Source organism: Xylocopa sonorina, chromosome 12 (genome assembly GCF_050948175.1).
Source record: "Xylocopa sonorina isolate GNS202 chromosome 12, iyXylSono1_principal, whole genome shotgun sequence".
NCBI classification, from domain to species: Eukaryota; Metazoa; Arthropoda; class Insecta; order Hymenoptera; family Apidae; genus Xylocopa; species Xylocopa sonorina.
Window position 1 is genome coordinate 10,712,812 of NC_135204.1, and position 140,723 is coordinate 10,853,534.

The window sequence follows — 140,723 nt, forward strand, 5'->3', positions numbered from 1 at the left end:
GAGTCGAGGTGGTCGTCTTGGTCGTGCTGGTCTTTGGAGTCGTTTTCATGGTTGTACTCGTAGTTCGCATTGTAGTCTTAGTGGTGCTGGTAGTACTAGTTACGTTTGGCAAACGACAACATACTTCCAAATCTCCGGTGCATCTTCGATATCTAAACCTCCCGATCGAGAATAATTAACCCATTCGAACGAACCGGTTTGCTCTGTCGCAACAGATACTTACCTAATATCGATCGTTCCGATGTTATCTATAATGATGGTACGATTAGCGTCGCAGATATAGTAGGGTACACAGATGCAGTCCGCGGTTGGCGGAGTGGTTGGCACCCTTTCTATCTTCTGTATCTTCTTCTTCAGTTTGAGTAGATGGAGGAGGAACAGGGGTGACGATCTCTCGCGAAACGAACCGCCTGTTTTCCTAGCCACCCTTTCGTTTGTCTCGTCCAGTGAGAAAATCTCCGAAATCATTAGAACGATCGCGGCAGCGTAAACCAACGCGAACAGCCGTTGCATGACTTGTTTCCTACTCGTGAACTCGTTCTCTATTGAACGACTTTTAACGCGTCTCGACATTTATATGTACATGTATGTACGTAAAGCTACAGGATGCGTCGCTATTTCCTGGCACACAGGGAATATCAGATACAGGTACAAGATTAATAGTCTATACTATTCGTTAAGTGGATCTGTTTTCGATTTTTCTTAACAATAGTAGGCTGCAACCAGATAAAGTTAAAACATTTACTATTTAGTAGTCCTTCGATCGAACTTTGATATACCATTCGTTATTTCACACTAAATTTATCTGCGCGATGCAGAGACGCGCGAGCAAATACAATTATCCAGATAATACGTCGTAACGAATACAATGGACGACCTACTTACCTAGTAAACCATCGAAAGGGGTACGAGGGAGCTTGTTTCATATAAAACGCGACAAGTGGCCGTTTTGCAATTACCATAAAAAATGTCATTTAGGACACGTTCACTTCTAACAAGCATTTCTAAAAACCTCTAAAGCAAAGATTGCTTTTATATATCAGTTGTGATGCGAAGGTAACGATTCGTGCGCAACAATGCATGCAATGTGCAAAACGCGTACAATTTCCATTGATTCCGTGGTCACGCGACGTTTAACGGAACATTACGTGCAAAAGGACGATATCTTACTCTTTTTATCAGCTTACCCTTTTGATTCGCAACGATTAGGATTATTTCTAACCGATGACTAATAGTTACAGAATAAAAAGTAATTGTTGGTTAAATCATACCAAATAATGGTTCCATTTCGAGGAAGAGCGTGTCAAATAAACTTATAAACGGAATACACGTTAAAAGTGAAACCCAGTAAAAAGGATAAATGTAGAAGAGTCTAGCACGTGTGCTCAGCCTCAAGGACCGATTGTTTGCAAAATTATTTCTAAAAGCAGGCACAGCTTTTTAAAAGGGACGTTAAGAGTTGGAAACTCAATGAGTTGTATCGTTTCTGTAACGTGCCTGAAAAGAAACAGTCGAGTGGAAAGGCCATAAAATATCATTTGTCCAAACACGTGCGAACCTCACGCCCTTACAAACCTGCGATCAACCATGATTGTACAAACAGCATTATTTAACGTGAAAGTCCATAGCTAGTAAGCGTTTGAAACCTGTTGGACACATGTACGGTCTCTTTAACAAAATATTTCCAACGTGGATAAGGCAGAAAAAGAAATAGAATTGAACAAATACTATCTAAGTACTCGGACAATATTTTATTTAAAAAATGAAGCTCGAGTATTAGTTGCCATGCATATTATCGTATAAAAAATAACATACGGACAATGTAGTGGATCATCGCATTAAAAAAATGGCATTAATTTCTATGCTTACAAATTTATAGAACGGTTTACCATACCGATCAGTCTGCCCTATAATTGATAAACAGTGTTGTCAAAATTATAAAAAGCCATTTGTTCGTCAATCCAATCTCGCGCCGAAGCAACATTAGCATAAACTCCTGGTGTCCCGTATTTGCCACAACCGATACCCCATGCTACGATACCCGCTTGCAAGTACCTGCTGGGATCTTTCTTGCTTGGGCAAACAAGAGGACTTCCTCCATCACCCTACGAAAGGAAAGATTAAATAATTTATTCTGTTTTTGTTGCATCAGAAATACTTTGCTCGAATTTTACTTACATTGCAAGTATCTTTGTCAACCTCTCCACCAGCGCAAATGAAGCTTTCATGAAGAATGAAGTATCTCCCTAATCTTGTTTTCCGGAGATCATCCTGACATTTATTGTGTGGTACCATCGGCAATTCTACTTTCTTTAAAATTACTTGATATTGAGCCTTCTGATCTGAATGGTTACGGTCAATAGTTTAGAAAATGAATGATTGCGATTAATAGTTAGAAAAGTCATTTACCGAATACGTCTTTTCCCCAGCCGCTAGCGAAGCATTTGGAACCATCGAATACGTCATTTCTTTCCGGCAAGCATGCCACATCTACGTTATCTTTAATTTCCACTGGCTCGGACAAAATCAATATGGCGAAATCATTATGATAGGCTCCGGGATAATACATGTCGTGAACAATTACATTATTCACATTACGCTCTTGATGCGGATAAATCTCATTCTTCGTCTGCGTGTCCCATTCTCCAGCACGAATTCTTAACTCGGACGGTCCTTTTCTGTAAATGAACTTCCGTTAAGAATGAAAAACTCTGACGGGCAATTCACGGAATCACATCACTATTTACCCTTTTACGCAATGAGCGGCTGTTAAAACAACCTGCTTGTGGATCAACGAACCCCCGCATTGATAGACGAATGTTTCGCCGTCTTTCTTTAATATTGCTACCATCCAAGGAAACTCGCCGAATTGTGCTTCGTTATTGCTAGTGCCGAGAACTCTGAAACCAACCCCTTCAGGGTGCCTTTGCCCGCAACCTTTCCTCTCCACTGACCGTGGCGTGATTCGATCATTGAAATCCTTCCTGTTTGGTGGTTCGCAGCAAACATCCATGTAATGGTCGCACCCGTCACTCGATCTGTTCATGATCAATGATGTTTAAAAGAAAACGGAAAATATAGACAAGTAACGAGAAAGGTAACATCCGGCCATAAAATATCGGGTAGTGAGTCCAAAAATGATCTAGAGCGTCATACATACTTGATTATTTAACAAATCAAATTGTGGCAAAAGAAAGACAGACAGAATTCATCGTGCATGCAAAATGTACTTTGCGCTTACTCTCGTCCATCGAGGAGGAACGTACCGTCTATGAAAGCAACGTTGACTTTTGCCATTCTGAGATTAATCTTTAGTACTTACGTTAATGTTTGCTGCATATTTGTATCGCGACTAAAACCGAGCCTGGGCTCGATCACTCCAAATCCATCGGTCAAAATTTTCCCTTTCGAACACAGATAGTACGGTATACATTCGCAATTGGTTCGCCTTCGGTATTGGTTGTTCTGTGTGCCTAAAATCGTTTGCGTATTCTGTTGTGTTAATATTTGAGGGGCCGCTACGATCAGAGAAAAGTTGGCCATTCCTAGCAGCAATAATATTCTCCACATCGCGTCGTCGGGGATCCTGAAACGGTGCTATTTTACGCTTAGACGAGTGGCCCTTTTCAGTTTCAAAGGGTTATTGTGCAATGAAAGTCCTTTAATGTTTTAAAAGAAAGCATTTTTCGTAGAAAATACACCCTCCGAATATCATCTAGAAATCGATGCTTTTTCTACTTACCTACTATAAATCGAATCTAGACACACATGTATGTATATATATGTACCAAGTGGCAAGTTTTCTCCTCAGAGAACAACGGACAATTACGCGTACTTAGGGCTTATCTGGCGACTTCTTCGATTACACATGCAGCAACCGAGCTTCGAGTATTTATAACAATCATCCCCTCTTCAACGACCGTTTCTTTCATACCTGAAACACAGTGGCAAGTGTACGTAGGTATACGTACGCACACTGCTTTATAACCTGTTGTACTGCAAAACCTACCTAACTGGCTTCGAATTGTTGGTATTCCCCATGCACGACCTTGGACCAGATATATATATATATTTATGTGCATGCATGGTTTCAAGATAGTAATATGAGAATTCCTCATACACCCCTATTTTTATGCAGCGAAAAGAGCGATACTCGTTCTAAAGAGGTAAGAAAAGCAGAATCTTTAATATATAACGAAAGAACGAAAGAGCGATATCTTATTCTTTTTATCGGCTTACCTTTTTGATTCGTTAGTGATTAGTTCATCTTGCTTCTAACCCAATGACTAATCGTTTCAGAATGATAGGTAAAAGAGTAAAGGAGGTACACAATTTTTAGTTACAATATTCTTTATAACTTTTTTTATAAACATCAATATAATCATGATACATATTATCAGACTATATACAGTTAAATAATGACACGCCAATAACGTAAATAATATTATTAATAATAATATAATAATACAAATATAAAAAACACTAAGAAGATAAGAAGAATACGTAAGTTATAAATATATAATATATATATATTACGATGGTAGTACGTAACATGTACCCTAAAATTGTAATACCAAAATGGCGAGCGCATCGCAGTAAAAGAGCAAAATCAAATCAAAATACAAATGCACTTTTTAAACCGTATAAACGCAAAATAAACGAACATCATCGTGATTATTATTGAGTAAACGTAAAAAAAATATCACTTCCTTTCTATTCACGAATATTTCCAAATATTCGCCGTTAGATCGCTCGCCATGATTTGTGTGTGTCCATTAGAAAGGAGAATAATCGTGTGGAAATTGGCATTTGTACAATTTTGAGTCGAGCTATTGAGAGTGAATCGAATGTGGAACGTGAAATTGGCGGTAATAACGTATTAGCCACCTCTCAGTACAGTTGGTCAAGTCTCTTCTCTAGCTGCTGTTATTACGTTATCACCTGCAGCTCGTAATCGTAACACAGGCTGTGGCTTCAGATTACAGTAACGTCATCTCAATTTTTATTGCGAAACAACAACTACTGCTATTACTGTATGCATGACGTTAGTGGTAACAGCGAACTCGGCATGGTAATTTCTCTAAATTATTTCTCGCTTTTATTTTACAGGCGTAAATTAAGAACAACACCGGATGTAACATTTACGGCTTACGATTTTCTAGTGAGCGTAGTTTATCAACCGTTTCTCTTTTTCACTTAATGACTCTTTGGACTGCTACATATCACTTTTAAATAATAATACTTAGTCGAAACTATTTGCTATACTATATAAATATTTGCAATATATAACATTTATAAATAATTCACATCTAGCAGTCTCTGGATTCATTCTTAACTCGTCGCAGCACTAACCTTCTTACCTAACGTATTAATGAACTCAATGAAAGAGGAGAAAAGAAGGACGCTTAAATAGAAAAATAAATCTTTGCAGGTCTGTTACCAGGACAGAAATGAGAGACAAAGATAAGTTGCATGAACCGTAGTATTTGGTTTCGTTATAGGGAACTTTTCAGCTGCGAATCAAGAATTTCTCATGGAAATATCTATACGGTATTCCATTACGAGTACTAGGAACTTAGCCATAATTCAGTGAGCAAATACAGGTATGTTTAATTTATGAAAATTCGGTTAAGTACAGGGAAACCCATGCTCGAGCAACGCGATGAGCCATCGAACACATACGTGAGATTCGAAATAGCATTGAATTGCGGGAAACGACAGTAACAATATCATTTGAGGACCGCCCAGCGAATGATATGTACGTGCGTACGTTTCTTCAAACGCAATCTCTTTGATCTACGACTTTTTAAACATTTCTAGGGTATTGCCTCGGGTTTCCGCAATGCTGTATCATCGAATTCCATTCTAATTCTAAAGTCTTTGAATACTCTACCTATGTAACCTACGAGAAATATACATTTGACAAAAATATCGTTTAATCAAAAATAGAAATTTCACGCAAGCAAACTCGTCGTACGAAGGATAATACGCTCACGCGTATGCTCGCTTCTTTATTTCCAGGACTATCTTTTGAAAACAAAAAGATTTCGCGCATCAAAGAGCTTGGCGATAAGTATTGGGCGCAATAATCGTGCCGCTTCATTATCGTCTGGAAACCGCCAATGAGGCCGCCGCGTTCTGAATCGATTCAGCACACACGTCAGGTATAACATAGCAGCGTGTTCAAGGAATAGTTAAATTCCGAAAAAAATCGCGATCAAATCGGTCAGCCATCAAAGTACCGATGAAAACTGATTTTGTAATTACGGTCTCGAAGTTACGATGCACGACGAAGTCGGATTAATTAAAAATTAAACGAACGAGTCGCGAACCTTTGTATATATGTACATCCTGCATTCTTAACGCTATCGACGAGTAAGAATACACTATTAAAAGGAACATTTTGCCTCGTCGGTCCCTTGTCGACCGCTGAGAGAAGAGCAAACGCGGTAATCTTTAAAAGAAAATCTTCTTTTCTGATTTTAGATGATAGAACGTCGTAATACTGTCTAATCTAAAAATTACTGGCTGTTACTTAATTAAACGTAGTTCTCTCGATTGACGTGTCTTGATGAAAAAAAGTGTCTCCTTTTGAATCGTTTCAGATTAGAAAACGTGATTCTGTTTCGTTAAATGTCTGTTCACAATTTCAAAATTATCAAGTAATTTTGTCAATCGTTATAGTTCAATTGTAGCGCGTATGATTTACGTCAATGTGTGTAAATTTACTTACATATACATATATATGTTCTCTGATGAAAATCGTAATATCAAATATTGGTGGAAAAAAAAAAAAGAAAAGCAAGAAATCGAAATACGAATTAATTGAATTCGTAATCACAGAGAAGATTTGGTTGTGGAACAAATGATACACTTCGACGAGTATATATGGCACGTTTCATATAAATAATTCCTACAATTAACATCTTTGGACGCAGCCTCTCGGTTATCGAAACAATTCGAGTCCCGTTAGAAGGTAAAGACATAACTTATGCGTTTCCACGGGTTTAACGAAACGGGGGTCGGAAGTTCACTTCGCATTTTTGCGTGTTACAAATAAAAATAACTTACACACAAATAAAAGAAAAAGAAAAAGAAAACGCGGGATAAATTTCCTTCCACCGTATCGTTTCATACGCAAGGCTCCACGATGATAAGACTTGTATCGATCAACGAACGATAACTTTGTTGCACGAATGGTCGTTCGGAATAGAGTGCACGGTTTACTCTTCAACAAAGGGACTTCAGTTCGTTCGCGTGTATCTATTTGGAAGGGTGCGACAGTGAGATTACCTGCCAGCAGTCGTCGATTCGTGGCACACTACTTCGAAAGTCGTTGAGAGAAAGCAGACACTTTGATGTTTTATGGTGTACGTCGATGGCGACACGTGCTCAAGTCCCACGTGCGTCTTTACTTGACGACTCGTCGTCTGCCCATAGAGTTTCTCAACAACTTAAACGCGTTCGCCGTCGCCAATAATTCGGTATTCTTCACGCTCTTCGGACAGTACTTGATCGTATGGGCGTCGTCTCCGTTCGCGCCACAAATTGGACACGTGTAGGCCCTGGTTGGACAAGAAAGAGAAAAAGAAAAGTAAAGAAAAGGTGTCGATGACACGATTTACGGCTGTCTCGACTCATGAGAGATTTTAATTAGACGGAAAAGTTTTTAAGCAGACGAACAAGAGCAAAAAAGTATTTCGACCTACCTGAGGACTGGACAAGAGACACGGCCGTCGGCATCTTTCAGCAAGTGATCCTTGTAGTAGGCCTCCGTCTCACCATTGTTTCTGCAGAAAACGCATTCCGTGGGCATAGGTTTCCTTGGTTTCTTGCGGCGTGGCGTTTCTGCTACTGCATCATTGTTTTCTGGACAGTACTCGAAATCGCGCCCATTGTGACGGAACTCCTCCATCACATCTTCGACTAAAATTATCGACCGCTTAATGTCTTTGCAATAGAAACACGAGATTAAAAGGAATGTACGCGATACATATAGTAAGGAGTAAGCGTGTACGGTGAATGTAAAAAAAAAAAGGATAGTCGACAGGATATTACGAAATTTAAATCCTGTTTATTTCAGTATATCGTAAGATGATCTAAAAGAGAGAACGCGAGATTGATAATCGAGATTCGTTTGTGTTTGTTTCGGCTTTTCCATGGCCCGATGCGACAAGGCGTAAGTTGAGAAAATAACGACTGCCGGTGTCCGATTTCACGGTATGTAAACAGAATCGTCCTGATTTTTCGAATGACGCAGGAACGATGTCGTCGTTTAACCGAATGTTAATAGAACAGATATAGGTACACGGTTTACGGTATTTAAAATCCATCCGAATGTTGCAAAAAGCCTCGCGACATTCGCTTACTCGGCCCTACTGTCTTCATACTTTACTTATCGTGTTGGTACACCGGCATTATCTCTGAACTTGTACTGTTGTTGCTAAACGTACACGTCGTTACGGGAACGCTATCTCGAAACTCTCTTTATCCGAGTCGGGCGAGCAAAAAACAGACCATCTTCTGTTTACGTGTACGCTATCTATGACATATGTACCACGTTTTGCCAAAAAGACCGATCCGAAGAACATGTACTATTTCTTTTCTTGTCTCCGAGAAACCAATCGTTCGTCGAGGCACATTGGTAAAGAACGATCCAACCAGTTACCAAACGAATGGATCATCTCTCGATCTCTTCGAAGTTGAATCATCGTTGTGCCAAAGAACAAGTAGCGCGAACTTGCGAATCGATAGCGAAACGACTTCCTTTTTTTTTTTACTGAAACGTACGATTGTCGGTGATAGAAAATTTCTTTTATACATACACTTTAAGTATTTACTTAAAAAATGATTTATCAACAACAAAATGCACGCTATATAGGATACAGAGATTCAAACTCGCTATGAAACAAACGCAGTAACCTTGCGAATGACCTTGGAACGGAAAGAAAAAACTATCCGACCGCGTAAAATCGCGTGAAATCGGCGAAGCGTCATTTCACTTTGATCGATTTTTGTTGTCGGCATCCTTTGAAGATTTTCCTAGCGAATTCCACGGGTTAGAAATAAACTTACCATTCACAGGAGGTGTGGTACCGGCATCGATCGTGAAATTGACGAATAATCTCTTGATTTCTTCTTCCAGGCTAGTGTTAAACGGATAAAAAACGTTCGACACCTGCGGCATCGGCAGTGGTTGCACCATCGAGACATGCATGGTGAACGAGAGAAGAATTACGGGCGAGTAAGCGAGAGGTCACAGAATTACGTCCACGCAGCTATCTCCTCGGTAAAAGAAGTAAGCTAAAGACTTAAAAGATCGCGAGGAACGTCCAAGGGGTACTAGCCATCCAACTCGACTGGGTTTTAAAATTCAACTGCCAAGCTAGGATGTCATCGTGTTTGACGATCGCGAAGAAAGGGTCCGATGGTGGGGATGGTACCACTACTTGGGTCCGCTACCACTAATACGATTATTCTTCTTCCAAGAAGAAAGCGGCCAATTTGAATTGCTCTTCTGGACATAGCTGCGCTCTAATACCAGTTCGAATGCAAATTCGTAAATAAAAGAAGAAATTGCCCAGTCAATCGAATGTATGAATGACAGGTTGGTTTGCACCAGTAGAGTTGCAGTACAAAGATTGTAATCGCTATACCAGCGTGACACGCGATCTGAATGGAGCGACGGTATCGCGATAGTGTTGAAAGTATCGCAAATTATTTCTATATTCGATCATTATTTCACTTTTCTTTCCTGCGTTTGATTCGCGTTTCAAATGGTGCTGTTATTAATCGGACTATGAAACTTCATTTTTATCTGTGGCGCCGTCTCTATGAGAAGTGCTCAAACTGTTCGAACAGCGTTCTGACAGCGAAGTAAACTACCAATCGACTGGTAGCGCCATCCCTCGGAGGAGTGTCCAAGCAAGAGTACGAACAGTTTGAGCAGTCCTCCAACAGATGGCGCTAGTAGTTCTTGAGTAGTTTACTTCGCTGCCGATAATCGTGTGCGAGCAGTTTGAGCACTTTCCACAGAGATGGCGCCAGGGGTTCCAGAGTAGGGTCGGCAACATCTGTCTCACTCTTTCTTATAGCTTTCTTGTATATCGTTCTCTCTCTTAACTCTGTAGCGGGAGATATAATTCATCTGACTCTTTCTATTCAATGAAAATTAAGGAATTTCCTCATTTAATCAGCAGTATTCTAAAATTCTGTAATTAAGATGAGGGAGAGAGAGCAGCAGAGAGAAGAAAAGAGAAAGCTTAGTGAATAAAGAAGTCTTTGTGAAATTTTCTGCCCTCCACGTCTAAAGGTAATTAGTTAAATACGAGGTAACAGTTTTGGTAACTTACGAATTTTGCCTCCTGAGATAATATTTAAACCTTTATTACTTCAGCTGTTTTTGAGTTTCAGGGTAAAATAGGGACTAATATAATAGGAAATTTATTGCTCTTCTCAATATTGTTTGTCATTCTCTTGTTGGATTTTGCGGTTTGGAAGATGCAATCAATAATATGAGTGAAACTGCTGTTTCTCTGAAAAAAGCAAAATTCTTATTTTTCTCTGGTACTTTTGCAAATCGGATCTAGGTTTATATGAACTTTTTTGTTGCTTTTGAGGTGTAGTATCAGCTGTAAAAATTTCTCACAGGGGTAGTGAATTACCCTGTACATTAAAAACTGTATTTGCTATAAAAGATGCTTCATATAGTAGTGGTTACTAGGCTCATTTTATCCAACTAATTTCTTATTTTTGTCACAGGTATTAAAAGACGATAGTTACGCATCAAGGACTATGAAGAATTAAATGTAATTATTCTCATCAACCAATTAGCATTAATTTAAGCTTAGACTAGTATCATATTGTACATTTTACGTGAGCGTTCGTTATTCATAAGTAAATTGTTGCATTATTAATTGGATATGTATCAACACATTTAATTATAGTAATAGAAGTAAGAAGTACGTGTTAAGTTATAAGTATCGATTCATTTTAAGCGATTTATTGCGTGCTGTATTAATTTGATTCAATAAATCAAGTATTTAAGCGAAATATATGTCTTATCATTTTCCTCTCGATGTATCCTGTCCCAATTCCATCTTTTATTCCTTTCGCGTGTTACAATAAGAATTGTCCGGATTCCTGGAAATGACGTCAATTACTTGGAAATGGCACACTTCGGATACCTTCTCGCCTGTCATGTTCTCCTGATACATGGTCGAAAAATCAGATTTCCGAAAGAAAAGTTTGAAACTTGACAATTCCTGGGATGTGACGTCACTTCCGGTAATAGCCGAAATTCCTGGAATTCACGATGACGTCATTTCCAAGAAGTGGCACTATTCGAATACCTCCTGTGACGTCATGTTCTCCTGATACATTGTCGATTTTTCGAACAAAATCTTGAAAATCCGCCTTAGTAACAGGAGAACATAACATATGAGGAGGTATCCGAACAGTGCCACTTCTTGGAAATGACGTCACCGAGAATTCTAGGAATTTCGGCGATTCTTGGAAGTGACGTCATTTTCCTGGAAGTGGCAGGCATACCTCCTATGACGTCATGTTCTCCTGATACTTTGCCGATTTTTCGATCAAAATCCTGAAAATTCGACTTTGTATCAGGAGAACATAAGTGGTGAGGAGGTATGCTTGCCACTTCTAGGAAAATGACGTCACTTCCAAGAATCGGCGAAATTCCTGGAATTCTCGATGACGTCATGTCCAAGAAGTGGCCTTATACGAATACCTCCTGTGACGTCATGTTCTCCTGATACATTTCCGATTTTTGCAATCGAAAACCCGAAAATCTGACTTTGTAACAGGAGAACATAAGTAGTGAGGAGGTATACGAACGTGCCACTTCTTGGAAATGACGTCATCGAGAATTCCTGGAATTTCGGCTGTTACCGGAAGTGACGTCATTTTCCAGGAATCGCCAGTTTTATAAACTTGGAACTAATTTTATAGTGACCCAGGTTAACTTTGACGAGCTTTCTCTCGTTTAAGGATATGGTACGGGTTATTATAGGATCGTTGAAGGGATCATTAAATAATTAATCAACTGATTAACAATTACTGAACGTTTATTCAAAGTTTATAACGCTTTGCAGACTACAGAAATGGTTTTACAAGCTAAAAATTATAAATCGTTGCTAAAAATCACAGTGCAGTACACCTTGCAACTTAAATTTATGCAAAAGCGTGAAACAAATATGAATAATAATGATAAATATTAATTGCTTGGTATCTGGAAGTTCTTCTTTGCTCTGGTTGGGAAGATGTCCAAAGATATTTGGTCGTTTCGGGATATCCCTCTGTGTCCCAGGCAAGTGAGAAGCGTCCAGTAATCTGCACACACAGTTAAACTGATTAACAATTAATTATTAGACGTTTAATTGTGAATAATAGATGGAGAAAGATCGATAATTACCATTCGAGCGAAGTTGCGCCTCATTTCGTACATTTTTTAACGTCAAATCGGCATTGTTAGTCGTATAAAAATACTGCGAATAACGTTAACGCAGAAAGAAGACACACAGAAAGAGGTATTCACTAATCTTCATCTTTATTGTTACTGTGTAAATATGTAGGCACTGAACAAATAATGTTTCATAATTTGTTTACAAACATTTACATTTACTGATCTCCTTTTTGTTCAATCATTGAATATTCTCTGCGAGCAGCTTGGCCACTGTAGCCAAGTCCGCTTTTAATCCATCTGCTCGTCCATTTAACATTCTTACGCGTAAATACCATTATCGTCTTTCAGCATTGTATGCGCTCGACCCAATTTCTAATTACGATCTCGATATTTTATCAATATATGTATACATATATATATATATATATATTTATACATTTATCAATATCTATATATATATATATATATATAGACATATTTATATATATTTTTTATTTGTTATGTATACTTTAATCTCTATCCGCTAATATATTGTTCATCTAGTCTAAAAATTACCACGATTATTAAAGATAATATATACTTTTCTGGGAAATAATAATTAAAATAATAGTAAATATAATAATATGTGTCAAACATATATGTCCTGTGTCCATGTGTATATGAGAGTGTAAAAAAGAAAACAAGAGACGTAACGAAAAGTGAAGAGAGAGAGAGAGAGAGAGTGAGAGAGAAAGAGAGAGAGAGAGGGAGAGAGAGAGAGAGAGATAGAAAGAGAAAGAGCGAATGAATAACGGATAATAAACACAAATTCTAAACTTTGGCTGGTAAGAAAAAAAAAACAATATTCCGCGGATAAGCGAACGCGACCGCGTTCCATTTTCGAAACACACGTCGCATCGCATATATATGTATGTACATATATATATATATATATATATATATATATATATATATATATAAATGAAATTTAGTAAAAAAATTGTATAAAAAGAGTAGGAAGAAAAGGTAAAGAGGAAAGAAGAAGAAAACAGAAAGAGAGAGGGCCATGGGAAGAGGAAGGTAAGTTTCGCTTGGCGAAGGATGAAAGGTGTGCGCGTACGATAACGATTCGCGATCGATAAAATAAAATAGAAATCTGATTATCGTGTTTCGTTCGTAACGAATAGCGGAAAGAGAGAAAGAACGAGAACGCAGAATAGAGGGGTTCCGAACTGGTTTTTATCGTCTAACCGTTTCAGCCTTTTCTTCGTGTCTCAGGTATAAAACTAAACGGGCGATAAAGCCTTCGTGTAAAACTATACTCATATATTTTGTTTCTCTCTATTGTGCTCAAGTGTAACAACCGTTCTGCTGTACATGCGCGTTTTATTACATTTTCTTCCCTTCATCGTTATTCCCTTGCATTATACGTATACACTCGGAGATTCCCGTTATATTGAAAATTGACTGATTCGATTCTGTTGTTATACATGAGACACTGACAACGGCGCTGCTGTTCTCTCAACAACGAAATGTAACGCTGGTTAATTTCACCGACGATTATTATTAGTTTTTTTTTTTTTTTCATTCTTTAATACGCACGTATCATCAATTATTTGGTAATTTCTTACATTTCTTTCTCCAGCGATCTCTTTTATCGTTCTCCTTTGCTATCATTTCTTCTTTTTCTTCTTCTTCTTCTTCTTCTTCATCATCTTCTTCTACTTCATCTTCACCTCTATCTTGTTTGTATTATTTTTAAATGATGTTCGTTATGTCGATGTCGCGGTGGTCCGTTTTGGAGAATAGCTATATAATTATTATAAATATATTTATATGCGTATGTGTGTCTTTTGCGTGCGCGTTTGTGCATACGCGCAATCTTTTTGCGCGCGGATGCACACGCCCGTACACGTATACAATAGGTCCATGCGTTGTTTTTTTTCTTTTTTTTTTTTTTCTTTTCTTTTCTTTCCTTCTTGCATTCCTCTTTTAATGCGCGTGTTAATGCGATACCTTGTGTACGTGTCTCTCTCTGTATGTACGTGTGTGTATGTGTGTGTAAGTGTGTGACAATGAGATAGTGTATACTAGGAATGTACATAGTGTACGTAGATATAATTAGGTTGTGTATAAAACGATGATACATACTATATTCATTACTCGTTTATATCAAACGACACATAATTATGATATCAATTTTTGTTTAGTCTCATTGTACGATGCGCACGGCGATCGGGCATCGTTCGCCAATAATAGGCTAGTCTTGTCCTGTCTTCTCGTACAATGTCGATGTACTCCGACGATCCGTCCGCGGTCACGGAACCGCGCGGCGTGAGATTACCATTACAAGAAACTCCAAATGAATGGCCATCAGTCTTTGAGACGTACGGTTTTGGCATACGCGCGATCTCTTCGTAAAAAAAAAAAAACAAAAAAAAAGAAACGAAAAAAATGATGATGATGATGATGATAATAATAATAATAATAATAATATAATAATAATAATATAATAATAATAATAATAATAATAATAATAATAATAATAAAGAAAAAGAGAAAACAGAAAAAGGAACAAATTAAACGTAACGATGTCTTCGTTTAAATCGTCTAAAGATAATCGTTAACCGTACCGGTGGTCGGAAGCGAAGAAAGAAGAGAGGTCATCATCATGGTGAGGTCGCAAATGGCGGGAAACGCCGGTGCTCGGTTCGGAGGAGGCACGCGCGAGGAGCGGAGAGGACACGTTAAACGTTTTTCGGGAAGAGTAACTTCGCCACCGGCAGGGTTAACAAAAGTCCCATGTAATTTGTACTTTCGCGAAGATTCGCCGTCTAAAAAGATTGATCGCGGTCTCGGATGAAAGAAATAGTGGCGTTGTAAAAGAAAAGGAAGAGACTAAACGTTAATTAAACTTGGTGTCCGTATGGACGGTAAAAAAACAAAAAAGTAGGAAATTTTTCCAAGGATCAATAGCCGATAAGGAAAACAACAACAAAATGAAAACGAAACGACGAACGATTGCAAAAAAAAACAAAAAAAGAAAAAACAAAACAAGAAGAAGGAAAAATTAACCGAATTCTTCTTTGCGATCTTATTTCTCTTTCACTTTCGTCTTCCCTTTAAATTCGTTTGTTCCTTTTTGTTCAGTGGCTCGACGTTGATCCTCAAAAACATGACCATCCATTCTAGACAATCCGCGTTGATTATTAATATTAAATATTAATACTTCTAGTCGTATACTCTTGTTAGAGTAAAAGTGGTCTCCTGCGCCCCAGCTACGATTTCACCGGGACGTGCATAGGCAATACAGAGTGCTTCGGGCGCATGTATTTTTGCGTTCTTGATATGCGATAGTACTAACCTAACAAAACTTGTCCTTACATTTCACATTTGGTATGTCTTAGTCTTATTTTACTTAAAAGAGAAATTAATCATGATGCTATTAATATTAATAATAATAATAATAATAATTATAATAATAATAGTAATAATGATAATAATAATAATAATAATAATAATAATAATAATAGTAATGACGATGACGATGATGATAATAATAATAGTAATAATAATATTAATTGAGAAGAAATCGTAATAACAGTGATAATGACGGACAGAGATAGTGAGAGTGAAAGAGAGAAAGAGAGAGTGAGAGAGAGAGAGAGAGAGAGAGAGAGAGAGAAACTATTACACTATTCGCCCAATACGGCTGTCCAATGAAAAAAGAAAAAAATAAGAAACGAGCGAGACATAATATGATACTCGAGGACAGTTAAATTAATGAGTGAAAGAATTAACAGATCTATATATCATCGACGTTGTCACATAGTTTACGAATAAAAATATCGAACGGTGCAAAGTTATCGTATAAAATGATACTTATACGTGGTAAAATGGTCGGTCTAGAGCACTCGTAAAGTAATCGGAAAGATTATCCACTGTTCTCGGAGTCCGACACCGATAAAGGATACGATATATGTCTATTAAAAAGAAAAAGAGAAAAAGGAAAACGTAAAATATAGCTTAGTCGCATTCCAGAAAATACTACCGTTCTTTGTCGAACATATAACGCTATTTCTTCCTTCCACGAGGAGCAATTTATCGTTTAACAGCATTTTTTATCATTAATAGTCAGTCGGTTTTAGAATTTCCACTAGAGAAAAAGAGATATATGTATATATATATATAATTATACTATACATATATGTATATATATATGTATAATATCCTCGGCGCGCTCACATTTTTCATGCATTCCATCGCTCTATTTAACCTACGCTTTCTGTATGTACACGTTTCATAGTACCACTTGCTCGTTTCCATCTCTCCCCAGGGTTATACTGGTCGAACAATTATTTCTTACTCTTTTCTACGACACTGCGCGTTCTTCTTTTGTGTTCGGGTTTCTTTTCTTCTTCTTTTCTTTTCTATTCTTTTTTTTCTTTTTTTCTTCTCGCAATTACACCATTTTTCCTCTGGATTACTTTACAAGTACCCTCCTCTCTGTACGAGTCCTCTTGAACGCAACTAAGTCTTATATCGTCGAAAAATATCATATCGAGAATACCTCTACTATACTATTACTTCTTACTTAGTGTTTTTTTTTTTGTTTGTTTCTTTGTTTGTTTGTTTGCTTTGCTTTGTTATATTTGTTATCGACGAACAGGAATACTCATAATTTTCCAGTCAGAATGTATCGCGGAGTACAGTTTTAATTACGCGCGCGTGCGACCGCGTTTTCTCACCTTGCGTCTGGCCGTCGCGTACGCGCGCCTTCGAACAGTAATTCCTTACGAAACTAACAAGTTAAACGCAAGATCCGCAAGTTGGTGCGCACCAACAAGGCATCATCGACTTATTCAGCGCGAATCGTCGCATCGATATCCCCTTCTTCGTTTCTCCGTTTTGGTTTCTCTTTTCATCTCCTTTTTCGTTCCATCTTCTTTTTTTTTTTTTGTTGCCCGCTCGCGAGCGAAAGATCCGAACGCGCGATCGCGTGACACTAAAAACAGCATGTCCCTCCTTCGTTTTCCCTTCTTCTTTTTTTTTCATTTTTTCTTTTTTTTTTTTTGCTTTTCTTCCCTTTAAAATAGCGATTAACGAATAAGATTAATTTTAGGTCTTACTATTGCACCGATATTTACAATGGACGTTATGCGTGTATCTCCTTTCCAAGTGATCTTCGATATCGATCAGCGATCATTGCTTAAATAAAAGAAAAACCTACTTAAAACGTATACATGTACGTGAAAAAAAAAGAAAAAAAAAGGAAAGAAAAGGCGAAAGAAAGCTCGCGGTTGTATACCTAAACGACGCTTCTAAAATACATCATCTCCAAGTATAACAAATTTTATACACTCTAATAAAAATATAGAGAAAAGGTGGAGAGAGAAAGAGAGATAGAGAGAAAGAGGCAAAGAGAGATGTAGCGAGAGAGAGAGAGCGAAAGAAGAAAAAAAGAAAAATGAATGGTAGGAAATAGAATTGTACCATTTTTCTTCGCGCATAGAATCCCGTTTGAACATTTTACGCGTCGAGGATTTCTCGCGAAGAAATCGTTAAGAGATCGTCCGCGAGTGTGTCTCTGAAAATCGACGAATCATCGTTCGAAAAAAAGAAAGAAGTGAACTTCGTCATTGAACGGCGTGTCTCGAAAGAAAAAAAAGGATAATTGTAGACGGTAGAAATTAATCTCGTGAGCGAGTCGCGTATGTAAAACGTTTACTAAGCGCTCGAACGATTTAAGGCTTCCGTTGCAGAAGTGTATTTTCACAATGACGCTGAGATATACGCTCGTGCAATGTTTGTTTCAAACGACGATCGCGCACGAGAAACATCTATTCTCGAAGGACTGTCACTCTGGGACCACTATACCGACGGGTTCTACGGGTGAGAATAATATTGTCGCTCTTTACGTGCTACCATACAGACACATGCGGCAGAAAATAGTCTAGGCATTCTTTTCGCGATACACCCTACATCGTTATTCAAAAGGAACTTCGATTGAACTTTATTACACGTTTCATTCTTTCTTTCGTTTTTCTCTTCTTTTTTGCTTTCCTTTCTTCTTTGTCACGAAGGCCAGAACACTGTATCGATAATCGCATACCGACGCTTGGATACAAGCGAACCAATTTTTGAAGTAACGAAGAACCGTAGTATCGCTAGGTACTAACAACATCTTTCGCGTTTCCGTTTCTGTGTGTTGCAAAGAAGGAATCGTTTCACTAGCACGACAGATACTTTGCTCGTTTCAACTCGGAAAATATATAGACGGTGGTGGCTGGGCGTTGCATCCGTGCAACGGGTTGAGATTCGAGCCGAATCCGACGACCTGACGCGAGGGGCATTTTGTTGGCTTTTCTTTCTTTTCGTTCTCATTTTCCGTGTTTACTCGCGGTCACAGAAGTTCCTCCGCTACTCGGTGGTTGTCGATGCAACCCCAGCCTGATATACATGCCACGACGACGGCGCGAGATTGTCTAAAAGCTAGTATTTTTTTTTGTTTTCTTTTTCTTTTTGCTGGCGTGGGCTGGCGTGGGCTGGGCGCGTGCGGCGGAGCGTCCGTTTTCTATATTCTTTTTGTTTTTTCCTTTTTTCTGATTTTTTTTCCTCTCTTTTCCCTTTCTCCTCTCTCCTCTCTCCTCTCTCCTCTCTCCTCTCTACTTCAAATGAAAATTGGTGAGAAAGCGAGTAAACACGTTCGAATAGAATCTGCGCGGGCACAGCTCGGATCTGTAGCTAGCGCTGCTCGGTGCACGGGGATTCGCCGGTTGCAGATAAGGCCTGAATAGTTAGGGTTTGCTGTTGTCGTTGTTCAAGGACAACGGGTCGGTGATCTTCTGTTGCTGTTGCTGCTGCTGCTGCGTGACCTCGCTGACAGCGCCACCGCTCATCAGCTTCGCGTTGTTGTTCTCCGTGTTCGATACCTTCGCGTACTCCCGTTTACGAGGCATGCTCTCCGTCTTGACGATCGTGATGTCCGGATTATTCTCGAGTACGGAGGTCGCCGCTTTCGGAACGGGCGTGGGCACCTCGATGTAACCGCCGCCCTCTCTCTTGATCGGTGTCGAGGATATCGGGGTCGAAGTGGTCGGCGTCGCGATGGTCGCGGCGTTCGCGTTTATCTTCTGCAGTAGCTCGTTCACCGACTCGTTGTTCTCCGGTGCCTCGTTGCTGCCGTCGATCGCGGCGGACGCGACGCTCAGATCGCCGGCGAGCGAGATCCTGTCCGGGCCCTGGAGCGTCGACAGATAGGTCGCCAGCGTGTGGACGGTCACGTTGAGGAACTCGGCCGCGCGGAACAACGTGATCTCCTTCCGCCGTAGCTTGGCCAACACCTCCGCTGGTCCCGGCTCCGACCAGAAGTCCCTTACTCTGTAAACAAACGGAGGAACAACGCTTACGACACCTGGGGAAAACCACGCGAAAACCAGCCGAAGAACCCGAGCAGACGGAGCGGAATAAAGAAAGGTTAACGACTGCTACGGATACGGTCGTAAAACGCGTAGACGGCAGTAACCGGTCGCGACAAAGCCAATCAAGAGCTGACAACCGTCGAGTCTCTACCATTACCTATACGGATGTTTAAGGCAACCATAACTGTCGCGATATCTGCCGTAGAGGGTTCCGTACGACACGCCAAGTATCTCGGCGGCAGTCTTCATTTCCAGTTCTTTGCTCTTAATGGCGTCCATAACGCGTCGCGTGAACGGCTCCTCCCAGAACTCTTGGCGGCGTCCCGTCGTCAGGTAATCGTTCATCTTGACGACGTCTCGGAATTGCTCGGGGATCGATAGGTTCGTGGCGTTGGAATTCGAGGGTGTGGTAGGCGCTGCAGCAAAATCAAACCGCTCGAGTTAAATCGTTCGCGCGTATCGAATAGCCCGGGCCGAATATCGATTTTCTCGTATCGAGCGAAACACGCACCTTTCTTGTCCTGGTCGGATGTGTTGTCATCCTTGGACATGTACGATAGCTGTAAAGTATGACACACGATCGTTAAATAATACCTGCACGGTATTGCCGCGTGAAACGATCCGATATTAGAAGAAGAAGAAGAAGAAGGAGGAGAAGAAAAAGAAGAAGAAGAAGAAGAACTGTGTCCTTACCACCGGCAGTGGCGTTTCGTTATTTTCGTTCATCATCATCTCGTCGTCCCAACTCTCGTGGTCACCGCCCTCGCTCATCATTTCCTCCTGGGAAATCGAGAAGATTCGAATCGAGACGGGTGATCAAAGGAAGAAGCGGCATAATACCACCACCACCGTCTCGGATCGCGATCGACGCGAATCGAATCGGTGTCCGCGAGATAAATAAATGCATACTCGACGTACATTTCCGGTGATACATGTGATTTTCGGTGTGAAGACGTCGTGAGCCGAGGGTGGATCGTCCAGGGGCGGACGGCCTCTGCGTCTCTGCTTCGGAGGCGGCGGTTCGTCGGCGTCCCCTTCCCTGAGGACCGTCTCGACGCCTGGAGTCGCCGCGCCGGGACTGTGACCACTGTTGCCTAGATCATTTTGCGTCGAATCGCTGCGCCAGCTCACCTCCGCGAGGCCCTTGATGTGCAAATCCTCCGCGGTTTTCAACAGCGACGACAATCTCGTCTGAAACAACGACACGCGCGACCACCACTTTAATCACCCTCCTTCGAAACCCTTCTCGAAATCCCTCGACTAATCGAGATAAGTATAATGGTTATCATTACCGAGTTACGACCGTTCGATTTCGACGTTACCATATTATAATCTTTAATATAATACAATATAATATACCATACGGCGCGCGTCGTTTTCTTCGAGCAGCGGAGCAGGGGTGGTAGGCGAGCCACCACCGACTTGGTAAGAAATTCGCCTGGCTGCCCGGGCAGAGCTAGGTAAATCTAATTATCTCTGCCCGTCCGTAGCAAAAAGTCGGAGGAAAAACCGATCACGCGGCACCGGTAAAAATTAGTAATTCCATTAATCCAGGCTGCTTCAATTTGCGGAAGCAAACTCCCGCGGCCCCCAGAATCTGTCCGATTCGCAGGGATTCGAATAACGGACCGGATCGGATCGGATCGGATCGGATCGGATCTGAACGGAGAAGCGTGGGTGTGGTGACACCAACCTCGATATACGAAAACCACTTTTTCGCCCACCACCATTGTATCGTATCTTCGTACAGTCTTTCAATTATTATTTGTCAATTTTCACCGCGATCGATGCTGGAGCGACCGAGAGAATGTTAAATAATATGGGAACTTTCTACAAACGGTTCTGCGCGGCTTTCTATCGGCCACGGCCGGAATTGGAAAAATGCTCATGTGGGTCAGGCGTCTTCGCCGGTGCAACGGGAATAATGTGCATTTCAGCAAACGACTTTCCTTTCTTGCCTGAAACGGCTGAAAAGCCATCGCCGACCTTACGCAAACGCAAACGCGATCGCGATCGCCCGATCCGAGGGGTGCCGATCGAAGGAATCGCGTGGATCACTCACGTGGTCGATGTTAATTTCTCCCTTGTACATGAACTCGACCAGCACTTTGATGTCTGAGAACTTTACGTCCCGCATTATCACGATGGGGTCCTTCTCCTCGTACTGGGATAGAATCGTGTCGAAGTACGTGCTGCACGCTGACAGGACCACCTGCGAAAAGAAAAGCGAAAGGGCGCGTTAATCAAGAGAGACCGGAACGAACCGTCCCGGTGCGTCGATACGTTCGACGGTTGCAGATCGACGACACCGTTAAAGCTTGGCAAACCGGTTACAAGCGGGAAATACGGTCGGCGAACGTGTCCTTGACAAAAATATTCGACCGCCGGTGGAGGGAGGAGAGTATCAAGGACGGTGGCAATTAGGTCCCGGTGTAAGGGTTGCGCGTCGTCCCGTCGCTCCTCGTTTAATTATCCCGATAATTGGCCGACGGCACGCGTTCGCGTTCGCAGCGACGGCGACGATCGAGATCACCGAGAGACCAACGGATTCTTAAACGACGCTTCCGTATGGCGCCGCGGTAAAATATGTATTTCCGCTTCGACGCTCGACCTGTCATGAAAGTCAATGAAGCACTCGCCGAACAGGCTACTCTCTCGTTCTCTGACCGCTGTGATTTCCCCTTTTTTTTTTCATTTTTCTTCTTCGCCGCTAAAGCTCGTTGCACACCAAGCCCGAAACCGACTGAAGCTTTCCGCTCGGAGTCAAGTTGCAAGCGTGTCACCTGTACCGTATCGCGCTCGTTAAGTTTGGTGTTTAATCGCAACGAGTTCATCGGCGATACTCGACTGGCGAGCTGCGAGATCGGACTCGGAGAGCTGCTCGGATGGGATCGGTCGCGGTCGGTGCGAAACGGGCTTTAACCATGCATTTAGCAGCAGGTATTCGACGAGCAGTATTTCCGTCAATCGCGATTTTGTTTGCCGACAGGTCGTTTATAAGCGACACATCCTCCGCCGATATTCTGTACTCTGTACCGTTCCCCTTCACCGTGCGTGCTCCTTTCCCTTCTTTTTACGTTAATCTGGTTACCGTGAAATAGAGAAGATATAATCTTGTAAACGATGCTTGGCGCGTACCCAGCGAAATTTATTTCCCAGCATCCACTTATAAAGATCCCGTACGGGGAACGAGAAACGGGTTACGAGCGTAGCTTCGCTACCGAAAAATATATCGATACGGTTATTATACGATATAAATTGTTTCGACTCGGCCGGGAATTTATTACTCCGGTCTCGTTCATTAGCTTGTTTCGTCGCGCGAATTTACACTAAACGCATAGAAACGCGGATCGCTTTCCATTCAGTCTCGTAAATCGGCCCGAGCTTAATCGAAAATCCGGGATACGAATATTTTTTACCGTTTCGCGTCCATTGTCTTTAGTAATTTCTCGCGAATCACGGAGTCGAACGATCCGTTAAGTAACCGGTGATCTCGATCACGCGCGCTAATTGTCAACCGTTCGCGCGGGACACGGCCGCACGATTCTTCCCTTCGGATTTGCATTTCACGTTGCGAAACGTAACGCCGCCGTAAATCATGTCACCGTTTTTATGCGCTCTCATTTTTCCTTTTTCTTCTTTTTTTCTTTGAAACCACCTTTTTCTTCCATTTCTTTCGCTCCGTCTTTGTCGTCGCGAGCCCGACCTCTATCGTAATTCCTTGAACATTATCTACGGAACAATAATGGAATTTCGCATGCAAGTAAAATGAAGCAACCGAATACGCATTAATTTCTACCCATGGTAGGCAGCATTTTTTGCGTCGGAAGAAAAAAGCCCGTCCTCGTTACGAATCATTTATTCCTTAACCCTTCTCCGCCGAGGCACGCAGCATTTTTCATATTGTTTATTTTTTCTCCTTTTATTCCACGGCAAACAAATGTTTCCCTCGGCTACGGGGGTCCCATTATCGTTACAACGACGCGCATTGTCGAAACGTTGTTGACGATCCCGCGCGTATCGAATCGTCCGATTTTTCACAAAACGTGCAACGAGAAACAATTCAACCAATTGCGAGCGTCGAATTTGATTGCCGGTTACAGAAAGAACGTCGGATATTGCGCTTTTCCGTGGAAATAATTGCTCAGTTAAAGCGTTAATCGTTTCATATATCAAACAAATTTCCGTCAAAAGGAACCTCGAATATCCTGGCTCGCTCTCTGGAAATTTTCATTGCAACATTGATCACTCCGCGCACACGTAAAATCGTTTTTAATCAAAACCGGCATCAAATATCCTATTCTTCTCGAAGGGAGGGAGAACGAACGAAAAAAAAAAAAAAAAAAAAAGAAAAAGGAAAAGAAAGGAAAGGAAGAAAAAACATAAATCGTTTGAAACGTTCAGCAAGTTTCCAAACGACCGACGTTACCGAAATCCCTTACGCGCTTGCTGTCCGAACATGTAAAGAGTTAATTATTTCCAACGGGCGACTATCGGGCGTGTAATTAAGAGAAGGTAAAAAAGAAGTCGGAATGAAAACAATTAACGGTGCGCGGAGGTTTGTCAGCTGTTCTTAAATGAAAACAGGCGCCGCTGCGCAACGCGAAACACGTCAAAGTCTCTCTCTCTCTCTCTCGCGGAGAGACTTTCGCTGGCAAAGAAACGCAAAAGTACCGGTAGCAGGCACGGGTGGCAAACGAATCGAAGAAGACGCGAAACATCTGGAAGCAGCGGCGAGTAGTATCGCGAATCGCGACAGAATGGTTTCCCCCGATGGAGGAAGCCGAGGAAACCCTCAGGTATATACGAAAGAGTGTCTGGCTCTCGGCCCCGCCCAGTCAATAGCCTGAATATTTAATGTTAGAAGTTCCGTATTGATTTTCGCGATTTTTACGTCTCCGCAAATAAGGCCGTAAAAGACCTTACGATGCCTTACGCGTGTGTACGTGTGTGTCTGCTCGCTCTCGGTGAGCGTGCACAACTACACGCGTATACTGCGGAGCAAAGGAGAGCAAGGAGAGAGGAAGAGAGAGAGAGAGAGAGAGAGAGAGACGCGCGTTACTTTTCAGTGCCAGCTATATAACGCTTTTTATTATGCCGGGCCGCTTTTATGGGGAAATACTGCGATGAAAAAAGAGGAAGACGTCGAGACGCGCGGGGGAGGAAGGAAAGGGCAGAAGAAGAAAGAAATTGCACTGCCCGGGTTTCATATCGAGTCATTACGATCCCCGGGCACTTTCACCCCCCCTCGGCCCACCCTCCCCCTCTACTCGACGTCGAACCCGCGCCTACCCACCCCACACACCCACCCATCCCGTTGCAGACCTCCCCCACCTTTCCTTGCCCACCGCACCCCCTCGCTGCCAACGACGTCTTCTCTGACATTAAACTTTTTATCGTGCATAACGGGGTGCTTCGTCTTTCGCCGGGAATAAAAAAAAAAAAAAAGAAAGAAAGAAAGAGAGAAAGAAAGAAAGGAAGAAAAATAGCAATAAAAAGGAGAGAGCGCGAGGGGGTGAGGGGTTCAACGGAGGAAAGGGGAGGACGAAGGAGGATATAAATGGACGGGGCCGATGGTGAGCGACCCCTCCTCGGAGACGGGGGTGCGCCGCGTCGAATTTGTCGATTCGCCGGTTTTCTCTCCCCGGCGTAAAAGCTTGGCAGACGCAATCGATTGTACCTACGTGTGCACACCCCGTGTGGGGGGTTGACGCGGGCCGAGGAAGGGGCCGAAGGGGTTGGGTGGGTGAAGAAGCACAGAATGATAGGCGACGCATCGTTGTTGTTGTTGTTAACGCTGCCTTACGGTTATTTATTGATATGCGCGCGGCCCTGGTTGCATCCCCCGCAATAATCTCCAATAGAGAGAGGGAGAGAGAGAGGGAGAGAGAGAGAGAGAGAGAGACGCGACCCGTGTCTGGCGATCGTTGCAAATTTTTCAACCCTTTCGCTCGTTTCCTCTTTATTATTGTCGCCTGTGGGATTACGTTCCGTGCCAGCTTTCGCCCGTGTTCTCTCTCCTCTTTCGGGAGGTTGGAGATCGTGGTGGGCTTCCGGCCGGTGGAAGTGTAACATTTTTTTTCACACCGCGCCGGAGACTTCGATGCCGCCGTGAACGCGGGGATGCTCCCATTTTTCGACCGGACTCCACCGAACCTGCGATAAAAATCGAGAAAGCGAACGTTCGCTTCTGGTACTTGTTCACTGTCATTACCGTCATAGGAGAAACGATGAACGCGACGCGTACGCGCCGCTTCGGCCGTGCAATCTATATTATTTCTGTTTAACGACTGAGAAAGCGTAACTAAAAAAAGCGGCACGTTTTCTACTTTTGACGAGCCGCCGATAGAAGCCACGTGGGAAACCCCGAGGGGAGCACGTTTACGATTCTTCGATTCTACGATCGATCCAAGTTGCCGAACAGCGACGAGATATGGCGCGCGCGCGCGCGCGCGGCAAGGGGCAGCATACGCTCGCTACCAAGTTCATTAGAAAAACGAGATTACCACCCTCCGCGTGTAGTTACGTAATTCGATCGATATTTCAGGCGACTCCCGCTTCTGGCTTTGGCGGCGAGCAAAAGCAAAATAGAGAGCGAGAAAGTGAAAGGGAGCAACGGAACGGAGGGACAGAAGAAATTTGTCGCCGTGCTGGCGAAGGGAGAGAAGCGGCCTTGAAAAAAGGTTCCGGAGGGTGAAAAATTGAATCGCGCGCGCCCGCGCGCGCGTGTGTACGTTCGGTTCGAAGTCGAAGAGGAGGAACGTGGAAGAGCCGAGGCTCCGTTGAAAGGGAGCGAGCGCAGCCAAGTTAAATACGATATAACGACGAGGAGAGTTCTCGTTCGGAAAGAAAACGTCCAGGAAAGCTAAAAAAGCGCAACGATCCGGGCTTCGACCGAGTTCAGATTTGCTAGACACGCTGAAAGTGATTGCCAAGAAAGGTCGACGACACTCGACCGACCGTCGTTCGTATCGTAGCGAAAAACCGTTCGAGCCAGAAGAAGTTCTGGCCGCGAAAAAAAGAATCTCCTTACGTAATTCCATAAATAATGCATACGGGGCCATTTCCATTTCAGTGACTGACCATATCTCCGGAGTTCATCGTATCGCGTCCATGAATGGGGAACCGAAATTAATGAGAACAGACACGGCTGACGAGTGCGCCAAACCGCCGTTTCCCTTTCTACTTTCGACTTTACTACAGCTTCGTGGACGTTGCGTAATTTCGACGGATTCGAGCGGGATCGATCTCGCTCGAGTTTTTCTTACCGTGACAAATGGAACCTGGATCATTGGAAACTGCTCGGATGAAATTATGTAACGCGCCCTAGCAGCAGCAGCGGCGCGATCGACGGCGACGCGGAAGCCGTTTCTCGAGATATTGCCAACTTCCAGTTGGTCGCGCGCGTTCATCTTTGGCGTTACCGAAGTAACCGAAGCCTTGGTCCCGCGGGTTTGCGACGCGTTCCGAGTCGTGGCGAACGGGTCATTCTGAGAGACCGGCCGGCCGTGAAGGCCACGGCCGCGACACTCTACGGGGACTGAAATTTTCCAATTTTCCTACCTTGCTTTTCTAGTCGGTCGAAGCTACGCAACGAAAAGGGTAGAAGGGAGTAATGAGAAAAAAAGGGGGAGCGGAGAGAATCGAGGGCGAGGGAGGGAAGGGAAAAAATGGGAAAAGAGACGGGTGGCGGCGGAGGGATAGAGGGTGGACGAAGAGGAAAGAAAGACGGAGAGAAGACAAATGCAATTGTCGGTGCGCGTGTAGCGGGGAAGCGCGGGGGCTCGCGTGTCTCCAGGATCGCAGTGGCGCGGCGTTAAGGAACCTCGCCGATCCACAAAGTAGAACGTAGTCACGCGCTGATTTTCTAATAACCCAACGGAGATTTCATTGATTTGTAATCGTCATGGTCCGGTGGCTCGAGAACCGTGGAAACGTAAGCGCGACTTGTCCGAGATCGAGATCGAGATCGAGATCGAGAGCCCCGGAGAACAAATCGCGCGCACACGTGTGCCAACGGGGACCGCGAGCGAGCGATTTCGAAAGTTTTTTGGAAAATTCGAGCAATGCGAAGGCCGACGCCAGGCCAGGCCACCGCCTCTCTCTTCTCGGAAAAAAAGTATCGAGACGTGTCCGATCGCGGCTATAAACGCCTTTCGAGTATTTCGCCGAGCAGACACTACTACGCCGGCCACTACCGGCCAGTTCCAGTTCGATCGCCGATTGCATCCGAGAGACAAAGAACTCCACCACGGAGCTATAGCCGATCAACCCCGTAAACGATATCATCGAATGATATTTAGGGAAATAATTTGCTCGGTAAACAGCCGATTTTGCCATTTATCCGGTGAACAATCGGGAGGGCGGGAATGCTCGCGAAACACAGTCATCTGCCACGGCGAGAACAATGTTCGGCGTATCGCGTGCAGGCAAAAATTACAAGTTCCGGCGAACCGTCGAGCGCATCGGTGCCCCGAAAGGCCTCCCGAAGGGCCCCCCGAATACCTCGCGAGTTGCCCTGCGAATTTCCACGCGTCGCGATCGCTGGAGACGTCGAGGGACGAGGTTGAGAACAATGTAAATGCACGCCAATAGGGGCCGAGGGAAACGAGCGAGGCGAGATCTAATGAAAAACATTAAGCCCCGAGATACGAGTAAAACAAATTAATCTTCTACGCCACTGTCGGTGGTAGAAGAGAGAGAGAGAGAGAGAGAGAGGCAACTATTGTGTGGGTGTGTATGCGTGTTTCGAGGGAAGAGAAGCGTGACTCAGTGTGAACGCAGACGACAAGAGCGTGAGAGAGAGAGAAAGAATACGGATAGAAAAGGGTAGAGGGGAAAGAAAAAAAGTAGTCGCGCCCGCACGAAAATATCGATTATATTTTTTTACGAGTTCACTCGCTTCGGCGGGTGTTAATTTCGTGAAACGGCTTTTCCTTCGCCACGCGTCGCTCGTAAAATCCCATTAACACGTGCGAGAGCACTCGTCCTCTCCTGATCTGTCCCTCTCTGTCTGGTGCTGCCTCTCGAGTTTTGCCATTCTCTTTACTCGTTCGCCGGGTCGCCGAGGCGCGCGGCGGGGAAAAATTCGAGCGCGCGCGTTTTCCACCCTGGCTTTTGAAGAATCACCCACGCGCCGATTTTCCCCGGGTGTCGAGACTGCCAGCGTTTTCACTTTTTCACGCAGTGTCACTGGGTTTTACGCGGACCTCTATTTTTTCCACCCCCGTTCTTTTTTCCCTTCTTCTTTTTTTCTGTTTTTTTTTTTCCTCCACCCCCACCCCCCTTCCTTTTTGTTCTTCGCTTTATCGCAAGCGGTACGCGTCGTTTAATGAACGCTTTGTTTACTCGCTCGTCGGTGTTGTTAATCGACTCTTTGTGTCGTGCTCGCGTTCGGACGATGAATCCTTTGTTTATTCGAAAAATCCTTTCTATTAACGGTCTCGAGGGTGGTTGATTTTCCCGACGCCGCGGACGCATCTACGCGAGGGGCGCGAACGCGTTGATTTTCGGACGAGCAACGACGTCGTCGCGCGTTGCGAGCCGCGGGCAACGCTGTCGGCTGTTGTTGGCTACGCGGAATAAAAGGCTCGCTATTATTTATACAGTTAGGAAGCGGGGCGTCATGTTTTTTAGAAGACAGGACGTCCGGGTTTAACGACCCTGGCACCTGGCAACCCTTCTGCCGCGGCATATAATTACCCGCGAGGCACACGGGTGTTGTAACGCGCATCTCTCCCGTCGTCGCCGGGATAGAACCTGAGAACGAGGCTCCTGGATATATATCATCGTCACGGTTGCGGAACGCGAGGAATCTCACTGTCGTTTTCTTTGGGTTTCCGCGCGCCTTCGGTCGATAGATAGGCTGACCCCGATTGTCGGCTCGCGTACCGACCACCGATCGAAAATTAGCGTTACACCGTCGAGTCCTCCACCCGTCACAGCAACCACCAGCTGCGACACCGGCTTCGAGCGCGTTGGGATCGGTCCAACTTGGAACGACTCGCTCGAATCGCAAATTTCGTTCCGTTTCGTCTCGTTTCATCTCGTCCCATCTCATCTCGTTTCCTTTCCTTTCCTTTCCTTTCGTTTCGCGGCGGGTCGACGAAAGCGAACGTAATCGATTCATAGGTTGGATTAGAGTTACGCAATCCTAAAAGTCGTCTAGACGCTCGCCAAGTTCATTAATTGCGCGACCGTTCGTACGGAGGAGGATCGATCGTACGGTGGAATAAGCATAGAGAAGTAGACAAATTTCGCGCAAATGAAAAATGAATTTAACCTAGAAACTACGTACATAGAATCCGATCTATAGTTGAAAATTGATTTGGAAAAAATAGGTCGGGGTCACCCTCGAGTGTGCGCATCGCTGTTCGATTCCAGAGTTCGATTTCGAGAGTTTCGCGAGAAGAAAAACCACGCTCGGGAGGTGTCGGAGGAAATTTTCATGGGAATCCAATTTTCTTTTCTTTTCGCGTATCGTTGCGCTTTATGCTCGCGACTCGTGATTTAACGGGGGGGCGTTAGTCGTCGTCGGAAGAAATAGAAAAATAGAGACGAGCGTACCGTTCGATTGTGATAAATCTGGCATTCCGGGTGAACCGACGCATCGAAATGTTGACCGTACCGTTGCGCAACACGTTACACGCGTTGTCTCGAGCCTTCCAAACAGTTGGTAAAGTAGTCGAAGCGTCGTTTATTGACCACGTCGTTCGGAAAGAAATGGTGGGAGTTAAGCGGATTTTCATGGACGCCAGGTTGAATTATCCTTCTTATCGCTCTTTTTCGACGGACGACAGATGGCTACGCGTGTTCGTCACGGAACGGGTACTTTTATTTCCCGGCGACTAGTTATTCCGAAACGTTTCTTATCGCGGACAATTTCTCTCGAACAAGTTTAACGGGTCTGTCGGGAAATAGCGTCGGGTGTCACAGCCGAAATTGTCGACGGTTCTAAATACAGGCGCGCGGAACACGGAGACGCGTCTCCATTCATTTAATAACAATAGTCGGGAATCAAGCTGTCCGCATCAGGGATCAACGCGGTCGTTGGTGCTCGAAATCGGTTTATTTTACGAAAAAGACGACCTCAGCTGCCACGAGCAAACCCGAAAGCGTTACATCGAACGGCAATCGATATTTAACCTCCCACCGGCGGCGATCGCGAACGCGAACAACAAGAAAGCAAACGCAACAGCGTCATAAAACAAACCACAACATTGTAGCGCGACCGACGTTGCATTTCGATCGTTTGTATTTCAATCCGAACGAATATCTCCACCCACGCTCTGTCATTCGGCTATATTTTGTTGGCCGCGTGTGTTCTCCGCTATTTTCCGAAGGTCCCGTGGCAAGACCGTTCGAGCAAAACCGAAACCAGGCTAAAGGGCCGCGCGATCGCATCTACGCGCGCGATCACCGGACACACCTGGATGATACAGGTGGCAGAGGAGGATAATAAAAGGGGCCAGCTGTCCGTAATTTCCGAGCCTGCACGAGTCGAAATTGCCGGTATCAATCGAAGGCGATCGAAGGCGGTTTTGGTTGGACCGCGCGAGATCTCACCCCCTCGAGGTCTCGCCCACCTTCTTCGCTCCTCGGTGGCCGTTTTCCCGCGCGACGCGGCGTCGCGTCGCGTCGCGTCGCGTCGCGTCGCCCCGCGTCGCGACGCGCGCCGCGCGCCGCGACCGTGTTGCAGGCCGAAAAGGAACGAGGAAAAAGGCCGCGCGCGTCGGCGTCGCTCGGTGGCGGCATTCTAAATTTAGGAGGAAGTATTGATTTTACAATTTGGACCCCTCCCAAAGTAAAAAATAAACCAAGCCAAACGTACTCTACTTTGATAGAGTGCCTCTCCTCTGCGCGGCTCGTTTCGACGCACGGCCGAGACGGAGATACAAAAAGGGAAACATGGAGGGGCTCGGGGATGGTTGGTGGCGGGCCGTCGGGCTAGGGCGGGCGAAGGTAGGGGGCGAAACAGCCCCACGGATAGGGTGGGAGGGAAGAAAAGAAGAAGATAGCGATTGCCAGGGAAAGTGAGAGGGCGCGGGTGAGCTCGAGGGGGGCGAAACCGAGCAGGCAAACAGCTAGAGGGAACGAACGAACGAACGAACGAACGAACGAAAGGAAGGAAGAAAGAAAGAAAGAAATGAAAGAAGGGAGGAGGTGAGGCGAACGGGGGTGAACGAGGTTCGGAAGGAGAATACGTCGCGCCGCGCCGCGCCGCGCCGCGCCGCGCCACGCCGAGTTAGGGGTAGAGGGAAGAGAGAGTGGCGAAATACCGTAGTTCCAGCCTGGTAAGAAACAAAGAACAGAAAATTGATCGTTTGTTAAGTTTTATGTTCCCCGGGGCAGGCGAGGGTGGTCTGTGTTGCCCCCACCTTTGCCAGCGCACACCTTTCCTTCTCTCTCGGTCCCCGTCTCTTTTCTCCCGCCTCGCGACGCGCAATAAGACGAATCGAGGAAATTCTCCGCCCGGCACCGCGCCACCAAGGAAGAGGTGGGTACGCAGAAAAATGTACCGGCCGAGACAGAGAGAAAGGAAAGGGGAGAGGAGGAAAGGGGGGTGGGGGTTGAACGGGGTTGCCTGCGGACCGATAGAGAGACACGTGTACGTGGAAAAAGGCGGGGGTGGTGGTAGGTACCCCGGGCATCGTCCAAGTCAATGGAAGCTGGACGAGATTGCCTTCGTCCTCCGTTGTCCGTGTCTCCACGTCCGGTTTTTTTTTCCTTTTTTTTTTTTTTTACCAAGGATCAAGTTTAATTACAAGGAAACGCGCGTCCCTCGTATCTCCTTTTCGCTTTTCGAAAGTGAAAACGGAGGAGGCACGGAGTTTAGGTGCGGCAATAGAACGGTGGTAGAAGGTTGTTACGCGTTAAACGAGGCGGAGAGAACGCGAGCGGGACCGCTCTGGGCGGCTCTAAAACATTCGAGGACGTAAAAGGGATTTTAAAGGGAATAGGGAGCTATCGGGTTGAACGACGGTTGAATAAACGGTGTCGGTGGTTAAAGCGTGACCGATGACGATTTTACTCGCGGAGGCAGCAGAGTAGCGACGAGGTTCGATCGATCGGCTGGCGTGAGGTCCGTTTAATTAGAATCAATTCTCCGTTGGCGCGATAGCGAGGGGGAGGAGGTTAAAGAGTGTTTACCTTGTGCGCTCTGAGAGTCTTGCCCTCGCAGGCCAGAGTGACGTCGCAATAGGACTGCCGCTCGAGCAGCTGTGAGAACATGGTCTGTAGGTTGCTGTGATGGTACTTCCATCGTAGGCAATACTGTTGGGGGAACATGTTGGAGGATGACGTCGCGGGAGGTGTCGTTGCTGAACTGCCTCGTTGCTGAAGCATGCGCGGATCTGGCGCAGCCACCAGTTCTTCGCCGCCAAGATCCGTCCCTGTGGTTCACCGTAATCCCACCACCTTCCGTCTTCTCTCTGGAACATCGCAAGCTTTCGCGTACCTCTCTCATTGTTAGCTAACGTTCGGTCTACGTGTCGAGCAATTAGTTCGAAAAAGAAATGTTAATCGCTCGGCTGATCGCGAGAGGGTTCGAGACCGATTATACTATTCGCGTTCCCACGCTACAGACAGACGAGCTAATCAATTATCTTTCAGCACGGTCGGTTTCGGTAAAACTCAGCTTTCGGAATCGCGATTCGTTCGAAACCGCGGGTAATTTACGTTTCCTGTTAAACCACTTTGTTCCATCCGGTTCCGGAACGCCCGAAGGCGGTCCTCTAGTAACGGTCGCAGTTACTACTTTTTTTTTACTTCTTCCGTTCTACGCGGCATCCGCGTGTATCTGTTAACCACAACCGCATCTGCGATGTAAATCAGAGTTTTAGCGTAAACGTAGCTCGGCGAAGTCGCTTACGAGTGTCCGTCGATACCAACAGTCCCAAGTCCCGAGCCTCTGCGCCGACGAGATGACGACCGCTTCTAAGACGGTGGTGGCCTTCGAACCATTTACGCGGGAATCTGTTTCAACGTAACACGTCGATCACGATCTCTCCTGACGTCGTTGAGTCTCGCGTCTTTTCCCTGTAACATACAGCAGAGAGGGCTCGATCAAAACGCGTTTCCGCTTTCCTTCCAACGGAGATTAAGGTTGGCTCGAGAGTTCGATTACAGGTTCGATTCGGGTTCAATTATATTCGGATCAGCTTTATCTCGCGTTTACTCTTCTCCTTATCGTTTCTGCTAATTAAGATTAGTCGCGTTCCATTCGATTCGATTCGATTCGATTCGATTCGATTAGATTCAGTTCGAACCAGTCGATCCGGCCAGTTTTCCAGCGGATGTTGCAACCAGCTTAATTTACAGCCAGTCATCGTCGCGGGGATCCCCCGAACGACTACTTTTACGAAGCAATTTGCTACAACGCTTCCACTCGTGGTGCGTCTCTACGACTTTAGCGGGCGGTTAAGTATAGACTAGGCTGGAGGAAGGAAGGTACGAAATCGATCGGTTTCGCCCTTTGCTACTTGCCGTCGAACAAGTTTGCCGAAAATTAACAAACACTGTAACGGATCAACCGAATATTAGCAAGAAGACTCTAACGAAGATAAAACGGTGGAAGAAGGAAACTATTTAAGCTCGATATCGAACAGTTTGCTAGTTGGTTCGAGTTCTTTAAAGATTGCCAACGGGCGGGATCGACTCGAAGAATGCCAAGATTCCGTGGGAGAGAAGAAAGTTCGGTGGAAACTCGGGGGAAAAAGAAGTTCTCGTTGCATTATCTGGAAACGATTAACGTTAGCCGCTTGTATCTATTAGCATAATTATGGAGAGTGACTTCGTAAAATCGTGAAAGTCGAATATCGACATTCAACTTTCATCGGCTTCGCCGACCGCTGATGAACTTCCATTAAGGACGAATCGGGAAGCTGATTTCGCGAATCACCCTGCTCAAAATCGGTGTCAGAATCGGTTTATCCTGTCACCGGCGTTCAATGGAACCTGACACGGAGGGTGTTACGAGCGTAACTGGGCCGTAATTGTCGATTGATACGGTTTTCGCGTTGCGCGTTCGATCGCTTCTGCGACGATACACAGAGAGTTCGAACGAGAGTCGGTCTCCCATCGAGGACGAGTGGGTAATATCTAAGGCAGAGTTTAGACTGCACGCTCGACTGCGGTTTTAAAATTCCCCCCCAGGCTAGCTTCCACGGTACTCGTCGGTGGATCGTGGGAATCAATAAATTCCCCGAATCGGGAAACGTCGAGGGTACACGGATACGCGGAAAAAATGGAGAAGGCGCGAATTCCCGCGAAATTACGATCCCGTCTCTTTCTAATATTCATCCGTCGAATTCTCCCGTCACCGTCGTCTTTGTCTCCTTCCGTCGCGATGTAAAAATGCCGATGGAGCGCGCGCGGGGTAACCGGATGTCGAGGATTTTTGCCGAGGTCGCAGGGTCGTCTCGCGACGGTATTCAGGCTTTGGTACGTACGCGCGCATACACGTACGGAGAGAGGAGTGTATCGGAACGCGAGCGCGCAGCGACCCTCGTTTAGGTAGCCTAGATTCCTCGAGATACTTTCTATTGTGTTTACGGATCGGATTAGAGTACCTTTCGCCGTTGAGAAAATGGCTGGGCTCCCCGGGACGCGGAAGAGCGTGCCGCGCGCCTCGCGATGACCTTTTCGAAATCCGCATAATAAAATCGGGAAATCGGCATATTATATCGTCCCGATAGACGATTCCGCGTAAACTGGTAAATCGTCGCGTTCGTCGAATGGATTTGTTCGGAATTTAGAACAGAACGGTACTACTACGCGCTCGGTCTCGGTATCCGGAATATTCATTCGCGAAGACGGCGGACCGGCGGATGTTCGCGTTCGTTCAAGAGACAATTTTAGTAAATTTCTATTCATGAAATACTGGGAAAGAACAGAAGCCACCCCCCAAGGAAGTAATTAAAACTGAAAACCCGAAATTAAAAGAAGAGAGCGCGGAACGGGCCGTGGGTGGGGTGCGCGGGCAGTGGTAAGGAGGGAGGAAGAAAAAATGAGAAGCTCGATTTTAATTATAGTTCCTCTAAAACCACTCGGTCTCTGAATTAATAAAGAAAGGATTGAAACCGAGCCGAGTACAAAGTCTCTCCTCTTTTCAGTGCCTTCCTAGAACGCGTTAGAATCAACGGCGCATTAATCTCCGAGTAAGTTCTCGTTAAGAAGATACCAAACTGATATTATATACACCGTGGAACCGATTTTCCCTGAAAATCCCCTTTCCGGCCCCACCGTACCGTCCGTCGACTCGCCAGCCCCGCTAAATTAATCACAAGATTAAACCGCGATCGTTTCTCAAACTTTCAAACTTTTTCCGCCCCTTTTTTCTTCCGCCTCCGATTATTCCGTCGAGCGAAGCGTTCATTGCCGCGTGGCGAACGAGCCTCACCACGGCCTCGTTCGCAGCCCGGAATACTGTTACAATTCGCCTGATCGAACCTTATGTAAAACTAGTACGTATCATCCGGTACGTACCACGTACATTTGGTTAAGCGGTTATTCGCGAACGCTGGGCTAGAGAAACTAACGATTCATCTCGGGACGGGGAAAACCTTTCGAACGGTTAAAACAATGGATCAACGTGAAAGCAGCTGGTTTAATTAACCTTAAACGCTAGACAAAGGTGTGGCGGATCTAAATTCGGAGTGAAAAAAAAAGGGCGAGGGGGAGAGGGGAGAAAAAAATAGAAGAAATCTTCTGGAAACTTTGCAGGCAACAATTGAAAATAACTCCGGGATACTTCTGAATAGCTTCGGGCCAACGACAATCGCTCCAAGTCGAAACTTTGCCAGACGAGAAGCCATGAAACTTCCACGACTGCAATTAACTGCTGGAACAACTAGGAATAATTCGTAGGGCAACTTGGCCGAAATTATGTTCCTCGATTGAAAAAGGAGAAAAGGGAGAAAGAAACGCTGCTGTCTAAAGCAAAACCGTTGAAGTAGGCGGTAGCGCGCGATATCGCGGGGATTTCCGATAAAAATCTGTGCTCTTTTCACCGTGGAAAGATCAGAGAGGATCGATCGCGGTCGAACGAAAATTTTTGCCAAATTTACGGAGCGTGCATTCTCGCGACGTAACATTTTCATCGTTCGCTTCTTCCCTCCTGTCTCACGGTTACAAAGATTCTCCCGCACATGCATATACGTGCAACGATAGTTCGGTATAACGGTTCCGCGGTTGCGAGTTACCGCGCGAGAAGACCGAGAAGAACGGAAGAAGATCGACCGACAGAATTATTAGTATCGCAAACGTATCTCCTTTTGACCGAGTTTTCTAGGGATTTTTCCCTTTTCTCTTTTTTTTTTTTTTTTCTTTTTCGATAGAACACGACACAGGGCCGCCGGATAACGAGAGTCACGATAGTGGCTTTATCACGGTCCGTGATAAACCTTCGTTCTCTCGTTTCGATTCCGTCTCGCGCAGACGAGGGGGCGTATACACACTGGTTGGTTTTCCTCGCGCACGCACGTGCCACATCGCGCACGACGTTCTCCCGTTTCATGGAAAACAGCGCGCAGAACACGGATACCGAGAGATAATTGGTCGTTCGCGAGAAGATCGCTCCGTTTTTCGCCAATTCCATCGATATCCGCCGCGCTGCGTCAACGTCCCGGCACAACAAGTGGTGACGAGAAACGTCGAATCCGTGACGAAAACAAACGCGGTAGCCGCGTGGAAATTGAAAATCACCGTTTCCAGTCGCGTCCCTCCCGCCGCACCTCGATCGAGCCCGTTCGAGGTGTCGGCGACGTTTACGGCGCTGATCTACGCGTACGGAATTCTGTTCGCGCGTTGCTCGAAAACTCGTCCACCGTTTCCGACTAGTCGATCCGCGAGACAAAGTTTACCGCGGCGAACCCACGAAAATCACCGCCGATGAGAAGGAGGGTTAGGCAGAGAGAGAGTGGGCGATGAACTTTTTTGCAAAAGTTCCACTTTCCCACCCCGGTATATTTTTGAGGAAAAGTTTTTCCGAAGCGTCGCGGCATTAAAATTCTGCACGGGAGGAGGAGGAGGAAACCCCCTGTCCTCCCTGCTACCCGGAACGGAACGTGGTGCAAAGCGAAAAGCGCCGCGGTCCATCGGGGAAAGTAAATTCTCGAAATGACCTGTTACATAAAAACGAAATTTCCACGGGGCGGTCGTAAACTTTCGGGCGGAGAAAAAAAGAGGGCGAGATAAATTCGTAAAAAGGCGCGCTTTTTGCTTTATTACGCGATATTTCTCGTAGCCGGAAGGTGAAAGGGGTGGGGTCGTGGGCGCAGGGGAGTCGACTTGAAAGCGTAAACTCCGCTGGTTTTACTGCGCACGGCGGGGGAAAAAAATGCGACTTCGTCTTTTCGAAAAAAACGGGCGTAAACGTAAACACGTCTCCCCTTTAGCCAACCCCCAGACCCCCCGTCGCTCCTGACGGAACACTCTTTTCCTCTCTATTTTTCCCTTTTTCTCCTTTTTCTCGGGGGGTTTTTTTTCTTTTTTTTTTTTTTTTTTTATCATCTCCATTGTGTTCTCGGCTGGCGCGCACCGAACGCGAACATCAAAGAGGAGTATAATTACGCGCGCAGAGTCGTTTCCGCGCTCGCCAATTGCGTGCCGCAACGCGCCAGAATTGCTCGTATTTGCGATCACGTTCACCAACAGAACGAAAAACTTATCGCAAACGAAACCAAGTTTCGTTTGCACCTTATTTGTTCGTTCGTTTGTTTCTCTTTAGGCGGGGAAACCGATCCGAAGTATGAGGCAATTAATGGAATTGGGCGGCACTTGGCGACACACGCAGGTGAAAGGAGCGCATTAATCATGCGAGTCGCGACGCTAAACGCGGTCCCACAACGCTGTCCGAGAAATCGGACGTCAACGCGTAAAACGCGAGAAATATAGAGGCACGTTTATGCGCTAGAAAGTACCGATTGTCTTCATCGTTTGAACAACGTGGACGAAGTTGAAAAGAAAAGTGACTTCCCAGTCACGTATTCGAACCGGGTGCAAGGTACGGTCAAGTTACCTGCACGGGCCGCAACTTCCTCCTTGCTTTCATCTTCGAAAACGGTAACGACGATTAAACGACACCCGGGTAAAAGCGAAAGGAAGCGCGGATGGCGAGAGATGGCAGCAGAGGAGGAGCAGGAGGAGGAGAAGGAGAGTCGTTGGTCACGTTCGGGATGCGCCAAGCCAGCCGGAAGTTCTTGACGGAACCGAGACACTCGCGGGAAATGCACGGCGGAATAAGATTACGAAAAGCGGGGAAAAGTTTTACGGTTCGATTCTCTTCCCTCGGAGGAGTTCGACAACTGGACGTATAATTGCCACCTGTTCGAGAGACGCGCGGGGTGTATCGTTTGGCAAAAAGTATCCGGCGATGGTTTCAACGAGCACCGCGAACAGGCACGAAACCTCGGAGAAACAACAGCGACAAAACACACACACGGGCACGCACACTCCGTATGCAATTACCGGCGCGTACCGAGGCTCGTTTCCACGCGTTGTCCACGCGCGCCGCCTTCTCCGTCTCTCCCGCTCTCCTATATCCCTCTTCCGTCCCGGTCGCGATCGAGTCAGAAACCGTGGAAAACGAAGGAGGCTCGAGCAAAAAGCCCTCGCGGGTCCATTAAGGGCACCAACCGCGTCCTCGTAGATGCTTCATCGCTGTTTATGGACGTTCGCGTCCGTAACGACGATGACGAGTCGTCGTCACCACGTTGATAACAATAGCGACGGTAGCGGCGGTGGCGGTAGCGGCGACGATGACGACGAGGACGACGACGACGACGACGAGCCAAGACGACGCGATTCTCGCGGACACGGACGCGCGCCAACCACGGAAATTAAGAAGTCGCGTTTATAAAACGCAACGACCTACAATGCTCGAAATGCCAGAGAAGTGCCCGTACTCGTGTGTCTCTTCTGGCCGCCTCCCCCATCTCGCCCACCCCCTGGCTCGACGAGCCGCCATCACCGCCGCCACTGCCTCCTTTTCCACCGTTCGTTCGATGCGTATCCCTCCTCCTCCTCCTTTTCGCTTTTTCCTCCCCTTGACTGAGCCCCTTCTTAGGCCGACTGCTTCCCCTCCCGCCTTCTAGCTCTTCGCCAACCACCGCCCCCACTATAATATATATACATACATATATATACCTTTTCTCCTACGATCCGATACGAACGATGCGATGCGATGCGATGCGATGCGATGCGATGCCCCGAGGAACCGATACAACACTGTACACATATATGCACCGCGACGACCAGCCGGGAACGCGCTTCTTTTTTTCCCCGATTATATTAGCTTTCCCTGGCGCACCGATACCCACCTCCGCCGCCGCCGCCGCCGCCGCCGCCGCCACCGGCGTTGCTACTGCCCGTATATCTCATCCGATGTTTTGGAATTCGACGGGTGGTGGTTGTTTTGCGGGCGGGTCGAAGATGCAACGTAACGTGCGTCACGAAAGCGCGGCGATAAGGAAGCGCGGAGAAAACGGAGGCTCGTACGAGCCACCGACCGATAAGCTGGGCTGACCGTAGACGATGTAACGGCGGATCTCCTCTAATTATTCTCGTCCGACCCGTCCCGGTACAAAAGCCAGGGGATATTCTCGATTCAAGCTTTATCGAATGCGGCCGAAAATAAACTTAGACTTTTAGATTTAAACGAATCGATCCCGTAATTGGTTCACGTAACTCGGTTACCGAGTAAGCTCTCCACCAGCCGTTCGGCGGGGCTGACAATGGGGCGGAAGATGAAAAGGGAAATTGAAAACTAACGCGACGACGCGTCGCGCCCTCCGCGGCCGTCCCGGCTCCGCCGTTCCGTTTCGCACGGAGACTCGGAATTTCTGTATTTTCGAAAGGATCGGAATTTTACAAGTAGGCCTTATCGTCGTACGGCTCCCCGTCCCGCTCGAGAAATGTACATACGATAACCTTTAGCGTGGAACTTCGCCCGGCCGTTCCAACGATGACACAGTTTTTCAGAAAAACGTCCACGTCCTTGGAAAATTCTCAACCACCGTCGACGAAGACCCTAACCGGAGTACGGTACGGAGGAGAGTGGTTCGTTCGGTGGTGCGAAGGGAAAAAAAGTTGGCCGATATCGTCCAACGGTTTTATATCCAGTCGATAAGAGAGCTCGAGGGGAGAGGGGAGGGGAGGACGCGTTGCTGGAAATAACGAGGAGATCGAAGACAGAAAATGCCACACAAGGAGACGCTCGCGTGCGAAACGGCCTGGAAGAACAATCCAGAAGCTCGCGGAACGGCTCCCAAGTGGGACTTCTTCCGTTCTAGGCCAACCGCCTCGATCTCTGCCAGTCGCACGATGCACTCCTCCGATAGCGAACCATTACGAATACCACCGATGTTTCTGTACGCGAACGATACGTTTATCGTATTATGGTTTTAAACGCGTTACTCCTCTCTGAAACGTTTCGATCGGGATAGACGCGTAGAGAGAAAACGCGTCGAAGCTACAAGTGGTTCCTCAGCCTTTCCGGCGTCCCGCGGAGGGGATGATTTTTTCGGAGCTACTCGTACCGCTCGGTCTCCTCTTTTTTCCAAGGGAAATCCGTTCCGAGGCGAGCGGGGACGCGTCGTTTGTCGTTTCTCGTTAATCGAATTAATCGAAGCTCGCGCGAAATTAACCAGGTCATCGTTTATCTACAAATTTAATAGACCGAAACGTACTTTCAATTCCGACAAAGAAACCCTCGCCCGATTCAGCGACTCGAACGAACGACTACCAGCCGTTCTATTTTTAGCCGCCCGAATAAAAGTCGACCGTTTTCAACAAAAACGCGTTCTTAATTTATCCATTTAGCCGCCTACCACTATAAACTCTCCACTCGAAATGGCCCGAAATACAGGCAAACGGGATTCACTTCCAGCTATTTCCCCCATCGTTATCGTCGCATCTGGGAATGCGAGAACAAAGTATCGAACGCGTAACTTGCACGTCATTCAACGCGCCCCGAGGACCGATAATCGATGAGATACGACGACGCTAATCGCGAACATGGAAAGACCGGATGATTTTCTTCGACTACCTTCCTCCCTCCGTCCCTCCCTCTAAGCGCGACGGTTACGCGCTCTACGCGTTCTTTTACGCTCGTTCGCCGCTTCCGGTTCGTTGGACGGTGACCAACTGTTCCTCGAGTACCATCGCGAGATCATTGCCAAATTGATTCCTCCCTCCGTTTTAACCGCGGGAAGCGGTTACGCGCGATGAGAAGAAGACATTTTCGTTTGAAGCGAGGAAAAAAATATCGCATTAGATTACGCTCCATCGAGCCACATGTGTGCACACGGAATCGCGCACAGACGCGCGGGGGTCTTCACCGAGATCCACTAAAGCGAGCGTTAGTCAAGTGCACTCGACGATTACTGGCCGACACATACTCCAATGATCTCCGTAACCCGTGTTTCTCCGAGTCAAAGCGGACGGATACCGAAATTTCTGTCCGTCTTTACTTCGATCATTCATAAAATTGGCTACAACCGTCGCTGAAACGTCTATTCTCATCCACGGGTATAGAGGCACGGCGAAGAGAAGCGAAGCTTCTATATAAAAAGGAAACACGTCAGCTTCGAAATAGAAAATTTTACCGGGATAAAGTCTTTTTTGGTCCCGTTGCCTTCGGACCCTCTTTTTAAGAGGCTACCTTGTAATAGGGTAGAGGCTGCTCCGCGAAATCCAAAAAGAGAAGCAACGAAAAGGTAGGATTCTTTTTTAACGGATACCATGTCGAAAAGTCCGAGTGGAGAGATAGGCGCGGCTACTCCTCGAGAGTAGGAACGGGAAGAACGAACCGATTTCGAATCGATTGGTCGGGGTACAATTATGAGAGTGTATTAAAGGGTCGCGCGGAACGTGGACGAATACGCAAACTAGGGTAACTTTGACATCCACAGGCCCGTGACACGAGACTTACGGTACTGAAAAGAGACTCTCGGATACTCGGAGCGTGGCTGGTAAATAATAATACGTCGTTGCTAATGGAAACCTACTTCGCGTTGGCTTCTCCAGAGTAGGTTTCGCGAAAGGGAAAAGTGTGTCATGCACAAAAGCCTTTTCCAAATCGTCTTAAAGCTTCGCTACTATTATCATAACGATGTCAGATGCCGCGTAAAATTCGAGTAATACGGTTGGGTAGACTCGGCCGGCGGGTACTCTCTCTACCTGGGTCGCTGGTATAGGTGGATATAGGATGAAATAAGAATGATAAAAGTTGGCAACAGAAATTGGGTTTGCAGAAGCTCGAAAGTTGGCGAAGAAAGTCGGGAAAGTCTGTGTAATTACTGATTTTCCGGGAAACGTCGGTAGACATTTAGGAGAAAGTTAGCAGTTAGAAGAAACGGTGAATCGGATTTTAGGCCGCAAGCGTGCCCGCGGATACAATAGGATCGGTCGGTTCGATTAAGAAGAAGGATACTCGGTTGATACAACGGGGCTACGGAGCATAGTCTACACGAACCTGGAGCTCCCGAAGAGAAGACCATTCCCCTCCGACGCCTCCTCCTCGGCCAGTCGTGTCCCGAGTTGGCGTAGACACAACCGGTTTCCGCGGTGTTCACCCGCTTTTTGAGAAAAAATTGAACCAGTTTGTAAAACGAAAAAAGCTCTCCCCACCAAGCCCCGTGGGCGCCCCTCCTCGCTCCTTCTCTATCCCTTTACTCGGATTGCCGCGAAGGCTCATGGGAACCGAAGCGATTCCAAGCGTCCCGGAATTCGATGCGCATCAAATGAAAAAGCCTCCAGCGTTGCCAAGATTTTGACCCGCTATCCCCTTCCTCTCTCTCTCTCTCTCTCTCTCTCTTTTCTTTCCACCTCGGTTTCTATCCGCGGATAGGCGGCCGTTACCAATATTTCCTTTGGCTCTCCGATTTTGTTCAACTCCGCAAACGAGACGTCCCGACGCGACTACTCCGGCTGGTACCAAAATGTCGGAGCGAACGTCTACCGCACTCGTTGCCACATAGAGATATAGACGCGTCTTCCTCCTATACGCGTATAGACGGAGCGGAACGCGAGGCTTACGCGCTCGGTCGTAAAACATGCCGCGGTTCTGAATACATTCTAGGGAAGAGCGTGGTTGCAACGTAGGCCGCCTCGAGGCTTCCTGGCAGGGACTATTGATTTTCGAATTGGTTCAAAATTTCCATAATACCACGACGGGACGGTTGAGAGGGTACGGCGAAGCGCGGCTGGGCGGTAGCGAGAAGGGTGCCGGGGAAGGATGAACAGAGTCAGATAGAAACACAGACGGGGGCTGGAGAAGCGGAGAAAACAGAGAAGAGAAGAGAAGAGAAGCGTACACAGAGTCTGGTGTATATAGAGGAAAAGGGGGGAAGGGCGAGAAGGAGAGGAGATAGGCCGAAAGAAGGGGAGGTAGAAGGAGGGTGGAAGCCGAATGCACGTCAGAGGGTGAGTCGCCGCGGCCTCGGACGGTTTCGAACTTGGCAAAGTTCACCGGTTCAAAAGAGACACCCCGCGCCCGCTCCACCCTTTCGAGAGCACCCCACCATGATTCACCCCGCGCGTTTCGTTTCTCGCTTCTCCTAGGCTTCTCTCGGCCGTCGCCCGTCGGCCAACTTCACCCTGCCCCAACCCCCGCGACACGATTCCCCCCCATCAAACGGGCCGAGCATCTCGCACGTACACGCACACCGACGCGTTCAATTCCCCCTTCCTTTCTGCACCCTCCTCTCTGTCATTTGCCGAGCACCTCCGCACAACGCGCCGCTTCTCTACGTGTTCGTGTACACAACACAACCGATGCCAACCATGCCGACGACGTGAACGACCGCTCGTTCCTCGTTGCGTTACATCGTGCTAACGATACCACCGGCAAGGGTATTACCCTCCTTGTCCCGTTCGGCATCGTTTTCCAGAAGAAACGGTGTTTAATGCGTTATCCGAACATCTCCTCCTCTCCTCTCCTCTCCTCTCCCATTCGCTCCTCTTACAACCACTCGGTTCCCTTCCCTTTCCTCTAGAGCTTTTTTTTCCGCCTCTTCCTTCCCTTTACTCGCGAGACTGCTTCCCGTCTGAACTTTCCTTCGATCAAGACGCCTATAGAACTCTTACAACCGACGATCTTCCTTTCGAACGAAGGAAACTACCTATTTTCTCTTGTCGAAACTCGCGGTCAGATTCGTCAGTGGTATCGAGAAATTCGGCTGGTTTCCGAAAACTCCCGTCTGTTACCGGTTCTTTCGAGGCGCGCGCGCGCGCGCGCGCGAGATCAAAAGTGTTTCGGCAAAAATTCTCCGAGACCACGCGGCCGAGGGAAGCGAAGGGAGCGTCGTCGCCCGCCAACGCCGTGGACAGAATGACGTACGGTCTGGCATCGCGTTCCTCTCTTTTTACAAATTCCTCTCTCCATCTCTCCTTGCGCCGTCCCTGGTCAGACCCTTCTACTTTCCCTTGACGTAGGAAGAAAGAGAAAAAAACTGCCGGGCGGAGAGGGAAAAGAAGAAAAGACGAAAAGGTAAATGGGTAGAGAGGAGCAGCAGCACGCGTCGCGTCCTCTTTGTCCCGCGATTCTTCGACTTTCGTGATAGAGGACGTCGGTTGAACGGGTACGGGCGGGGTGGAGATCCGCTTGAAAAGTGCGCCGCAGCTCAGCCAAAAGAGGCATGAATCCCTGAGCGTGCCGTGACATGACCTGTCCTAACTGGACGGATCTCGTACCGTGCTCTCTTCTTTCTGCACGATCGCACTTCACGTGCCCGCTTCCACCGCCACTTCTCCTACCGTGCCAGCCCTGGCCCCTCTCTTCCTTAACGCGTGTTTCGCCAACCGGACCAGCTTTACACCTAGAACGGGTGTTCCTCTTTCTTCCTTTATTATCCCCACTTGCAGCCCACCGAAATTTAGCGCTACCGCGCGTCGCCAACAGTTTTCAGACGCGAGTGACCCCGATGCAACGGTTCGATCTGGCCACGAACGCGCGATCATTGACGCAGCTCTGACATCGAGATCCATAAATACCGGAGGTGAAACAAAGTTCCACGAGTTTCTCCGCTCCTCTTTTTTTTCTCCTTTTTTTCATTTTTAAGCGCGTTACGAACGTGCGAAAAGTAGTTCAGACATAAATGACCCTAATATGCGGTTCTAACTTTAGGGTTCTCTCTGGTAGTGCCTTTTATCGATTGCCGTCAAAGTTGCTTACAACCGTGACTCCGTTTCTGTTGTCGTACCGTAGAATCTGTCCGGTTGTTTCGCATTTTCCCGTGTGTCACGATTAATGGATTCCGTCATTAACGAGGGGGGGGGTGATAATGCTGGACGCGCGACGCTGCCGCTCAAAGTTGCGAAGCGTGCTCAGGGAGATTACCGTGTCGTTGTTTGAGAACACGAATTTCAGATTCAGTGAAAGAAAGAAAGAAAGAAAGAAAGAAAGAAAGATCTGATTATCTCGCGTAACGTAAACCAACGATGGTACCAGTGTGTATATTATGCAATGCATTCGACTTGGTTCGCTAAAACTCGGGCAAAACGAAGGAAGGCTAGCTACAAGCTGTATCACTTACGATTCGTTAACGAGGTTACTCGACGTAATTAACTCGAAGAAGATGCGAACGGGACATAAATGTAGCTAGTGCGTAAATTAGCCGCATCAGCATAATTACAGATCGCGAATGCCGTTGGTTATAATTATCGATAGTAATTACAAAGGATAGAACAAATTGGAGTTTGCTTAACGCGGCCGAGCGGCCCGCCGGTCGTATTGTTAATTCAACGACAAGTTAACGTTCCCGCGTAGCGCAAAAACCGAGACGGCACGTAAACGGTGAATCGATAAATCTATTACGATAAGACGACGCGACGCGTTACAACTTCACCGTTACTCATACGCGACGCAGACACTCGCGGGCACACGCGTACAAAGTGGAAAAACTTCCGTTAGTTTCCTAGCCCATCCGAGTAAGAGGAACGAGAGCCCGTCGCGCAGCTTTTTATTTACCATTTTTCCCGCGGTCGATACGCCGCGTTTTTACATTTTTTTACATTTTCCTCGTCCCGCGCGATCTATCGTGCGAAAGTAAGAAGAACGTGCACCGTTGCTCGATTTTGCCGCTCGATTTCGACTCTGGGAACGAACCGGTGCTGCGATTTCGATCGAATTATTCCTTACCAATACAATCGCAGAATTCTTTCCCTTTGTTCTCTCCATTATTCCATCTAATTAATTAGTTAACAACAGTTAATGGAAACAGCACTGATCGATAATCTAATCGGCATACACCGGAACCGCTCGACACCAGACTAAAGACGCGGTGACTAAGCAGCGTCGTTTCACTTTTAAAAGTTGATCCCAGTCTGAAAAGGGTCCGACTCCGAAAGTAAGTATCCTATTTTTTTTGTTCGATGGAATCTCCGGGGCGAACGGTGACTAGTAGAGCAACGCCGGGAGTATCGCGAAAGAAAGAAAAGAGCAAGACGAAAAAAAAGGCAAGCAGCGAGAGGAGCTCGGTTCACAGGTAGACGCATCGAAATCGAGAGGGGTGACCGGTCGTGAAAGAAACGCCAAGCAGTCAGGTTAAGCTGAAACTGCGAGGTCGTGCTGCTTGTCGAAGACGACGACGACGACGACGACGAGGACGACGACGACGACGATCCACCGCCACCCTGCGCGTTCAGAGGAGTTCGAGGGAGAAAGAGGGGACGGAGAGAGAGAGAGAGAGAGAGAGAAAAAGAGAGAGAAGAAAAAAAAAGAAAAACAGAAAGATATCGAAGAAGGAACCGCAGGGCCGTTTCTCGACTACTACCCACTAAGAGATCCGGGCTTAGCGGCGGGAAAATAGGAATAAAAAGCTCGAGGAGAGATGAAACGAATTAAAAAACCATAAAAGTACCGGTCTACGGGCAACGCGATTGGAAGCGTTGCGAGATAATGCGCGTGACGTTCCAATAATACCGCCCCCTCGTCCTTGTACTTATTTCCTTTAGTTCTTCCTTTTAAGAGAGGAGGAAAATTTTAATCCCGTAGACGCGCGTACTCTCTGGCTCGTAATTTGCAAGTTCGATCGCGACTCCGGTTTCCCCGGGACGATGACAAACCCGGGACCGAGATTATCCCGGTGAGTAATTTCGTTTGCGATTAAAATTGAAAACGCAATTTCGTCCTCGGGAGACAAGGGAAGTAACTTGGTGAAAAATTCGATACTCGACGCTGACAGTAGAGACGTTGGCTGCGTTAAAGGTTTTCCGATAAAGTATCGGTCGACAGGGACGGTTTACGCCACTAAATATTGTCCGTTCCCGGTAACGATAGTATTTAAACGAGGAACGAATGCGCGCGGTGTTTTCACTTGATACGTACAAGCGAGCGCATCAAGATTCGCCGGGCAATTTATTTTCCTGTTACGCGAATGCGAATGACCGGCAGAAGCTTGCGAACACGAGCACCATCAATGTTAAGAGCATCTTAACACGGACTGATGAGAATACGAGGCTAGTTGTACGCAGCTGTCACTGCACTCGCTGGGAGTGTATCGTCGAGGCCAGTTACGGTGCAGATCCCCGGCGTGCACGATATCGTTACTGCACAACCGAGACGCAGACGGATACTCCACTCTCCAACCATTACCAGACGCCGATTACTTTAAACCAGTATTGCCGAAATTAGAAATATTGGTTACAAACTGTTCCGAGCTCGAACATCGATACCGTAGAGGATTAAAAACCCGCGATACGATATAGTCCATGTTCGGGAAGAGAGTAAAGAACGAGATATTATCTTGCCAGGGTAGGGAGGGAAAGAAGAACGGTTACACGACCGAACAGCAAGATGGAAGAAAAACAATTTGCGCGAAACGCGAATATAAAGAACGTTCCCCTCGGAGCGGAGCATTGCGCGTGCATTTACAATTATATCGTGGCGATCGTAAACGAGATTCCAGCACGTTTTGGAACGATCGATCGGAGCGCCGTAGCAACTAACTCTGTTTCGCTTTAGCCGTATTCTCGGCGAGCGAATGTAACGAAAGAACAAGAAACGAACGGGTTACGAGCGAAAGAAATAACGATAGAGGAGGAGAGAAAGAAACAAAGGACGGCCGAAGAGGAAGAAGGGAGGGAAAAGGATACGATGGATTCGAAATGGGACGAAGAAGAAGGGATAAAACGGAGAGGAAGGGGGGCGGGGGGGGAGGAGGAGGAAGAGGAGGAGGAGAAGGCGAACTGTAGCTACATGGAAGAGAGGAACTAGAGATGGGAACGTAACAGGCACTCTATTCGCGCGTAAGGACCGGTCGACGTACGTGTTTGATCGCGATACACGGACGGCCAAGAGGGAAGCCGCTCCCCCCTTGCCCCACGTGTGTGCACACAAATTCCGGGGCTTGCCTGGATCCGACTAGTCGACTGCACGTTTTTCGAAATACGGGAAAGTTATGAAATATCGCGAGCGCCGTGAAACTTTTAATGCGAGGTCCGGTGGCTCGGTTGCCCCCTTCCACCCTTCCTCAACCTTTCTCGCAACCCGCGGCCGCCTATACGGTATAGAATACACCTGGCCGTATAACCGAGCCTCTACCCGTGTGGCATGGGGTGGCACGGGCAACTTTTTTATTAAAAAAGTTTTTCGAAATAAAAATCAGACGCGACCCTGGTGGGGAGAGACTCGTGTACACCCACGACCGTTCAAGAATATACCACGAGGCAGGCGGTCTCCCCCGCTCGAGTACAAGTTCCTGCTGCTGCTATGCACGGAATCGCATTAGGAGCGTGCATCTGCTCGTAGCTCACGATCGCTTATTCATCGCGCGGGAGTCAGAAGAGATCGTTTCGCAGCAACGACGGGTGCAGCGAAAAGTTCCATTGCTCTGGTGGAAAGAAAGAAGAACCGTGAGAGAGATCGAGGTTTCCCTTCGAAACGGACGTTTATCCTTGGTTGAAGACGCAGGGACGTGGACGATTAGAGGAAGGGGGACAGACACGTTGAAACAGGTTGAATCGCGTCTTCGACGACGGTGACATTTCTCTGACGCGCAAATAACATTTTTTCCCAATAGTCGATGCTCGGAACAAACGAACCACTCAACGGGTCCGACTGGCGGTACGTCCGGAGGTACCACCCCTCTTTGATATGGGTCAACCAAAACCGCGCCGCCGCTGGCCCCCGTGTCGCGGCCGTTCGCGACGAATCCACCGTTGCACCCTCTCGGCCGCGCGCAACGATACCTAGACAGAGAGCGATTGGCAAAAGGAGAGAACGGGCGTGCGTACAATCGGAGAAACTGCGAAACCGGTGGCGGTGGTGGCGGTGGCGGCGTTATCGTCGTCGTCGTCGTCGTCGTCGTAGAGCGGAGGGTATCCCGTGCAGCAGCAACAGCAGCAGCAGCAGCAGCAGCAGCAGCAGCCGTCGCCAGGAGGAGGCCGAGGAGAGCAAGCAGCGGAGGCGGAGGCGGAGGAGGTGGATGAAGAGGACGGAGCCCCGGAGTCAGGAGCAGGAGACGGAGGAGAAAGAGGCGGAGGAGGCAGAAAAGCGGAGGTGGCTCGTTCGGGGGATCTTTATCAAAGTCAACGCACGCCGGTCACCATGGCAACGAAATTGGATTTTTTTTTCCAAGTTTTTTCGGCCCTTCTCGCCGGCGCCCATTCTCGATGGGGGAGAGAGAGGAGATGGAGGCTCGACGGAGGAGATGGCGGCGGCGGCAGCGTCGGTGGCGGCGGTGGCGGTGGCGGCGGCGGTGGCGGCAGCGACGGCGGTGGCGGAGCAGGCAGAGGGAAAGTGGTAGGAGAGAACCGAGGAAAAGAGAAAAGAGGGAAGAGGGAGGGAGAGGGAGAGAGAGAGAAAGAGTATCGAGAAGGTCGGGGAGGCTCTGACGAACGGCGACCGGGGAAGCCAATAATTCGAATTGAGAACAGCCAATGGCCGTGCATCTGATTTTTTGTCGTATCATCGTCGAGGTCGTCCGCCCTCTCCCCAGCCCCCGCATCGCTCCCCCACCCCCGCCTCCTCGCGGCCAAGCGACGAAAGGGGCCGCTCTGCCTGGCTTTTTGTAAAATCTCCCATCCTCCAACATTGCCGCCGCCGCCACCACCACCGCCACCACCACCACCACCACCACCATCGTCTCTGTCCTCCTCCTCGTCGTCTTATTCTCCTTTCCAACCTCCACGTCGTTCTAGCTCTTCGTTGTCCTGGCTCTCCTATGGTGTTTTGCTGGATATAGGTACGCGCACTGCAAGGATGCGTGGAAATACATCGGACGATGGTGCATCCGCCGTGCACTTGCCGGAAACCTTCTGCGTCGCGCTCTACAACCGTTCCTGGCTATTTAATGGAACAGCCGGATTCCTCGTGTTTATCCCTAAGCGTAAACGCGCTCTCATCGAAACCAGGCTTTTTCCCTTTGACGATCGTTTAGAAATTTCGTCCCACCGACGCGTCATCGCCGGTATCGAACACACTCGTGCGTCTCCTTGCTTCTACGAACTTCGCGGAACACCGGCATTTGCAACTTCTCGGATTCGAACTTGACGCGATTTCCCCGTAAAGCTTTTCGCTACTGCGCCAGCCAAGAACCACCACCAGCACTCGAAAAGAAAGTTCTCCGTACAAGCGATCCTCGATCCTTCGCAAGCCTTTCGTTCCATTTCTGTAACGAACGAAATCGTCGTCGTCTAGCGATTAAGGGCACCAACAGCTTGAACTTTCATTATGATTCGAATGACGTGCAAAATGGTAAAATTTGTCCCGAGCCAAATATAAATGGCCCGTGGTGTTATAAAAATATGTGAACCCGCAGAGAGCCGCCCCTCTTCCGTGTTCCAAAGATGTACAAGACTAGGCCACGTCCTTCGACGCCGAGGTTCCGTTCGGGTTAAGCGGGTGTCCTTTTCGGAATCTCGCGGGTATCGCGTACCTAAGCGAACCACGTACTCTCTCTCTCTCTCTCTCTCTCCCTCTCTCTCTCACACACGCACACACACACACACACATTTATCTCACCAGCCATTCCTGGGCCAACGTAGCGGCGCGAGTTCAAAGCTCGAGAGCGGGAAAGAGTACGGGAACTTCCGGTGGAACGATCCACGGCAGCGAGTCAGGCATTCCGCGGCTGCAAAGTTCGAGCCTGGCCGAGGCCCCGAGGCTCTCGCTCTTAATGACGCCAGAATCAGCGGCGGAAGTGTGCTTTAGAGTTCTCGAGCGCGACTCGAAGCGATCGAGCCGAACGAGAGATCGTCGTTTGCCCGGCGAAGCCGTTTCGTAAACAGCTGCCCGCGATGCTGTGTCGCGCGGTGTTGGAAAATAATGGAGAAGAACGATTGTGCAATCGCGATTGGTAGCGTAGAATTTAAAATTGAAAGCGTAGCGAACGCGGCGTAGACTAAGTTGGTTCTCGTGAAAGTAAGATATACGCTATATTGATCGGTGTTAACAACCGGAAGTAACACGATACGCTATTGACACGTTATAAATAAGAAGGGGGCAGAGGCAGCAACGCGGAGACGCTTGGTTCGCGCGAGGCTTCTGCATCGTAATCGGCTGCGAGCTGTTTTTTATTTCAAATTACACGCGTAAATTGCGCGTCCTCGCGTGAGCATCCAGAATTATTTAACAACCGTGCACACGCGTTTGTTTATGCCCCCTAGGAACCTCCCCTTCCTCCTATTTCACCACGGGCCGCTATCGATCCGGAAAAATTCCGCGAACCGAAACACGGAAACGTGCACATGCAACGACCGATGATCGCAGACCGCAAAAACGCGGCCCGCTCGAATTCCGCTTAATACTTTATGAATCATGGAGCCGTCGAGCGTTGCACTGTATCTTCGCCGCATTATTCGTGTCAACCATCTGTCCCTATTGCCGCGCGTCGCCTCTCTGTCCCGTACTCATTGCCGTAATCGTACCGATCGTCCTCGGTGACTATAGTTGACGGGACAAAGTCTCGACGTCGACGACGACGACGACGACGACGACGACCACGACGATCGATCGATCGACTGTCCGATTTTCTTTCACCCTCGTAATAACAGCCGCGTTTCGTCGATACGGAAATGCTTCCACGTCGGATGCAGAAAATTGTTCCCTTCTTGGCTCGCAATTTATCGTTTATCGATCACGAAATTTACTTGATAATTTTCACCGAACAAAGGAAACAACCATGAGAAAGAAAGGGAGGGAGAGAGAGGGAGAGGGGGAGAGAACGGAAGGGGACTGGAATTGGCTGGTTCGAACGCAACCACCCGGATTTTCAAAGAATCGGTCGCCGCGTTAAAATGCAACAGGTTTTCGAGAGTGGCCGGAAATCAGAGCCTCTCCCTTTTCGCAGCCACCGGATGATCCGTGCCTTTTACACTTTTGCTTCGAGTTCGCTGCGCTTAATGAGGATAACAACGATGGCCATCAAACGCTGCCCAGAATAGAAGTGTTCCAATTAAGTCCCGCAACCTTTCCCACCGTCCTAGAAATTCATACGCCTCGCGTTTCTCGTATTACGCAACATTTTCGCCATCTACGATACTTTCGAAGCCGACAATCTTTTTCCGTGGCCGACAATCTTGCCGATACTTTGTTGCGTTCATTCCCGTTCAGGGCCACTCTGTTCCAATCGTACGTGATCGTCGTTAACAGCTCATAAAATCCAGACTGCGGTATGCGCGATACCAATGACCGTGCGCGCGTTTCTGCGAGCAGACCAGTCTGAACGGGCCGACGATCGAATAAAACCCATTACGTGTATTATGATTTCCTCGAGCAACAAAGTCGATCGGCGTAGATACCTACCTAACGAAAAATTGCCACCGCGACGTTTTACATAACGCGCTTATTACTTTTAATACCTGTGTGTTTCGACGCTACAACGCCTCCTCCAAGCTGCCTCTTATCTCGCTTTCTTATTTACGACCGAGTGTACCCAATGTGCGTGGAAAAGAACGAAAAAATCGATATATTGTTATTCCCGATCCCTGCCGCAACCGTACGTATAATTGGAATCAATTATCGATACGCGTCGTTAAGCTTATGAAATATAAATTCTACCGTACGAACGTATTTACGTGTATCTGTACGTTAGCCTATTTCCGTTGAAAATACCGCATCACATTAATTTACGACCAAACCGAAGACTATCGCGAAGGGATTCACGGATATTAGTAGAATTTCTGTCGCGAACGCTCCTATACGGAGTCCTATTTCGCTGACGATCCGCGTACCTACAGCAGAACCATAAAATAATATTTGCCGAGAAAAAGTTTCCTCCCGCTTCCCACGCGCTTCGAAGATAACCTTACATCCTAACAACGAAATTAGCGATAGATCGAACCTGCGACCGATCGATTCGCACAGCTGGTTTTCCACGGCGCGGCGTGCACGTACTACGTACAGCGAGACGAAATAAACGAGCCAAAGTCGTACGCGTACGTATGCGTGGCTGTGCGTGCATGCGCGTGTACAGGCCGCGTTACCACGAGCAGTACAAGCGACGGGGGATGACGCTTTCCCGAGCCGCTATAGATACTACCGAACGAACTTTGACACCGACACGACTCCGCTCGGATAACCGATAGAAACTTGAATGCAATTCGACGTTTACTTAATCGACTTTTACTTAACGTACTTGTTCGAGTAACTGTCCGTTTAAGAACGGCGCGTAGCTGGAGTCGGCAGGGGATGCGAAAGAGAGAATCGATCGATCGGAAGAATCGCTCCAAGATTTGGCGAGTGAATCAATCGTCGTCTCGTTCGCAGAGACAGGACTGGTAGAGCGGAGTCGCGTTGTTGTGCGTGAACGCAACGAACGTACGCGTAGCGTAGGTTCGAACGCACGTGTGTAAGTCCGTCAGCTCGCCCCTTCCAACAACGACGGTCTCCCTCCCTTCGCGGCCCTGACGAAACTCCCGAGTCTATTGGTCCGACCCTTACCCTTCCCCGCGCTACCGTGGACGACTCATTCCATTCAGTCACCCGTACGAACTCGAACGCTACCACGCTACGGCCGTGCCGCGTGCTCTCTTTCCCCTCTCGCTCGTGCCGCTGGTTCGCCTTTCTTTTCTCTCCCTCTCTCTCTCTCTCTCTCCCTCTCAAACACGGTTACATCTCCGTACCCTCTCTCTCCGTCTCGATCCTTCTGGCACGTTGCCCCGATAGCACGCTCTTCGTCTGGCTTCGCGGCACACACAAGAGCGACGTGCGTCGCGGAAACGTTCGCACAGGTTTCTAACCTGACCTACGCGTGGCACGGCCAGGGGCGAGAGATCCCGGTGCGCAATGTCATCCGGTTAAGGAGCTCGCGTTTTCTTTCGACGGATCCACCGCTCGGATACGTTCGAACCGGAGAGAGATCGAACGCGACGATCGTGAGAACGAACCTTTTAACTATTTTATTATCTCTCCCGTTTCCTTTGTTCTCGGGCAACCACCGCTAACGCGCGGAATAAAATGCTGTTACGTACGTACGTTCTTTATCGCCGATCTGTCCGAGTCCCCCTATATCTGAAAGCTGTACGACAGTTCCGTGAGAATGATCGACGAGAGTCGGAGGAGTCCTCGAACCTCGGTCCGGACGTGAATCACTTGTCGCTCCGTCTGGGTGTCGCGCGGCACAAATTTCATCCAAACTACCGACAGTTCTATTTCGACACACTTGGCACAACTTCGGAACTTTCTACGAAAGCACGCGCGTAAAAAAGTCGACGTTTGAGCGATTACTCGCGGAATCACGGTACGCGGGCCGAACGCGGTCGCGGATCAAACGGTGACATTCGATTCCATTCGATCTCGCGTGCAAAATTAATCCTGCCTTCCGTCCCAACACCCGATGATAGAACACCCGATGGTAGTGTACGCACGCACGCACACGCACACATACACACGCGCGCGCGCGCGCGCGAGACGACGCGTTCGAAAAGAGGTCTTGGACAGTGTCAATGAATCTCGCAGCGAAGGAACGCGGTACAAAAAAACCCAGAGATAACAATACACGGTTTCCGTCGAGTCAGCGGCAAGATACGCTACAAAACATTATGTTCAAGTTAAAATAGTCGACTATAGTCTCTTGAGGTCCGAAGAAGCTCAGTTGCCTTCGTCGCGCGCAGAGATGCGCGAGACCGCTGTTTCTCCCTCCCTTTCCCACTCCAACTCTTTCTCGTCATCCGTCTCACACTCTCTCCCTCCCTCGTTCCCTCTCTCTCTCTCTCTCTCTCTCTCTCTCTCTCTCTCTCTATGTGTGCTTTTCTCTTCGTCTTTTTCGCTTGTCGCGTTTTCTCTCTCGCTCACGCCGTTGCTCCCGTATCCTTTTGTCCGGGAAGAAGAAACGTAGGTCGAGAGAACTCGTACCCTCTCGGTTGTGGTTAATACGTGAACGTAAAATCGGTGTAGCGAGAGACGATCGTGCTGTTTCGATTCCTATCTGGGCTTCGTGTTCCGCCTTTCGATCGGCCAATCGTACGAGATAAATATTCGAGTGAACTTTTGCGGAAAAACATTTTGACGAGAGCGATAACAAAGGTCAGCGCTCGTTACCCGAGTAACAAGCGATTCTCTCTTTCCTTCTCCCTCTCCCTCACCCCCTTGCCTATCCTTTCGCTCGTTCGATGAAATTTGAATACGTACACGTTCGAACGGAACCGTTTGCTTGAAATCAAGGTGGTAACGGAGGTCCGCGTGCTTTAACTGCACGGACGGACGAAAATTGTATCGCAAACTGCGACGCAGGAGAGTTCAATACACGAGGAACGATACCAACAATGTTCCCTATTCATTCCCTCGTCTATGTTGCATATCTCTCTTTTTTTTCTTTCCCTCCCGGCGCGGTCGCGCCCGAATACGTGAGATCGCTGAAAGGATAGAAGCTGCAACCACGTTTTTCCCTACACACGTACAATCACGCGTCCGTACACGCACATCCTTCCCCCACCTCGTCGCATTTTCGACTTCCGCATGTTGTCTGTATACGCTCACGCACAACCGCTTCCCCCCAGCGAATATAACGCGTGCATGCCGTTGGCATGCGAGCGAGTCAAACGACGCACAAAGAGAGGGAGTGTGTGCGTGTGCGTGTGTGTGTGTGTGTGTGTGAGAGAGAGAGAGAGAGAGAGAGAGAGAGAGAAGGAAAACAAAAAACAAAGACGAGTCCAACTTCCGAGAAACGAAAAAAGAAACGTACGAGAGAAATGGTGGGTGGCGCGCAGGGTGAGCACGCTCGGAAGGGCGCGAGAAAAGGGCACGTGTAACAACACGACGAAGGGCGGTTCGCGCGGTCTTTCTACTACGCCGCGCCGGTATGAAAAGTGAAATGACAACACGCACTTTGCGCGTCGTTAACTTGGACAACAGAGTACCCGTACAGCCTAGATACGATACTGAGGGCTCGGCACGGTTCGTAGCGGCGCTTTCCTCAAGAGGGCGGGCGGCGGAAGAGAGAGAGAGAGAGAGAGAGAGAGAGAAGGCGCACGCGAGGAAGAACGCGAGAGAGGCGCGGTGGTAGGAGATGCGGGAGGGGCCGGAATTCTCTCTGTTATAGATTAAAATTTTTTACGGGGAAGATATTGATTGTTGCTTTTTATTAATGTAACATTAAAGTGGCGCCGCGAAAGTGGGGGGCAACTCCCGCCGGCGAGTCGGTTGCTCGATAGTGGGGAGAGGTTGCGCTCGGGGTAGGGATCGGAACCGTAGGTAGGGTAAAGTGTACACGATATAGAAAGAACGACGGGGCAAGGGGAAAACGAGGCGCGGGAAGACGCGTGGTGGGGTTACTCGGCGAACAGAGAGGAGAGAAGAGAAAAGCAAGAAAAGTAAGAACACGGCCGCGCGCACTCTGGAAAACGACGGCAGAAGGGAGGAAGTAAAAAAGAAAGGGGAGAAGAAGAGAGTTTTCGCGAGTAGGCGAGACACAAGGCGAGGCACGCCGCGTCGGGGGTGGGTGTTCCAGGCTGGAGAGAGTCAGGGGTTCGAAGCGGCGGAAATAGTGCCATAAATACGAACATTTTTCATAGCGTCTTGCAGCCCTGTTTTGACAATCATCCCCTCCAACGATGCTGCGCCCCTCCGACGTGCATTTCCCTCCTTCTCATCGTGTGCACGGCCTTCTTCCCCACGCGGTCTATCCCCTCCCGGGACCCCGCGACAGCCGTGCGCTTTTGGATCTTAAGTACGCGAATGCACACGTATATATACCTACGTACGTACATTTATGTACATACGTGTACGTATACGCGACACAACGGACACACGCAGAGAGAGAGAGAGATGCGACGGCGGTGGCTGGGACGATGACGACGACGACGACGACGACGACGACGACGACGACGAAGAAGACGACGACGACGACGACTACGACTACGATGCTTCGTCTCGCGCCCCTTTGGCTCACCTACACCAGTCATCCTTTTCACTCGCCCTATCCTACCCCCCTCTCCTCCGGCTGTCTCTGCCCCTACTGGCCGCCTATTCTTCTACTCGCTTTGACATTTTTCGCGAGTTAAGGCCCGCTCGAACTTCGTGGAAATCCATCTTGCGCTGGCTCGAAGGAGTGCTATGTACCGCCTTCTCGCTCGCTCTGTCCCATCCTCCCTCTCGCTGTTCCAGCCGACACCCCTCTCCCTCCTACAACAGACCTCTTCCTCCTACTCCTCCGCGGCTCGTTCCTCTCTTTCTCTTTCGTTTTTCTTGTATTTTTTTTTCCTTCGATTCTTCTACCTCTCCTTTTTTCAAGGGGGAGCGAACCGAGAGACGCGAACGTCGGATCGATTCTTCGTTTCGAGAGAACTGCAACGGGCGAGGAAGGGAATTCCATGGGCCTGGTATAATTGCCGAATCACCAGACGCGACCAGACGCGGCCAGACAAGAGCGGACGCGACGCCGATGCAAACGATCGCGGCCGGTAAGACGCGTGCAACTAATTTTCGGGTCATAAACAACCGGCACCGATCGACTAATTGCTCGCTCGTTAATCATACGATAGGTAGGTGTGGTTGTGCGTGGCGGCGATTAATCGTCGCGAGCTCTCGCGGAGAAACTCTCGCGGTTTAGTATTACACGAACGGCCGCGATCTGTATAGGTTGCGCGGCCCGTGTAACTCTGCACTTCGCTCTGTAATGTTACACTCGGTGTATGTAGGTAGATATCGTACCACCACGCGTCTACGACGCTGCTTTCTAACGAACGTGTTATCGCTTGCTAAAATAATTCTTTCTTCCTCCTTCTTGACGGTAAAAGTCATTCGTTACTCGCGCAAGTTTGTCTCTCGAACTCGGCTCAAATACGGAGGGTGAATAGGTTTTACTTCCGGGTGGAGGAAGTACTCTCTCTCTCTCTCTCTCTCTCTCTCTCTCTCTCTCTCTCTCTCTCTCTCTCTCTCTCTCTCTCTCTCTCTCTCCTTCCCTTTCTCTTTCGGATCGTATTTCGACGTCGCGGTGAACCATCGGTGTCCCACGGCTGGCCCTTCGAGAGCGCGAGCCGGAAGCCCTCCAAGGGAAAGGATAGAAGGGAAACGAACCACTACGTAGAGGTAAAAGTATCCATCGAGGTCGTGCGATCGATTTAAACGCCGTTTTGTTATCAACGCTAAAGTTGCGAGCCCGTAGCATATATATGAATAGGTACGTACCTACTCTCTGCGTCTTTTCAGTTTCAATCTCCAAAGGACGAGTTATGCAAAGACTATTCTGTCTAATTAAGCAAACAGACCGTTCCCCTCCCTCTTTAGCTTTATTTAGCTTGTCCTTTCACTGGGAACTAATCCGCTAGTGACGCTTTTGCAATATTATCATAACGAATGGAAGGTAGATTACCGCGCGCGTACCGAGACTGAGAGGGAGAGAGAGAGAGAGAGAGAGAGAGAAAGGAAGAGAAGAGAATAAAAAGAAGGGAAGAAATAAAAAGAAAAGAAACGCCCGAGCAGCCAACAAAGCGTAAAGTCGACACTATAGGTATGCTTTGGTGGGAAAAAATCGAAGAACAACCGCGCGTTCATCCGATTCGCGAATGAAAAACTCGGTGCATCTTTTCGAAACGTCTGATAAATCTGAACAACGCCAGAGTGGGGCGTTCCGTTTCGTCGAGCAGGACGCGCGTTTACCGAACGACGCGACGTATCTTATCGCGTTACGGAAAGGAATTTTGATTAGGAGTCAGCTCCTTTCTTACGGCTACGTTCTGCAACGCGACTCGATGGATACGACCCTCGGTCGGACCCGGTGCGACGGAGAAAGAACGCGGCCGCTCGTCGTTCGAAAGCCATCGGTAATAAAATCGTACGAGTAAAAAGTGCACCAAGGGGAGGCTGGTGGAAGGAGGGATTTATTAAAGCGAAAAAACGATATCAGACGGCCTTCTGCTTTCTCGTTCATCACAGTCCTTGGCAGCGATATATTTTCTTCTTTCTTTTTTCGAATAACGAGCATCATCGTTATACCCCCCCCCCCTCCAGCCACCCACCACCACTTGGCCCCCGTTGCCACCCTATCGCCACCTCCTCCCTACCACCCCCGTCTTTCCGCCTTTTCCATCCCCCGCCCTTCCCTACCTTTTGTTCGTTCGCAGCGAGTGAACCGAGTCCAGGTTTAATTCTCAAAGCGATAGCAATTTCCAGGCGCAGGAAAAAAGGAATGAAAAGAGGGAGAGAGGCGGAGAAGGAGGAGGAGGAGGGGCGGCGGAGGGAGGTAGGGAGGTAGGTAGGGAGAGAAAGCGAACCACCCCTGTCATACTCGATCGATCCGACCTAAGCAATTAATCTATTTAACCTTTCTACTCTGCCGCGTCGGGAATAAAGGCGAGGCGAAGGATTAAATTATTGCATACTTGAAATTCCGAAGGGATCGAGGAAACTGCGAGCCGGATAGACGGCCGTTCGCGGAATTGCGAAACGAGGGGCTTTTAACGACAGAAGAGAAACGGGAGACACACCGGTGTAACGATTATAAGGGGATATATTTTCACCGAACACGAGAACGCACCAGTTTCGCGTAACGTTTAGACACGAACCTACGTGGTACGGAGTTGCCCTCCCTAATCAACGGTACCGCGCATCATTTCTGCAAATACATCGTCGATTTTCTTCGATCGATTAATTAACGGACGTAATAACGAACGGTTGTCAGAACGCGTTAACAGAGTTGCGGTTTATGCATCATAAATCGGCCGGCACCGCCGCGTGTCGTCGGTCGTTGGTTGTTAAAGGGCATAGACAGGGAGGGGGCGGTTAGTCGGTTGGTTTGAAACCAACCAATTCCGGTATCTCTGAACGAGAACGTTTTTAAATAATTAACGTTCGAACATCGCGAACCGTGCTCGAGTACGAGTGCGCAATTTAGTTTCGTTTATACAGTGATCACCGTGCGCGCGGCACTCGATGACACTCGTTGCAGCGTCATTTCGTGAAATCTTTTTCCACCCTTTATGACCCTTCGCGAGGTCGATTTCGTTTTCAGCTCGGTTGAACGCAACGCGCGTGCAGCAACTTTCTGACTTGAAACTTATTTACACTCGATGAAAATATTTCACAGGGCCAAAATGCGCAACCGAGTGCACCCTAACTTCTGCTAAATTGATTTCTGAACGACTACTCCGCTCTTTGCGTTACTGGCTGCTGCATTTTTATTCGTTTATCGTTACGCATCGCAGTCTTACGACAGGAAACTTTACAGAAAGCCCCACCCGGCCGACTACGGCGACCATTCGCGTTGTTCGTTTGGCCCTTTTGTCCATCGTGGTACCAACTCAAAGTGATGCATCGCTCCATTTCGCCGTACACCATATAAATTTTAATTCCGACGCGACACGAGGAGATAATGGCGCCGCGACGAGCCTGCCTTTTCGATTTTCTACTCTTTGTCGCGCCGAAACGTGGATCTACAAGCGAATTCAGTCTGGGAATGCTTTTGGAACCGATCGAAAATCACCGACGTCGCGCGGACGAAAAATTCCAGGAAAGTAATCGTTCGTCGATCGCGAACGAAAACGACGAGGTGGAACTAATAATATATAGTTGATCGTTAAGATAAAGGTGAATAAGTTTCGCCGTCTCGCAAAGGCTGCGATCGTATCTCTCGACAAATATTGTCACGTTGATACTCGAGGACTCTATGTTCGTAGCAATACGCGAGCGCCAAGTCAATTGTCATCGTTAGATGAAAAAGCATTGGAATTACAAATGCGACAATGCATACAGGACGGGTTGAACAATGAAGTAATAATGAATAAATAAAGAAAATGTCTCGTTCGACTCGTGAAAAGTTATCGGTGTCTTTGTTAGCAGAATACGTCACAGTATTTCAAGCACGAAAACCTGGTATTATCGGATTCTGTTTCCTATCGGCGGCGATACGTTTCGGGAACATAACAGTTTTCCATTTGCCATTATACCGGGATTGTCGTTCAGCGATTCGTTGTCCAGCAATCTACGTACAAAGATGAAAATTCGCGGATCTTCGATTCGGCGTAACGATTTATCGAGGAACCGACTCGAACTGAAAATTCCAGCAAAGGTGAAAGAGTGAAAGGAAAAAAGTATTCGATTCGATTAATCGGAGAGAGGAGACACAGAGGAGTTTTCTCCAGGTGGGTGTAGGAACAAAGGTTGTCTTGAAACGCGACGAGGGACAGAGAGATCGGTGTTTGGCATCTAGGCGCGTAGACGGCGGGGAGAATCGGAAAATCACTTTGCATTATTCGTTTAAAAGTGTGCTGGTCCGTGACGTAAGCGTAGCGGGGGCGATAGGCGCGTAAGAGGGTGTCGAACGGAGGCAAGTGGCCCCGTCTGGTCGTCGATGCTCTCAAACAATCCCTTTTCTCCGCTACCACCGCCCCGGCACCGTCACCGGCAACCCCCATCGCACCGTCGCTATCCCCACCGTTTCCTACGACGAGTCACCGAGAACACCCCTTCCGCGATCCACCGCGAGCACCCCCGCCTCCTCCAGCCAGCCCCTTTATCATACTTTTGTATACGTCCCTTGCCCATCGAAGCCTATGCAGCAACCCCGCTGTTCTCGCGACAGCCAACCCCCTCAGCGGCTTTTCCTCTCCCTTTCTCTCTCTCTCTCTCTCTCTCTCTCTCTCTCTCTCTTTCTCTCTCTCTGAATGCAGTCGCACCGCGACCCTTAACCCTCTGTTTACACAGGATTACCAAGTCTCTCCATACTTGATTGTCTAATGAAAGTTATTTCGCGGATGGCTCCTTCCCGTGGCCACCGCCTTTCGATGGCGACGGTTCCGGGGATATCGGAGTAATTGCACCGCTAATTGGGACGCTACCCGGGACTCTCTGTTTTCGTTTCGCGCCTACGACCTGTCTCTCGTTCGTTGCAGAGGAAGGTTGGAAGAGTTTGCATTTGATGTCGAGTCGAGTTTCTTGTTTCAGACGAGACACGATTCCCTCGGAAAGAAGTAGCCAACTAGAGATAACTTTCGGAACTATAGGGGGCAGGGAATCAAAGGCGAATCAAAGAACGGAAGATATGCTACTTTTTCAGATGAACGTTAACACTGTTCAAGCTCGATCTTCGGAAGAGAGAAGTTATTATCTCGAAAAATCAGCTTCGCCACGGTTTTCTATAAATCTTACGGCATTACGTTCCTCTCGCGAGCCGGTGAGAGGTGGTACCACCAGTTAAATGGGAAAAGTTTTGCTTTTAGCGAGCCAGCTCGCGGCTACCTCGAACAGGGAAAAAGAGAAAATTACTCTCCGCCCGGGTGTCGATGTCGTTTAGAGAGAAAAATCCATGACCCCCTCCTCCTCCCCCTCCTCCTTCTTCCGTTAACCCTTAACGGAAATTAAAAATAATTTATGTACATGTATCGTCTTCCAACGAACGTGAAAACATCGATTCCTCGTAAACGTAATTTATAATATATCGTTACGTTTCTGTAACCGATAGCTGTTGCGTTTACTCGTTTAAATAAATAAATAAATAAATAAATAAATAAACAAATAAATAGAATCATGCCGGTCGACGCGTTTATCGATGGCTGTCGAATTGATTTGAGCGAACGCGAGCACCTGTCGATTCCGCGCGTCTGTTTTCGAAAAATCCCGGGATCGCGGGATTCAATTTACCGCGTATAATCGCGAGCGGTGTCATTTCAATTTCGAGTCGCGATAAAAGTCGCGATACACGCGTTTACGGCGACGCGATACCGCGGAACAGCGCGTCCATCGAACGGTTTAATTAAGGCGAAACGTTCGATGGACGTTTCCATCGACCATGCGACTCTCGGGCAGGCTCGCTGAAATATGCACAACCGATAGTTTTTGGTAGCTCGTTTCCTTTTTCTCGCGGTTCCGTTCGATATTCATTCCTGTACCGAGTAATTACGCGGTTAGATAATACGAACAGATACACGTACAAGTCTCCTAGCGAACTCGCGTTTTCCTTCAATGGCGGAGTTTCGCATTGCTCGCTAGGACACGTAGTAGTAGCTCCTATTCGGGAGTCCCTCCCCACCCGTTTTACGGCCCGCCAAACCGACTCGAGCAGTTACTTTCAGGGAGAACACCTTTGTGCTCGAGAGGGTTGCTCTTTTTATCGTTTCGCCGGCTATTCTTCTACTCTGTATTTCAGAAAAAATATAAGGAACCAGAATTCTTCGACTCGTTAATAACCACTCCTCGAGCGTGCACCAGGGGCTAACCGGTCGATAAAAAGAAGCGCTACTTCACGGATCTCATTCCGTGAATCTACTTCAAACTATTCACAGCAGACTCGAATTTTCTGTACGCAATTCGATTCAATCCACGAATCTTTCGGAAAAGTAGAGGGTATATATCTTCGAGTAGCGATTATGCGCACTTTAATAGAAAAGTTTCTTTAGTAATACGAAGAAGCGTAGTTTCTCTTTCGTTTTGTATCACCCCCTGCCCTCCAGCCATCCAAGTCCTATTAATTCGGGTTCGCCGAAAAACTTTTCGCCACAACTTGCTCTCTACTGAAATTTCGAGACTTTTTTCTTTTTTTTTTTTTTTTTTAAGTAAACTTTGGTCCTCGAGATTCGAACGAACGCAACAATGCCACGGAGAGTATTCCCAACAAGAAACGCTCCCTCCTCTCTCCGAACGGACGCGCGGGGTGCGGGAAACGGAGAACGATTATTCGACTTGCGAAGCGAACTTTATATTCTAAACGCGCTACGATATCTCTAATTTCGTTTAGTTTGCAACGAAGCTTTGTTCGATAATGTATATTTAACGAGCACTGAATCATTCTTATCGGTGGGAACAATTTCCTGTTTAAGGGAAAACTGTTTTAGCGAATTCAGTGAAAAAAAAAATCGGTGAAGAAAAATAAGTATAGCGGTGACTTCGTTTAAACGAGGAAACGGAATATCGAACTAGATAGATATCAGCCAGGGAAACGAAAGAAAGAAAAGGGACGGGGGATTGGGAAAAGTGAGGGGTCCACGATGTGCGAACGTCGGTTGAATACTGTTTTGGACGCAACGTGTGAAAATCAAAGGAGATTTCTCCGCGTCGCAGCCACGAGCATGCAACAACCCGAGAGAGGCCTCTCTTCCTCTTCCCGGAGATTAGCCACGTTTCCCGAGTACAGGCCGGTTCGACACAGTCTTATCGGCCGACGTACATACCGTATTGTACAACAATTGTCTCCGCGGCTCTTTCTTCCACCACCCGCGCGAGAGTATCATTTCTTGGAATGATACTCTCGTGCGAAAGTAGAATTTCACGGAACACGTGGGAAAGGTTCGCGTAACCACCCGTCCGACGGCAATTTTATGGAAAATCTAGAAATCCTCGGATCAAAAGGACTAATTATCCTCCGACCTCCGACGCCTCTGCTCCGGTTTCACATCCGTTCGTTCCTCTTTCTCCGTCCATCGTTTCATCGTTCTTCGAGCAACGTTAACGATCGAACGTTGGCACACCAGACCCGGAGAGAGATCAGTGAAATAAATTGAAAACTGAGTTCCAGAGGTTTCGCGATGACGAAAAAAGTACTCGCGGCAGCGGGCGCGCGCTAGTAACTTACTTTCACGCGTGCACACATAAATTGACGAATGCAACGGCTCACGGAATTTCTCTTAATTCCATCGGTGCCCATTTTTTGTTGGTTATCGAGTTTTCCATAGGTGGCCACGTCCACGTTAGTTTTGCCTCCGTGGGCATTAATCATACCCACTATTATAGCCCGCGGGCATTATCCCGTTGTGGAATTTGCAGTTTTTCTCAGGACGCCGCCACGAGGGAGAGAAAGTCGCGTCGCATCGCATCGCATCGGAGACGGTGACTAGATTTTGAAATTCGATCGATACCCACGACTCACGCTTTCGCGCGGAAATATCGCGTTCGCGAATCGCATTCAAAGGTAAAGGGATCGAACCAGTGGCGAACGTGATCGGCTAAAGATACATTAGAGATACATTAAACGAACCGGTGGCTACAAAATTATTTCGCATTTAATGAACAACTGATGAATTAAACATCATAGTGTAGCAGGTACCAAGCCTTTTCAACGAGTTTATACTCTCCCCACCGGTTTCGAAGCGTCACGGTGACGCACGGTTGTTAATCGATTTTATTTCCAGGGAAACAGAAATTTCCTTGTAAATAAAAACCGAGCTGAAAAACTAACGAGAAAAATCTAAACTTCACGCGATGTTAGATAGAAAACAGAGTACACTACGGTCGTCGTGACTTATTGGTGTTTACCAGGTAAAAGAATCTGCTGGTAACGATGATGATGGCAGAGAGATCATTCTCTACGAGCTTGGATCAAGAAAACGTTCGCGATATTTGAAATGCATTTTACTTTTACTGCGTAGAAGATCGCAATTGGTTATCGCGCGTTTCTACGTAAATTGAAAAACTCGGTTCGAGATAGGGAAAAAGTAAGAGGCGGGAAACAAGTGTACACGATAACCGCGTACCGAAGATTTCCTGGCCGAGTGTTCGTAACACGCGATGCGCCAGGTATAATATCGCGTTTTCTTTAATATTTACATGCAAAAGTGTATACGTCGACGGTGGATAAAAACGATAGAGCCAATTATCTGACCGGTAGTCGAACACGGTGTTTTTAACAATGGAACGAGTGGTAACGACGACGCAAACGATACCAAGCGATACCAAAAGCGTTACGAGCGTTTACGCGGGTCGCTATCCCGCGTTACAGAAATACGCGGGCACGCGGGAGGGAAGGATCGGCAACAACACCGCCACAACCAACGCCACCAGCGGTGGTAGCAGCAGCAGCAGCAGCAGCAGCAGACGTCGCGCAAACGGGAGAGAACACATTTTTCAAGGCACGGAAAAAGATTGAACGGGGCCGAGTCAAGACGTTCGCACGGTTATCTTCGATATTGACTCCTATCCCCACCTCGTACGCGAAGACGTTGCATTCGTAGTGGTTGGTACTCGTGAACCGCTTCGCTTCCCGATAAGTACGCAATTTGTTATTCACAGGAAATAATGCCCGGAACAGTTTTGCGTTCAAAATACCGTCATCAGAAAAAATATTCAAACGTTATTCAATGGTAAGTTTCGTACGATAATCGAATGCGATAGAAACGCGCGGCTATTCTATCGATTCAAAATGTGTAGAAGCTGTACTTTCCGTAGCTACGCTACCGTGTTCGCAGTTTGCCTGGCCAAGTCTCGCCAATGCGGTGGTGATCGTTGCCGATATTTCTCGCGGAGTCGTCGAGATCACGGTCGATCACGGTGTCGTCGTCGTCGTTGCATCGTCTTTTCTACGCACCGTACACGGAACAGAGGTCGTTCGCACCGTAACGGCCAAAGCCCGTAACACGCCGGGGCATGGTTCGGAACCGCATGGCTGCGCGAGTGCTCGACATCGTCCTTATTTTTCTCGATCGACCGAGTTGTTTTGCACGCGCGCTCCTCTTTTCGATTAATCCCCAAGATTGATCTCTGAGTCGTCTGCGCGTTTATTATTATTACTATTACGTCATCGTTGCGATTACCGTCAGCGCGACGCATTTTTTTTTTTTTTCTTTCGACACGATCCACGGTGCTAGTTGTTACTTGCCGGGGGGGAATTTTTTTCCATTGATTTTTGACGTAGCAAGTCGTTTAACATTCAAACGAATCGGTGGAAAAATCGATGAAACGCGAAATTGACGCGCGTCGAGAACTAGAGGATTTAGAAACACAATATTGCTCGAGGCTCTGATGCTCGGGAGGAAAAAAAGGGAAACAAAAAAGAAAAGGAAAAAAAAAAGAGTCGTTCTTCCAAACAGCCAATCGCAAAACTATACAAACATATTATTTGAAGGAAAGTTCTCGTTGCGACCGTCTAATCCCAATCTTGTACAAGCACGCTTAACGAGCTAGCTAGATTCACAACATTAAAACCAGAGTTTACCACAATCTCCTGAACTACCTAAAGCTTCGTATACGAGATAAAATCACGCGTTCCATGTATTTCCAATGATATCTGATTTCGTACGATACGTGAAAGGAACAAGAGACGGGATATTTTCATTTAGAAAATTTCAGGTTTGATACCAACGTCGGGGATTGCGTAATTGCAACTTTTCATGGAGTCTGGAATGATCACGAAAGCGACGCCAGGAGCGTTTCAACGACGTTTCTTTTCACGCTACACCATAACGATCGATGCTCGTCTTGCTTTTTACAGAAAGGAGAGTTCCAGAAAAATCAGAAACGTGTCGCAAATGCCAACTTACTTGACTTCGACGAGACGAGAAAAAAGAAATGGAAAATGCGCCTCGATTTGCACCCACGGTATAACGCGATGTCGATCGGTAATTTTCCAATGTGCTGTGTGACCGACGATTGGTTTGGTCGCGTTTTATTTTTGGAAAAACCCGTCGCCGCAACAACGATGACATGAATTACCACGACGAACGCACTGTCCCACGTGTTAGAGAAAATTGCGTACAAGACAGGTGGTCTGCGATGACGTCAAGTAAGTTGCTCTTTTTTCGAAGAGTTTAATAATTCGCTATGACGCATCGTCAACAGAACTACTGACGCGAGATACATACGAGCAAGATAACGCAACCCGAACAAAAAATAAAACACAAAAAGCACGCCTCGCATAACAATATTTTGTAATTTCTCTTCCAACCTGTATCGCGAGCATATACACTGACCGATATACCGTTTCCCAAAACCATGTTCGATGCGCGATGTAATCGTCGAAAACGAACGATAAAGTCTCGTCTTAACGGTTGAATAACAGAATGTTGACGATTTCATTTTTTCACCGACTAAAACTTTCGACGCATCGATCCTGCGCGATATCTGTAGATAAATATGGCGTACGATCGTCCGCGCAAAAACCATTAAACGTTTTATTACATTTCACAAGAGCGCAAGGTACAGTGGTATTGGTCGACGGCAATCTGCGTCACGTGGAAAAAAAAAAAAAGGAAATGGAAAAAAAGGAAATGAGAAACACGCACAACGTAACATTAAACTATTATGAAAATTGTAATGGCATTTTGTACGTCAGTTCGCAAAAACGTCAAAACTGATTAGAATTTTTCCTGGAACGAAAAATTTCCGCGTGAAGATAAGCATTGAATTAACTATCGTCCTCGGGTTACTACGCGGCGGTGTATTCGTGGAAAGCTCCTTTCTTAATCGGATGCGTAATGATGAGTCAGTTTGAAATGAATTCGATTCAAAATTTCACAACCGAAAGACGCAATTTCTGATCGAGGGTAAGAAAAAAAAAAAAAAAAAAAAAAACATTGCACGAGCACGCGTTTCCCGCGTACAATCCGGTCGAAAAAATCTCGCGCTTCGCGTATCAACATCACTTCCCGCGCTTTCGCGCACGAACACGCGAAATAAACAAAAGTTGGGTTACTTCGACTGGTTAGACTGCGATGCGTTATCTTGGAGCATCGAACGCACGTGCACGTGCCAGATTATCGATAACTACCAAGTGTCAAGAACCGCGTCTGCGTCTCGAGAATATAATATGTACGGTGCCGAAACCGGGGGCACAATGATATTCGTGGTTCCTCGCTTTTAAGGTTATGTCTGTTCCGAAAAGCATGCGCGTCTTCCATGAAAAATAACACTCGATGAAACGAGAGAAAAACGTGGACGAAGGAAAAAAAAATCGTCCCGGTACAACCGCGTAGAATCACGGGGGCACGATGGTTCGTTTTGACTGGTGATCTCGTCGTCCCACGAGAGCATGGTTATTCCGTATCTCTCTTTCTCCGGTTCACTGTTTGTCTCCCCTCTTTTTCATGATCGTATACGCGGCTGTGCGAACGATCGTAGTAGATACACGCACGAATTACGCGACAGCGAAAGCACAGAAACAACACGTCAATGGAGGGAAAAAGTCGGTCGACAGGCAGCGTCCTCGTCGTTCCTCACCGACACTGTCATCGTGATCGTCATCGTCGTTATCATGAAAATTTGCAATCGGAAAATTCGTGTCGACGCTCCTGTCGAGACGCGACGGATGGGAGAGAGCGCGTTTACACGCAGCTAGAGGAAGGGGGACAGCGTGGGAAGGGAGAGAGTAAAAAGAGAGGGACAGAGAGAAGGAGGGAGAAAGAGAGAGAGACGCCGGTCTAACATGGCAGACGATGCCATGCAGGCAGGAAAAAACAAGATCTAACGTTCGAACGCGCGACAGACGGGAGGACAGTCGAGACGCGCGTGATTCCAGAAACAATTTGGTATGTACTTACGTTCTCGTGTATCGGTGCGCCGTTTCCCGTGCTCAGCGTGGCGAAGAGAAGACCAGCGTGCAGAGAGAAGAGAGAGAACACCACGCGGGGTCACGCACTCCGTCCCGTGCGGGTCTCGTCAACGGAAAAACAACACCCGGCGTCCTTTCCCGTTCTAACGATGTCCGATTGTCGGTTGACGGAACAAGTAAACTAAACCACCGGCACCACACCAGAACCGCGCGTGTGTTGAAAAAGTGCGTCGCCTTCGTTTGTTGTTTTTGATAACGCAGGTGTTCCACGGGGCGTGGAAGGGTGCGCGGCACATACAAACGTTTTACGCACGAGGGTCCTCTCTAACGAGGAGACGTGACGAACAAAATGGCGTTTGCCGGACCGCCCGCGCGCGATCAGGTGGAAAATGCCGGAATGCTGCTGCTAGGAAAGATCGACTGACTGCCGAGGTCCGCGGCCCTAAGTGGTTTGACGTTAAGAACGAGCTGAACGAGCAAGAAAGAGAAACCGAGACAGACAAAGACGAAGGGAAAGAGAGAGGGAGACAGCCAGACGGAGCGAGACAGAGAGGGAGGAGGAAGCGACTGAGAGAACCGACTGAGTCAACGGGGACGAGAGAAACAGAGAGAGTAACACCGAGCCGGCCAGTGGGGGGTTACGCCCGGTGGTGGGGGCTTGAGGGATGGCTACAAGCGAACGAGGAGAAACATCCCACTATTTTCCACTGGACTCGGACGACTTCGACTACCTTCGATTGTTTTCGACTGTAAGCAGGGCCGTCCCGCATTATATCTAATGCGGGACGAGAATTCTCTCGTTGTTAGAAACAAATGCCGTAAACATTCTTACCAACTGCTTCCGAATATTCGCACACCACTTTTCTTACCATTACTTCATCGTATATCATTTTATTTTCACGAGCGGATTTTTAACCGGTGTTCGTTTAAACTATTCGCTTGCCCGCGTAGTTCGTCTCTTCTACGCGTTTACGTGTACCTAAAATCACTGTATTATATTCTTATGGAAAATAAATTATTCGACTAATACAGCCTCGTTTCCGGTAGTCTCTCCATTACTTTCTCTCCCATCGGTTCACGAACTCCTTTATAGGAATTTTATACCTTTGGAACAAAATTTCTTATTTCCGTTCTTATACACGTACGTATAACGCTCGTTAATATCTGATAGATTACACGCACACCATCGTCGGACTACTCTAAAAGTTGTTCTAGTTTCTACTCGGTACAAAAAGAGATCTATTCGATATACGAGATGATAAAATCGAACGGTTGATTCGAGGATAAAAAGTTGAAAAACTTTCTGGAAACCAGAATGATATCTATTAATGAATTATGTAACTAATATTCGCATCGGCAATTTGCAGAAAACCAGCCATAAAAACATTCGGTCGGAACATGCTAGAGAACCCCGGAGGCAATTGCATTCAAACGTTTTACGATGACGCGAAACTCGCGACACTTCGCAGTTTTATAAATTCTGAATTTATAATTACGTTCTGTGTCTCTGTCGGACGTTGGCTGCTAAAAGATTTCGTAAAACAACCGCCCTAGAACGCGCGATGGTCCTCGAACCGCGTTTCCTTTCCGGCCGCTTTGTTTCTTTCCTTCTTTCCTTCGCCCATACGTTTCACTCGCTCTTTCCTACATTCGCGTTCGGCCGTCTCGCGAGGAATTTCTAAAAATCAATATAGGCGCAAAGCGAGGAGGGGCCGCAAAAAATTCGATATCCCATTCGCCTCTTTCCTTTTTACCTTTTTCACCGTCTCTACGTTTCTTCTGTTTCTTTTTTCATTTTTTCTTTTTCCTCCTGCAACGCGAATTGCGCAGTCGAGAGGCTCGTCCCCTTATAGTCCCCAGGGGGAAAGCATGGCTACTCGAATCAACTCGATCTTCGAGGAAGAGAATTCGCGAAGGAAGTGGCTGCGCGAACCTACTGGCAACGAAGAAGCGCGGGAGAGTTTATTTTCTCAGAAGTGTAGCGCGGGTTCGGTACAGTCCCTGCAGTTACCGGCTGAATAATTTCATCCTCTCGTATACGCTACGAGATAAGCCTACGCTGTAATGTGAATGCGATCAAACGTATCACCGACGACGATCGTATGCGATCTTCTCTTTACCCTAAATGCTTGTTTCATTGCAAACATCCAAAAGAAAACCTTCAAAGATCCCGCAGAAAGACCCATTATACTTTTCCACTAGTCGACTTGATTGTTCGAGGTTCCGACATCCTGAGATAGGTTAAGGACCTGTTACCTTGGAACGGTCGATCGTATTGCACAGCGTAACGCTACTACTACTCGACACACAAAATGTATCTCGTTTTGCGTGAGCATTCGAAAAATTACTTTTATTCTCCCCCGTGGCAAATATTAGAGAAGAGAAGACGAGCGTAGTGAAATACGAGCGTTGGAGCTTCCAGAGAAAAGTACTGCAATCAAACGAGATTGAAGGAAGATCATTAATTTTATCTGCCAACATCCTTGGAACGTTTACTTTGCAAAGTGCCAGACAAAGCCATTGATTGTCTTTGAAAAGTTTCCGCGACCCTCTGTATTAAGCGGGGTTACATATTCGACCGCAGAATTATTATTGATTCCGGAACGTTACATACAGTTGTACGTAGAATTAAAATGTAACACTAGACGTATACAGTTTTGCAGGAGAGGTCATTTTGCAGGTGGCGTCAATCACGGCTTTGTGCATTAGAAAATAATCTGGTTTGCTCTAAGCACAAGGTGCTAGCTTTGAACTTTTAATTATCTAAGAGTTTGGTTTTAGCAGATTAATGGATGTACAAGCTTGAAGGGCCAAAGCATAGCGCGTACGTATAGGTACGTGCGTATATGTGTATGCGAGTAGGTAAGTAGATAGGTATTCGTGTATGTGGTAAGTATGTATGATAGTCTAGAAGAGTAAAAGATTGGCTGGTCCAATGTAATGTATCGCAGCCAGATGTAACGCGAGCATCGCACCAAAGACTGATACCAAATGCTTTCGAGTTCAACTGTGTGTCGCAGGGACGAAGCGTTTCAGAGAATCGTCAGTATGCGTTCTCCATTACGCCACGTTCTTTTATAATAATTGATCACATCACGTTTCTCCTAATCAGAGATCGGATTCCTATGCTACACAACTGGTCAATGCGTAATAAGAGTCAAGCAAATTATTTTCAGCCTGAATCGTGCACCTTTTCCAAGCGCAGCGTACGTTTTCGTACAGGAAGAGAGATTATACGAACCCGTTCAGTCGTTGGCTCGTTATCGCGCATTGATAACTATATTTTTTCGCGCTGCTTAGATCGGCAATGCAGCGGAGGTGTGGTGCTTAGCGAAAATGGTAAAGAGAAGTGGAAGAAGAATTAACGTTACCTGTTCTATCAACTCACCAGGTGTCCGCCGTTTTGGAAAATCTCTGCCATTCCAACCGGAAACACTCGGAAGTAGCTGGTATCGTGGAGAACATTTAGCCAATCCCGTACCCTCTGTCAGCAAATAAAGGCTTGGGATTGGCTGGTAGAAGCCTCAAGATCGGGAGCGCCTCTTACCCTTCCTACGAGGGGTCCATCGTATCGCATAGTTGACCTGGGGCCAGGGTACAATGGTCTTTCTGTATAAGGGTGATGGTTCCATAATTTTTCTACTTTGCAACGACACTGCTGCGTTCGTCTGTTAGTTTACGCCAGTTTCCGCCAAACGTTAGCATCGTAAGCTAAAGTTGTAGGAAACAGAAGATGTTATTAGCGAAATTAGAGAACCAACACTGCTTAGAACTATTGAATTGTACCGATAATCGAACAAAAAGTAATTATCGACAAATTTTTTCACCTAACTATCGATACAGAAACAATAAGGGAACGAATTAGTGTCGTAAAAGAATGGCGTTGCTTCGTCGTTTGCTTGCGATGGGTACATTAAAAAATAATTTTTTAAAAGTCTCAGTCTAGTCGAATTTATGTGGTCGAAGGGCAATTTATCAGCGGTACGCATTGATATGCACGGCAGGATTACAAAATTGGACTTCTGATCGACGCACTTTATAGACGACATTAAATGCATACGCTTCTAATATGCTCTACTGATTGAGTCTGATTGCCGTCCGTAATAAAGTTCAACTTTATGCGAAAGAATAATTTCCTTGTTACGTGTATGAACACGAAACTCTAGGATATTTCGTTTTAAATTCAAAGTAACAAAAAACTAGGTAATATTAATTACAAGATGTACGTAAATAAGTTGTCGAATAATCTAAAGAGGATTAAATAACAAGTTTTGTCTAGTATAGGAAAACGAAACGTATGCGTGTGGCAGCACAACCTGGGAAAGGCAGGCCCTCTGCTGGATCGGACAATGTTCGCAAGGAAAAGGACGAAGTACAGTTGTGTTGCAACTTTGCTCAGCTAGCTCTCCTCATTTTCGTCGAAACCAATGCTGTCTCGACGTGAAATTCCAATTTCCAACTGTTACGCAAATCGTCACGCGCAAACGCAGTTTCGGAGGCGTGGCAATCAACAAAGGGCCCGGAAGTGGCCGATAATATGCTGTCCTCCATTTTCTCTCCCTTTTCCACTTCGATTTACGACCTCTTGTTAGGCAGTTCGTCGAAATCCAGAGAGGTGAACTGTCTTACGAGAAAGCCGGGTTGATCACGAAGGGGTGAAGCAGCGTATTCCAGAAAATTCTATTCCGCATAGTATCTGCCTGGAATCCGAGATGCAAATCGTTTTATCACAAAAAATTGTTGTAAAAAAAAGAAAGAAAACTAAAACACATTAAAACGTTTCCTTCTATTGCTTCTGGTTTTCACGCCGTTAACTCTTTTATTAACGTATGCTTTTACCATTTTTTCTAACACATGAAACGCATCGTACAACGAACTTATCAGTTTAGTAGTTGAAATTTCCGTAATTTCTTATCAAATTCGTTAACCTAGAATCGTGTACCGTCGAAAGGATATAAATGCTGCACGATATTTCCACGATCGATTCATTCGACGATTGTACACCGCGAACACGGCAGGAATTGATACAAGTACTGGACGATAAAAATGTAAGAAAACGAAGAAAACGCGCCAAACAACGATAACAACGTTCCGAGTTCCGGTGTCACGAAACAATACGCAAAGCGTAATAGAAAAGTGGTCTTGTAGCGAACTACTCCGTAACATACACGTGAAAATGATGTAAAAATAATAGAACGAAAAGGATAGAAAAATGTCATTCCTGTTAGCGTGATCGGCCGCTAGTTTTATCATTAGGAATTCTTTTACGGAAAATTGTCGAAGAATTCACAATTTGAAATTTTACCATGGTAAGTAATGAAAAGTTACGTCTTTAACCCTTTCACGTTCGCCGTCCACTGACATTCGTTAAGAAATTTTTAAAAATAAAATATGCATTTGAAACCATTACTATCCTTTGTATACGCGAGTATTTAAAGCGGAGTTCCATCGTGCTTCATAAGAAAACTAAAAAAATGTTCAAAATGATAAATCAGTTCGTTCCTAACCTTAAATCAACGACACTTTCAGGATGTATCCGCATTTTCCGAAGATACTTTCGATGTCAAAGATTGGATTAATAAAACATTCAAGTCCGCTGAGGCACAAGAAAACAAAGATGTAAGTCGTACAATCGGTGGCATTTACCGCTGCAAATTTTTTTGAATCTTAGCTACACTGGTACAGTGTACACTAAACTGACTGCTTCTATCGTACCGCGGGTCAATGACATCGTACTTTTTTTCTTCCAAAAATGTTTTTTTTCTATGAATCGTAAATATTAAATGTCATATCATCGAACTTAAACGTATGAAAAATATATTTTATAACGAATTTATTAACTGTTGCTTCGAATCTAAACAGTTAAATATATAATCGCTAAAATAAACGAATTTTAAAAAATTCAATGTTTCATGCATTGCTTACATTTTATTTACTCGATGTCTATCAGCTTAATTGAAAGAATATTAATAATACTAGGCATTCGTTTCATCTTTGGTAATGAAGTTGCAATTATACGTGCAACAAGTTAACGGTGCCTTAGAGGAGACTAGTCAATCTGTTCTTTCAAGTTTACCAAGGGTCTTGAGGGATACACAACTTCTGCAACAAGAAGCTTTAGCTTTAAGGGAGAAGATGGTAGCTGTTAAACAAGAAATAGAAAAGGTTTGATTTCTATTTTCTTCAAAAGTAATAAAATAACTATAAATTTAATAAAAATAATATTCATATAACAGGTTGAAAAGGATACTGTTTCTTCTATGACAACACTAGAGAGAATAGATAGAATTAAAACAGATTTGCAAACTGCTAAACAGGGCTTACACGAGGCAGACAATTGGAGTGTGTTAGCCAATGATGTTGAAGAGGTAAAATACACACTGAAAATAACCGGAATCTTATTAATGTTGTTTTTCTGTTAACTTGAATATTTCAGGTATTCGAATCAGGAGACATTGGAGCTATTGCGAATAAATTGTTTAGTATGCAAAAATCGCTGGCAATGCTTGTAAATGTTGTTGATTACGAAGATAAAAAGTTGCAATTAGAAGGTCTAAAAAATCGATTAGAGGCGATGGCTAGTCCGAAATTAGTTCAGGCATTTACAGCTGCAAATTTGGGTAAAATTATATTTCTCTTATAAAATTTTAAGTCTAATTTGCATTTTATGTAAATTGTAAAATATTCAGAGCAATCCAAAGTTTATGTGGATATCTTCAACAAAATGGAACGTTTACCACAACTTCTTAAATATTATCACAATTGTTTGAAAGTATCGTTGGGACAAGAATGGCGTAGAACGATTGAATTAGCACAAGATGAAAATGTTCCTTACTGGTTACACTCTTATTATGATAAATTACTGTCAACCTGGAATGATCAGGTACCACTTATGCTGAAAACATTGCATTTGCATACTTAAAAAAAATATTTTGTTAAAGTAATATGACTTTTAATAAAGGTGAAATGGTGTCATCAAGTGTTCCCAAATACTTCGATCGATGTAATAATTGAGGTGTATGCCGATCTTCTGAGAAGTTTGGACCCAGGCATTCCAGAATGTATAGAAGCGATTTTAAAACAACATTCAAATGCTATGCAATTGTCTTTGTTGCTTGAACTTAAACAAATTACAAGACACTTTGCAGTAAATCTGCAAGGTGCAATTGAAACATCGGTACATGGAAAACTGCAAAATCAAAAATTATTATCATTAGCACAAGCAATATATGCACCTTACGTTCCATATGTCATGAAGTACAATGTTTATGAAACGGCTCAACTTGAACATCAGTTGCAATCTATAAGTTCCATGCAAGATGATTTAAGTGATACAATTAATACTCTTTCCCTTAGCATTGCAAGAGTAATGGAATATGCAAATGAGGCCCATAAAAGGTGTAAACTTTTTACAGATGGTTGTGGTTATCCTAGCCTACTAAAATCATTGACTGTACGTTATTTAGAATAAAAATTAATGATAGGACATATTCGTATCAAGTATATGCAGTGAATGTTTACTTTTACAGAGTTATTTTAACAAATATCTTGAAAAATATCAAGCTGCTATATGGCAATTAGAGCGCAAAAAAGTAAAACATGAAGATTGGAATTTATTTCAAATGTGTCTTACTCTAATGCAAACAATAGGTAATATTATAATCTTTATTTCTTTCTTTTTTCTATTTTTATATAAATTGGAAATAAGTTCATTAATATATATGTTTCAATTTGTACACAGGCGATCTTTTAGGACAAATTCAACAATTTGAGAAATCTTTAATAATCGATATCACGGAGGCTAACAATAAGCTGCAAAGTACAAGCGGTAGTGTTTTTAATCAGTATAAAAAATTACTTTTAAATTCGTCGAGTCAAACAGAATTAGAAAATTTGGTCGCATCTTTTCAAAAAGGTAACGAATGTAGAAGTAGACTTATAGATTGTGTTAAAAATAGATGTATAGATTACTATTTTAATTAAAATTGCACAATTATTTATTTTTACAGAAGAAGAAACTATTCTCGATAAAATAATAAGGTCCATACACAAACTTTGTTCAGATTTACATCGTGCAACATATGAAGTGATTTTTGCCCCTATTTTTACGCAGTTGTTGCTGGTGCAAAAAGCACCAGCATGGTCAACAGAAAGTAACAAAATGACTCACATAAGTGCAGATTTACCCGATTACAGTTTTGCGCCACAAGAATATATAACGCAAGTTGGACAATACTTAATAACATTGCCACAACATTTAGAGCCATTTTTACTCAGAGAAAATCCAAGTCTTACACATGCATTAAAAGCAGCAGATCCGCAATATGCTCAAAGTTCAACGGAATCTGGATTTACTGGTATTTTATTAGATATTATTGCTAAAGGAACGTGTCAAATGTTTTTAGATCAAACATTAGGAATTTGTCAGTTGAGCTCTGCTGCGTGCAAACAACTTGCAACTGATATAGGTATGTTTCCTTTTAGCACAAATTGAAATAGTGGAAATACTTTTTATGTTATTAATGAATATGATACATTATATATTATAGATTACCTCGGTAATGTGTTAGACGAACTTGGTCTATCCTTGTCAGAAAATTTGCAGCATATGTCACTTTTATTGAGACTGTCGCCAGAAGATTATCAGAACAGCAGCTCAGGATGCAATGCAAGAGTTGTAGCTGCTGTCAGGCAGATGAGAAATATAACATTTTCCAGCTAAATAATGTAGCGGTTATGACTATATAATATACTAAAAATTTTTATATATAGAAAAGTTCTGATTTTTTTTTTATTTAAATAAACAAAATATATGTACATAAATCAAAGATTGTGTTTTTTGGAATTATTATTTCATTAGCGTTTTGTACGCTATCTTGTTCCGGAAGTATTAATTTGTACTCTTTTCTTTTTTCTCTCCTAGAAAAATACTATATCATGATATATAAAAATATATGATTAAATGCCTTCTTTTTAATGTACAGAAGACTCAAATGACGTGAAATAAATAAGTTATCTAATTGGTTATGCATCCTTAATGAATAGCAATTTTATTATTGTTCCAATATTGCATCCGTAACTATATTTATTGCACCATTTATGGATCTGAAAAAACGAAACTAACCTTACTCGTTGCATAATTATTGACAACGGGTATAGTTGTTGAAAAAACAGAAAACTAATAGTACCTATCTAAAGGAGTATCGTAAGATTGCTTTTGGTTATGTACTTTGGACGCTAGTACGATGTTCTTAAGTCTGTTAATAATTGTTTTATCGGTTGACTTAATCATTTGGTAGATCACTATAAGTACAGAAAGCATGTCAATCTGAAATATATTTCGTAAATGAATCAATTACGATTAATCAGTAGTAGATTTTAAATGAATGACACAAGTATATGTATTACGTACTTTGGTATAACTTGTTATTGTTTTCGTCAAAACTTGTATACATAATATTTGGTATTTTTTTATGCTTAAAATAATTCTCAGTATCTTTCTTGCCAAATATGGGAATCTCTTAATTAAAAGACTTTCTTTTGTTAGACGGGGACATTGCAACACACGTGTCATTTCCGCGCTCACGCTACTGATTGCGGTATTAAACATAATCGTTATATACGAGAAATATAAATTTCTATCTTTAATAACAACGAAATACTTTTGTGTTAATTCGTTTAGTACTTTTAAATTCTGTAATTAATCATATCTTTGGTAAGGAAAATGGCTATAATATTGTTTTATATGGTAAATACTTACGTTTGTATACTTGGGTAACACATCGCTGCCACATGTTGTTAAAGCTACCATCGTGACACATATAAAATTTGGCATGACGATCTCTAAAAGATTTCGTTCTTCTTTTTCGTAAGCCATTCTACTAAAATCTAGTAATGATATTATTCCATCAAATGCATTACTTAAGAACACTACACCACTTGTTAGAGACAAACAGCTGCAGTATAAAAGTACAATATCACAACATAACTTTGGAGTACAATTGCAGTCCTTTAAGAGTAAATTTGACACATCAAAAGTACTTTTTATTATGTTTACACAGATTTGATGATTTTCTATAATGTTTGCATCTATGCGTGATGTATGTGGCACCATTGTACTGTGAAAAAATAAACCAAATTTCATTAACAACAGATATACTTTGATGAAAACCACAAATCTATACGTTATTAATGTTCATACCTTCTGATCCATGATAAAATATTTGAAAAATGTTCCGAAGCATCAAACATATCTTTCTTATGCAATATAGAGATCATTGATATGTATTGCTTAAAAAGTTGTACAATTATATCTTTGGATATCAAATCATTTATTCTGTATTCGTTATTCAAATTTTCTTCTATGAAATGTTTCACTCTATGTAAATGTTCCCAAAATTTAAGTAAGTCCTTATGATATTTGTTCATTAGAACGGATTGATCTTCAACGTGTAATAAATGTTTTAAAATACGTAAACTTAACTCTAAACCTTTTTCATTAACTCGATAAACATCTGTACTATTAGTGATGTCCTAAAATTCATATTTATTATTAATATGAATTATATTAATTGTATTAACATTATTTATATATATACACAAAGTATTTGTCATAGAATTTGTTTATATAATTGTTCGTACCTGATTAAGCTGTGTGATTATATTTAAAGATTCTGTAAAAAGGTTTGTTAATGCATACAAAATTGTATCTTCTTTATTCCATTTTGTAAGAACGTATATAATCGTAAGTAGTGTATCATCAGGAACATTGGGATCACACAGTTGTTGCACCAATATTTCAATTATTTTAATTTCATTGAAAAAATTTTGTGGGGGCATTAAGGAAAATAAAAATATTACCGACTCATTAATTGGTGTTGCCTGAGGAAAGATTACATATAATAGAGCCACTTATGTATCGGTATAAATTGCAATCTTACTTGGAAATATGTAAACAATTCTGGTAATGTACGGGCAATCATTTGTAGAATATTCATTTTTTCTTTATAAAATTTTTCCTTTTCTGCACTATTTACATTTGCTACTAACAACATAGCAATAACATCAATATAAATCTGTATATCATTATAACTATCTTCATAAAAATCTTCATCCCTGTTATTCAAAGACTCTGTCGAAACAAATACAATTAGGCTCGCATTTAAATTTAATATCATATGCAGTTATCATGTATATTATTACCATTTGCATATCTGTTATCTTCATTACTGAATTTAGTTCTCTTATTAGAATTGTTAGCTGATGTTTTCGTCACAGGTAAACATTCAATTTCTTCCTTTATCATTGATAATAGGGTCCCAATGATCTTTACAGAAGTATCCCAATTTATCACAGATTTAGAATGGAAACAAAATCTTCTAATAGCATTGACATTGTTTGTCCCTATGTATATTATTTCATCTTTTATTTTATCATACTCTGTGCCATTTGACGATATACGTAGCCAAATAAGTTTTATTAATTCTTGCAATAAAAATGGATCTTGTGTAGTCTATAAATGACAATGAAACATTATATATACATTTAGCAATCCTCATGTGTGATCTAGTTACGTAGTGCACCTACCTCTAAACGATCAAGAACATATGTGAGGGGAACAATGTCCCAAAATGGCATTTCAAATTCGTTTTGTGCATGCCAAAGGAGTTTAATTAGCGCCTCCAATACTATTTTCTCTTCGTCATAAATGCTGTTTGCAAAATTTGGCAGAAAGTCCTTGAGCATTCTACGGGATCGTTCTTTAATTAAAATTCTTTTTAAACCGATAAAAATGTTTGCCCTTATTTCGGGATTACTGGCATTTTTTGTATAATGTAACATAATATCCAACCATTCCCGAATAACATTCTTTGAAACACAACTCCAATACTTTTCCAACATTTTGAATAGACCCTACAGGTATATATGTTTGTAAAATATTACTATTTAAATGAAAGTCTTGTGAAATGTTTAAGAGAATTCGTACATCACAAATATAAATTAGCTTACATTTATGGTAATATTACACACTTCAAAATTTGTATCTTTTAACAGTTTTGTTACTGCCTTATAATACTTTTTAAGATAGTGTTTGTTTCTGTCTTTCGAACCACACGTATACTGTACAGAACTCGTTATAAAAAGAATTTCTACGGCATTGCATCTAGTGAAAGAACCAGGAGCCTATGATCAAAATTTCACTTAGTACCAATAAAAAAAGGTATCTATACGTATATTAATACCTTCAAATGTTTCCAAAGTAAAGATTTACACTGATTGTGAATCATTAATTTTGCTGCTTGATTTTTGTTTTCATGTATAGCAGCAAGAAATGAAAGCAAATTTTTACCGAGCTTTCCTCTTCCTCTGGAGTCTCTATATGATCGAAAACAGTGGAAAACAATATTCTGTAAGCAATTTTCAACAATAAATTCCTTTAGTTTTTCCGTTGCATTTAACCAGGCTGTTACGTATAAGTCTGCATACCCAGCAACATAGGCGTGCTCAATATTTTGTAACACTACTCTTACATTATTATGAATTCCCTAAACGAATTGTAGGATAAGTATCGAATTTAATATAAAATTGGTAGTTGAATATACAATCATAATTTGTACCAATATATACTGTTCTCCCAATGTGAACAAGTACAGTATCAACATTCGACCTTCTTCAAGCGACATCACAGTCTTCTCACGAACAAGTTTATGCAGTACTTTTACATCTTCTGCACATTTCAACAACACGATAGCAGACCTTATCTCATATAAACGTTTTACAAGCAGCTAAAAATGTAATTCATGAATAAGTTTAATATTATCTAGGTGCTTATTTATATATTTGCCATTGTATAATTACCAATGAAGATTTACAATTTTGGATAAGGTATTTTAATGCGTTTGTTATTACTTTCTCTTTCCATGTCATATCTAATTTCCACCAGTATTCCAGCAAACATGATATTTCATTCTTGGCCTTTGAAGAAATTATTTCTTTAAGATGCAAACAATGTATGTAGGACAATTAAATACCAACCTGATCAACGTTTATATTAGGTAATACAATGGAATGTAGTAACATTATGTTTTGTAAGAGAACTTTAGATATAAACGTTTGCTGCAAAATTGTTTCAAGAGCCAATGCAGTTATTGTTCGTACTAACTTAGTCACAAGATTGCAATCCTGAAATTACGATATAGATATATTATAGCGCAACATAAAGGTCAACATTCTGAATGTTTATGCAAACAATCTTACTTTTAAATATCTATCCTTTTTACCAGATGCCTGTGTAAGTATTTTTTGAGATTCTAGTAATATCAGTTTTATGTGTTGCCATAGTTCACAAAGTTCATCTTCTGATAGCAAAACAACATTTTTCACATTGTAATTCTAAAATAACAATTCGATACGAGTAACATTCCTTGTTATATCGATGCATCGTTATAAGATATACAATTTTTATATATTGATAGATACCAGTTTTTCACATATCTTACTAGCGGTTAAGCTTTTGTTTTTTAATATTTGGAAAAGTACTTTGTCCTTTGGTAATCCACGTTGACGCAGCATGTTTTCATTATATTTTCAGTGTCAATATTTAGAACTGTAAGCAAGTACATTGCACATTTCATTACAAGCTGTAAAAGATGACACGATACATTTGCTTTGTATATGTGTATTAGATAATTTCAGTTTATTTTACAATACACAACAAAGCCCGAACTATTAAATTATTTTAAGGACGAAATAAATTTTTTATTAACAATTTAATATTAATACCATGAATTAATAGTTGTGATTTCATAAAGATACATGCGCACGTGTTTCTAGATGTATTACCGCCAAGCACAAGTTTTACAAACAAAGTATACAGTATACATACATTATCTCTGTGAAAAGTGCTCAAACAGCTCGCACATAATTATCAACAGCGAAGTAAACTAGTGAAGCACTACTAGCGCCATCTCTCGGAGAAGTGCAGAAACTAGTCGGGTATTAGTTTCACTACTTTCCGTAGAGATGGCGCTAGTGTTTCAGTAGTTCACTTCGCTGTCGATAACGATGTGCGAGCAGTTTGAGCACTTTTCACAGAGATGGCGCCAGGAGTTCTCGAGTAGAGTAGGTAACATCTGTCTCACTCTTTCTTATAGCTTTCTTGTATATCTTTCTCTCTCTTGCTTCCAAAGCGGGAGATATAATTTATCTTATTCTTTCTATTTAATGAAACTGCTGTTTTTCTGAAAAAAACGAACATCCCCCATTTTCTCTGCTATTTTTGCAAATCGGACTTAGGTTAGTATCAGTTGTAAAAATTTGTCACACGAGTGGAGTGGATCACCCTAGTAAATTGTCCTTGTTTTAAAAGGAGGAAAGCAAGAGAAAACGAACACGTGTAAAATGGGAAAGCTATTCAGAAACTTGGTAAAATCCTAGTTTTTACGTGTTTAGTGTTTGAAGCGTAACACACGCGGAGTAAAAGAGGAAATCAGCTTCCAGTGGCACGCGAGGGTAGGCACTGCGGGAGCGACAGTGCTATCTCGGCCTAGCAGCGTTCTTCCGACATTTTCAACGCCTGCTTTGCCATTTAATCTTTTCAAGTGAAACAGAAAGATTGCGCGAGTCATTTTTTTCTCTAACACGCGTTACAGCCGAACGACATTTTGTACAAAGAATTTTCCACGGGAAACGCAAACTCTACTTTTCCGTATCTCCGCCGCGATTTCTTCCGCCGATGGAAAGGAAAGATTAGAGAAGATCTCCCAGCTTATTATGAACGAAGGTCAACACGGGATTAGGGGTTTCTCCGGGTTTGTCCGGGATGTAGAGCGGTGCGATTATCATCGAGCGTTCTGACGATACCAAAATGGCGGAACGACAGAAAACAGACACGGTTAAACGTTGTTCGTTGCGGCTCGCGTGTTTCTACGTCTCTACCGTCTTCATTTTTCTCGCCAGGAATCGGACGAATACTACGTGGCGCACAAGTGTCACGAGGATCGACGGAAACCGGTGGAACTGTATCACGATTTGGGGGCCAAGTGTTGCTTGAACTGTAATCAACCGCGATACGGAATCGCGGAATCACCGGAGTTGGGTAGGAGACGAAGGAGAAGATCGAGGAATCGGCTGCAACACTGCCCTTCTTGTCACTGTCCACCCGAAGCGTTGAAATATTCGATCGAGAGGGCAAAGTAATTCAAGGTTCCGTTCACAAAACTGTTTCGTTGGTCATTTGCGAGTGACAAGACTAAACCCGTTCCCGTTCTCTTCGTTAGCTATACGAAAAACATGGACGCTGTTTTGAACGAGTACGAAGACTTTTTGACAGATCCGACGAGCCAAGTGTTCAGGAAAACGGAGAGCGATCCGTTGTCGCCGCCGAGAATGTGTCGCGTATCGGCGTTCGGTCGTACACCAGCGTGTCATCGCGATTCGAGGAAAAGGCAACCCAGTAGTAATCGGCGTCAGTGTAGAGGCGAACAGGAGCAAGCGTTTCCGATTCTGAGGAACGCATTGCACTCCGGTATGAACGCGGACGGCAATATCTGTTACCAGTGCCCGCGATCTATGAAAAGTGGCTGCAAGAGAGAGTGTTGTTGGAGAGGCGAGCAGGTAACTGCACGTCGAACAAGATAAGCTTCTGAAGAGAGAGAGAGAGAGAGAGAGAGAGGATTAACCACGTTCGTAATTCGATAGACGATTACAGGAATGACTGGAGGGAGCGTGGATACCGATCGCGATGTCGTAGAAAAATGCAGACAACATAGAAGAGAACGAGACACGTTCAGGTCCGAAACACGGAACTCGAGACAACGCGTTCAGAACCCGAACGAGATAAACGAGAATGAATCGGGAGAGCCTCGTCGCGAAGACGACGATTGGTCGCGCGCCAAAGGAAAGCTAAGATTCAGCTTGAAGCAAATGATGGAAGACGTCGAGGATCATGGGAAACGGGAAATCAAGCAGAGATCCGATTGTTTATCGAATATACTACCCATCCTAAAGGCCTCGACGAAAAGTAGAAATGTCGAAGATCTGGTATGTCTGTTTTATATACTTTTGCCTTTTACTAATATTATCCTCATCCCTACGGTCTAGCCTGATAAGCGAAAATTTTTAACGATCGATACGAGGGACGGGAATTTGTCGAAAGAGGCCGATCAACGGGATTCCTCTTGCGAACGCGACAAAGAGTCGACCAGTAACAGAGAAGAGGCCAGGGAGGATCCGTTTTGCGAGTTGACGGTTAACGACGTGGAGCAAGAAACTTCCTTCGGGAAAAGCGTTTACGCGGCTGGCGATTTGAACGTCGATCTGCATGCGATCAAGAGTCACATCCTCGATCTGATCGATCGAGTTCTCAACAAGAAGCTCGCCGCTACTTCCTCGGATCAGCAAAAGGTTTCCTCTCGATTTCGATTAAAAATAACTTGATCAGCCCTTCCCTGGACTTAACCGGAACTGAATTGTTCGCGGATTGCTTGCAGAATGCTGAATCGAATCGTGGGTCGACGGAGGAAGGGATTTATATAGAGATAACGCGCGCGTTGCAGAGCGATTGGTGCGAACCGCTCGCAGAGGACTCGCCGAGTCACGGTGACTCGAGAACCGATTACATAAAACATTTGAAGTACATGCGGTGGAATTATATGAAACACATAAAAAACGAGTTGATAAAACTGTGCAACCTCCAAAAGTTTCTGGACAACTATTCACCGAGACAGTCGTTACCCGCGTTTCAATCGCGTTCGGCTGCGGTCGAGCAAAGGCCCGAGGAATGGCAACAACAGCAGCACGAAGAGAAACAGAATTTAGGGACCATTTCCTGAACACTGCGACAGCATTTCGATAACGTCTGCGAATTTGTTCACGATTCATTGGCTCGCGTCAAATTGGCCCGAGATACATCGTTACGTTACGTTATACAATACGCGCGTATGGTATAAGACAAACTGCGACGACACAGTTACAAAGTCCGAAATATGTCTAATGCGTGTGACGGAATTTTATAAATGGAACATATACAGACTATATAAAGTAAAATAAATATATATACATATATATTTGCTAATAAATACTTTTGAACGGTTGAATTGTTCGAAACTGTTCGCAGCGCCTAGAAAAATGTAGGATATTTTTAAATAATGTAATTTTTCGTCCCAGGGAAACTGCTCGTTTCGATCAAAATCTCGTGTTATCTGGCATTTTCACGAAGTACGCGACTTTGTCTTCGGCGACTCTGTAATTGTGAATCCATCTGGATCCCTTTCTCAGGCTACCATCGATCCCGTCCCTCCAGACTCCGGCGGGCAGGTAAACCTCTCTCTGTCTGCTACCGGAGTAGAGAACAGGCGCCACTATGAGCTCCTCGCCGACGGAGAACTCGTCGACGACAACGTGACAGGCCGGATCGGCTGGATCGAGCATCCACAAAGGTCGGATGATCGGTAACCCAGTGTCGAGCGTTTCCTTCGCGTATTTCTTTAGCAGCGGTGTCACCGTCTTTTGCCTCAACGTGGTCAGCCTCTTGGCTATCTCTAATACGGACTCGTCCGAGTATTTGCTGGGCAGGTGAGTGAAGCGTATCACTGGCAAAAATGTGGAGAGCTGGAGCCATCTGATGTACAACTCTTTATCCGGCAAGTTCACCTCGAAATCATTGTCAGGATTGTTGTCGGACATGGGAAGGGCCACGTCACCGCCGACGGCGCCTGGCATGATGAACGGGTAACCTATCATCCCGTAGGTGAGCACGGTCGGGATTACCGTCTTGATAGCTTTCCAGGAGGAAGAGAAAGGCGGAAGCGAAACGAAAACTGGTGCGCGTGGTCTGGAAATCGCTCCCGAGACACCCATCACTGGCACGGATCCCAGGATCGATTTGGTAAATATCGTTTTGTAATGATCCGGATTGGTCAATGGTTGTTCGCATTTGTAGTAGTGGGGCATGTCTTGAGCTGTGCCCAAATCCAGATAGAACGAATCTACGTGATACTTCATGATCAAGCTTTCGAGCTTGGACTGTAGCCAAGGCAACGTTTTATTGTTCGTAGTATCCAGAACGCCGACGCTGTTACTCTGTTTGTATCTGCGGAAAGAAAGAGGGGGAGAGATCGTTGCGAAGCAAAAAGGTGCGATCGACTTTTACCTGGTCAGAGCTGGTATCCTTGGATCGCTCCCTCTTTCCGAAATCAACAATCTGTTCGACACGGCGTCTCTGAAATTGATGGACTCGGTGGATATGAACGGCTGGATGGTGAACACGATTCTAAACCCTCGACGATGAATGATGTTGATCGTCTCTTCCATCGAAGGGAATCGTTCGTCGTCCAGTATGAAATCGCCCGTGCTAGGCTGCCATTCCTCGCTGAGCAGAACGTGACCCTGCCGCAGGAAGCCTAGAGCTATCACATCCTCGGTGTAATTATAAACGGCGGCCTCGCTGGTCGGTGAAATCTGCCAAACCGGCTCGGACAATAGCGAGTGAACCGCGTGAAGTTCGTCCGGCTTGAGGCCGTCCCACAATGACTTTTCGGCCATGGAGGAGTGCAAGCTTTTCATGTTGTCCGTCGCGCAAATCGTGTAATTCAGCTGCGGGTACTGTGTCAGGTGGTTGATGTAAGCGAAGGCATCGTGCTTCGCTTGCAAGCAAAAGTTGTTGCTTCTGTTCGCGTTGATCGAGACGTAAAGCGGTGTCTCCGGATCCACCAATATCGTCGCACCTTTCGAGTTTAAAAAGTATCTCTTGAGCACGTTACCGAACGAGTGTTTGGTAATGTCACCGGTGACGAAAGGGCTCAGCTCGAGACGTCCACGTTCGAGCGGATAGGGCATGTTCTGCACTTGGCCGCCGCCGTACCAGTGGCCCCGTTTCGGGGACCAATCGAAGCAATCTTTCGGATTGTAGTACGAACTGAGGCTTTGCCAGGTGACGTGGTAACAGTGCATCACCGCGTGTTTCGTGTGAGCGAGGTACAACCGTGCCTGTTGAAGCCATTCGAGGCAGACCGAGTCCTGCTTCTGATGATGAGCTAGACACGGAAAAACGCCGGTATCCGGTGGTATGCCCTCGCCTAATCGCGCTGCGATCACCTCCGCACCGGTGCTGCTGTACACGTGCATCACTCTCTCGTTCTTGTTGAACCTGCAAACGAATAACTCGCCTTTACGAGCCGCTCGCTAGCCTGCGCGTTGCCGCACTCACCTGAACTTATCGAAATACGCTCGCTGAAGGACGTGTTGCGTGTAATAGACGTGCGCAAATCCGACGAGAAAGACCACGCAGAGAAACAACATCCCGACGAAAGCTCGAAGCCTGCTCAGACAGATTTCAAAGCGAGTACTTAATTCAAGTTTCCGGTGACGAAAATACGTAGTCTCACGCCTCTTTCAGACGTTTACCGATAGTCAGCGTTCTGCCTCTTCTTGCTGCTGCGTAGAGCCTGGGGAATCGACAATTGGAGTTTCTCCTTCAGCAAACTGCTAATACTGTTCACGCTGGTTATCGTGGAATTTGCGCTCTGCCCACCGGGAAGCTCCATTGGATCGCTCCCTAATTTTTCATTCATCATCGGTGACATCACTCTGCTTTTCCTTCGAGGAGGAGCTTGTAACGGTACTCTAAACAACGCGCCAGCGAAACGTTTATTATTATTACCAATTCTACTTCGAACGAGACTTTTCTTTCCGTTTACCTTTGCAAAGACACCGCGCTGCCAATATCGTATCTTGGAATCATATTTTTTTTCAATCACTGCGTTCAACTTTCGCCTGCGACTTACTGTCGCGCGATTAAATCGTGAAAAGTGGAAGCGGCGCGTAGTTCCTTCGATTTCACGCGTGAACCAACTGGCGCAAACAGCCAAGAATAGAGCAAGGAAATACGTTCGAACGTCTTAAAACGTCGAGGGCACGCACTTTCCTGATCCCGCGATGCGCATCGTAAATTACGCGACACTGGGACACGACGAGACAGCGCGAGCACCTCCAACACTTTTGCCGGTCAAACGAAATCTTCCGATACTACTTTTTTTTCATAGAGACGACGACACGGAAAACTAGAAGAGTTGTCAGCGGTTGAATACCGACTGACCGACCGGTTCCGACGATTGCGATAGTCTAAGAGTTGAACTCTTGGCGCGATAACCCTGAAGCGATACAAGGAAGGTCGGATCCGGTGCGAAGATAATTTTCGCATCGAGTGTAGCTTACCGGTGAAACGAAGTTAAGAAGCTAGTTTCGCTTTTGTTTGTTACTTATTATTTCAACAAGTCGTACAATCATTTCGACTAGTTGCGTCTTTTTTTTCTCGTATGTCTCGTAGGTAAGCGTACTTACTTGGCCAACTCTTCGTCATTCGCTTCTTCTTCGGTCTCAGAACCGAGCGGACTTCCATTGGGCGTTGAACCGCTGTTGCTGAACGTCACGCTGCTGCTGTCGTCGCTCTCCGATCTCGTGAACTTCGAGGCGGTTCCCTGCGAAAGATCGGTTACACGTGACCACCGCCCCACTCTAGCCGATATCAACGTTCCTACATCTAGCAAATGGAAACCGAATTTTCCAATGCCGAGGGAATCCAGAGAAATTACGTTGACGAACAATGCTGCTGGAATGCGAGTCCTCTCGCCTCGAGCGACATTCGACGACAACTACTCTCACAGAAACGTAGACCAGCGCGGCGCGGTGAATGGACAGGTTGACGATGGTAAACATTACGTAATCACCAAGAAATCATGCTTTCTCATGGGCGAATCACGGACGACTTAGTATTGAACGAAAAACCAGGAGTGGAAAGAAAGTAACACCGGTAGGGTGGCTGCAGGCGTTGTATCGCTCAAAAATTAGTAACGCGCATTTGAAACAGAAAAAAAAAAGGAAAAAAAAAGGATGCGATCACTTTTTATTCTCTCGCAACTATCCTGATCTATCCGAGATTCCATTTTGTCGATTTACCTTTTGCCTGTCGATTCGTAAATCTTCCATCTTGTCCAGACTGGTAGGCATCGAAACGCTCGTTCGACGTATTCGCGTCGTCGCGTACAGTCTCGCAGGTTCTTCGGGGCTGCTCGTCCCCGTGTTTCTGTCGTTTGCAATTCCAGCAGTTCCGTACGTCGATGCGACAGGTGTACAGGTCTCGTTATGTCCCGCCAGTTTTGAGTCATCTGGAAACCGTGGAACGTTTGCGTTTTGTTTCCTTCGTCAAATTTGTTTTTGTAACCTCGACGTTGATCGAGGACGGGTGATTTTGAATGCGCGAAAATGTGCGACTGTTCCGCGGACGAGAAGAAGGGCCACGGTGATGAAAAAGCCCCGGAAACGGTGACGCTTTTTCGTAAATGCACCATACCGTATCGTCCTGGGAAAGACCTAATGGAACCGTCGAACCACGACAGAATTTCAGATAAAGACGCGTGGACTCCCGTGGATTCGTCGCAGTCCGATCTTGGCTATACCGTTTGCGATTTGCCGAAAGGCTCGCAGCGATCAACCACGACCAGCAGCTCGTCCAGCTCCGAGAAAATCGTAATTGACTAACGACGTAACGACGCGAAGGTTCGAGTAATTTCCCGGTATGCGGTTGTACAGTACAAGTTCGTCTGCCCCCGCGAGTGCGAGTGCCACGAAGAGGCCGAAGAACCGGCTTGGCATCCACCGATATTACCTTTCGAGACTTGCGTCGGAGAGGAGGAAGAAATCGAGGAGAGACCGAACATCGAGTGTACTCTGGCTATTATCAAGCCAGAAGCCATGATTTACCGAAAAGAAATCGAACGGCGGATATTCGAGGAGGGTTTCGAGGTCTATCAAACCCGTTGGTTGCAACTCACGCCTGAACAGGTGTCCGAGTTTTATTCGGACAAATACGGACAGCTGAGTTTCGCGCATCTCGTTGCGTACATGGCGTCCGGGCCCATAATCGTTCATATTCTGGCGAAGCGAAACGCTGTGCGAGAATGGAGGCTGCTCATCGGTCCACCGAAGGTGATTTGCGATGATTACCTTTCAACGCAGCGTTCGGGTATGAGGTGAAACGTTCAACAAAATTCCTAGGTCACGGAAGCTCGTTTCTATTATCCCGATAGCATAAGAGCAATGTACGGTAGAAGAGGCGAGGAATTCAAGAACGCTGTCCACGGCAGCAACACACGCGACGAAGCCGAAAGAGAGATTCACTTCTTCTTTCCTCACGGTACGGACATCACGACTGCGCGTAGTTATCACTCTGGATATTACTTTGGCGATTAAATTTCTCTATTCCAGTCGTAATCGAGCCCCTGTTAAAAAGTAAAGCGTGCGTAGACTATTTATGGGAAACGCTTAATCCTATCCTCGTAGAAGCTTTATCCATGGTGAGCCGAGAACGATTCGCGCAACGATCGAACCCGATCGAGAAGTAACAATCGATGCGTGCTTTGTTGCGCAGTGCTGCAAGATAAAACCTGCGGATCCTGTCCTATGGCTTGCTAATTGGTTAATCGCGAACAACCGGAACAAACCAAGGTTACCTCAAGATCTCGCCACAATTCCAAGATAAAAATATAATCAGAAGAAGACCAGCTCGCTCTCACCTACTGTTATCGTTTCCGTTTGAAATTCGCGTGGTCGACATGACGTTCTTCTGCACGACGACCTCCTTTGCGTGCCACTTAGAACAGGACTGTACCTGACAACAGAACATCGTACATTGTTTCATTGTCGCTTTTGTATTCTCGACGTATACCAAGACGTATTAAAAAGTTCACGATTACCTCGAAATCACTAATGTTTGCACGACGTTCACCAGTTGCTCGTCCTCGAAAAATCCGTGACCGAGTGTCTCAGTTTCTTTGGTTAACTTGCAGCGTTTCTCCTCGATGGTTTCCTCGTCTTTCGCTGTACAGCGATCGCCGTACTGATTCGTAGTTGAACTGCTACGAGAAGAGACGGAAAAATTGTCAATCGTACGGAAGAGCGTACGCGATCGCTTTAGACATGAATCGATGAAACACCGCGTGCCTCTACCTAGGACGTTCTTCGTTCTCGAAACGCACTCTCACGACCGTTCCACTACCTTGCTCACGATCGAAATCATCGCGCGTGATTTCCGGCGTTCCATCGATTAATCCATTGTCGCCCGGAATTGTCCGATCGTTGCGGACGTCACCGTTTCTTCTCCAGGCACTGCTCCTCCTCCCTTCGCAATTCGGCTTCTTCCTGATCGGTTTTTGCGGCTTGTCCGACGAACGGAACGGTTCCGCTTCAGCTGGTAACCTTTGAATGAACGAAATTAGCGTTCGATGAGTTTCGAGATTTACGTTAAACGAAAAGAAGCGCGATTTACTTACCTGTTGAAAGAGTAGTGAGAGGGATCCGCGTAGATTGAAACGGCAGCGCTGCCCGTTTCTACAGCTGCGCAGCTGGATGGATAGCGATCCAGCGGGTTGTTGGTATAAGCGGGTTTGTACCAAGGCGATGGGATCTTGACTATTCTAGCCGGCGACGAGGACTCCTGGTGCACGGTGTTACCGTTTGGTTGCGGTGGTAACAACGAAAGGGAAACACCTCGACGTTCTGCCAAGCCGACTGGGTCGACACTGGCTACTCTGACGTCCCAGGGATCGACGATGGAGAGCAACACTTTCTGCGCAAAGAGAATAAGGATAGAGAGAGCGATGAAGCAACGAGGGAAGAGGGGTTCGGCGATCAGAAGAGTACCGTCGCGGCAGTTGGCTAGTTAAGGTTGATTAAAGTAATGTACGGATGGCGGCGGTGTCGCGACCATCTTCAGAAGCGGCACGGACGCAACAGAAAGGAGGAACGTTGAATCTCTTTCGTTAATTATAGAATTTTCGAGCTCGTCGAACGGCACGAGCAGGTATGCATTCGCAACCGTTTGATCGTTGCAAGAGTGGCATTGTACATCATCGGTCAGCTAACGGTGTGCAGGGTATTAGAATTACGTAACACGAGGATTGATAACGATGCATGTGCCTCGCGTATTTTTTCATCTATCAAACATCCGATTGTTTGCTTGATTTTCATTGTTAATTACGTCCTCTTTGAGATAAATTCACCAGGATCGGTGATTTATATTAAACGAACCATCGTTGAGAGTAAATTTAGAATTGTATTCATTGGCGCGTTGGTTTGGAAGGAGTAAATATTGAAGAGTCAAGTGGGTAACAGTAATGAATCAAGGATTTACGTGTTAATCGTTACACCGCTAATCTACATGTTTGTACTGTATTGTACTGTGCTGTACTGCACGTACAGTGGTACATCCAGCAGAAGTCGGCATTATCAACGGGTCCGTATCTTGTTTACGCTTGCCAGAGCAATGAACAGAATTTCAAACAATAAACGGGACAATAAAGCGATTAAAAGAGCCATAGAGACGCAGCACGGTTTAAATCGGTCGCGATTAAACGAAGCCTTTTTGCTGGATGATCCTTTGTCGGGTAAAACAGCGAAGCTTTATTGTTTAGTCTTCCAACGACGCCCCGAACGGCGCCGGTCTCGCGTAAGCGCCATTGTTTCGCGTGCTACTAAATTGCACGTTCCCGGAGAAACCGGCGGATTTTCTAACAGAAATACGGCGAAATAAAAAGATAAATGATCGACGATGATCTCATTCGTGTGGTTTTCCGTGAAATTAGGTTAATAGCCGTAGAATAATAACAGTAAAATGACTTTCGACCTCGGACGAAGAAACGAGTTGATGTGCATATAATCTCCTCTGGATATATTTTAAACGTTCACGAGGAGAGAGTAATTATTATCAATAGTTTTGCTACAGTTTCATGCTCGTTCTCGTTCGAAAATCGATCGGGATTTACAAAATACCGTGGCAGGTATATGCTTCCGCCATCGGTACCTGGGCTAAAGATTCGCGTTGAATTTGTCATCGACAAATATCACTGGTATCGAGCAGAGACCGATGGTCGTTAGCCCGATACGCGTACAATAGTAGCGTATATCTTGATATTTATTTAACGTTAGGCGCTTCCCGATAATTGGCACGTGACGATGTGACAACTGGCAATCCTTGGGTCAAAAAATATATACGTAGAGCCGAAGTAGTAAGTTTTGGTGTCTAACAGAAAGGCAAACAGTAGTCGATACATGTCTGCATTTCGTAGACTGATGCACTCGAGTCAAGTGGAGCAGTAAGAACGCGTCACTTTTTTTTTTTCAATCGTCAGTGCGCACCTTTCGTTAGAGTCTGAAATATGACTTACGATAGGTACCATTGTTTCAGACGAGTGTCTAATAAATTTCTAACAAACTGCATTATTCAATCACACACAGCGATAAAACGACCGCTGCGAATTTTTAGTGAATACTATTTTTAAACTGATAACGAAACAGAATCGAATGCAATTTTGAAACGGTGCGAATGAACGGTGTCAAAGTTGCGTAACGCTATAACTATTTCGTTTGTTCGCGCAAAGGAGTTTCATCGAATCTCTGCTACGGTTCAGAAATGAAACGGGAACGTGCTACTTGAAAAAAAAGAGTATTCAAACGATATAAGAGAAGAAAGAAACGGCGCAACTTTTCCGCAGCGTTCGAACGAGTTGTTGGTCGCGCTTCAAAAGCTTGCCGCGTATCCAGTTCCGAAACACCGATCGAAAGATTCAATGGATATCGTTACTATCGGGAACTATCAGAGATGTTTCAGATGAGCAAGAGAGAAAAAAAAGAAAAAAAAAGGAAAAAAAAATGTTGAGAACGATTCACTTACCTTCTGGTTATTGGTCCTCTTTCGTTTCCTCTTTAGCCTTTCCATAGTTTGGGATCGATCTTTGGAATCGGTTGGTCGTGGACAATTTTCTGAAGGCTCTCGAGCTAATTGTGCCGCATCTAGAGACGATTAGGCGAGAGCCTCCACCTTCGAGGACAGGTGGTTTTAGACTGATCTTCCGTTCCTTATATCGGCAACCACTTAGCGATATCTTCCGAGACCGCCTATGTTCGATGTATCGGTAACGCGTCCCCCGCGCACTTACGCTCACTCATGCACGATTTGCACGAGTTTACTCGTACGTGGAAACGGCAACCGCATACTCGTGTACATGTACAAGATACGTCCCTCTTTCCGCCCACGGGCAACCGATATCGATAAATCCCGTGAGCGACCAAATCGGAGCGCGTGAGCGTGTTTACGTCGCTCTTGATGCCTCCTCGGATAGCAGAGTACGCCTTGCGATCCTCCGGCAGTAAGTTCACGTTCTTCGTTCCGATGGGATAGACATGTTTCGAGAAAAGCGTGCGGAGGGAAAAGGTCTCTCTGGTTCTCTCTTAGCTTCGAAGGACGGACGTAAAGTTGTCGAAGGGCAAGAGAAGTGTTCGCAGAGGCATCGTCGTCGAGAGGCGCGATACGGTTCTGAAATCTGTACGTAGTACCGCTACCGAGTCAGCTCGGAAACTCGGGTGCGTCATTCGGAAACGGATCTATAATAGACTGTTCGTTTCCCAGCACTAAAAACGTCGTTCTACGATGCGCAAAAATCGCAATACAATTTATTACATAAGCAATATTATGTGTCGTGCATAACATGAAATCGGTAAAATTACGGACGAGGAGTGACCACGAGGCCTCGCGAGTTTACAGAGATCGTAGAGTCGCGGGTGGCAAGTTTTTACTCGCAATAAAAACAGACTTCGTTATCGTGTTCTCTGCATCTTTTTTTTTCTTTTCTTCCTTTTTTTCATTTTTATTTTTATTTTTATCTTTCCCCGACTCTTAATAAGATAATTCGAAAACAAACCGAATAACACCAACGCTAATCCGAAATACCAGTTTTACAGCAAAAATTGCGAACTGATATCACGCGATAAATGGTTTCGAGCGTTCGTTATTACCGGCTACGATTATACGCAATAGTTTAATTAACGTCTAAGGAGTTAATTGTAATGATATGGTCTTACTATAACAATAGATGATTAAATAAAACTACCTAATTAGTCATCCAAATTTGACAGACTTTTTTTAACGTATACGTTGATTAATGAAGTAATTAATAATTAACCGTTTTGGTTTCTAAGCTTGTTCTCTTCTTCTTGGAACAACGAAAATTTGTATGTCTTTTTTTCTATTCCGATGGAAAAAAAAATTAAAAAATAACTACACTATCGAAGGACAATAAATAAGTATAATTAAAGCGTGAATAAAATCACCCACTTGATTTCGAGCACGATACAATCTCAACGAAGCGTACGACTAATAAAAAATAAATGTAACGCGCGGTAGCAAAAATTGTTAAAAAGCAATGCAACTTGGACGTACAGATTTTTTTTAAACCCCCCACCCCCCCCATCCTCCCATACTATTCGGCCCTAATTCTCTTCGAAAATATCTTACAGTCGATTACATTATATCTAGTTAACATGTAACGATACAATTTCGCCAAAAATATTGTTACCGCGAACGCGTATTTACTCTGACGCTACCGACGAGATTAGAATAATTAATTATGTAATTACTTCATCGATTAATGGAATAATACATCAGAAAGGGATATGAAAGATCTTACACTGCCAACCTTTACCGGCAATCAATGCGACCTTCGGCTAGACTCCTACCTATGGCATCTTTAATACTTGTTCGCTTGTAGCTGAAAATACAGCGCAAATGTTCGCACGCGGCTAACGCTTTAACCTTTATCAATAATAGAAAAGTTAGCTGTCAACAAAGAGGTAAAGCGATACTATGATTGTTCCGGTAAATCGTATTAGCGAAGTTACGAACAAAAATTCTTCGATGCTCGGGAGAGTTTAGTGATTGAGTTTTCGCACACGTTTCAGATTTCAGTTTTCCCGAATTCCGTGAAAACTGAACCGAAGGCCCGCTTTCGTTTGTCTCCGTCCAAACGTAAACGAGAGAGAATCATCGAATTCTCAACGATAGCTCGTACGTTATCTTCCACGCTTTCATTCATTACGGAATTATTCACGGAACGAAGATTCGAAACTCGTTATTGTACATTCTCCATTCGATCGGCACGTGTATAACGTGATCTATATCTGAATAGTTCGGTGTTCGCTGCGTTGAACAGGCATAAGAATAACGGAAACTTTCCTATTTGTTATTTAACGAATACTGGTGTGCAACAGCAATTAGAAACAATTCTGAACACGATACATGCTTCCACTATGTTCAAATAAGAAAGTTCTCGTTATTTTTACGGCGCTTCAATGATAGATCCTTAATACTATTAATGTTAACTACCTCCTCGATCTCGTTAGAATAAATCGCACGATTCATTTCGAATAAAGTTTAAAAACATTAACGATAGTTTTACATATATATATATCTATCTATCTATCTATCTATCTATCTATCTACCTATCTATCTATCTATCTCTACAATTATTATCTGCCGAGGCTTCTCTCTCTCTCTCTCTCTCTCTCTCTCTAACATCCCCCCCCCCCCCTCTTTTTCTCTCTCGTTGTTGGACAAGCAAATTATTCGGAACGAAAGTGTTGGATAGCGGCGAGCCTAATAACGAAAAGTCACAGATGAACACAGAATCAAAAGAGAGCCAGGAGAGAAACGAAATGAAAATCAGTTCTTAGAAATTCACCCTTTCATCTGTCATCAATACGACGAGCAAGCCAAGATGCTCCAATAATTCGTCAGTGGTCTCGACAAAAAACGATCGTTCATACTACATTTCTGCGCGTACATGTATATTATAGCTACCGGTTCGTCCTTATTATCGGCATCATCTTCGATCGGTACCACTGACGATGAGTATTATTTTTTAGCTTTTTCTCTTTTATTATAACGTCGCTACCAGTGTCCTTCGTTAACGTTTACTACACCTCAAGTCTTATACGCGTAGGATCTTAACGGTCCTCTGACTTTCGAAAAGTTCCATTATCTTAGGTTTAGACGAGCCTTAGACGAGCTTTTCAGAGCTTAATCTTTACGAATGTTCTTCTTCTTCTTCTTCTTATAATGGAAGATGATCAAGTATTCGTTTATTACGAATTTAACGACCGTTTCGTCTAAGCACAGCTACGGTTTTAAATTGAATCACTAGCGTATTCACCATTTAATACACTACCGACGCACAGTCGCGCTTAGTTCGGATCGAGAACAATTTGCTACTATACAATTCATCATACCTCTGCAACTTTAATAGGAAGAATCTAGTTTCGATAGGAAAGTAGTCTGCGCTATTCTTCTTCGGCTCTCTGTTACTGCTTGTTTTACAGCGCTCATTCACCCGAACAACACGAAACGGATGTTGGCAACAATCTACTTGGCTATACGAATATGCGAATTTATATAACGAATTCATTCGTTACGTAAATGAAAATAAATGGGAACATTAGACAGGGAGATTTAAAGAAACGCGCGCATGACGTCGGTGTGAAAGAAATCGATCACTTAAACGATAATACTTGTTGGTTAAGTTCATTTACTCGTACCGATTCAAAGTACGAAACTTAGCGATACCTATTATTAGGCTAGTAAAGAGGAACGTCTCGTAATTCAATGATTCCCTCCATCGAGATTCACGAAACACGCTTGTACGCGCGATAGGCCAAACGATAGATTGATCTAGGCTGGTGTGTTGCGCGCTAGAGTAATGTACGTATTTTATGAGAAGAACGATACGACGATTGCTTCGACGGATACCTCTTTAGCCAAAACATTTCTTTATCGTAATTTACGATAAAAGTTAAGTTTGTAGGTTTGATCAAACAACTCCCCTCAATCTACAATATATCTCGACCTCGTTTGCTATTCCTTTTGGGAATGAGAAAAAGAAAAGGGTTAATCTTCGGGCGGCACATCTCACGTTCGGATCATTGCTAGACAACTGTTGGAAACGATTTCGTATCGCGAAGCTAATTCAAGAAACTTAGTCTGATACAGAGGATGATCAAAGGTGCCTTACCGGCCTCTGGGTTGTTTGCTTGAAAAAAGTAATCCTAACCAAAAGGTTGTTGCAGCTACGATGATAATAAGTGAAACGTTCGATGAAACGATATACCTTTCTCTGCTGTTACGCACCAAAACGAATTTTTTAGCTTTAACGTCGACCGCTACCTCATTCTCGTGGATCGTCCCACTTTGCTTCCTCGGCTATTCGATCGAAACAATCGGACAGGAACGTATACTGCGAACAGAACGTGTTAACTGTTCAAGCGTCGTTTAGAAAACACGATTAGATGGAAAAACCTTATCCTCCGGAAGGATGAAACACAGATACATCGCCCAAGTACTTACGTAAGGTGTGAAAAGTTTGAGTCGCCGCGATGGACGGTTGTCCTGACGCGTATACTGGAAGCAGAAAGACATTCCTTCTTCGTCCACTTCCCATCGCGTAATCGTGTTCCATTGAAATTCAACGATTTGGGACTCTAAGGTGCCGTCTTCCTTCGCCGCGTGTAGCTTGAACGATGCTGCCCCGACAGCCGGTACAACGTGGCCCTCCTTTCTCGAATCGCACGCGCAATGAGGAAACACGATGTCACCGTAACCGCTCAATTCCTTCGCTAATTTAAGATACTGCGAAACAAAAACGGAACGCGGTTAGAACGAGAGAGTTACGTACGCGAGACCATATCGAATATCGAATAGGTATCCAAACATCTCTTCTCTACCTCGTGTTTCCTTGACGCGTCTTGCAACGCTTTCAGCTGGTACAATCTTTCGCCCGCCGTGATGTGTCCCCTGTTAACCTCGTCCACCGTCTGCCAGAAAATCCAAGTTAACGCTTGCTCGCTGAGCGGTCTGTTCACGTTGAAGAGCCACCTTCTTATCGCTAGGCAGGTTACACTGGCGGTCGAGTAGTTTTGAACGTACAAAGTGTGAGGATGTTCGTGGGGTTGCAATTTCCGTTCTGCGAGCGAGATGAATGCAAAGTATCATAGTACAAATATATATGGAACGACGAAACGGTATACGGTGGTGCTAGCGTTACATACCGAAATTATACTCGACGATCTCGAAGAGATAAAAGTATTTCGCGGTTTCCGCGTCCAGACCAACTCTACTGCACACCGCATCGTACACGTTACCAACGGAGGCCGCTTTGGCAACCGTAACGGTAACGACCTCGCGATCCGGCAGAAGTACTTTTAAATCGACAGCCGGCCCCTGATCGCCGTCCTCTTCGAGTCTGTCGGCCAGAAACTCTTGCATTATATCGCTCTCGGCGATAACTCGTACGGCGCAAACTTTTTCCAGGTATTGCTCCAAACCGCGTCTCCTCGCATCGAGCTGCAGCTCGTTCAATCTGTACGTACGAGGAACGCGACGTACGTGTACATGAGAGTAGACAGACGTGCGGATAAGGAGGGCGAGTTGGGGATAACACGCTACATGCGACGACGATTGGTACTTACTGGAATGGCCATTTTCCTGGAAGCTTCGGGAAATTGAAACCGATGAATTCTTTCTTCAGTGCCATGTGCAGGGCAGCGAATTCCCGATAACGACGGGAGCACAAATGTCTGCCCGCCATGTGAACGTTGAAGACCACATAACGTTCGTGTTTCCTCTCGCGGATATGATAATCCGGTACGCTGATAGGTAGCGATCGTTTCTCGCTGTAGTCCACAGATGCGTAACTACACGGAACAGAATTCATTCGATTAGACCAAAGAAACTTTCGTCTTACTACAAGAGGTACGCTTACCTGAGATCTTCGAACGGCTCAAGTTTCTCTGCTTCTTGCGGCGTAACGGAGATGACGGTCAACGTCAGAACATCGCCTCCCGACTTGATCAAGTCTACCACCTGTTTGTGGGTAGCTCCCTCGACGTTTACATTGTTTCTGCAACGGGAAAGGATCGCGCGTTATCGATACGATACGAGCAGCGACGATTTTCAGAGGATCTCTTTCAGCTTTCTTTACCCGGCAATGATCGCCTTGAATCGCGAGCGGCGATTCGATCCGCAACGGCCACGATTTTCCATCCACTCGCATTGTACCGCGGTCGTGTAACACGTTAACATATTGGCCACTTTGGGCGTCGATTCCCGTCGACAAAAGGAACAGAAGCAAACAGCGCGGGAAGAAGGGAGACGCACAGGATGGTTCCCGTTTCCTCTGGTCACTGGTTCTCGGATACAGCGGCTCTAGTTTCGACTTTCACGATTCGCGAAAAGGGGGGACAGGGAGGGGAGGACAGGTGATCACCTTTGGTCGAGCTTTGAATTCCGTACGAGAAAGGACGACTATTATTGGTCGCGAGCCAACTGTTACTGTGAACATTTCTAACGCTGTCCCGTGTACTTCATACTTTTTCTTATCTGCATTTTACCCTCCTCACGCCTCGATCTCATTATCATCGGTTTCGCGGCGAACCGGGGTTCGCTACGATAACCTCGGCCGTATCGATACTTTCCCCTACTATCCCCTAATTGTCTCCTTCTCTACCCGTACCTATCCTATCTCTAACCTATTGAGATATATCTGCCTGGGTAGAGATTCGTATTCCGACGCAGTCTTACTCTCCCTGCACCGCGAAACCGTGTGGCGCGCGATTTCGTTAAAAACCCCGAGTTCCGTTCGCTCATCATCTCGAGCGTTTTACGCGACAGACATCAAGAGTGCAGAGCACACGTGATCGTAAAAAAGGGGTCACGTGCATTTATTTATATACGTACCGGAGGTTATTACATTTATCGACGCTCTATATCACGCTTATGTCAACCGTGGAACACATTTCAGCAGCAACGTACGAGATAATCAGCTTTCGCGACCAGACGACGCTGTTACTTCTGTTACTGTTGAACATTTATTATTATACGTTTCGATCTTGAGTCAATGAGATTGGCTCGGCTCGGATTAATTGATACAGGTAATTATGGTTGCACGCGATAGAGGAAAATAGGTGGCGACAATGAGACGGCAAGTTTTTACGGAAATTGAAAAAGTAATGTCGTTCGATAGATTCGTCGAACGGGTACGGAACGCTACACGTGTATACCTGTATAACGTCCGAGCCCCGAGTACGTCGATACACGTGATTTCGTTTTAATTTAATATCGCGTGCCCTTGACGGCGGAAAAGATCCATCCGTGAGATTCTCCGTCCATGGATGGGTGGTACCGGGTACGCGCGTAACCAAACCACTTGTCCGAAGCCGGACAAGTGACAAAAAACCTTTTAGAAACGACGGAAAACCGTGACTCTCATCTACTTCACGTTCGCAAATAATAAAGCTAAATTACGTTGGTGCGATGAGCATCGAGATTAATTGTGAAAGCGAAAACGAGATAGAATATTGTTCTAATTTTCACGGCTAGAATAATTAATATTCTCTCGTTCGCCTTCGACGATTTGACGGCGCACAGTGCGAATAACATTGGCAAACCGAACAAGCCTAGCCGATACCGTTACGCGATCGGCAGAATCGTTGGAACGCGTCTGTCTTTATTCCATCTTTTAGCTGCCTTGCCGTTACACCGTTAATTACGCAACGATCGGTGAATTTCATTTCGAAGTCACTAAACCGTTTGTTGTAATTACTCGTTCCGGGCTGACGGTACGACTAGGCTCGTACGTACGTACGTACACGAATACGTATTTTGAATCGTGTACGGTAAACCGAGAGTGTAATTTATTCTTCGCGCCTGTAATCGCATCGCAACGACATCTGTTACACACGTTCGATTATTTTTAAAATACGTCGCGCGATACGAAAAAAAAGCCCCGATTGGTTTCTCTCGTATGGAGCCGAATCGCTGACAACATTGCTCCATTCATTTAACACGACCGACAGTGAGTTGAATTGGCCCATTTAATTACGCGCGGCGAGCAAATTCGATTAGCATAATGATCGATCGAAAATGAGGACAACGGACACTGTAATCAAACGGAGCACCGTATCGGAAGAAGATCCGAATCGCGTCGCATCAATCGGGCATTTTTGCATTTCGAGATATTCGATACCGCATCGTATTTCAAGCCAAGAAACGTATGCAATTCTTCCTCTAGCGTATCTAGCAAGCCAGGAGCGGTACTCGTATACGAGCATAAATCATGCAGGAGTCAGATACGTTCGATAGTGTCGGATGACAGTTCAGAAACGTGCTCGAACGGTCTAAAATGAAAAAATGAAAGGAGAGATAAAAGACTGCCACTTGTGATACATTTTTCGTTCGTAGAATGTCGAACGTTTCAGAACAATCGCTAGTGAAAAAAAAAACGGAATAAGAACGTCCCATTCGTAAAGGACACTATTACATCTCTAATCGATTCGGTCGAATCGATTAAACGCGAGCATTGAAATCGCGCGATTGCAGTGGTATCGATAAAGCTTAAAAAAGTTGGACGCACGAGAAGGAAGAAAACAAAAGACAACAGCGATTCGGCCCGTTCAATCGAAATGCCCGGGTAAATAACATATTTGCCACGGTAGGCGCGTTAGGTTTCGCGAAGCAGGTAGAACGAGCGTTCAGTGGGATTCGTAAATTCGAGGAGTAAGAAATTCTAACTACTTCTGGGACAGTACGATAAGAGTCGGTTACCCGTTTGACAGGTGGATGCACAGTGAGATAGTGGTGGTCGGTGGAAAGAGGAACGCGGAGAAAGAAAAGAAGAATGAGAGTTTCGAGGAAAACAAAACGGGAGAAAGGGTACTCACACTTCGAGTATGCGATCACCTTTCCGTACACCAGCTTTCTCGGCAGCACCTCGAGGTAATACGGCGCTGACATGCTGAAGCGGCGCGTACAGTTCTCCGTTGATGCTTCTCAGTTGTCCACCCTCGCTGACCTGACCGCGTACATTGAACCCAAAACCAGTCTCGGTTTTATAAATGGTAACGCACCTGGGCCCCTGTCCGATCGGATTCGTCTGGTTCACCGGGTGTTGAGGCACGCGTCCGTTCGTAATCATCGTCACGCTCGCGTTTCTCGTTACGTCTTCGTTCGCGGCTGGCAAACGTTGCACCTCCGACTCGCAATCCGCCATCTTACTCTCTGACCACCCATTGATCTTCCTCTCGTACGGAAATCTACCGCGAGACTGCGCCTGTGTAGCTCTCTCGCTTTTCTCTTTCTGTTTCCCCCTCTCTAGACTTCCTTCGTTCCTCCGTGCCGGCCGCAACTCTATCGTCTACCTTCAAAGTTACCGCCAACAAAAATTATCAACAGTTACGAACTACTCTCTTTCGGTGTTGATACTTTTCACTATTTTTTTTCCTTTTCGTTACGTTGTGTGCTGTACGTTATCTTTTTTAATGCGTGGTACAACACCGTCAGGATGATGGACGTCGTGGAACATGGAAACCGATCACATACTTCGCAATAGAAGGCTAAGTTATGCCGTAACCGTTGGCGCGAGTACCTTAAACAATACAAAATGAGATGTTATTTCTTTTGAATCCTGTCAAGCGCAACGATGCGGCACATTGATGAAAACGCGCATGCGCTTTACTTGTCACTTCGTTACGATTAGCTGTAGCTTAACTTTAGCTGTAATTTCAAATTTCAGATTGCCGCGGACGTAAATTTTTCAAATACGTACAACGAAGATCATGCATAACAACTTTAGGATTATAAAAATGATGAGAACACAGCGAAAAATTGTATTTTTATATGTATATATAATGTATGTATACACACACATATATATATATATATATATATATATATATATATATATATATATATATATATATATACATATATGTATATGTCTGCAATATATTAAATAGTCAAGATACATTTATGTGCGATAGTCGTTTTAAAAGTCACGTCTCTCGTATGTACAATTTTTCGTTTCCTCGTTAATTTGAATCTCTGTTCTTCCTAATAATGTCTCTTACGTCGTGTCGTTTAAATCGACTGGATAAGCGACAAGAATTGTATTCAATATACATACAAAATAATTGCTTTTCTATTTTTTCACATCACTTTTCGTTACAATTTCCGTTCATTTCACGGTTATCCTCTGATTTCTCGTGACAACGAATATTTAGTTAATTGGCAATCGATGCGTTGACGAAAATTTTTGCATTTCGAAGGTACGTGCGCCATAAATGAAATTTCTTTACACAAATTCAGCTTAAACCGAGGAATCGCAAAGAAGCGAAATAAATTAATAACAATGATTGAAACGGGTCCGATTTTAGGAATAAAGTTCGGATGAAGGTAACCGAGGTAAAGAAAGCCGGGGAAATGCTGACCGCGTGAGAAGGGATAACATTGAGAGAATATAAAATTTTAGCTCGTAATACTGTTGAATCGATTAGTTTAATCCATTTATACCCTCAGATTCCGATAGTGCGCAAGATGAATTATGCACTCTCCTTCTCCCAAGCGTCTTACAAAAGCTTTGGTACCAGTTCCGTCGGTTTTTATTTCTCTTTCATTTGCGATCGTCTTCATTTACCGGAACACGTCTGAGGGTATTGTGAAATAAAACACGCACGAATTCCTATAAAATCACACACATTACATTCACGCTTGATTAGAAAGAAAAGAAAGAGAAGGAGAAATAGAGAAAGTAAGAGAGGCATGGCAATAAGATTGAAACGAAATTTTCTTCTCCTTTATAAAAAGAAAAAATTGAAACCCGATCAAACCTCCGTATTCGCAGTCCGTTGCTTAATTGTCACAAAAAAAGGAAAAAAAAAGAAAAGAAAAAAAGGAGAGAACCCAACTATGAACAAAAGAAAGTGTACACATTTCTTGTAATGTAATGCTTCACACTTACGCGTCAGATATATATATATATATATCTTTGTAGAAGAAATGAAAACGTGCAATTAAAAATTTTGTGCTTCTCTTAACGCATCATTACAACCGTAATTATGTAACTCCTCTTTTTCTTCCCTTCTTGATACTTCCAGTACGTTCTTTGAAAGTGAAACCCTGAGAACATGGAGGTTTAAGTGAACCTTAAAACTTGATGACAATATGTGCGTATATGTACATCACACGTGAATACTTTGTAAGATAATCTTTTTAATAAATATGTTGATAAAATATAAAAGGGCATTGTGAACTAATTACAAACGCGTTAGAGAAACATAATATAATATAATATAATAATAGCAATAGCTGGTAGTAATAGTAATAATAATAGTGATAATAGTAATGATTCGGTGATGAAGGTGGTGATGACCATAATGATGATGACGATAGTGATGAAGACGACGACGATGATGGTGATGGATGATGATGATGATGATTACGATGATAATGACAATGATAATGATGGTGATGATGATAATAATAATAATAATAATAATAATAATAATAATAGTAATCAGAATAATGATAGTAAACGTGATTGTACCGATGGTATGCCCTTTATAAGGTAACCCAAGAATAGGAGGAACGTGCATACGTTAAAATTTGTCAAATTAATTTGAATCTGACTAAGCATTCAGTATCATAACAGTGTCTTTCGTTATATAAAATTCGAAGATTTTCCTAACAAATCGTTCACTATCGATAGACTTAAAGATTTCGATCGACGTGAATCGTTCAATTTTGCGCATAATATACAGACTGTACATAAAAATACACGTATTGGGTGTTGGGCTACGTTGTTTCCTTTCATTTTTCTTATGTTTTTCTTCCTTTACCGTTAAAAGGTTTTCATTTCCAAACCGAGTTACCTCGGAATTGTCTAATGCTTAACGGCAAAATTGAATTGAATAAGTTACGAAGCAAATCGGATAGATAAATAGAGATTACGTTACAGAAACTTGGATAGACGCAAATCATAATTAAACGTTACGCTAACATGGCAGCGTTCTTCTCAAACGAAAATTACAAATCGTGTCGCGAAACATCTAATGCCTATCACATGGCGTTACATTCCGCAGTAACATGTTCGCGATGTCTCCACCAAAATCCGTATTATACATCGAATTTACGACGCAAGAAATACACTGTAATATCATTGTCTTTGTAACAACAATATAGTATTACGATTTTCTTGCAACTATTTAATATACATTCAACAAACAGACGGTTAGACAGAGTGGTAGCTATAAATCGGACAATTTAGACACGGATTCGATATTTATTCCTCGCGTGGACATCGATATATTCAGGATAGTTAGAATTGTTTTATAAGAGACTCGGAGATGAAATATTTATGCAAACACTGTTTTAAACAAGAATTTCTACTCTTTTACGATTGTTCGATACAGGCGCATCGTTAAAAAATTCCTTAGAGCTTTCCTTCTAACGTGTAGTAGTCGGCCTAAAAATCCATGTTAAAAAAGCATTTGCATCTACAACAGCGTTTTCTTTTCTCTTCTTCCTCTTCTTTTTCTTGATACCTTCCTAAACGATTGTACCAGCGTTAGCTTCGCATACCTTGGTTCGTGTACCTTTATCTTAAATAGACTTCGTTTTCGATCGATAATATCTACGATGTCGAGAAAAGCTGCCGACAGACTGAAGTAATGATGATTTGAATGTACAGGTATCGTATAATCGGTGTGAAATCAATTTTTTGAATTTGCCATTCTTCGACGAATGGACTCACGAGGTATAATCTGACATTTTCGACTTTAATCGTTTAAAGGTACGAAAAGATCGTCAGCTCTTTAATAGCTTAAATTATAAATCACATTATTCCTTCCCTTATTCTCATATAATACACGAAGGCTTTCATGGAAGAGCGTACTTTGTTTGAATTTGCTCGATATCTCTGCACTAACCAAGATTTAAAAAGGAAAAGCGAAAAAGAAGAATCACTATCTTCGCTGGAACGAAGTACGTTTGATTCTCGAGGTAAATTAGTCAGTGAATCTGATAAAACTTTAGCTTCGCACGCGATTTCTTTCTAATCACCTTAATATTTAATCGAATTGGAAGTATTTTTAATCTATGCGATGATCCCTGATTTAGTAGCAATCCCTGGAAAGGAATCCTCCGCAAAGTCTCGGCCAATTTAGTTTTATATTACATGTTCGTGTGCGATTTGATTGCAGTGTTCTGAAACGGGGTATAGAAGATAATCTTTGGTTACCCAAAAATGTCTATCAACAAGATCGTCGATCACTTGGTTTCTGCATGGCGGAAGCCGTTTTAACAGTGTGTAACAGGTTGTAACATATCCGTAGGTCTTTAAATCTTAGATACCAGTGACTATTTATTGGCCACTTAAATTACGCGGTTCCCGTAACATTTATATCCCTTTTTAATCTGTTTAAGATTTATTCACACGTCGTGTTTAGATCTTTCTTCGTGTTCCCGCGATATACCGATTTAACCCTCTCATATAAAGATTCTACAACAATATACTCTTACAGCTTTGTACTTGATGCGATGTAAGCTTTAAACAGGCCTTCGAACCTTCGAGAGACTTGTGTCGTTAAAAATAATGGAATCAACCGCCATGTTGGTTTCATCGACTGGATATTTGGTCCAAGCTTAACGAAACCAAACCGTTGCATCGCGTTAAATTTGATCGATAAAGGCACAGAGCAAGGAGAATAAAAAAAAATAATTTGGAAGCTAATTGTTCAGCGCAACGGAGAGTGCTACGGAAAATGTCGCGTACAGGATATAAAATACGAATAAACTAATATCATTACAACAAAAGAATACTAACCTTAACTGTTAACTTGTACAGTAATAGTAATAATAATAATAATAATAATAATAATAATAATAATAATAATAATCATAATAATAATAGAGTAATAATATTAATAGCAAACAATAGCTGTTTGCGCCAATGAAACCGTATTCATCGATTGGAGCGTTAAGCGCCTCGCGATCGATCCTTGAACTCTCGCGCTTCCGTACGACTATAGAATATAAGAGAAACTCTTTAAACCTATGAGATAGCATAATTCACACTTGTACAATATTATGTATTAAATTTAATTGACACGGTAATTGTTTTCGAATGGAATGTTTGTAAAGTCAGCTCCCGCGTTCCATACACGCGTTTAGACGTTTCAAATGACCCGCAGTTTACCTTTCAGAATGTACAATAAAATTCACATATGAGAGGGTTAAAATAGGATCAGTGTTAATTTACACGGACAGCTAGTTTTAATCGAATTGCTCGTTCGTTCGTAAAATACCGACGAACAGAAATGTTCAATGTTTCCGTTCCGTTGCACAATTGGCCTTGAAAAAACTAATCTTTCCTTAGGTATTCTCTCTAAATGTACTAACCGTATAGCCTAACGTAAGAGTAGAAATCTGAAATATTACACCGATGGAGATGATAGCAAAAAATAACTTTCAGTTATTTAAGCTGGAAATAGGCTATGTAAAGGAGACTATTATTACGCATACTCGGGAAGAACATCAATCTGGTACGTGGTAATAGAGTTTACACTCTAATCGGAATCTTCTTCTATAGTCGGTGGTAACATAGCAAGATGTTGCGGACTAAGCATCCCCCTGGAAAGCGCGTATTCTGCCAGCGCTCTATGACAGAAAACGTATTGGTCTGGCATTTGAATACTGTAGGCCCTCTGTGCTCGGATTTTCTCGACGGTTCCACGAATGTCCACGGTACCGGTGTCCTCTAGTCGCGATATGCATATATCTAACGTGCAAAACGTTCCTGCGAACCGAACGACAAGTTACAAGATAGAAAAAACCGAAAGAAAAAACAAATTTCTTTCCAAATCGCTACCTGTTCTTCCTATCCCGGCGCTGCAATGAACCACTATGGGAGGTCCTCGCGGATGTCCTGCCCACGTGTCTCCCCTGCTAGCAAGTAACTTATTCTGTTGTTGTCTTACTAAGGCTAAAAACTGTAGCAGAGCTTTGGCCGACTGTGGAACACCATAATCCGGCCACGCGGTGTACAGCATGTGGCAAACTTCTCTTGCCTCGTCAGTCTGAAATCGATCCATGTCTTATTCTTTGCCGACAATCGTTCGCAAATTTACGCGACAATTTAACGCTACAACCTCTTTTTGCTACAACAACGTAACGATACCTTGTTGTTTGTAAGGAGAAGCATCGTTATCGTGTAATCGGGATTGGTGTCGACTTCGAAGGTTGTTACCGTGAAACCTCCCGCTTGTACTTCGTCACCCGGTTCCGGACCCCAATACTGCGCGCACTTCGTACGTCCTCTTTCCACCACTCTGGAAAATTCGTCGAACGTAAGAGGCGTGAAATTCGTTCTCTCCTTCCCGTGGAATACCACAGCGTCGATTTACCTCGTAGTCATAACGACGACCAGCGTTTGTTGCTCCCAGATCATCCTCCAAAAATCTCCGCAGGTCTTCGGAAGAGGGCCCTGGGTACTGATAAATGCGTTCTTTTGCTTGTAACCGTCAACGAAATTAGCATTTATGTAGTCCGACGCGGCGTCCCCGTCTACTTGCGACAGACATACTCTACTATGATCGTAGCAGAGTACGTCTGTATATCGGTTCTTCGGTTGATTGGATCTCAATCTGAAAAATATATTCGAATATCGGTCAAATGATCGATCTATCGAGACAGGCAAACTTTCCGTAATGGATTCTATACACCAGCTGTTATTGCGTACTTTGCATTGTTGAAGGAACCGTCGGGCGGTCTTTGCCTGATTTCCGCGTACTCCGCGATCAGTCCCGCCCGTCCTCTCGAATGTATCTCCTCGATGAGTTGTTCCATGGTAACGGCTTGAAGGCCAAGATCGCCGTGAAGACTATCGTCGTCGCTAAAACCGGAACTAGCCGAGGACGGAGGCTGAACTGGGGACGGGGCCTCATCGGTTCCGATCCAGACGTCACCATTCGTGATCTCGATATCTCCGATATTCGAGATACCATTTTTCGCCTTATTCTTATCGATTATAGGACTAGTCGAGCTACTGACTGTAGTTCCATTGGGATTTTGATGAACCGTGTGATTTTTCGATGTGGGCGAAAGAGGTGTACCCACTCTGGGGGTAACCTGGAAAAGAGGAAAAAAAGGAGAAACAAAGAATAAAAAAAGGGGACAGAAAAGTTTCGAACGCGTCAACTCGGATACCTGCGATTAAGCGGCTGATCTTATCTGAGAAAACTGACCTCGCAAAGTTCACCCCCGCCCCTGTTTGTCATGGATTTAAGACAGTGGAGCAGCCATGCTTCATGCTGTATCTCCAATGTGCCGCCCAAACGATGCGGCAATGATTCCCTCGGGATATGTAACGTTAATTGAGGAATGGATACGGTGAATACTCTGTCCCTCAGCTTTTCACGCACGAATAATCGTAGGATCTTGAAGGGTGCCTTGAACCACAGCGGTGCAGTCACTATTAAAACTTTCTTCAGTTTTGCCGGATAACCACCCTGAAACGATACAATGCGCTTATTAGAGAAAGTGAATAGCGATTCGTAGCGCTGTAGCTAAGTTCGAGAAACAAAATGTAAAAAGAAAATAATCGATCGTTATACGCTTTTCATTTCTCGGTATGCTGCATATAAAAAACGACACGTCAGACGTGTCAGGGAAAAATATTACGTGGAAAGGCAACAACATATTTGTCGAACGATCGGTTAAAGTTAAAGTTGCATGAATTTATTTTCGAAATGGAGCGAGTTTCAAGTTCGACCTTTGCAAGACGATGCAATAATAGAATGGTATTATAAACGGGGAGAGGCACGCGTTTGGTGCCAACTGCCAAGTAATCTTCGAATATATACTCGATGCGCACGAAAGGGCGTTCGTTTTAAAGGAAAATCACGGAACTACGTGGCACGAGTCCCGATCCAATTTATCAACGGTAAACCTCTCTGGTGCGGGCTGGTTGTTTGCGCGTCGGATTAAACTGTACAGAAAGAATTCAATCGAAACGAACATTCAGAAATTTCGATCGGAAGAGAAGAGCGTGCGATGCGCGAAAAATGTTTCTCGATGCAGGTCCGGTGTGTAATATGCAAGAAACACGGCAACTTAACCCCTCGTCTCGTACCCTCTGTGGTACGTATAGAGGGCGGAAGTACCGTAACGGCAACGACGTCAGCAACAGCAGCACCACCACCACTATTACCACCACCACCAGCAGCACCTCCACCACTTGCACAACTCTAGATTCTCACAATCTTAAACGCACATACTCTATTATTACGTGGAAAATCCCGCGAAAGCAGAAAGGGAAAAAGTTTCGGAACCGTTCGATTCGAAGGGATTTCGCGAGTATGCGAGGGACACCAAGAGGAATCGTATCGGGGGATTAGGAGAGTAACATAGTTGGTCGTCGACGTCGGTTTGACAGATAGAACGGTCTGGTAATCAATCGATAGATTAGAACATTCGTTTACCGTATGTCGTGGAATGGTGCGGCGCAAGCAAACATAGTTTACAGGGACGATGACACGAGCTCGTCCGACGATAAAACAATCGATCAATCGTGTATCGGCGAGGGGAACTCTTCGGGTGTTGGATTATCTCGCGGACGAGAGCAGAAGCACCGATGTAACGATCGAATCGAGGAATTAATCTCTAGCGGGGCATCGTCCAGTGTCGTTGAATCGATGGAATCGAAATCACTGCCGGCACTACGGTCGGTCAATCGATAGCGTGGAATTGGTATAACCGTTTTCTACGGTTGACACGATTCGGAGGAGCGTCGAATGTACGCGCGTGTACGAGCCCGCTCGACGAACATGATCGCAACTCGAGTTTCCGACGCGTTTCGAGGTTTAACGGCAACGGTGAGCCCGACAGAGGCGAATCAGGTTGCGGACTCCTTCCGATCTGTGCACGATAATGCCGCAAAGGGGTCACGATGATTACTGACCGCGAGCGTCGCGACGTTATCCCGCGTATGCGCGCATGCGCTCCAACGACCCCTTCTTTTCGCCACCACTCTAGCATCCCTTACGTGAATTTCTTTTACTCGGCAAAGGTGCGATACCTACGCGCGGTGTGACGTATTATGCCAGTGTCTCTCAATTCTGAATTCGATCCCCAGGGATGCGAACCGTTCGAGCATCCTACCGGAACCGATTCCGGCCATATTATTCCTTCCTGAATCGCCCCTTTTATGTACTTCGCTAACCGGACTTCGCGTTTCAGAATAGAATCTCGGCTCTATCCCCGCTTCCTAGTAAACAACCGACGAAACGGGAGATTATTTTTATCTCGCGCCCGATGACGTAAAAATGTTAGTGGAAATAGTTTCATAAATATCTTATAACTGCGTCGCATTCCGACGAAACCTTTGAAAATCGTTCGCTCTGCTCGTGACGCGCGGACCGCTGAGCAATTTCGAGTGGGTTCTCGCGAAGCGTTAACAACCCCGTTCTGCTTCCCTGTTGCTCGCGATGCACACCCTTCTCAGTCCAGGCCGAGCGAACTGTTAGCGTTATCGTGTATTACAGCGCCGGAGAGCTAAACAGTTATCAAGAGTCGTATATATATTCCGTCGCACCGTACCGAACGACCGACGTACATCTGTTTCGCGGTCTGATTTCGCAAAGATGCTGATTAAATTTCCTGCGTAAAGATAATGGCCTACATTCGGAACGATACGGTGTGGTAACTAGAGTAACAAAGCCCCTTTGTCTCTCGACGCTCCGTCAAATTCAGACGCGCGAATTCGTGAATGCATATAATCCGCTTACCTTCAGCAGAGTGAGAATCTTTTGGGAGAGGTCGTAGTCGAAATTCTGGTATTTGCTATCCGACATGTCGTAAATAAAAACCAGACCGTGCTTTTGAGTCTCTACACTTTCTAGAGCCGCGTCTAACTGATAGACAACACCCTGTAACCAGACGGAGAAAGTTCTCCATTAGTAGAGATTTGTCGCGAGAGCGTACTATCACGTCGTCGCTTATTGCGACGATGCGCCGCCGTATGCGAATCGCGAGGTACGCTGCTACGATTGCTTACTTGCAGCGTTGTCTGGTGCGTTGTATTTTGTGGAAGGTGTAAATGTGCGGTAAAAATAGCTATGGCTGCCCCTGTAGCATCTCGCGAGGACTGAAAACATTTTTTACGAACGTGTACTTTAATGAGTAGATAGTTAAGGGAACAGGATTCGTAAAGACTCACCAGAACTGTAAATTTTCCTGTGCGCAATTCGCTGAGCAAAGGTTCCTGAGTTGGATGCAAAACCGAGAGACCTTCTCTTCTTCTGGTGGCTTCGTGCTGTTCGTAGAGAGCCAGTGCTCTAGCTACCTCGAACTTTCTTGCCGTCAAAAACTTTACAGCCGTGCTCCATGATACCGGACCGGCTCTCCTTCCAGCCCGACACTTGTTAACCGCTTCTATGAACTCCTTTGTTGCCTGAAAACGATCACAGAGCTTGTTAGATTTAATTCGCAACGCGTTAATTAACGGGAGAAATTCCTCGGAGACTTCTTTACTTTCCCCGTTCGGAGATGCCTGTCTTTTCACGGGCACGCCGGGCACCGTTGCGACAATGGATCGTGATACGAAACGAACGCACCATTTCTATATACCGTCGAAACGTGTAACAGTCATTCGCCGATGATTTGTGTACATGCCCTGAGTACCGATATAACTTCCGGTGTCCGGCTACCTCCCCACCGGCAACTTCCGCCATAGCGCGCTCGCCGGGGACCGGATCACGGTGAACGGTTAGGTTCTGTTTCAGGGTCAAGAAATTTAATATCGCGAATGTTAACTTTTCGAAAACTTCTTACTATTTTTATTTTCAACGGCTACGCGGTTTTCCCTCCGTACCGCACGCTGCTACCGCGAGGATCGATGATCCCGTTGTATTTTTAATTTCGCTTTCGAAGCGGAAGAAAGCCAGCCTCCTCTTTTTCCTCTACAAACTCGTAAAGACGGAAACAGCTTCGTTTTATTCTTCGTCGCTCGCCTGTTATCCGGCTGTCTTCCTTCTCTTCGCGTTTGCTTCTGCTTGTTTGTTTGTTTGTTTGTTTGCCGTTTTCTATTTTCCCTCTTTTTTTTTTCTTTTGCTTGCCACTTCAGCAAGTGGCAATTACTTTTTCAAACAACGATCGTACGATCGAGAATCTCGAGCCGGTCGGTTAGGAATAGAATAACGGATCGTTCAAAGGCTACGCTCGACGAGCCGATCGAATGTTATTCTCCCGATCATGGTATCTAGTTGCACAAACATCGACGATTGTATATCCAATACCGCGGAGCATCGTTCACTGTCGTCCGTAAATGTTCATTGAATTAGCGGATCGTTCGGTCCCGAGGGAAGGGAAGGGAAAAAAATTCAAAATATCAGAGGGAGATGGAGCGAGCAATGTTTATATTACGCGCTTTTATTAAACACGCTCGCGATAAAATAACGGTGATAAAAGAAAGGCGAAAAAATAAATCCCATCGATCGTTTCCCGTTGTTGAAGAGATCGATAAGGTTTGCTCGCATACACGTACGTACGTACGGTAGATACCGAAAGGAGAAGAGATTGATAATCGCTTACCTGCTCTTGCTCGACAGTTAACGTGGCTGCCATTTTGACTTAACGCACTGACATAACCGAAGAATCAGCATCAGCGCGTAGTTATTTTCAATTCTGGCCGAACGATCCTCTGTCTACGGTAACACATTTTGTTTTCGCACCAAACGCACAACAACGCGATCCTTAGAGCTGGCCGGTCGGTGCGGCGACGACGACGACGAAAACGAGTCGATCGGTCCTGTACTCGTTCATCGTCCGACGCTTCGCGCAGCTATAGAGCAGACACGCTCCGATCCACTCCAACTCGTGCGGACGCTCGATTGTCTTTCTCGCCGTAGGTTCAGCGCCATCTTGACGGCGCGAGTGTGTAGGCGATACTGTATCGTACTATACATTAGCTACAGATTTGTACCACAGTTTATCGACTGTCTGCGTCCTTCTCCACGCCGGATATGCTATCATTGGCCGAGTATAGCCATCGTCAAAAGCCTCTCCGTGTCCACGCGAGACTTATGGGATTTCGTGCAAATTCAATGCCGGAAACAACCCAGGTGTGTGTTCTGTAACGGAAGCAGAATCGTTGTTACTACATTACAATCTGAACACGTACAGATATCGATACGTGTTTCAATGCGTGCGTGCTCGAATACCCGTCGAGTCGCCTATCGATAATATTTTTAACGCGAGTACCTCCAGTTTCTCGACTAGAATCGCGCGACACGGACCCGCCTCTGACCCTCTCCGAGGAGTAACACCCGCTAAATTCATTTTTCATCTGTACCACACTTTTTCCACGATTAACCAGGAGCCAGATTGCGCGATTCCGTTAGTTTGCCATTTTTCGAACTTTTGACGCGCGCCCACTTTCGATGCTACGTTTCCATTGAACGCTTGCCAATAACAGGAACTGGTGAATCGCGTTAGCTGATCGCAACAAGTCCTATGGTCTAAGATCAAGGTTTGACCGCGTCAATTTCAAGTTGGAGAAAGAGAATGTTTCGAACTCGAAGAAACGGTGTGATTCGATATTTCGGGTCGTGACTCAACGCAGCGAATAAAGGGACACAAACGTTTATCTTTTTTTTCTTTTTTTTTCCTTTTTTTTCTTTTTTTTTTTTGTAATATAAACATTTTTCTTATTCAAACGTATGTTCTTACATTTACACAGTACAAAAAATTATACTCAAACCTGCCGGCCCGCGGTTCATAATTGCTATGACTGGGGGCGGCCGGTGATGGGGTAGTGCGGGACTTCGGGGGTGGATATTTTTTCTTTTTTCCGTAGGAGTTTTTAAGGGCTGTACACAATTGTCTCATCCATTCCACTCCGCCCCCAATACACGGCCCCTGGTTCTATCATTCTCTCATTCTCTCTCTCCCTCTTTCTCTCCCCCGCTTTCGTTCGTGTTTTCCGGAATTTCGCTCGAAAAAACAACATGCACGCGTTTCACGCAAAAACACACAAGCAATCTTTCGAAACGCTCCCATTTATACACTAAACGCTCGTAATCGTGCTTCTCCTCGCCGCGTTATTCAGCAACATTTAAATATCGGTATTCTCCGTAATAATTAATGATCGTAATAATGATAATAATTAATAATCAATGATCAATAATAATAATTAATAATAATAATAATTAATAATGGTATAATAAACTATCTACCTACGCGTGTAAAGTGTATTTTGTTTATCCATGTTTGTGGAGTGTGTACCATTTTAATTCTAAGTTGCATCGTATTTATATATGTATATGTATACATATATGCTGTATGTATAAATGTATTTATATATCCCCCCCCCCCCCTCCCCACTTGGCGGGAGAACAAATAATAGCTTTGTCTGCAGCAATAATACACAGAGTATGCATTCTTCCCTATATAACTTTATACATCATCGTTATCATCAATTATCATTATCGTCGCTCGTCGTGAATAATGAGGGTATTTTTGTTGCTGTTGTTGTTGTTGTTGTTGTTGTTGTTGTTACCTATAATTTCCGTAATATTAACGTTACTTATCGACACTAAGATATTTAAAAATTTACTCGTTAAATATTATTTAATCAAGTCGTTGTATGCTAGACGAATGTTGAGATCAAAGAAATTGCGGATTTCAGGATTCCAGTGATTTGTGTTTTTCCTTATTCCTCGCTTTTGCTTTTAACGCCTGTGTCCGTCTCGAGATTACCAGCCATAGAGAACATCCGACGACGATCGATAAGCGCACCAACAGCGCCAGACAGCTAAATTACACGCGTCTGTTTCTCGAAAGCCGTTGCCTTCCTTTTTTTTTCTCTCTCTCTTTTCCTTTTGTTTTACTACCGCTGAAATTGTTGTTGCATGCTTCGAGTGTGAGGTGTCAGATCGTGGAGAACGCGCAACGGCTCCCAAGAACTCAGACGTTGTACAGCGATACCGTGAATAGCAGCGGTCTGTTCTATGCGAGAAAAGTTGTACGATAGGAACTCGGCCTCTCATCTATGTATGAATTCTGGGTGACTAATCGTCTGTCTGTTCTTTCTTCCTTTTTTGTTACATCTTTTCCCTTGTCTATCTATACACACGCACGATACGTAACGTGCAAGACACGTGATAAATGTCCACGTCGTTCAACATTGGCACTTCGAAAGTCGTTACAGCTTTATTTCGCGTTAAATAACGTTACCATAGTTATCGATATTAATTATAATACAATTAGAATATCGCTGCTCTATATTCGGTTTACAGACGGTTTGCGTGATTTGACAAAAATAACAGTTTCTCATTTTTTTTCTTTTTCTTTCATTGTTTGTTTTTTTCTTCTTCTTCTCATTCTTCTTTTTCTCTTACAGCTTAATTTTACTGGATGATCACTGGGCCACAATGTTAATCCGATCTTGCGTTCCGTAAAGATATTCCGTCGACAGATTCGTTTCTATTAACCTCTCTTGTTACTTCCGTGCTGATGCCTTTTACGCGTTTGAAAAAAGAAAAACGAGACTGTGACAACCATACGAACCCCCGCCGAACGGATTTTGCTGGGTATAGCCGATATATTTTTCGAAGAAAGACGAACCGAAAAATGAGACACGCGCAATATATCCGAGAAAGCAGAATTGCGATTGTTACGTATACATTACAGATTAATGTACTTTGACGCGCAAAGATCGATCACCGATCCGTACCGACGGACCGAAACGCGGAACAGCTTAGGCAGTGTTTTCCTCTTGTGCTCGTAACGCGCGAGAACACAAGAACGCAGCGAGAAATATATATCGGCCATTTATTACCTCCGCTAAGTCGATACCTACGAAATGAACAAGAAAAAGAAACCACTCATTCCTCCCCCCCCCCTCCCCTCCCCTGCCCTGCCCCTCGCAAAAAAAAGAGAAAAAAAGCACCAGATCACGAGAGCGTGTAAACGCGAATCGACGAGTATCATTACTGATTCAGCTAACAATTTAACCGACATCTAATTGCACAAAGGTACCACTAGACAATTCTCTCGTAGTTGCTAGTAAGAATTCATTACACAGTAATCCATTATCTACATTTATATAATATAGACAGTATGTATATTGAATACAGGCACGATATAAGTAATTACAAATAATGCATGATCCAAAGTCCTCCTCCTGGTATCACAATGAGAAATGGACGTGGCGCGCTCGCGTGCACCGCCGCTGACTCCATATGCTCGAACGACAAAACAGAAAGACTCGCGGACTTCATGTCCGTTAGCAAGCGAGTTGCTGCTGTTGCTCGAGAGAAAAGAAAGAACACGTAAAAAGGAAATTGAAATAAAGAAACGAATAACCCTGATTGGCTCAGCCAACAGCGAGAAATGAAACTTTTTGAGTTACTCGTCAAATATCACAACAAATTCTTGCACCTCGATACAGGTATTGGGAGCATCTCGGAGAAGATGATTCCGTCCGAGCGGTCGTCGTCCCGAACCGATTATTCCTGGCGCGTACTACCGGCCCGTCGTGTCGGGGGAGCGACGCGCAGCCGACTCGGCAACGAGCGTTGCGCACTCACTGGTACACAGCGAGACTTCAGTCGAACAATGTATCTCTCAACGGGTCTTGCGACCGCGACAGGGGGCCTAGGGCTACGTCTCCTCCTTCTTGATATCGTTGTTCGCTTTCAGCTTGGCAAGAGTCTCCTCCTTCACGTTGCTCAAAACGGTAAGGGAATCTTTCACGGCGTGATAGATGATGTTCTTGATCTGCAGTTTGTCCTCGTGATTCGTGTGCGTGTCGGATAGCGCGCGGAACTCTTGCGTTAAATGGAAGCAGTGCGACACGTTCTCCGGGGATACGAAATCTTCGGCTACTTTAATACAATTGTGAAGATTACGGACTTGATGCGGCGCACCGGCTGGCACGAATACCGCGTCGCCTAGGCACTGTACGATAGCGTATCTGTAACAACGAAACGCAGAGATGAATGAAAACACGACCGCGGAGAATGACGTCGCGTGGGAACGTGCAACAACGATGCCGCTTACCCTTCGACACCGTATTCACGATACAGCCTCTCTCGCAACGGTCCGTCGAGATAGCAGCTCTGATCGTGGATGGGATCGTGATGCGGTTCCAAACGAGCCCCGCGTTCCAAGGCCACTGCGTTTAACAGATCTCGAATCTTGTCGGCATCCCGGGCCGCGTAAATGTGCCACAACGCGCCCGGCGCTTCTCCGCGTTCACGAACGCGTCTGCGCGTCAGGATATCACAGCCGGCTTCGTCTATCGCTCTTAGCGCCTCTGCGGGGAAACATCCGATACAATTTAAGATATTCGTTTAGTCGTGGTTAATTAAAGTAACGCGCGGACGTCGCTAGAGGCATAGAAACAAGTAGTAGTAGTAGTAGTAATAGTAGTAGCGATAATGGATACCTTTCACGTGTTCGTCGTTGTCGGCGTCCTTTGGAATCCCGACGTACACCATCACGTTAACCGCGTCGGAGATGTCCAGGTGGAGATTGGTCGTTCCCTTGTTCGGATGAAGAGCCGAGCCGTACGCGTTGTACATCTTAGGGCCCAGGTCTGGCCTGACGAAACAGTCGGGTAGACGGCTAGCCAAGTTCAGTCTTCCGTTTCGATGCGTGTACTCGGACAACGGCAAAACTTTCATCAAATCGGCGAACCTCGACGGCAGTAACTCGGCAAAGTCTTCGCCGGGCGGCCAGTCCTTCAATTTCAGCAACATCGGATTCCCTCTCTCGTCTTTCAGCCTTTTCGAGAAGTGTTCGAACCCTTCCCAGAATTTACGCATCGGTTGATTCGGCACCAGATTCCCGGTCATGCAATTGATCAGATCGTTCTTCTCGTCGCCGAAATCTCTCGCGAACGAGTCCGGATGCCACAAATTCATGTCCAACGACTTGGCCACGTCCGACACGATCACCGGCTGTCCGCGTTTCCATTGATCTTGAAATATTCTGTAATTGTTCGGACTGTTCGGATCGTTTAGCCTGAGCAGCTTCCCGTCGCAGAGCCACGAATGGGGCACGTCCGGGTAGAGGCTCTTGCTTTCGGTGAGCGTCATGATCCGAATCGGCAACGGCTCTCTTCCCTTCTGCGTCCATTTATACCTTCTGACGAAATGCTTCAACTCCCTCGGTTTCTCGTCGCCTAGTCCGCCTTCCCTCTCCTTTTTCACGCTGTGCTCGATCACGCTGGATATCACCTCGTCCAGCGTGTCCATTTTCGATTTTTTCCCAGATTTGGCTACGTTGTTTGCGGCGTTGTTTCCGGTGCTGGCGTTAACGTTACCCGAGCCATTATTCGTCGGCGAACTCGATCTGGACCCGCTACCGTTCGACTTGTGGGAGGGTCGGATGAGTAATTCCCTCAAAGTCGAGTAATTACCGTCCCGATCTTCGTCGGAGTCCGAGCTGGAACCAGTCTCGTTCTTATCCTGATTCTGTAGCGCCACGTCCGCCAGCCAGTTCAACGGTGAGTTTTTGTCCTCGCCGTTCGTTTTGCTCTCCGACGATCCGTTCGACTCGTTCACTTTCTTCTCCTCTTTAACTTCCTGCTTGACGTTACCATTCAGAACCGGCACCGTGTCACCTTTTATCAAGTTTCGCAAATACTCATTGGTAGGCGTTTGAACGACCAGCGAACAACCGCAGTGTTGGGGTATACCCCACTCCGCGCGGCATTCGTGCAGTCGTTGCCCGAGACGTATCAAGCTATCGCCGGCAATTATTTGCGTGAGCATAAGCCGCTCGGGTTCGTGTACCTGCCTATTTGTGCACAAAAGCCACGAAAAGTCGTCCCTATCCTTCCCGCTCTCTCCCCAAATCTTGATCGTGCCATTCTTGCGACCCTGATAATATTTATGTTTGCGTCAAATGTCTGCGCGGTAAACTCCATACACTCCTGCTTATCATTACTCTACGCGATTCTGGTCAGTGTTAAAAAGCTCCATGATTTAATCACGATACGTGTATAACACGTAGATTTCAATCGATATATTCTCTTTTCATCATACGTCTACATACGGCTATACTTACGTATCCCGTACAAACGAACGTATAAATAATTAGGACGTAAAGAAAACGCGTTCGTACCTTGTAACAATCGATGCAGACGACGAAACCGCACTTCCCGCAAGCCCAGTGATAATTGAACAAGGTTGTCTCGCAGACGTCGCACATCTCCCGGACACCCTGGACCACTCGCTTCCAAGCCACCGTTCCGTCTACAAGTCCCGAAGTAGCTGTCATGGTGAAGAAACAATCGATACGCGAAGCGTTAAATCATGCGAACAAAGGAAATTGTCCAAGCAACGGCAATTTTTATACCGGCACGATTACATGCTCGAGGATCAAGTCTTTCGAATTTCTCGCTTCTCTTATCTACTTAATCCGCTTGGTTATTTATTTATTAGGTTCTTTCCGTTTCTTTTCTCTCCTTCGTAATCGGAACCGTAATCGTGAAATTGTACAACAATGAAATCAGAAGAAAAACTTAACCATCTATCGATCGATTAAACAATCGGACAACGATGTCACAAACATGCGTGTGATGGAATAAACATTGATCCAGAATTTCTATTCTGCACATGTATAGACGACAGGGTGTGTACATACTTATAATAACGCCCAACAAATGAAATATTTACCTTCGGCCATGTGCTGTTGAAGCGCATCCTTTTCCTGATGCAACAAATCGCAGAACTGATCACCGACCTGACGCAGTAATCTGTGGGCCATTTCCAAATCTAAATCTTCCCTGTCACCTCCTTTCTTTTTATCGTTCTTCTCGGACTTTTCGTCCTTCTTCGTATCCAAACTGTCCTTTCCTGGTAACCATAACCGAAGATCTACCTGTTGCAATAAAACGGAGGACGACCGTTCGCCTTACTGTTGCAATGGACGAATTGTTAAAATAGAAAGAAAGAAAAAGAAGAGAATCCAGCGTGCATGTATTTACCTCTGATGCATCCTTGTGAGGATCGCTAAATCCTGCTATAGCCAGCTGTCCGTTTTTCGTGTACCGTAATCTACGGAATGCATAAAATCTGCAGAAAATATTTTGTGGAAGGTTTTTGGAGCGTTGGTGCGGTGTCCATCTGCACTCACGACATTTAGCCAATTTCGGGGCGACTTCGAAACAAGCGCCGTCTTGTAACCAACTGTCGCCTGTTTTCTTTAATTGCGATATCGGAGGTCTACGAAAGGGATCACCCCTGCCGCCGCTGCCGCCTGGCCCGCTGTTACCACCGCTCGCGCTGTCGTCTCTACGTTCTTTCTTTTGACGAGGTTGCTGATCTTCTCCCCCTAATTCGTTACCTTTCGTAGTCTTTGGTCTCCTACCTCGTTTCCTCGGTTCCTTATTGTTTCCTAACGAACAAACGAAATACCATCTGTTTCAGCTACGTTTACCAACATTCGTCTAGCCGTATCTAGCAACAGCACCAGCATGTAATGCAGTTCAGTGTTAAAAAGCTCGTGATATTATTCACATTTCATGTATATGTATTCTATACGTATCAATTGTTTATTTGTCATCATAATGCTCGCAACGATCAAGGATACAAGCAGAGTCGTATAAAAAGTTTACACAGAGACGGGGTAAGTGTGCGAGACAGGATTACGGGGACGTTCCAAGAGCTTGGCGAACCTAAAGAGTATCAGGAAGTTAATCGGAGAACATTGTTGCTGTTTGGATGGACGTTTATAAGAATGTTTCGAGATTAGATGAAAATAGAGAGACGACGATGAAGACGAAAATGAAAATGGCAATATACAGAACGGTTACGGGTTCCTTTTATAAGAGTATACTCCTGAATTTCTCTGGTTCCCACACAGCTCTATAGAGAGGAGTAAGCGTACGACCGTGGAACGCGGATCACTTACCCTGCAAGTGAATAGTTAGTTCACCTGATGGCAAGTCCGTTTACAAGAAGCTACGTCTAGAACTAACCGTTTCCCGAGGAATTGTTGGAATTGGCGGTGGTATGCCGTGCCCTCGACGCTGGTTGAACGGAACCCAACTGTTCGCTGGTATCGCTAGCAGAACCAGCCTCGCTCTCGTTGCTAGACTCGCTGCCTACACCACCGGCTCCTCCGCCTTGCTTATCCTCTTTGCGCCTCCGCTGGTCTTCGGCGGTTGTCTGCTGCCTCCGTGCGGCGCCTTTCTTTCGTTTTACCTACCACAGGGCACAGATTATTAAGTAGTCAGGAAGTTCATGCTCTTGCCGAAACTACTGCCAAAAAAAAATCTACCAATTCGTTAACGATAAGTCTTTCGAACAAGCAATCAAATCAATTTTACGTCGAATACGTTACATGCATCAAATCGAGCAACTTCAAACAAAGCGAGAAAAAAAGGAATATTTATCCATAGAAATAATAGATTTAGCAGGATAATCGTGTCGCGATACGCGGAAAGAGGTTATGTTTCGTCGGTGAGTGAAATATTTGACAGGGAATTGTTATTTCAATGCCGTACCAGGTTTATCCGTTGATAGTTGTACATCTTGCTCAACGATGCTCGAATCGTACGTAACACACGAGTATATCCGCGACGAAATTCGGAAAATTTACGCGCAAAAAGGCTCCGCCGTAACCTCGTCGCGTACCACTCTATTTCTGGTTCGCGTCTCTCTTGTTATCGAAATGGCGGCAAGCGAGGCGGGAAACTTAAACGTGAAATCAGTGCCCTCTACCGGTGGCGCCTTTCAATAATCGACACTCGGCGTGTCTACGTAAAAAGTACACATTTTCTGTATCGTTTTGTATTCAAGGGGTACACTTAAAATGTTTACTCGATTCGAATACCCATTACCGACGAAACGTTTACGAATTATGTGGAATCGGAGAAGAACGTGCACGACTGTGCTGCGTACTATATGTCACAGTACAATCTATGCGAATACGGCCTGCTACGAAAGAGGAAACACAGACGTGTGTATCGAGACCTTTCTTCGAGGGTGCAGCGAAGAGGAAGAGAATGGTCGCCATCGCGGACGATTCAGCGAGCGCTACTCTATATGTACATCATGTGCCTATTCGAGGAAGTCATGCAAAAGTACGTAACAGAGCAGACGATTCTCAAACAATTGAAACGAAACGGTCGACGAGGTGGAGAAAAAAAAAAAAAAGAATAGAAGTTACCACATAATACGATAATAGGATAGGTACGATCCATATAGATACCTTGGGTGGCTTCCTTTTCGGCGGCGACTTCCTCTCCGGGTCGCTGCTGGACGAGTCTTCTTGCAACGTTTTCGTGTCGGTGGCGTGTCCGTTCAAGGGCTCCTTGTTCGCTGTTTTGCGGCTGTTCTTCGCGGTTACTTTGCTCTTATTGATACTGTTCACGGCCATACTACCGATATTGTGAATCGAATTTACAGCGCTGGGTAAGCAAGTGGCGGTGGAATTGGCGGATACGTTCGAGGAGGTATTATCGCGTTCCTTGTTGTTCAGCGACTGGGACTGCGATTGCGACTGGGACTGCGATTGCGACTGCGACTGGGACTGGGACTGCGATTGCGACTGGGACTGGGTTTGCGACTGCGACTGCGACTGCGACGGTGCCTGGGAGATGTTCATGGGTAGCGTGACGCAGGTGCCGCTGCCCACGACGCCGGTCGTGTCCTCGGTGCCGTCCTCGCCGGAATGCCTCTGCAACCAAGCCTTCTTCAGTTTGTGAACGGGATAGCTGGTACTGCTCGGTGGCCTAGGCGCCGGACTGTTCGACTTCTCGCTGTCCACCGTGCTCGGATTCGCCTTGGCGGGGGTGCCAGGCGCGCTGGGCGCTGGACTCGGCGCGGTGGACGGGGCTGGGCTGGGTATAGGGGCCGGGCTGGGCGCCGCGCTCGCCGTTGGATTCAACGAGCTGCCGACGCTCCCGGTGCTGGCGGGTCGCACGGATCCGTCGCCGCTGGCGGTTCGCGGCGCCGGGCTGACCGCCGTCACGATGCGGTCTTGCTGCGTGGCCTGAGCGTTCGGCTGCGCGAGCAAAGCCGCGGTGTTTACGACGGTGGTGATCGAGGTGGCGGCCGAGGCGATCAACGGGCTCGGTTCGCTCACTCTCGACAGTATCGGCGGTCCGACGCATTGGAGGGAGAGCGGTTGCGAGGGTTCCTCGGTCCTACGTTTCTTGCAAACCTCGAGGGAGACCGGTTGCCCGGGACACTCGGTCAGCGAGGGCGTCGAGGCTTTTCTCTTCGGCGAGCCGGACCTCTCGACGCCCAGGTCGAGCGGTTGCGTTTGAAATGAGGCGTTGATCGGAGGTTGGGCGTGCTGCACCGTCTGGCCGCCGGGCTGTTGATGCGGGCTGGTGTGATGAGCGGAGTGGCCGGAATGCGCCGAGTGTGCCGAGTGCGCGATCGACCTGGATAGAGGGGCCGACGCGGCTGTCGGCGGTGAACCGTGAAGCGGCGGTGGCGGTAGTTTCGCGGCTGGCAACGAGCCGGTGTAACCTCTCGAGTCGTAGACGGATCTACTGTGCGCGGGTGGCGGCAGAGGTGGAGGCGGCGCCCCGTGATGATGATGAGGCACTTGCTGGTAAGGCGAGCTACCGGGTTTCGAGGTGAGAGGTATCGGGGCAGCGACAGCCGGCTCGGACGCCCTGCAGACCGGCGTCCCGGTCATGATACCGGAATTCGGTTTCCCGTAAATGTGCGGCGGCGCTGGACTGCTCACTTTCGGCTTGGAGCCCGCCGGGGCGGCGTAATGCGAGGTCGGCGAGGCGGTGGGCGGATGCGGATGCGGATACGGGTACGAGGGCTTGGCAGTAGCGTAGGGTAGGCCCGGTTCCGGCCTGGTGAGATAACGGGGTTCGGGTGGCGACGGATGCGGTGGCTGATGAGGATGCTGAGCGTGCGGTGACTGTCGATTGTGCGAATGCGGTGGATGGCCATGGGGACTGGGTAACTGGGAGGTGGTCGTCGACCCGCTACTGCCCCTGTGATGGGTTTGGGCCGCCTGTATGTTCTTCGTCTGGAGACCGTCCAGATGGTGAAGGTGGTGGTGAGGACTTTGCGTCGGGCTTCTGTACTCGTACGGCTTGTGCTGCGGTGGCACCGACTGCACGTTCAAATACGGCATGATCTTTGGACTCGGCGAGTGTTGCTGCGACACGACCGTCTTCGGAAGTTCCCGTCCTTCGTTCTTCACTATCACCGAACTCTTGTGGTCCGGTAACAGCGACGGTGGATTCTGGAGAACCTCTCGCCCGTGGTGATCCCTCTCGAGACCACCGGCCAGACCGCTCTTCCCCGGCAGAGATTTGTGCGGTTGCCCGACCTCGCTCTTCACTTTCTCGTGGATGTACGGCGATTGCGGTTGATACGTCGAGTAACTGAACAGGCCAACGTTCGGCTCGACCTTTGGCAGAGAGCTATGCGAGGGCCCTATCACCGGTGGTGGTTTCTCGTGGAGGCTACCAACGGGTAGCGACGACTTGGACGTTCTCGAGTGGGCCGGTGGTGGCGGATAGTCGACTTTGCCAGGCACGCTCGACGGTCGGGACACCTGTACACGCGTACACGTACGTATATTTTACTGGACAGGGGAATAATCGGTGTATCGTACGTACCTGTTGGGTAGAAGGCGCGGTGGCCGCGTAATAAGCGGCCCTCTGCTGAGCTTCGGCCTGCCTGTGCAGTCTCTCGACCGCGACCAGCTGTTCCCTTATGCCCAGGTTCTCCGTTTCTCGTTGTCGTTGCTGTTGTTGTTGTTGTTGTTGTTGTTGCTGCTGTTGTTGTTGTTGTTGTTGCTGCTGCTGCTGCTGTTGCTGCTGCTGCTGCTGCTGCTGCTGCTGCTCCCTCGCGTCCCGTTCCCTCGCTTCGCGTTCTCGTTCCCGTTCCTCTCGTTCGCGTTGCTGTTGCTGCGCGACCGTCACTGGATGCGCCGCTGCCGCCGCCGCCGCCGCCGCCGCTGCCGCTGCACCTGGCCCCGGATGATGATGGCCCACGTGCGCCGTCATTCCGGAATGCGGCGCGGCGTGTGTCCTGCTTCCTGGCGGTGGCAACGACGGGATGAACGTGTTCCACGCCATCGAGCTCGACTGCATGTTTCTCTGCGGAGCATAAGACACCTACTTCAATAAATACTGCCAGCCGGTTACGTTATTTCGTGTCAAGGTCAAACGGGTCGGTGGTCCACCCATGAACGACGGTAAGTAAACAAGCAAGTACGCGTAAGACGAAAAGTTGGTCGAAGATATTCTCGTTTTGTCTCTATCGTCTAAAAGATGGCCGGGCAACAAAAGATCGTAAAACGGTCGTTGAAAGCGCGAGGGCCACCGCAGGAGAAAGGGAGAGAGGGGTCGATTGCGCGTAATAAAAGCCAGAAGAGGGCGCATTCAGGCTCAATCAAAGGGGCTGGCTGCCATTGGTTCGTTGACTTTCTCTTCCTCGACTCTTAACCCGTGACACGCTTAATCTGTTTTTTGTTCCTGGCCTGCTCGCAGCCAAGATCGCGTCACCGAACTCTCTCTCCCTCTTCGTTTCTCGTACGCGTTCCGCTCCAAATAATTGCAGATCGCAAATATTCATCGGCGAACGGAGGAGCGTTCGTCTTTTATCGATTACAGGTTGGTTGCCGCGTGATAGTCGCGTCGCGTCACGCTTTTTAAACGTGCATCAATTTTATCCGTGTTTCGCAACAGCCACGAGCTCTTCTAACGAGCGCAACGACTACGACGACGACGACGACGCGCGATCGAATCTAGAGAAGCTTGAGTCATCGCACTCCACACGGCGAAGAGCGAGGAGTAATAACGAATCGATCTCGATTAAAGATTAAACGAGCAGAGTCGGTCGTCTCCGTCTGAACTTCGATAGAGCACCGGTTTCGAAGGATACTGGCCGCGTTATCGTCGATGTTCGAGCATCGAATTCCATCGATGCCAACGTAGACGCGAGCTCAACGACTCGTATACGTACGTGGTGGTGGTGGTGCTATTGGAGTCGTGAAAGCCGAACGGGAACGCGGAATATTCCACTTGTAAATAACCGTAAAATCTAATTGTAAAACCGTGATTATGCAAATGCAAGTAAAAGCAATCGGCATACCCTAAAGGAATTATTCGAGAACCCATTGAGAAGAAGCTCGGGATCGCGCGTTATTTCCCGCGATTGGTCATGGAACGCGACCTCAGTTGAAATATTGCGAAACTCGGCAAATATTTATTATTATCGATAACGCAACGCGGTGTTTATCGGTAGAAATAAGACTAGACGTTATCGCCGCACTGATTTACGATGGTGTTAATCGTGAATGGCGAGCACCAACCAAGTAGTTTCCTCGTAGAATGCGTGGTAATCGGTAACCAACTGGCAAATACACAGGTAGATGTTGAAGAGGAGATTACATACGCAGGAATACGCCGTATACACGATATTATCAAACGTTTAACGGGTTACGCGTGATACGACGCAACCAGTAATCGTACGACAACTGTAACGCAGATACAATAACGACTCGATCGAAATACGTACACACCTATCGGTCGCGCTATCGATACGTGTCCAGGGGGGGGGAAAGGGAACGAGAGAAAGAAGAGGAAGGAAAAGAAACAGAAAAAGAAAAAGAAAAAGAAAAAGCAAAAGTTGAGATAAGATAAAATTGGCGGGGGGACTTTTCGCTGCAGAGTTTCGGATAAATACGAAGCTGGGCACGTGGGTATGCGTACACAGAAGAGAACAGAGAGAGAGGGAGCAGAAGAGAAAGAAACGTGCAACGATAAGAGAACGCGATACGAGTTGTCAATTATCGAGGCGGTGGAATAAAAGAAACGCGGGAGGAGGAGATCAGTAGTGGAGTGAAATTGCAAGGAACACGTGTTCTAGCGAAACGCTATCTTATCGCGAGAGACGGGCCGAGAAATGTACTTATTTATACCGGCGGCAAAAAAACAGATAGAGACTGGCGAGATGATAGGAGATAAGGATACCTTCGAATAATGATGTTTCTTTCGGGTACGCTCGGTTAGATAGATAATAAAATAATAGAAACGAAGGTAGTCGAATGGAAGAGGTTTGCCAAGAGTCGCGGCGCATTCGCAAACGACGAGTGTGTGTGTGAGAGAGAGAGAGGGAGGGGGAGAGAAGTTGCTGACGATGCGCGGTGCGCGGAAATTGCACCTCTCGAGGTTTCCTGTACATATAGCACGTAGGTCAGCAGAAGATCGGGGTAGGTAGAGAAGCCACGTTGGAAAACACAAAGCGGTCGGTAATTTCGTAAACTAAACGCGAGCAACTGCTGGCTGTTCGGGTAAATTTCTCTCGAGCCGAGAACCGTTTTTAGCCGGTGAAGAGGTCCGATTCGAAACCGAGCGCGAGGACGCGAACCGCTTTCACCGATACACACAACCGTGGACAAACCAACACCAGCCGACTAACGAAATCATTCACGAAATTATGCGCAGGTGAATCCACTGGCCGGATAACGCATCCGTCCGCGTGCGCGTTTATCGTTTCATGAATTATTTATTCGAGGCCGTGCACGCGGCCCGCTCTCTCGCATTCCCCGCCGTTTCGACGTCTGTTATTACTTCCACGCCGGTTCTCGTGCGTGGTGCGCTTTTAGAAACGAGATCATCCCAGAGAGGGAGAGAGAGATTCCGAATGCCGCGACGCGCCACGGCGGCACGATTTATTTCCCAATTATGAGCATCTCGAAAGGAGGGCCGAGGGTCGAAACGGAATCCTAAACCAACCCGTGCACAAAAGGATGCGACCAAGAGTAGAGGATCGGACTCGGCATCCTTCCCACCGCAGGGAAATGCACCGATACCCGACGCATCGATCTCGCTTTATTAGACTTTTAACCTCGGTCCATCATCGTCACCGGTAACCCCGAGGAAATTCCAACTACACTTCGCGCATCGTCTCAACGGAGAAGACGGATTTTTGGTTGGCAGTATATCGGCTTTAACCTGGCTTTAAGCCCATCGACGAGGAAACGACATCGAAAGGGGCAGACGGAGAGAGAGAGAGAGAGAGAGAGAGAGAGTGGGGAACAGGGTGTCGTGGCACGGAACGAAACGAAACGAAACGAAACACCGTCGAGCTCTATTGTTGCGTACCGTGGAGTGCATAATTAATGACCTTCGTGCCGGTCGAGTTTTGCATTGCAAATGCCACTTGGAACGTTCGCGCACACGCGGTTCCTTCTCTCTCTCTCTCTCTCTCTCTCTTTCTTTCTGATCACATAAATAAACGTGTACGTGTGTTCATCGGACCCGTTGCGCTCGCTAGTAGGTACAATAAACACCGGGAAAGTTTCTGGATCGAGGAACGCGATGGAGATCCACCGTTCTCCGTTATCCGTAGCGTCGGTCCCCGAGATTATCCGTCGCGTTTCAGCCGAAAATAAAAACCGGTAAATCCGTGGTGCGGGCCGGGCCGACATAAATCAGGCCGAATGCTTCGTTCCACGTTCTCGCGTTCGTCCTTGCGGAACGAAGAAAAAGAATTGGTTATCGAGTTCGCGGCAGATAGCGGCGAGTCGTTATCTCCGGTTCGCTTCTAAATTTGTCCAAGGTCGCTTCGGTTCGTATCGCTCGAGAACCGATACTGACCTTCCTGTCCGAGGAGGCAGCGGCTTCTTCTTTCTCTCAAGTCGCGAGTCCAAGGTGCATGTTCGAAACGGGCACGGATAGTTTTTAAACGACGGCACGCGGTAAATCGGGCGGGTCCGAGCGGGTCGAAAGCTCGCAAACGACTGCCAGGACATTTTCGTAGGGCAGAAGGGCAGGTAGACCCTCGAGGCTCGACGTGAAAGGATCCTCTCTCTGGTTTACGCACCCATACGCGTGTGTCCGCGATGTATCTGCCCGCGGCAGCGGCGCTCAACCTGATCTACGATTTACGCACCTTCCACACCTTCGAACGTCTCTCGTTACGCGATCGAGAGCGTTGCCCACGCGTGTCCCACCGATCACCCGCTCCGATCGGATCCCGTCGGGCACGGTTAAACAGCAGAGAAGAGAGGAGAGATGAGAAACGCTGCGGGGGCAACGCAGTCAGCGCAAAATAGAGAGAGAGAGCGGAGCAGGTTTTCGGTGACTGTCAGGGCTGTAACAACACGCACAAAAGGCAGGTGCTGGAATGCATCGATTGCCTCTGGGATACTACTCCCCTCCCCCCTCCTCCGTCCCGTTCTTCGCAGCATCCCGTCTACCTCCTCCCTACCCGTATCTGCCCCGAGAACCCACCCTTCTTCCCTGGTCGCTGCTTTCGGATTATCCCTCTTTTCTCGGGTACGAGGGTGGCCCCGCCGGAATACCGACCGCTTCCACGCTCGCTAAACTTGCTCGTTCCTCGTTCCCGGCTAACGAGTTTCGAATCGCGGCACGGCTCTTTCGCCTACGAGTTTACCGCGAGAATTTCGGCAATTCGGCATCTCGAAATGAAAAATTGGTCCATTCGTTCCTCCGATTTTCCGGGTATCTCGATCGCGGGAGGCTGCGCGCTCGAAATGTTTTTCGTCGAACGAGCATCTGTTGGACACGCGGAGGAGCCCGGAGGTCGTTAAAAAGGGGCACGGCACGGCACGGCGCGATACGATACGGGAACACGCACGGAGAAAAACAGGCAGTAAAGGCTGACTAACCTTTTGTTGCGCCAGCCTGAGGGACTCTTCGAAGTGCTTGTGAACTGCCTGCTCGGCGGCCCTTTGCTTCTCGAGCCTCTCCCTTTCCATCTTGGCCTCTCTCTCACGTTTCTCCAGCCGAGCTTCCGCTTCTCGCCGCTCCCTGGAACGCAGAGAAAAGTTTCAAGGTTACACACGATCCATCCGGAACTCGGTCTCGTTCGCGACCAACGGGAACGAGACAGTTTTTCGATCTTTCCAGCCTGAAAGAAGAAAATCTTTCGCGGAATCCAGCATCGGCCAGAGGGCATAAACAGGAAACGTAAACGGGTCTGGCAGAGTCGGCGCGGATACTTTTCCGTTTAACGATTCGGCGAACGATTTACGACGGTGGAACTTTGCCACGCAGAAGAAAACAGGCAGCCCGATAAATGATCGCTCGAGTTCGAAAAAACACGCGTAATTTATGCGATCGCGAACCAACGTTTTCCCGCTGCTTCGTACTCCTCCCTCTCTCTCTCTCTCTCTCTCTCTCTCTCTCTGTTATCGATTCATCCTAGCCACTCCTCTCCGTTCGTCCGCCCTCGCCTCCATTCGAGCGACGACGATTCTTCCAACGATCGGAATAACATTGATAATTCGCATAATATTAATTACAATAACGATAGCAGTAGGGACGCAAACCGCTGACGAAATAGAAAATCGTAAAACGCATCAGGCCGGGACTGTCGCGGGCTGTGCATCGCTCGACTCGGGCCGAGTATTAAAAGCGGTGGCGATAATAACGCGGACGGTGGCTGGCGTATATCGTGACTTTTTTAACGGGCTCAGCCAGATAAGCATTCATTAATGCTTGCGCAAGTTATTTATACTGTTACGTGCGCAACGCGCGTGTTTATCTCGGCTCTCGGTCGGCGGACCTTACAATAATGCACGCCTAGATCTACGTACTACGTATTTCTCTGCCACGTACGATCACCGCGAAACGGCACAATTTTACCATACCGAATCCGTTTAACATCGATCTACGTCACTCTCGAATCACCGGTTGAAACGAACCGAAAACCCGGAACCAGTTTCCGCATCCGACCGATTTGCATCTTCGGGACGCGGTTTACTTGCTCGCTCTTTATCCGCATTATCAAACGCCTTTCGAAAGCGGACGAAGAAGAAGAAGAAGAAGGAAAAAGCGTCGCAGTCCAATTCTTTAGGGGTCGAACCGTAGATTCGCTTGTCGCGGCAAACTTTTAACCTTTATAGGCGAACTTTTCCACGGCATTATGGACGGCAGTTTGAAACTCGAGCCGTGGAGGAGAAACAGGGGGAAAAAAAAAGAAAAGGTTTGAAAATTGCATCGAAATCGGAAGAAAAAGAGCGTGTGGCGCGAGGAATTCCTTTTCTTCGGCGTTGCTCGGAAATCGAGTAACGAGGCAGGAAGGCGGAGAAAGAGGAGGCAGGGATCGGGAATCGGAGGGGCTGTGCGCCGGTCGATAAACCAGTCCGGTATGGGAACAGGACAGGTTCGAGCTGTGGACAACCTCTGAAAAATCCAGTCGGCCGAGACCGGCCCGACCAGAAGACCGGCTCCTCTCCTCTGCCGAGCAACAACTCACGGCAAATATCACCAAAAAAGGTCTTACGCATCCTTGCCTCGCGGCCTCTTTTGTTTTGCTTCGTCTACGTGCGCGCGTATGCGTTACGCTTCTACGCGTACAAGTACGACGACGACGACGACGACGACAGCCTCCTTCTTATTATGCAACACGGATCGATAACGCGTTTCGCTTCCAACAGATTTCTTCGGTTTTTACGGAATTCTCTTCGACTGCCTACACCTTCTGCGATATTTACAAATACCAAACACCCTGCGTATCCGTTTGTTCGAATGTGTGCGATGTGTCTGCGAAGACGAAACAGCAGACAAATTTCCAAGAACGGTCATTGATCGGTCGACGTTTCTATTTACGATTCCTCACTCGAGCATGTAACGCGTGTACTAGAGAGAGGAGAAACAACAAAAGCGTTTCATATTTCAACAGAATGAATTCGAATTTGCGAGGATGCTCGTTCGACCTTAGCCGGTCCGACATACCGCAGCCGTACGACGAGACGCGATCAAGATGGCTTCCAGACACCTGTCCGCTCTACAACGACGTTCCTTCCTCGCTTTTCTCCTCGGTTGGACGTCACGACGAACGAGCGTCGAACAGAAATGGAACAATTCCTATATCGAGTCTTCCTTTTGCGGCGTAATTAGAGTGGAGAACGCGCGCTTGCCAAAGGTCACCGGATTATTACCCGCATACGTTGCATTTTATAACCTAACCTATATCTAACCGGAACGACTGACGGACACTTTTACCTTCGACAACAGTCAACACGGTTCGCGTTTAGGACGAGCAACTTTGGGATCTGAAAAAGAGAGAGAGAGAGAGAGAGAGAGAGAGACGACGATACGAAGAATGAAATAGAGTTTCCCCTTACGCGAATCGTACGGTAAATTAACGCTTGCATTCCTACGCTTTCTGCACCCACCGTGTGATTACCATGATTTCTACGTGACGTAATTTCACCGCGGACAGAAACACGCCGACGGATGAAAGAGCGAGCGTTTAAGGGGGACGGGGTAAGGGGCGGGGAGAAAAGGAGACGAAACGAGTTTTCATGTTGCGCGCATGCTGCTGCTGCTGCTGCTGCTGCTCGAGAGCTCGTCTGACGAACGTTCGCATGCATCATTCGGACAGGTATGCGTACAAGTTTGAACGTAACGGATACGATGGGAAGTCGGTGAGAAATTTGACTTCTTTTCAATTTCTTATCGTATCGGAGATTCGTCGAGAAAGATTTTAGGTCGATCGGGATTTAAATCGGAATACCAATGGAGAACCGTTACCGCTACCACCTCCAAGGTCTTCTTTACCTTGTATATTTGTTCGGCCTGCGGGTATTTCTCACTCGTTATGTAAAAACCAGTCGATCGGTGATACATCGCGTAGCTAATTATTCCTACGACATTTGTTTTCTTTTTATCGTGGAATGCTTGAAATATTTCCTCTTATAGCGCGCAAAATAATTGAACGGAATTTCACAACGCGGCGAGCGTCGCGTCCAACGTCCGTTACCACCGATTAATTAATTATGTGTACCATCGAGAATCGGATCTATCGGGTGTTCGATAATACGATCTCTTCGCTTGAATCGTACCCGGAATACGCGTTCGCTAGGTGTTTCACGCGTGACACCGACGCACACAGATGTAAAATCACTCCCGCTGCGACCGACGTGCCAAAATATCTTGCTATCGTCGCTCTATTTTTACCAGACCGCGGCGACTGTTCGTAGAGAGAACACGCTCGTTTGGCTCGAGGATGCTCCCTCTCTGACCCTCTCGCACGGCTTTTTCCCAAGCTCCTATCCGTTTCGTTTTGCGCGTAATCGTAAGCTTCGAGGATCGAACGAGATTGGATCGATTCACGGTTTAATACGCCGCGAAACTTACTGCTTTCACTTCGATGCAAATCACCGGACGATGGTTTATGCATCAGGCTCATTACAATTTCATACGGGCTGCATTAGCATGCGTGGCTCGCACACAGTCGCTACAGGAATAACTTTTTCCTAGACCCGCTCGGCAGTAGCGTTGCATAAACGCAAACGAGTAATCGATTATAAATACACGCGGTTTACAGGGCACGTAATTGATACGCGCTAATGATGCTTAAAACGGTTGATTCAGAGTCGTTAAACGTTCGCGCAGACCGTACGTAAGTAGGTAACGCGTACCGATAACTTCGCCGAGCGTACGTGTGTATCTTAAAACCGTGGCCAAACTTATCAGCTGCTATTTCCGTACGGTAATTCCGTTAATACGTGGATACACCGCATCTAATTATAGTCGAGCCAGACCCCCGTGCCTACTACGAGGATGTCTCCATCGTCGGAAGTCTCTCGAAATATCGTACGGAAGAGGAAAGGTCGTTGCGAGCTACCTCGACACGCCGTGAAATCGAACGAGGCTGGGCTTCCCAACGTTCGAGAAAAGAATAAAAAGTAAATAAATAAAAAACGCAGAAGAGGTCGAGCGAGAAGCGCGGCTTGGGTAAGCGCCAAACGGACGCCGTGAATTTTAGATAATGACGCGATCGAGTCTCGGGTCCCGGGCAACTCGAGAATGACGGGAGGTTTCGCGGTTTTCGCGTGTTCTTTTGGATACCTGGGATGCGATTTGCAATAGGTAGCAGTGGAAGAATTGGTCGCGATCGAAAGAGAGGCGACGGTGGCGCCGGCGTATCGCGTTTCCATAAACAAGTCGAGGCGGAGGACGCGTATCTCTTTTGTCTCTCGGCTCGGTGCATCCGTAAATAGAGTTGGTCTTTCAGCCGACTACGGCTCCTTATCTCGCGCTCCCTTTACCCCGAGATTTCCGTAAACATATAGTTGGCTGTCGGCCAACGCAAAGAACGGGATACATTATTCTCGAAACGGTGGTGGTTCGCGCGATCTTCCCAATCGAATCGCAGAGCGTCGCGTCGGTTCGCGCCTTGCCGCGGTTGATACGGTTGGTATCGAGCGAGCAAAGTAAACACGTCCAATTAGATTAGACAACGTTATCGTTCGACTCTCGATCCGTACGGTTCGGTTCGCTCGAACGCTGCCAAATATAACGTTACGCGCGTATGTAGGTAAGAAGGTAGGTAGATGCGTGCACACGCGTAGACAACGGCGTTTAACAACTCGCGCATGTAAAAGTAACGACACTTGCGTAAGCACGCGGCTCGAAAATAGAGCAAGATATATCGGCGTGGAATAGCCGAGGAAGGTCACCAGGTTGTTGAACGTGTTCTCTCGCGCGTCTCTCTATCGAGACTGCCGAGCAACCACCGCCACAGCCTTTGACCTTTCGCGAGAAATATCGCTCGCTCGACAATTACCGTCCCTTCGCGACCTCCGCTCTTTTATCGTGTTACCCCCCCACCCACCTCCTCTCCTCCCTATAAACGATTTATCCCCTATAACGATATTTCAGCATTATTCGAGGTTGAAAAATCTGAACGCGCAACTACTATTTCGAGAGGCGAACGAAAGCAAACACGCGTCCTCTGGAGGATGAACCCATGGCGCGGTCCGATCGCGCGAGATAAAGCGGCTGACCCGAATATCGAAACTGGCAAAACATTCGCTGAAAATAATCCATACACCGGAATTCGGTTCTGTTGGTGGTGTCCGATATATTCCAAACGCGAAATTCGCATTTATTTCGCCCCCGCTTATTCATGCGCAGCCAGCTGGGAGCCGAGCCAACCGAGAACGCCTCTCTTCTCCTCCATCCTCTTCCTCGAATTCCACGCAATCCGATCCCGAAGAACGCGCTACTCGCAATTACGGCATCGCTAACGCGCGCGTCTGTCGATCGAGAATAGATTTACCCGTGCGGTACGTACGCTACGGTACCCACCGCTTTGCTCGAATTCGCGCGTCCCAACTTTTCGATCATCCACGAGAATCTCGTTCCAACGCGCGCGCCCTGCAAAACTTTCGAGTCTCTTCCATCTCTCGGTTCTCGCGAACGATGACGAAACGAAAAAAAAAAAAAAAGAGTGGGAAGCGCGACTCGCTCGCCTCTCTGACACCGATAACGCAACCTGCCTCTTCTAACACCGATAAGATAAAACCCACTCCCTCGACAATGGCAATTTTTTATCAACGAGGATGGTCGCCCGGATAAGGAAGAATAATGCGAAATACGAACAGCCGCGCACGATAGCGGCGAGTGCTCGAGATATGCATACGCGTCGCGTATACGTTAGGCAGATTCTTGCCGACCTTCGGACTCGAGTCGTAAGGTTGAAAATGCGTGAAGAAACTCGTGATACGGAAGCGAGTGATAACGCGCGACGTTTTACAATAATTACCAGATTGGATTATTCGTTTCACGCTTACGTAGTAGAGGTTCGATCGTAAAATGCATGGAGTCGTGTGGCTGTCGACGAAGACGACGACGGCGACGACGACGACGACGATTCTCTCTTTCGGCGAGCACGACCGGCAGAGCCAGTTACCCGAGAAGGATATTTGCGGTTGTGATTCAGCGCTGTGCCCGGTTGAACAGCCGTAGCTGCCGCCGCCACCGTACCGCACCGTAGGAGAGAAAATCGAGAAAGAAAACCGACCACCGCAACGATTCGCCGCCGCCGCCGCCGCCACCGGATATATAACTAAACAAGTCTCTCGCCACTCTGCTCTCAGTGATTCTCAAACGTGTTATGATCTACCGTTTACCAGAGACAAATCTCCCTCGATTTCGACCTCGAATGACCTCGAGAGACGGAGGAATCTCTCTCTCACTTTATCTCTCGTCTGATTTTTTCCGTCGAGCGTTACATTGTTCGCGAGCAGCACGGTTGAGAAGGGCAGGTAGGAACCCTCGGGATAACAAAAGGACCGACCAGTCGTGCCTTTGTGTATTTCCATAGAACGCGGCAGACTTTCGTGATATTTCTCTCTCTCTTTCTCTACCTGAGGCCAACAGCAACTCCGTTGACAAAGGGAGCAATGTCTAGCGTCTCGAAAATTTTTTTTCCTCCCCAGCCTCTTCTTCCCTCTCTTTCTCTCTCCACCCGGCTAACCACTCCCTCGCCGCGGCGTCTTCCCTTCTTCTCGACGGCCCTTAGAGGAAGAACCCGGTCGGCCGGCCGATTAACCGCATTGTTACGTTTTCTCAGAGGCCATTATAGCGCGCCCAGTTTATGCCACGCTCCATGTCCGTCTCTATTGCCCGGGGACAAACGACCTCCGCGAAAAATCGTCCGAATCGCGGCCGAAGACCAGACGGAACCGGAATTCCTTCTTTTTCGAAGGTGAAACTATACTTTCGCCTTAGCCCGAATATATCTGCGAAAGAGTACGCGCGTAGCTGGGAATATAAAGGCGCTTAGCCGCTTTTAAAACT

At 46.0% G+C, this 140,723-nt stretch overlaps 13 protein-coding genes across 17 annotated transcripts in view; 4 read left to right on the forward strand and 9 right to left on the reverse strand.

Annotated features, from left to right (window-relative positions):
• Positions 1-532, reverse strand: part of LOC143429648 (ovochymase-1) — a 7,172-nt gene extending 6,640 nt beyond the window's left edge. The window contains exons 1-2 of the mRNA XM_076905324.1: positions 224-532; positions 1-158 (exon numbers count right to left, since the gene is read on the reverse strand). The exon at positions 1-158 is cut by the window's left edge and continues 660 nt beyond it. Of these exons, the coding sequence (XP_076761439.1) occupies positions 1-158; positions 224-513 (448 nt within the window). The 5' untranslated portion in view covers positions 514-532. The remainder of the gene's footprint in view (positions 159-223) is intronic.
• A 1,324-nt stretch (positions 533-1,856) lies between these two features.
• On the reverse strand, positions 1,857-3,570 carry LOC143429959 (phenoloxidase-activating factor 2). Its single transcript, XM_076905850.1, has 5 exons — positions 3,323-3,570; positions 2,748-3,038; positions 2,410-2,678; positions 2,179-2,342; positions 1,857-2,105 (listed from the first exon to the last, which is right to left on the reverse strand). The coding sequence occupies exons 1-5, from the start codon at positions 3,568-3,570 to the stop codon at positions 1,908-1,910; spliced, it is 1,170 nt and encodes a 389-aa protein (XP_076761965.1). The 3' UTR covers positions 1,857-1,907.
• A 3,656-nt stretch (positions 3,571-7,226) lies between these two features.
• Positions 7,227-9,269, reverse strand: Nanos (RNA-binding protein nanos). Its single transcript, XM_076905851.1, has 3 exons — positions 9,076-9,269; positions 7,710-7,926; positions 7,227-7,565 (listed from the first exon to the last, which is right to left on the reverse strand). Exons 1-3 carry the CDS (start codon positions 9,215-9,217, stop codon positions 7,412-7,414), a joined length of 513 nt encoding a protein of 170 aa, XP_076761966.1. The 5' UTR covers positions 9,218-9,269; the 3' UTR covers positions 7,227-7,411.
• A 9,798-nt stretch (positions 9,270-19,067) lies between these two features.
• Positions 19,068-71,281, reverse strand: LOC143429721 (uncharacterized). Its single transcript, XM_076905458.1, has 9 exons — positions 70,444-71,281; positions 33,695-33,861; positions 32,974-33,254; positions 21,887-22,036; positions 20,743-21,015; positions 20,518-20,604; positions 20,336-20,384; positions 19,982-20,240; positions 19,068-19,783 (listed from the first exon to the last, which is right to left on the reverse strand). The coding sequence occupies exons 3-9, from the start codon at positions 33,166-33,168 to the stop codon at positions 19,201-19,203; spliced, it is 1,596 nt and encodes a 531-aa protein (XP_076761573.1). The 5' UTR covers positions 33,169-33,254; positions 33,695-33,861; positions 70,444-71,281; the 3' UTR covers positions 19,068-19,200.
• A 4,100-nt stretch (positions 71,282-75,381) lies between these two features.
• On the forward strand, positions 75,382-79,202 carry Cog7 (conserved oligomeric Golgi complex subunit 7). The gene is made up of 11 exons (XM_076906021.1): positions 75,382-75,763; positions 75,984-76,073; positions 76,434-76,619; positions 76,691-76,822; positions 76,891-77,074; positions 77,144-77,337; positions 77,416-77,907; positions 77,984-78,104; positions 78,196-78,369; positions 78,464-78,922; positions 79,004-79,202. The coding sequence occupies exons 1-11, from the start codon at positions 75,761-75,763 to the stop codon at positions 79,174-79,176; spliced, it is 2,208 nt and encodes a 735-aa protein (XP_076762136.1). The 5' UTR covers positions 75,382-75,760; the 3' UTR covers positions 79,177-79,202.
• A 166-nt stretch (positions 79,203-79,368) lies between these two features.
• Positions 79,369-84,126, reverse strand: LOC143430048 (uncharacterized). Its single transcript, XM_076906019.1, has 16 exons — positions 83,934-84,126; positions 83,712-83,846; positions 83,490-83,636; positions 83,313-83,429; positions 83,072-83,239; positions 82,697-82,999; positions 82,464-82,637; positions 82,041-82,367; positions 81,657-81,966; positions 81,395-81,585; positions 81,096-81,335; positions 80,656-80,987; positions 80,215-80,572; positions 79,867-80,148; positions 79,643-79,782; positions 79,369-79,559 (listed from the first exon to the last, which is right to left on the reverse strand). The coding sequence occupies exons 1-16, from the start codon at positions 84,024-84,026 to the stop codon at positions 79,508-79,510; spliced, it is 3,369 nt and encodes a 1,122-aa protein (XP_076762134.1). The 5' UTR covers positions 84,027-84,126; the 3' UTR covers positions 79,369-79,507.
• Positions 84,127-85,320: 1,194 nt separating this feature from the next.
• On the forward strand, positions 85,321-87,300 carry LOC143429649 (uncharacterized). Its single transcript, XM_076905325.1, has 6 exons — positions 85,321-85,347; positions 85,413-85,648; positions 85,733-86,069; positions 86,280-86,495; positions 86,556-86,858; positions 86,945-87,300. Exons 1-6 carry the CDS (start codon positions 85,321-85,323, stop codon positions 87,284-87,286), a joined length of 1,461 nt encoding a protein of 486 aa, XP_076761440.1. The 3' UTR covers positions 87,287-87,300.
• Positions 87,301-87,551: 251 nt separating this feature from the next.
• LOC143429592 (uncharacterized) lies at positions 87,552-96,692 on the reverse strand. 2 transcript variants are annotated; one of them, XM_076905261.1, is made up of 11 exons: positions 96,181-96,692; positions 93,782-94,077; positions 93,459-93,707; positions 93,206-93,364; positions 93,026-93,120; positions 91,410-91,618; positions 90,795-90,931; positions 89,859-90,077; positions 89,662-89,772; positions 88,606-89,601; positions 87,552-88,545 (listed from the first exon to the last, which is right to left on the reverse strand). In XM_076905261.1, the coding sequence occupies exons 1-11, from the start codon at positions 96,223-96,225 to the stop codon at positions 87,639-87,641; spliced, it is 3,423 nt and encodes a 1,140-aa protein (XP_076761376.1). In that variant the 5' UTR covers positions 96,226-96,692; the 3' UTR covers positions 87,552-87,638. The 2 variants fall into 2 exon arrangements, with proteins under 2 accessions (XP_076761376.1, XP_076761375.1); XM_076905260.1 differs by having other exon boundaries at positions 93,206-93,367.
• On the forward strand, positions 91,716-92,991 carry LOC143429921 (nucleoside diphosphate kinase homolog 5). Its single transcript, XM_076905774.1, is given in 5 exon segments — positions 91,716-91,979; positions 92,043-92,438; positions 92,508-92,694; positions 92,697-92,828; positions 92,831-92,991. Coding segments are annotated over 5 exon segments (1,140 nt in total).
• Positions 96,693-100,219: 3,527 nt separating the features above from the next.
• On the reverse strand, positions 100,220-105,529 carry Snx27 (sorting nexin 27). Of its 3 annotated transcripts, none has more exons than XM_076905461.1 (7): positions 105,238-105,529; positions 102,096-102,233; positions 101,803-102,027; positions 101,383-101,693; positions 101,059-101,297; positions 100,682-100,963; positions 100,220-100,571 (listed from the first exon to the last, which is right to left on the reverse strand). In XM_076905461.1, exons 1-7 carry the CDS (start codon positions 105,378-105,380, stop codon positions 100,503-100,505), a joined length of 1,407 nt encoding a protein of 468 aa, XP_076761576.1. In that variant the 5' UTR covers positions 105,381-105,529; the 3' UTR covers positions 100,220-100,502. The 3 variants fall into 3 exon arrangements, with proteins under 3 accessions (XP_076761576.1, XP_076761575.1, XP_076761577.1); XM_076905460.1 differs by having other exon boundaries at positions 105,052-105,529; XM_076905462.1 differs by lacking the exon at positions 105,238-105,529 and adding an exon at positions 102,315-102,461 and having other exon boundaries at positions 100,221-100,571.
• Positions 105,530-106,260: 731 nt separating this feature from the next.
• On the reverse strand, positions 106,261-117,312 carry Ptpmeg2 (Protein tyrosine phosphatase Meg2). Of its 2 annotated transcripts, none has more exons than XM_076905457.1 (11): positions 116,753-117,312; positions 115,380-115,613; positions 115,218-115,307; positions 114,949-115,089; positions 112,408-112,671; positions 111,903-112,291; positions 111,568-111,807; positions 111,342-111,492; positions 111,033-111,240; positions 110,687-110,960; positions 106,261-107,284 (listed from the first exon to the last, which is right to left on the reverse strand). In XM_076905457.1, the coding sequence occupies exons 1-10, from the start codon at positions 116,783-116,785 to the stop codon at positions 110,731-110,733; spliced, it is 1,980 nt and encodes a 659-aa protein (XP_076761572.1). In that variant the 5' UTR covers positions 116,786-117,312; the 3' UTR covers positions 106,261-107,284; positions 110,687-110,730. The 2 variants fall into 2 exon arrangements, with proteins under 2 accessions (XP_076761572.1, XP_076761571.1); XM_076905456.1 differs by lacking the exon at positions 106,261-107,284 and adding an exon at positions 108,349-109,369.
• A 2,936-nt stretch (positions 117,313-120,248) lies between these two features.
• The window catches only part of Kdm3 (Lysine demethylase 3), an 83,985-nt gene continuing 63,510 nt past the window's right edge, over positions 120,249-140,723 (reverse strand). Inside the window, exons 9-18 of the mRNA XM_076905776.1 lie at positions 133,796-133,937; positions 128,772-129,272; positions 126,386-128,707; positions 125,151-125,376; positions 124,158-124,567; positions 123,847-124,051; positions 123,293-123,441; positions 121,611-123,048; positions 121,223-121,478; positions 120,249-121,136 (exon numbers count right to left, since the gene is read on the reverse strand). Coding sequence (XP_076761891.1) covers positions 120,824-121,136; positions 121,223-121,478; positions 121,611-123,048; positions 123,293-123,441; positions 123,847-124,051; positions 124,158-124,567; positions 125,151-125,376; positions 126,386-128,707; positions 128,772-129,272; positions 133,796-133,937 — 5,962 coding nt within the window. The 3' untranslated portion in view covers positions 120,249-120,823. The remainder of the gene's footprint in view (positions 121,137-121,222; positions 121,479-121,610; positions 123,049-123,292; positions 123,442-123,846; positions 124,052-124,157; positions 124,568-125,150; positions 125,377-126,385; positions 128,708-128,771; positions 129,273-133,795; positions 133,938-140,723) is intronic.
• Positions 135,249-140,723, forward strand: part of LOC143429718 (uncharacterized) — an 86,493-nt gene continuing 81,018 nt past the window's right edge. Inside the window, exon 1 of the mRNA XM_076905452.1 lies at positions 135,249-135,252. The gene's annotated coding sequence lies outside the window, so the exon portion shown is untranslated. The remainder of the gene's footprint in view (positions 135,253-140,723) is intronic.

Coding starts and splice junctions, on each gene's coding strand:
- Ptpmeg2 (XM_076905457.1), bottom strand. CDS start 116,785: ATGGCAGCCACGTTAACTGTCGAGCAAGAGCAG. Junction 112,672..114,948: donor AGATTCTCACTCTGCTGAAG/GTAAGCGGATTA, acceptor GTATCGTTTCAG/GGTGGTTATCCGGCAAAACT. Junction 111,241..111,341: donor TTCTCCTTACAAACAACAAG/GTATCGTTACGT, acceptor GATCGATTTCAG/ACTGACGAGGCAAGAGAAGT.
- Cog7 (XM_076906021.1), top strand. Junction 77,908..77,983: donor GCCTACTAAAATCATTGACT/GTACGTTATTTA, acceptor TTACTTTTACAG/AGTTATTTTAACAAATATCT. Junction 78,923..79,003: donor ACAACTTGCAACTGATATAG/GTATGTTTCCTT, acceptor TATATATTATAG/ATTACCTCGGTAATGTGTTA.
- LOC143429959 (XM_076905850.1), bottom strand. CDS start 3,570: ATGTGGAGAATATTATTGCTGCTAGGAATGGCCAACTTTTCTCTGATC. Junction 2,679..2,747: donor GCCGCTCATTGCGTAAAAGG/GTAAATAGTGAT, acceptor GTTCATTTACAG/AAAAGGACCGTCCGAGTTAA. Junction 2,106..2,178: donor TTGACAAAGATACTTGCAAT/GTAAGTAAAATT, acceptor TTCCTTTCGTAG/GGTGATGGAGGAAGTCCTCT.
- LOC143429721 (XM_076905458.1), bottom strand. CDS start 33,168: ATGCTTCAGCAACGAGGCAGTTCAGCAACGACACCTCCCGCGACGTCA. Junction 22,037..32,973: donor AGACTCTCAGAGCGCACAAG/GTAAACACTCTT, acceptor TTCTTTTCGCAG/GTGGTCCTGTCAGCGTGCAG. Junction 20,241..20,335: donor ATCCGACCAGGACAAGAAAG/GTGCGTGTTTCG, acceptor ATTTTGCTGCAG/CGCCTACCACACCCTCGAAT.
- Nanos (XM_076905851.1), bottom strand. CDS start 9,217: ATGCATGTCTCGATGGTGCAACCACTGCCGATGCCGCAGGTGTCGAAC. Junction 7,927..9,075: donor TACCACACCTCCTGTGAATG/GTAAGTTTATTT, acceptor CGATAATTTTAG/TCGAAGATGTGATGGAGGAG. Junction 7,566..7,709: donor GTCTCTTGTCCAGTCCTCAG/GTAGGTCGAAAT, acceptor TTGTCCAACCAG/GGCCTACACGTGTCCAATTT.
- Snx27 (XM_076905460.1), bottom strand. CDS start 105,380: ATGGCGGATTGCGAGTCGGAGGTGCAACGTTTGCCAGCCGCGAACGAA. Junction 102,234..105,051: donor GGTGATCGCATACTCGAAGT/GTGAGTACCCTT, acceptor TTCCCGTTGCAG/AAACAATGTAAACGTCGAGG. Junction 100,964..101,058: donor ACGCGTCAAGGAAACACGAG/GTAGAGAAGAGA, acceptor TTTGTTTCGCAG/TATCTTAAATTAGCGAAGGA.
- LOC143430048 (XM_076906019.1), bottom strand. CDS start 84,026: ATGCTGCGTCAACGTGGATTACCAAAGGACAAAGTACTTTTCCAAATA. Junction 81,967..82,040: donor ATGTTCTTGATCGTTTAGAG/GTAGGTGCACTA, acceptor TGTCATTTATAG/ACTACACAAGATCCATTTTT. Junction 81,586..81,656: donor AGATAACAGATATGCAAATG/GTAATAATATAC, acceptor TTGTTTCGACAG/AGTCTTTGAATAACAGGGAT.
- LOC143429649 (XM_076905325.1), top strand. CDS start 85,321: ATGGCGGAACGACAGAAAACAGACACG. Junction 85,649..85,732: donor TATTCGATCGAGAGGGCAAA/GTAATTCAAGGT, acceptor TCTCTTCGTTAG/CTATACGAAAAACATGGACG. Junction 86,070..86,279: donor GTTGTTGGAGAGGCGAGCAG/GTAACTGCACGT, acceptor CAACGCGTTCAG/AACCCGAACGAGATAAACGA.
- LOC143429592 (XM_076905260.1), bottom strand. CDS start 96,225: ATGGAAAGGCTAAAGAGGAAACGAAAGAGGACCAATAACCAGAAG. Junction 93,368..93,458: donor GAGAACGAAGAACGTCCTAG/GTAGAGGCACGC, acceptor CTCTTCTCGTAG/CAGTTCAACTACGAATCAGT. Junction 90,932..91,409: donor TACGAATCGACAGGCAAAAG/GTAAATCGACAA, acceptor GATCTTTCGCAG/GGAACCGCCTCGAAGTTCAC.